We start from the raw sequence: 144,179 nt of genomic DNA on the forward strand, positions 1-144,179 counted from the left end.
AGAAAAATGGCACCTACAAAATTTGAATCAACAGTACTCTGTTCCAGATCCAGATTAAAAAAAAATTAATTTTGAATCATTTTCTCAATTTATCTTATAAAAAGTGATTTAATAGATAATTTAGCATATTCAAATATACAATTAATATATAAACAAATATGTGCATATAAGTAATAATTTGCAAAAATAATAGACCCATTTATTTGTTCACTTGCCTTCTTGTATCCCTTCTCTCTCTCTGAACTTCGTTCTGCCCTGGCCCTCTGCGGTTCTATGGCGGCGGGCTCCGATGGTATTCATTATGAGATGCTTCGCCATCTCCCTCCGAGCACGTCTCGGTATTTACTGAGTCTGTATAATCGGATCTGGGAGTCGTCGTCAGTCCCTGAGGACTGGCTCGATGCCGTTGTCCTCCCTGTTCGCAAACCGGGGTCTTTGGGTACTTCCCCTAAGGACTTTCGCCCTATTGCTCTCACAAGTTGTGTCTGCAAACTCTTTGAACGTATGGTTAACGTTCGTCTGATTTGGTTCCTGAAACACCATCACCTCCTCTCCCCTTCTCAATTTGGTTTCCGCAAGTGCCGCAGCATGACAGATGTCCTGGTGAACTTGGAGGTCTATATTCGTACTGCTTTTGCTGCGAAGACCTCCGTTGTTGCCGTCCTTTTTGACCTGGAAAAGGCTTACGACACCACTCGGCGTTATCATATCCTATCTCAACTTCATTCTTTTGGCCTTCGTGGTCATCTCCCTCTCTTTCTCCGTGGCTTCCTCTCTCGTCGTTCCTTTCGGGTGCGCCTTGGTACCGCTCTCTCTGCCTCTTTTCAGCAATACGAAGGTGTGCCCCAGGGTAGTGTTCTGAGCACTACTCTTTTTCTGGTTGCCCTCAATGGTCTTCTTTCCTCTCTTCCTTCTGGTGTCTTCTCCGCTCTCTATGTCGATGATCTTACCCTTTGTTGTCAGGGTGATGATTCACCTCTCCTTCAACGCCGGCTTCAACTTGCAATTGATGCCTGTCGTCTTGGGCCACTGATCATGGCTTCAAGTTCTCTACTTCTAAGACTTGTGCCATGACTTTTACGCGGAAACGGGTTGTTCTTCGTCCCTCTTTGTCACTTTATGGTCATCCCCTTGAATACAAAGATTCCGCAAAGCTTCTGGGGTTATTCCTTGACACTCGTTTGTCTTGGTCTCCCCATATCTCTTACCTCCGTGTTGAGTGCTCTAAGGCCCTTACCCTCCTTCGGGTCTTGTCCCATACTTCTTGGGGGGCAGATAGGCGCACTCTCCTTGCTTTACATTCCTCTCTCGTCCTGTCTAAGCTCGATTATGGTTGCCCTGCTTACTCGTCTGCTTCTCCTTCTACTCTTCGCCGTCTTGATGCTTTGCACCATACTGGGTTGCGCCTCGGTTCTGGTGCCTTTCATTCGACTCCCGTCCTTAGCTTGTATGTTGACACTGGCTTCCTGTCTCTCCAGGACCGCCGTGATCGCTACTGTCTTCGCTATCTTGCGCGGTCCTTGCGACATCCTTCCTCTCGCCTCTGTCGTGCTTTAACTTTTACCCCTCCTGCGGTTCCTGTTCCTCTTCACCACCTCCCTCTTTCTGTCCGGTTATCTCGCCTGCAGGATTCTCTTTCCGTTCGTATTTCTGATGTTTCTCCTCGTGTTGTTCCTTCTTTGCCCCCGTGGAGGGTCCCTCTTCCGCGGTTTTGTACATCCTTGACCCGTATCACTAAAGCTTTTACCCCTCCTACGGTTCTAAAGCGCCTTTTCCTCGAGCACTTTTCTTCTCACTCCCGCTCCGTTTCTGTCTTCACCGATGGGTCTAAGTCAGCGGACGGTGTTGGCTACTCTGTTGTTTTTCCTGATCGCACTTATATGTGTCGCTTGCCTCCAGAGACTAGCATCTTTACAGCGGAACTTTATGCTATTCTCTTTGCTCTTCGTCTCCTGCTTTCTCGTTGTCAGTCTTCCTTTGTAGTTGTTGTTGACTCTCGTAGTGCCCTCATGGTTCTCGGGTCCTTTACTCCGGTTCATCCAGTGGTTGTCGAGATCCAGCATTGGCTGTTTCTCGTTCACAGTAAATTTAAGTCGGTTGAGTTTTGTTGGGTTCCCAGCCATATTGGTGTGTCTTTAAATGAGCGTGCGGATGCTGCCGCCAAGGAAGCTGTCCGCTCTTGTCCCATCTCTCGTAAGGGCATTCCGTATTCCGACTTTTACCCGGTTATCCATTCCTCAGTCCTTACCCGTTGGCAGGCTTCTTGGTTGTCTGTTACTGGTAACAAGCTACGTACTCTTAAATGTTGTGTTTCCTCGTGGCAGTCCTCCTTCCACCGTAACCGGCGGTGGGAAACAGCTCTGGCGAGGTTGCGTATTGGCCATACTCGCTTAACCCATGGTCACTTGATGGAGCGCCGCCCTGCTCCTTATTGTCCTAGTTGCATTGTCCCTCTTACGGTCGTGCATGTCCTTCTTGAATGTCCTGACTTCCAGGACGAGCGTGTGTCTTGCTTTCCGACCACCCCTCGCGGTCACCTGTCCCTCGATAGAATTCTTGGTGACTCGGATACTTTTGATATCGTTCGCCTTATGCGTTTTTGTTCTCGTATTGGCATCCTTGGTGATATTTAGCGCCCTCTGATTATTTTGCTTATTTGATGGTGCTACATAGCCTTCCCGGTTTGGTGCCTTCTTTTGATAATTACTTACTTACTTGCCTTCTTGTAGCAATTGGCCTCCAAAGGATACCTGATCAACCAGGCTGTGACTCATACGTCAGGCTGCGAGCAGCCGCGTCCAACAGCCTGGTTGATCAGTCCGGCAACCAGGAGGCCTGGTCGACGACCGGGCCGCGGGGATGCTAAGCCCCGGAAGCACCTCAAGGTAACTCAAGGTAGGCTGATCCGGATAACCCAGGGGCAGAAGATGCAGTTATGCTCTCTCTCAAACTTGTGCATGCATCCTGCTGGATATCCCTGGCGTCGTCGATGGTCAGCATCGTTCACGTACACACTGTGACCGTGCATCACTAGCAGCCTACAATGAGGTGTTAATCATTGATATACAGAATCATCCAAATCGTCAAGCTTAGGTTTCAATGATTTTTGTTGCCTCTCTCCATTTAACTCTCAAACTATATTTTGAATGTTGATAACTCGATGGAATTAAAGCCAAGGCTTTAATCATAAATGGCTGTACGTTTATTATTGGGAAGTTTACATAAAAATTACAGTACATTATTTGCACAAGAGCAAGTCACAATAACAGTATTAACATAGACATTATCAGGATTGGAAGCCTAGGGTCTAGAGTAATTAAACAACAATGGGAAACCAAATGAAAAGACAAATTTAAGTGTTTATGGTAATTACATGATGAGCTGACTGTCATTCAGCACGTATATATACCGGTAATAATTCATATTAGAACTGAATATAGTGGGTGGATTAAATCCACTGTTTAGAGGGTTTCCATTATGTGCATGTCCTTATTTTGGAGGCGTCACTGTACACGGTTAAGCAATTTTATATTAAACGTTTAAATGAGCTACAAAAGTTTAAAGTGAGATTACAAAATTTTGGATTTTGACATCCAGCATCATGATGTTGTCGATATCTCTCGTCTTCCTCGGGTGTTTCAACATCTGCAGCTTCATGTTGGACAAGAAAAAACTGCTGCAAGTATTGTTGTACGGTGTGTGATGGGCTGATATATAATTAGGAGGAAAAGGCACTTGCGATTCTCAACCCAAGTGTGTGTCTGTGTGCTTTTCTCTCTGAATTATTATGCCCTGACTAAATAAGAGCTTTGGAGAAATACGTCGGTACATTTAATTAGATTTTGGATGCAGTGGCGTTTAAGCAGAATGTTTTGGCAAATGTCTCAATTACCACTATTACAATATGGTGTTTAAATTTACGGATGGCTGTCGATCATTTCGCTAACTAAAAGTTGCTTTATGTCGAGTAAAGAGTAGAAAATACCTGGCTTTTGGAGGTTTCTGGCACCCAACTTTTTTTTCCCCCTACATTACTGTATATATTTTATATATATTTGATATGCACAGCATTTTCAGGATCATTATCCCCCGTGCAAATTAAAGGCCAGCTTTAAATAAAAGTGAGCATTTAATTAAATTGGAAGTGTTTTCTTGATTTGCTTCACATTTAAAAAAAAATAGAAAGATACTTTAATGTAAACACATTTGCACAGAAGGGTTAAAATCCCTTTAAATTATGTAACAAAATTAAAAAAATTCTGTGATAATAAATACTGAAGTACTTTGTACAGTTTAGCTGCTCCCTATGCTTCCCAGGTTTCCTACAAATGATCTTTATTTTTTAACTAATAGTAAAAGCAGCATAATGCCTGTTCACGTAAATTTCATTGGGAATGTACAGTATACTGTATCAGTATGAATATAAAGACAAGTTGTTGTCTCGTTGTAGAGTAGCGTGACGTAGGTTATCTTGAGATGATTTCGGGGCTTTAGTGTCCCCCGCGGCCCGGTCCTCGACCAGGCCTCCACCCCCAGGAAGCAGCCCGTGACAGCTGACTAACACCCAGGTTCCTATTTTACTGCTAGGTAACAGGGGCATAGGGTGAAAAACTCTGTCCATTGTTTCTCGCCGGCGCCTGGGATCGAACCCAGGACCACAGGATCACAATTCCAGCGTGCTGTCCGTTCGGCCGACCGGCTCCCCTTTTTAGGCTTCCGCTCTTTACCCACTTAACATAAACAGTAATACTGCAATACAAATATTTATTCTATGGAGCCCTAAGAGCTCAATACTTGATCATCTTCCTTACACGTTTAAAAAGATAATTTGAAGGTCTCCAGTGTTAAAGAACAAATGTTGGTCCTAGCACCTGGATTTATGCTAATTTTGATTCGATCAGTTGTTTCTGCATATACAAGTAGATCCTTTATAGTAACATTTAGATTTCAAAGATAATATATATATGCAGTGTTTGAATTTGGGTCTTGTTACTTGTTCTGCAGTAAGATAATGAATTTTTGTGTACAATGTTTATTACAGTACTGCTTTTAATGAAGGTGATGGAAATATCCAATATACAGCATGTGTAAATGTATTAAAAATACAAATTTTCTAATGTAACCTTCATCCTTTAAGTTATTGTATTACAATGTTCTGAACATTGTATACAGCACCTTGAGGAAAGACGTAGGTTACATCTGAAAATTTGGTTTTGAATACACTTACACATATACTGGGTGTGTCCTTCACCTTCATTCAAGCACTATGGCATTGTAGTAAGTTTCTTCACTATTCTTAATCTTGTTTTTATCTTTTCAGCTTATTATGCTAGATGTCTTGCATATTTGATTAGTCTTGGCTTTCATACAGCTTAGCAGTATAAATAAATAAGTAATTATAAAGAGGGCAGGACGCCAGGTAGGCTATTTAGCACTGTCGGTTTAATGGTAGTACATTATATAACTCGTAAAATATCAATTGTTGGGCATTATGTGTGTGTGTGTGTGTGTGTGAGACCTTGCTGCTGTTACCTGTTAGCAAGCTCTTTGGTGAACTCTTCTTATTGTAAGTACAGTACATCAAAATATTGCTCATATATATATATATATATATATATATATATATATATATATATATATATATATATATATATATATATATATATATATATATATATATATATATATATATATAATATATATATATATATATATATATATATATATATATAATATATATGTCACTACAATCTTTAATAAGATTGTAGTGATTTTTCACATCAAAGTAGGTCACTAGTTTTAGCACAAACCAATAGAAGTTGGATGGATGGGCTAGGTTGAGTATTGGTCCCATAATGTTAACTCATGGACACTAGTGAGATGTAGACTCAGGCCAGGTTGAGTATTGGCCCCACAATGTTAACTCGTGGATACTGATGGGATGTTCATTCGGGCTAGGTCGAGTATTGGCCCCACAATGTTAACTCGTGGATACTGGTGGGATGTTGACTCAGGCCAGGTTGAGTATTGGCCCCACAATGTTAACTCGTCGGCACTAATGGGATGTATACTTGATTCACGAACTGCATTGTTCCACTAACAGTCGTTCACCTTCTCGCAGAATATCCTGATTTTCAGGATGGTAAGGCGTTTTGCTTTCCATCGTTCCTTAGAGAAATTTGCTCCTTAACTTCTCAGTGAAACTGTCTTCTTTGATATCACTTGTGTTGTAATTCTGTTCTCGTGTAGGTATTCTGAACGACCTTTAGGAACTCTTGAATGTTCTGTACCTCAGAGTGTGATATAGCCATTTTTACCAAGCGTTTTCTTTCAATAACTATTTACTAAAACACACACCATGAACAAATTTTGCCTTGTATGTAGGCAAGGTTTCAAATGGCATACAAATTTTAGTTTAAAATTCTAAATAGAAAAAGTTTTAGGTGCAGCATTTACTGTACCTCTTAGTTAAAAGTGGTACAGTATTTGCAAGTCCATAGCCCTAGTATAAACAGCAACATACACATGAATGTGCATACAGTTGCTTGTACTGAGTTTGGGAACCACTCAAAATTACACTCTTTGGAAATACAGTACAAAATAATATAACTTGCTTTTTGTTACTGCTAATTATATGCTCGACAATGCACAGATTATTATTGCCAGCAACTTTTTGCCACTGTATGTGCATAACATACACTTGATCTTTTCCTTTATCATTAAAAATAATCCACATTCATGATCACTGCACTTATCTGGTGGGAAAGACCTTGGGTGCTTTGACAGTCAAAATGACTTGACGAGGAGTCGCAATAATGTGGCTGAAATATGTTGACCAAACCATGCACCAGAAAGTGAAGGGACGACGACGTTTTGGTCCGTCTTGGACCATTCTCACAATCGACTTGATAATGGTCCAGGACGGACCGAAACATTGTCTTCCCTTCACTTTCTAGTGTGTGGTTTGGTCAAAATGACTGTTGAGTGGCTTGCCAAATTCTTCTTCTGGCTTAAGGTGAGGAGTGAGACAAAAACATGGTCATGTAGTTTCACTTGACCCTGCATAGTATTTCCTATGTATGAAAATCCACATTTTGTTCAGTTTTCATTCATCTGGGAGTTGAATCTGCTCAGGAGCTGTGGCTTAAAGGGGTGCAACTTGCCTTGTTGGTAAACCAGGGCACTTGCTCAGCATCTGCTCTCCACTTGTGTATACAATACCCGGGGCACTTGCTCAGCATCTGCTCTCCACTTGTGTATACAATAACTGGGGCACTTGCTCAGTATCTGCTCTCCACTTGTGTATACAGTACCCGGGGCACTTGTTCAGCATCTGCTCTCCACTTGTGTATACAATACCCGGGGCACTTGCTCAGCATCTGCTCTCCACTTGTGTATACAATACCCGGGGCACTTGCTCAGCATCTGCTCTCCACTTGTGTATACAATACCCGGGGCACTTGCTCAGCATCTGCTCTCCACTTGTGTATACAATACCCGGGGCACTTGCTCAGCATCTGCTCTCCACTTGTGTATACAATACCCGGGGTACTTGCTCAGCATCTGCTCTCCACTTGTGTATACAATACCCGGGGCACTTGCTCAGCATCTGCTCTCCACTTGTGTATACAATACCCGGGGCACTTGCTCAGCATCTGCTCTCCACTTGTGTATACAATACCCGGGGCACTTGCTCAGCATCTGTACCTCTCTAGCGTATACAGCTGTACTCGTCAAAAGTACACACCCTCTGCTCGAGGCGGCACATACTTATGGCAAGAAAAAAAAAGATGGTCTTATGGGTGAAAAATTGTAGAGAGAAGTATGCGGTAGGTACGTGACATTACTGTGTGTGGTGCCTCTTTGGAGCCACACAGCTGGGATGCTTGGCTGACCCTGGGCGTTCATAGTGAGCAGTTGTGTTGTGCATCTTGCTCCGGCACCTTGCCGTTAACAGTGATGTTGGTCGTATGACATTGTTCTTATGGCACCCACAGAGGAAATAAACACAGAAACCATTGCTCAGATAATTACTTTAAAGGAAGTAGTCCACCAAAGTTAGGAAATAAGTTACAGTAACTGTTGGGTTTAGCCAAGTTGACATGAAGTATTGTGCACACTTCTGAGGCTAAAATGCTGGTGACACCCCATCATGAAAACATAGTCTGGTCATCCCAGGAAGGTGTCTTCTAAGGTCTGTGAATGTTCTACAATGCTTATTGGAGAGTATCCTTCATGTTACAGCAAGAGTAGACCTTGAATTTTTCCTGGGATGGTAAGATTGATGTTTCAGTGATGGCATGTCACCAGTGTTTACCCTTCGGTAGTATGCACAACTCTTGCTAATGTCGACTTGGCTACACCCAACAATTAACTTTATTTCCTTAATTTGGTGGCCTGCTTCCTTTAAAGCAATCATCTGAACAATGGGTTCTGTTACTTTGATACGTGCCATAATACTGATGTCATACCACATGAAGCACTAATAAGTGCAAACAACAATGGACAACCAAAGATCAAAATGCAGCACATAACCTCTCACGATGACAGCTAGGAGGCCATTGGCTCTGGTATTGTGAGCACTCCAGAGAGCGGATGCCTGCTGAGACGTCGTGTGTCCATTGCATACATCTAAAATCTTTCACCCACAAAACCATCATTCTTTCCCCCCTCCCCCTTCATAAATACACGCCACCATGAGCAGGGCATTGCATACTTTTGATGAACGCTGTATACCTGGGGCACTTGCTCAGTGTCTGCTCCCCTCTAGTGTATACAATACTTGGGGCACTTGTTCAGTGTCTGCTCCCCTCTAGTGTATACAATACCTGGGGCACTTGCTCAGTGTCTGCTCCCCTCTAGTGTATACAATACCTGGGGCACTTGCTGAGTGTCTGCTCCCCTCTAGTGTATACAATACCTGGGGCACTTGCTCAGTGTCTGCTCCCCTCTAGTGTATACAATACCTGGGGCACTTGCTCAGTGTCTGCTCCCCTCTAGTGTATACAATACCTGGGGCACTTGCTGAGTGTCTGCTCCCCTCTAGTGTATACAATACCTGGGGCACTTGCTCAGTGTCTGCTCCCCTCTAGTGTATACAATACCTGGGGCACTTGTTCAGTGTCTGCTCCCCTCTAGTGTATACAATACCTGGGGCACTTGTTCAGTGTCTGCTCCCATTCTGTGTTATCTTACCATTTCTCTTCATCCTCCCTTCCTGCACACACAAATGTTACATCTGTCATACCTTTAAGATCTATTTGTAATAAAAAGTCGAATATCTTAAGTGAGCAAAGCCATGGTTGTAAATATTTTGTATAATCTATTTGTTTCAGAGAATGCTTCTGCAGTGAGTCATTCTTTGCTTGTATAATCAAAGTAAATCATGGTGCATTACTGCTTACAGTAGAGTTATGATGGTACAGTACTCGGAGTGTGAGACAAGTCGGCATAATATGGAAAAAAACATGTTTTTTTATATTATTGTTAATAGTTTGGTAACGTTAAATTTATATTTTGTCAGTCCTGTACGGTACAAGTCTTGAAAGATATTAATACAAATGGGGAGTGGTTATAAAAGTTAAGGTCAAAATTTGATGTTTTAAGTAAGCTTTTTGTAAACCAGAGACAATGAGAAAAGTACTTTTTATCAATATTTAATGCTTTAGGATAATCTGGGATATTTTAGATACCAATTTTAATAATGGAGGGGCTCTCATTTCAGTAAATAAAGTGGGGCTTCCCATATTAATTAGTATTGGAGAGTTCACACTTGAATAAATAATGGTGCTTCCATTTACAGTAAATAATGATGGGCTTTCATTTTAATCATAGAAATATATTTCTGTTCACTATTTTGCATGTCAGTGCAGACAAAACTTCATGTCACTCTAAATGCGTTGCTGTTTAAAATCATAAATACTGTACAGTGAAACCTCGAGTGATGAGCGGCTCCAGTTATGAGCATTTTGAGTAATGAGCTAGCCACTCTCAGAAAATGTCTCAACTGGCGAGCTTTCGCTCGATTAACGAGCATTCCCGCTGGTTCTTGAACACCTCCAACAACAGTTTTGTTGTTGTTTCACAAGATGAGTTTTCTACGTGACAAGCTCGGTGAACGGATTAAACTCGTTAATCGAGGGTATATCCTTGAAAAGGGGAATTTGCAGAGAAACATGGCCGCCGTCCTGCCACCGTAACCGGCGATGAGAAACGGCTCTGGCGAGGTTGTGTATTGACCATACTCGCTTAACTCGTGGTCACTTAATTGAGTGCCGCCCTGCTCCTTATTGTCCAAACTGCATTGTCCCTCTTACGGTCGTGCATATCCTTGTTGAATGTCCTGACTTTCGGAACGAGCGTGTGTCTTTTTTCCGACCGTCTCCTGCGGTCGTTTGTCCCTCGATAGAATTCTTGGCGAATCGGATACGTTTGATATCGTTCGCCTTATGCGTTTCTGTTTCTCGTATTGTCATCTTTGGTGATATTTAGTGCCCTCTGATTATACCGCACATTTGATGGTGCTACATAGCCTTCCCGGTTTGGTGCCTACTTTTGATAGTTACTTACTGGCAGAGAAACAAAAATTGAAGTTTGTATAGACTACTGTACAGTGACACCTTGGCTAACAAACTGTCTCTAGGAACGGATTAAATTCATAAACGGAAGGGCCACTGTATTCTCCTGGTATATTTGATGTTAATTTCCCTTTTGTAAGATGCTGCCACCTTTGCATGCCGTGTGAATGCCCTAAGTGACAAAAGATGTATAATGTGTAATGTCTTCATTATATTCTTGTTTGCTTCATTATATATGTTCATATCATACAGTTTTCTGTTTTATACTGGAGTGAACGATATGGAAGGAAATGCAGAATAGTCATTGAAGAGTAGAGGTGCTATAGACACAATCAGAGGTTCACAGTTGTTCAATATCTTCCCTGTAAGTATAAAAAAATATTGCCAGAACAAAAGTGGAAGTATTCAAGAAAAAACTGGACAGTTTCCTGCAAGAAGTGCCGGACCAACTGGGCTGTGGTGGATATGTGGGCCTGCGGGCCGTTCCAAGCAACAGCCTGGTGGACCAAGCTCTCAAGTCAAGCCTGGCCTCAGGCCGGGCTTGAGGAATAGAAGAACTCAGAGAACCCCATCAAGCAGATACATGTGGGCCTGCGGGCCGCTCCAAGTAACAACCTGATGGACCAAGCTCTCACAAGTCAAGCCTGGCCTCAGGCCAGGCTTGGTGAGTAGAAATCCCAGAACCTCATGTAGGTACAATCCAGGTACATAACAAAGCTCTTGTATTAGGAACTGAAACCAGAGGCAAACAACGAAAACTTGACGAGCTTGGTAGATCATATTGTTACACAAAGACACAGGAATATATTGCATTATAAGAAACTTAGACAATTGTCATGCCGAGGGAGCCGGTCGGCCGAGCGGACAGCACGCGGGACTTGTGATCCTGTGGTCCTGGGTTCGATCCCAGGCGCCGGCGAGAAACAATGGGCAGAGTTTCTTTCACCCTACGCCCCTCTTACCTAGCAGTAAAATAGGTACCTGGGTGTTAGTCAGCTGTCACGGGCTGCTTCCTGGGGGTGGAGGCCTGGTCGAGGACCGGGCCGCGGGGACACTGAAAGCCCCGAAATCATCTCAAGATAACCTCAAGATGCCCTTCAAGAAGACTTGGATAAAATAAGTGTATGGAGAACCACTTGGCAAATGGAATTTAATGTGAATAAATTCCATGTAATGGATTGTGGAATAGAACATAAACCCCACACAACCTACAAAATATGTGAGAAATCTTTAAAGAATTCTGATAAAGAGATCTAGAGGTGGTTCAAGATGGAAAACTATCACCTGAAGACCACATAAAGAACATTGTGCTAGGAGCCTATGCTACACTTCCTGATTTCAGAATTTTTTTTAAATACATGGATGGGGAAATACTAAAAAAATTGTTCACAACCTTTGTTAGACGAAAGCTGGAATATGCAGCGGTTGTATGGTGCCCATGTCTTGAGAAGCACATCAGCAAACTGGAAAAGCAACAAAGACATGCAGTGAAATGGCTCCCAGAACTGAAGGACTTGAGCTTTGGAGAAGAGGTTAGAGGCATTAAATATTCCAAAACTAGAATAGAAGAGAGGCGATATGATCACTACGTTCAAAATAGCAATGGGAATTGATAAAATTGATAGGGAAGAATTCCTGAGACCTGGACCTTCAAGAACAAGAGGTTATAGATATAAACTAACTAAACAAAGCTGCAGAAAAAATATAAGAAAATTCACTTTCACAAACAGAGTGGTAGACAGTTGGAACAAGTTAGGTGAGAAGGTGGTGGAGGCCAAGACCGTCAGTAGTTTCAAAGCGTTATATGACAAAGAGTGCTGGGAAGACGGGACACCACGAGCGTAGCTCTCGTCCTGTAACTACACTTAGGTAATTACTATACATATTAGGAAATTACTTTTCATGTAGTTTTTAACTGCATTCAAGTTACAAATTGGTGTTCGTTAATTAAACTGTTATAGAAAATAAAAGGATAAAAGAAATGGTTAAGTAGTTTTTGGTTGAACCTGTCTGTTTTATTTATTTTATTTTATTTGTATATACAAAAGTTCTTGCATTCTTGTACAGCCACTAGCACGCATAGCGTTTCTCACAAGTCCTTAATCCTATGTTACTCGAAATACGACAAATGAACCTGAAAAATCATTTTTGTTCAGCATGTTACAGTTTTGAATAGCTGGTTACACAAGAGAACGACCACAAATCCAGTGTTTCAAAGTCCAGCAACTTGCATACACAGATGAGCTAGTTTCCCCCACCCACCCTATCTAGTGGGTGGAAGTGGAAAGGTTACAGTCACCCACAGTTAGCAAACTGGGAATAATTGGCCAAAATTTTGGGTTGTAGGTAATTTTTAATTAAATACTTACACATTTCTTGACCTTTGTTGTAGAATTTTCCCCTAAATTCTTTTTATCTGTTTTGCACTCTTATCATATGCAAATTATTTTGCTGACAGTTTACAATTGGGTCAGATCTACATCGGCAGGCAATGCAGATGCTTAGAGATACTTATAGCCGAGTCTGAGCCGAGCAGCAGTAACTTCTAGGAGTCTGCTGATTTTATTGGGTGATCCATTGATGTGTGGCTCTTCTTGCATGAGAATATGATAATATTGTAGCTGGAATTACTAGTAATTTCAAGTGTTTAATGAATTTATTTAGTTTCATATCTGCCATGAACTGATCATTGTTTTATCTGAATTTTAACAGGATGATTTAAGCATAGATATATAACTTGATATAATTTATATCTTTTAATTAATTTAATACATATCAAAATATTAAGAGTATTTTAAAAACTACAATACATTAACTTTCTCTGTGTGTGACTCATTAAAATGAGAACACTGACAATTTCTCGTAATGATTTCTATCCTTCTAATTTCATAGTAATGGAAGTTCAACATGATTGTATTTCATCTATTAACAGATATAGAAATGTTAATGTTTGTGCAGTACCCACTCATGTAGGTGTTGCCTCATATGAACTTGTAAATACAACTGCCAAAGAATCCATTCAAATGCGTACATACCATCACCTGGTATGGAGGCTTGGTCGAGGAGCGGGCCGCGGGAACACTAAGCCCCGAAATCATCGCACGGTAACCACCTCAAAACCCATTCAATTTTCAGATTTGAACTCTTATTATTAACAATATTGTATATTGTTGTAACTTGTGTACAGTTACAATAATAATCAAACAATGGAAATATAATGGCTAGCTACTACCAATAATAAGTTACGTGAAACCAAAACCGATTTATTCTTATGGCCTTCCTCGTGTAACCAAAATGAGAAATTTAATTACTGTATCTGTCCCTTAGTCTCAAGATTAATTTGTTTTACCTACAGTTATACATTGCATGATAGAACATACATTCAGTGATAGGAACATCTGCTGCTTAACAAATTGTACCAAATGTCGCTACCTAAAATCCTCGGTGAATCGGACTCTTTCAATAATACAAAATTTATTTTCTGTTCTCGTATAACAGCAATACTGGTTAAGCATTATTCTTTTGATAATTATATAATGTACTTTCTCCTCGACACCTTCTGCATTAGCACACCATTCACGTTCTCTCTTCCCACCTTTAACCCCTTAACTGCGCAACGCGCCTGCAGGCCCACGTCTGGGGTGCACTACGTGCCTCCGGGTATTTGTATTTTTCACGTTCCATTCAAAACTTCTGCGGCTACATGGGGTTCAGATAAGTTTCCTCACGGCTCTCTTGTAAACAGACGCCATCTTTAAAAATGTGGTCCACATTTCCGGGTGTGAGAGCGAGGGTACTGAGTGGGAAAAAATGTATATAACTTGTATTTAGCCATAATAGTATTACAAGAGAGCCTGAGTGTGATAATGATTGTGTACAATGTTCAAATATTAGTGATTCAATGCTGTTCACGATGTTCACAGCGCTAGCCACAGCACCACAGCATTATTTCGTCCATCTAGGAATCTTCAAACGACTTCTTAGGTTTCTTTACAAAATAAACTTGTGGTCAATTATATATTTACAGAATTTAGTGAACAGTATTGTGATAACAGCAGGATTGTCGAGATAATAAGCACTGTGCGTAGTATTGTGGCACTAGTAATTGTGGTGAGGGAGAGAATCGAGGTAGCCTCACTGTGTGTGGCAGCCACTCTTGTTTTGCTCATCATACTAGCTTAGTGGTTCGCTATGGTGAACACATTTGTACATGGGTATATACAATGTGTTTATATAGTGTAGTAATAGCAACAGGAGTATGTTGGAAGGAGCTATTTTGGTGAGGGAGGTGACGTAATCGTAGCATCGTCTACTGGCTGCTGTGTGATTTATCATGCAGTTTATGGTGGCCACTATAAAGTTTGGACACAATAACGGCTTACTTGCATAGTTCTGGTGAATAAAACTTGTAGATATACATAACATGTGTAAATAGTGTAATACAAACAATAACTGTATAGTGGGAGGAGCAATGTTGGCGAATAAGATGTTGGAGGAGTGAGGGAGAGACTGGATGTTGGAGGAGTGAGGGTGTGGCAGCTGACACTCGCAGAGTTCTGTGTGTGTTGATGGTGAATGTATATAGTGTGTGATAGTGTATAGTGTGTAAATAGACTGTATATATACATAAATTAGCATGATACAATGGAAATATGTGCTGGATGTGTGTACACACTTGTTATGCACGTAACAGTGTTTTCGAACAGTACGGATGTTCTACTGCCATACTATAGTGTACGTGTTCATTATACATAGGATTGGCATGTAAAATGTATTTGGAACTGTGTGCAGAAAATGAACATAAATATATTTGCGGCAATTCGTGCATCCTGCCCAAGCGCCCTACTGGCCCCGGGGGCATACGCCATGGGCGACCAGGGAATGATGATGTCACACTCGAACTTACAGACCCCACAGCAGCCAAAGTACGTACAATTTCGACCTTTTGTTACTATACCCATACTCAGGGAAGAGTTTTTGACACTTTCAAAACAGAAAGGAATTTTTTCCAGAGAATTTATTTCCTGCGCACTGGAAGGGTGTCATATTTGGAGGCTGCGCAGTTAATTAAGGGGATAAATGTACGGAATCTATATTTTTAATGTGGGTTTCCTTACCTGATCAAGCTTTCACATTTAAACATTTAACTTCATTTTGCTAATACAATACTGTATTGACTTTCTAATAAATCACCATGCTAATGTAGGTTGTCTTGTGCTACAAGTATACAGTAACTGTAATAAATTTAGATGCTCATTGATTATACAAAGGTTTAATAGCTATTTGTTAGTGTAAGAGGAAGACTTTAAAATGCTATTCTCTAAATATTTAATTATTTTTTAAGTTCTTAGTGTAATTTGTTATTCTCTGAATATTGCATAATGAAAGACAGTTTTAAGTAATTGTATTATCAACTTAATAGACTATAATGTATCATTTTTTAGCTTTGTTATTTTGTATGTGTCACCATACACATGCACATGTGTGATTATGAATGCAGAAAAATACACCAACCTATCTCTCTCAAATACCCATCATACATTAACATGAATGTGCACATACACAGACACACCCATCACACGTGAACATATACACCTAAATTAGAAACAAACCTAAGAGGCGAAAGTATTTTTTCTCAAACCGGGCTGTGGATATTAAGAATGCCCCACAGAATTACATGGTATGCAAAAATCTTCCAAAATGGTTTTCAAGTAAATATTGTAGCTTCATGAAATACGAAACGAGACACTGTGAACTTAATCCATCATGTGTAGACTCCCAGAAGCCATTACATATGCGTGGACACAGGCATTCATCTATATGCCACATACACCAATTTATACATTTTGCCTATGTGAAAAGCAATGATTTTATTTTATTGTTATGTAAGTTAAAACTAAGAATTTCTCTCAAATAAAGTCACATACCTGGAGGCCTAGTTGACGACCGGGCTGCATGGACACCAAGCCCCGAAATCATCTCAAGGTAACCTCAAGGTACCGGCTATATCTGAAATTCTCCCGAGAGCATATGCCTTTGTTACTGTTTTCCCATACTTGAGAGGTTTTGATGTTGGTTCCCTTCTCTTTCCTGTGATTAAGAATGACAGCATTTATTATCCTGCAAGCTTACGACCCCACATTTCTTCATATCACATTACTCTCTGCCAAACATTCTCAACAGCCTTACAGAATTAATAATATCATTAGCCCATTTTTTTTTAACCCTTGAACAATGGATATCATCATGTGATCAGCACCAAGGTGACAGTAGTGAGCATCATGTAATGTTTGCATTGTTGCACCACAGTTTGAATGCCAGTGTGCTCATAAAATGTCAGTCAGTACCTAGCAGTCATGAGATTGATGAAAAAAGGGACCTTGGAGTCAGAATCCATCATTCATTGAAAGTTGCACTAGCAGTCATGGGAGCGCTCTGCATGAAATTTAATATCCCTAGTTACAATTGGAGATACATGTCCATCAGCTCTCGGTGATGATAATTATAAAAATAATAATAATAACTATATAGAAGTACAGTACATACATTTGATACATGATACCGTAGAGAATTTGTAGGTAAGAAATGTACATTACATAAAGCCTTTTACATACTAGTATGTAAAAAAAAAATACATTACATACTAGTATGCAGAGCATTTTGGGCAATGTTGAGTAATAATCTACACCTCACTAAGCCAACTTGAAGATAACTACTGTGTAGGAATTCATATTTTTTGGGGCATACAGATCTATTACCTCTTAAGTTTTTTATTTAAATTCCTTAAAGAGAAGATTACAACCTGATGTGATATTGGGCAACAAAATGTAAGATTTGGTTTATTTAGTCTTAAATTTTCATATAGTTCTATAGCATAATAATAAAAAGTCCCCATACTTTGCTAATTGTGTGCACATGATCATGCTAAAAACATACCATAGTTGTGGTGTAAGGGCTAATGCCTGAACATTTTCCCCTTATTTTAAATTTATATTAAATATCATATTTTTGCTGATTATTTTTTTTTTTTTTTTGCATTACTGGATACAGGCATTTTATCTTTAGTAAAGTTTTAAATGTTTTATGTATATAATCTATGGAAGTTTCTTTGTGAAATATTGCTAACATTCCTGTGATGCAGGGCTCTTGACTAAGCTGTTTATATAATAATGTTTTAACACTGAATGCATTTATCCCAATCCAGCAATATGAATTTAAAGCCTTGAACTGCAAGCTTGAGCAACACAATGCTATACCTGGGCATGGTGAAGACAATTGACATACATGTGCAATAAACACATCTAATATAGCAGTATTGGTATACTTGGCTGACATACAGTATATTTGGTGAAGAGTGTAAATGTTACAAATCTTGAAAGGTTCGGTACTCTGTTATTATCCCATTATACAATGTCATTGGTGAAGTAAACGTTCAACATGGCTGTACATGTTAATATTTGTATGCTTTTGTGTCTTGTTTCTTTTGTTAGTTACTTTAGTTCTCATTGCCATGATGTGCATGTTATTAAAACATTGTTCAAATTCACAGTTACATTAACCAGTTAAAGGAGGAGGAGGAGGCTGTGTTCTTGCTTTTTCTCTGTATTACAAGAAATATACAGTACACTGCTATACTTTACTCTATATTAAACTGTTCACATTATTTTCTGTGGTGAGCCCCGGAGGCTTCAGGGAGCCCCGGAGGCTTCAGGGAGCCCCGGAGGCTTCAGGGAGCCCCGGAGGCTTCAGGGAGCCCCGGAGGCTTCAGGGAGCCCCGGAGGCTTCAGGGAGCCCCGGAGGCTTCAGGGAGCCCCGGAGGCTTCAGTGAGCCCCGGAGGCTTCAGGGAGTCCCGGAGGCTTCAGGGAGTCCCGGAGGCTTCAGGGAGTCCTGGAGGCGTCAGGGAGCCCTCGAGGCTTCAGGGAGCTTCCGGAACTCGCCCAAAAAATGGCGTCTCATTACATTCAATGCTGTATTTTTTATTGTAACTGAATTTGTCTTGGTAGTCATGATTTAATATTATATACATTTTAAAAGTTTCATTTGATCAACAGATGAGAATCTTCCAATAAGTCTGTGATTGTTAAGAAGATGGGAATAATGGCTTAAAAAACTAAATGTTGTACCAATACAGTATTGTTGATATTCATGGGCTTAATTATCCAGAAGTAAATGATTATTTTAATATCCTTATAGGTAGTCACTGGAGTTGTTGATGTTCCATTATTTGGATATACAATTTTAGAATCAATGTACTACAGTAATTCAGGACGACCTATTCATGATAACCAATAGGATGTGTTTGGAATTTTAGTAAATGTTTAATATTAAATTTCAAAGAGTAAGTCAGTATAGAAGATACTTATTGGTGGACAAAAAATGATGGGCATTACTCTGCAATACTTTTTAATGAAAGGTCAAGCGGTTTTCAAAATGATCTAATTACCATAATAAACAGTTCAATTTTTGTCTTGTATTTCAAATATATTAATGCTTTATCCATTGTTATGTTAAGATTGTGTCATGGAACATTGTTCATTAATGTGGTTAACACAGACATTTACAGTAGCCAGATATCCTTCACTGAAAATCATAGGGAATATCGGGTTTGTGTTTCTGCGATTAATATAATCCTGGCTACAAATGACTTAAATGTTGTATAAAGGAAATGGTATGCTGTAGGTGCATAAACATTTTCAGTGTAAAAGGAAAAGTCAATTATATTGTATTATATTGTAAGTTATACAATGCTTGTTCATATTCTGTGTATATAGTTCGGCTTTGAATAGGTGTACAGTAAGGTTTTCTTGTAAATCACCAAGTGATAAATTATGAATATTATTATTGATTACAATTCAAAGACTATTTCTCTGTATAATATATTTGGATAGATAAATAAATTGTTGAAAATTTATTCAAAGTTATTAATTAAATACTACAAAATTTAACGCTTTTTTATTTTATAAACACCAAAAATTATTATAGTCAATTGTATGCCTGAATTTATATTTTTCATATTTAAACTTTTATTTTTTTTTCTATCTCCCCTCAAGGGGAGACAAGCCTTGACACGCCCACTGGCGCCTGACAGCTGAATGGATGACGCGCATTGGATTTGTAGTCCTGAGGTTCTGGGTTCGATCCCAGGTGGAGGCGGAAACAAAAATGACCAAAATTTCTTTCACCCTGATGCACCTGTTCATTTAGCAGTAAATAGGTACAGTACCTGGGACTTGGACAGCTGCTACAGGCTGCTTACTGGGGGTGTGTAACAAACAGGAGGCCTGGTCGAGGACCGGGCCGCAGGAATGCTTGGCCCTGAAATCATCTCAAGATAACCTCAAGAAGATGGTGAGGGGGAGGGGGTGGTTGGAGACTCTTGTGTGCCACCCAGCAGTTATGTGGGGTAGTGGCTCCTGCTTCCCCCTCTCCTGCCTGCTGTCATAGTGCAAAGTGAATTGCAGTATTCATGTGTTCATCGTTCATGGAGAGGTCTCCTTGCACAGTTTTTGGTCTTTCATTGACCTTTCAATGATAAAACCAGCAATGAAATCTTTCAATGCTGGAGTTCTTGGGAAAGCCCCTTGTGGCTCTTTAAAACTACCTACCCACAGAGAATAAAAACAGGGGAATTAACAGGGTGGAGGGTGCACCAGAGGTATCACAATGAAGAAACCACAGGCCGTGACACACTACCCAAGGCCAACGAGAAGGATGAGGGACATTCACAAGATACCTGGCTGGCACAACCCTAATTGACTGCCAATACCCCAGTGCCCAAATATTGGCCCAGGACATACTGGCCAACACAGCCAAAAGTGCAGCAAACTTATGAATGTCATGGGCACGAGGGTAGACTGCAGGTGTGCTAAACTTAATAATACTGCAGATGTCTTGATAAACATGAGTCCTGGAACAGGAGAAACCGGATCAACTCACAAAGAGTTAACCAAAGCAAAAGTGGTAGCACAGAGGTAGCACCACAGAGCTGCCACCAGACAAAGAACATGATGCCCCCCTGCACAAACCAACAAAGCATCAATTATTGAAGGACCCTTCTGCAAATAAACTGACTCATTCTTCGCCAGAAAAGAGTGATCTGGCTGTAGATGATGAAAACAACCCTCAGGGCTGAAGGAACAAAAAAGCCTGGCACTGGAGAAGAGCATGATGCTCACCCACCCAACAACCGAAGGCAAGAGAGAAAAAACAAGGCTTTTCGAACAGAATCATGAACTAAATGGGACACTGTAAAATGAGCAATAGAAAGAAATAGTCTCACCAGTCTCTGTGGTGTAGTGGTAAGACACTCGCCTGGCATTCTGCGAGCGCTTTGTCGTGGGTTCGTATCCTGGCCGGGGAGGATTTACTGGGCGCAAATCCTTAACTGTAGCCTCTGTTTTAACTCGACAGTAAAATGTGTACTTGGTTGTAACAACGATTCTTCGCGGCGGGGATCGTATTCCAGGGACCTGCCCGAAACGCTACGCGTACTAGTGACTGTACAAGAATGTAACAACTCTTGTATATATCTCGAAAAAAAAAATGGCCCAAAGACCAAGTAAGCTGAGGCAATGCTTGAGCAGGCCAGAGGTGAAACAGCGCCTAAGAAAGCTTACATAATGGGGTCAAGGAAGTACTGACCCTGATAGCAAGCTGAAATGGCTCCACCAGTGCCGCATGATATTCGGCATAAGACGTCGATCCAGAAAAAGCGGGAAAGAAAAGGAAAAAAAATGATGAAGGAAGAGGAAATGCAAAAAAATACACCAGAAGAATTCATGCTGTTGCTGAGAGGAGGACGGCAGATGGAACACCAACAAACAGCCACCTGATCACTAGAGATGGCGATGACCTTGCATCAGAAACTCCAGATGCGAAGATTGGAAGAGAAGGTGGAACCAGCAAGGAAAGTCACCGGAACAATTTTCTAAAAGAGGAGAAGCCAAGAAGAGAAGCCATGGGAAAATGGCCAGGTTTGGACACCAAACAAGCAGAGCCTGCAACCAAGGCTGGACTGGCCATTTGCCAGCCACAAGGATCACCCTCTCCCTGTTGAACTTCTGTTCCACCAGGACCCAGAGCAAGATCTGTACTGGGGGAAGAGGTACATAAACCCCCACCTCGACCAGTCCAGCTGAAAGGCATTTACTATGAGAGTTCTGCAGTCGGGGGAACGGGGCTGCATAAAGAGGAAGGCGCTACAACCAATTGACGGGCTCACCAAAGCCCGTGCTACATGGACATTTCATTAGGAGTAGCTAAATCTAAAACAACAGACAACCAATCCGACACAAAGAGGTCCAAATCTGGGCGCCCAAACATTCGGCAAAGCCAAAGGAGGATGATAAATCAGCGACTCTGTTGCTGATTAAGAGTCGGCGTCAACAGTCCACTCCGTAGAGATGGGACGGAACTGAGAAAGACCGTCGGCCAGGGCATTTGACACATCTTGGACGTGAATGGCATAGCGAGCCAAACCCTAAGAAACCAGAAGACTAACTACATGTAAAGTCCAGCTCCAAGAAACAGCGGGTGATCAAAATGAACCACCCTACGTGAGACAATAATCAGGGGAGTCTGAATGGAACCAGACTAGAACCAGAACCAGACTGTTTCCCCCTTTTTATCTTTATATTTATTTGTTATCAACACATTTTATTCTTTATACTCATTTAGCATTAAGTATTAGTCATTAAAGTTTTTCCTGCCCGAAGCGCTTTGCGTAATAGTGGCTTTAGGCACTGTATGTACTAGCTCTATCTATAAATCTATCAATTTATGTAAAATCTCTTGTTTGTATGTACCTTACCTGAATAAACACTTTATTTTATTTATTTATTTTACTATGGAGCACAGAGCTAGAGGGATCCAAACCTCCAAAGCACATGTTGCATGGCTGCAATCTTCCATACAATACTGTGAGCCCAGCCCATCCAAGTTGTGTCCGGACTACGGTCGTGTGCGGTCGCAAGGTTGGCGCTCTTGGCGTCCGCTGCTTGGTGGGAGGTGGAGTATTGCCCCCACACTCTTCGTTTTTGCACGTGGTGATACAGGATATTATGAATTTTTATTCGATTGTTGACAGCGTCGAAGAAATGGCTGAGGCGGTATGCCTAAGTGGTAGTGAGGAGGACAGACAAGATGATAACAGACCGTTTGAAGTAGTAGTGAACAGAAAGAAACGGAGAAATAATAACCGACAGCGAGACAGTGAAAGTGACGATGAAATTACAAAGAAACCAAAGAATGAGACCCTACTCAGCAAGACTCAAGACAAGCAATTCAATAGAAGGAAGAGGCTGTTGTTCCCTACAACATGCCAATTGAATTTCCACCAAAAGCTAGAGTGGACGGTACGTCTAGCTAAAGAATGCTTGGAATACGAACCAATCTTCAAGGAGGGTCTTCACCGGCCCTATATAACAGTTGGGACTGAACAGGCCGTGGAACGCCTCACGACGGTTGGTTTTGATAATGTAGTGATGGTTCCTCCAGAAGAAGGTATGTTGCACACAAAGATCATAGTTTTCAAGTTTCCAACTTATTTAGATCCTGACTGTCTTCTTCTTAACAATGATAATGTTGTCTGGGCAAAGAGGAACAGTGTTCGTGGTGACAAACAAAGCCAGGTTGTTGCCTTGATAAAGGGTGAGGCGCCGGAGAAAATTTTTGTGCAAGGACTAGGATATAGGAACGTTGCAAAATACGTCGAGGAGCCCATACTGTGCATGAAGTGTTCACGTTATGGACATATGGCATGGAAATGCCAGTTTGACTCCAGGTGTCGGTATTGTGGGAAAAAACACGACCCGCGAGAGTGTAGAGTCAAAATTGAAAGAAGTGAAAAAATCGCCTCATTTTGTTGCAACTGTCGAGGCAGCCACAACGCTGGTTCCTCTCTATGCCCCATATGAAGCCTCATCTGAAAGAGACTAGAACGGGTCCTATAAGCAGGATAGATGTATCCTCGCAGCAAGGAAAGATTGTGCAAGAGGAACATGGAGGAAACAGTTGGAAGCCAACGACAGCCCCTATGATCAATGTGTGGGAGAAAGGGACGGAGAAAGTAAAGGCGAGCTTAGGGAAAGTACATCATGCAGTGGAAAAACTGAAACCTTGTGAGGACAAGGTTCAGGACAATATGGTCACCTCTGAGGTTGGTAATCAAATTTTGGAGTATCTAAAAAAACTAGATCAGAAGATTGAGGCACTGGAAAAATTGGCTATGGAAGGTAGACGGGGTGAAGATGGTGGTGAAACAGGACGTGTAATTGAAAGTAAAACGGGACGTGAAATGGAAAGTGAAACGTGCGTAGAAGAAAGTAATGATGTGCATGACGTAACGATGATAAAGGATAGTCAGGAGAATACACTTTCTAGTAGTGTTAGCGGGCCGCCGATCATGGCTTCAAGTTTTCTACTTCTAAGACTTGTGCCATGACTTTTACGCGGAAACGGGTTGTTCTTCGTCCCTCTTTGTCACTTTATGGTCATCCCCTTGAATACAAAGATTCCGCAAAGCTTTTGGGGTTATTCCTTGACACTCGTTTGTCTTGGTCTCCCCATATCTCTTACCTCCGTGTTGAGTGCTCTAAGGCCCTTAACCTCCTTCGGGTCTTGTCCCATACTTCTTGGGGGGCAGATAGGCGCACTCTCCTTGCTTTACATTCCTCTCTCGTCCTGTCTAAGCTCGATTATGGTTGCCCTGCTTACTCGTCTGCTTCTCCTTCTACTCTTCGCCGTCTTGATGCTTTGCACCATACTGGGTTGCGCCTCAGTTCTGGTGCCTTTCGTTCGACTCCCATCCTTAGCTTGTATGTTGACACTGGCTTCCTGTCTCTCCAGGACCGCCGTGATCGCTACTGTCTTCGCTATCTTGCGCGCGGTCCTTGCAACATCCTTCCTCTCGCCTCTGTCGTGCTTTAACTTTTACCCCTCCTGCGGTTCCTGTTCCTCTTCACCACCTCCCTCTTTCTGTCCGGTTATCTCGCCTACAGGATTCTCTTTCCGTTCGTATTTCTGATATTTCTCCTCGTGTTGTTCCTTCTTTACCCCCGTGGAGGGTCCCTCTTCCGCGGTTTTGTACATCCTTGACCCGTATCACTAAAGCTTTTACCCCTCCTACGGTTCTAAAACGCCTTTTCCTCGAGCACTTTTCTTCTCACTCCCGCTCCGTTTCTGTCTTCACCGATGTGTCTAAGTCAGCGGACGGTGTTGGCTACTCTGTTGTTTTTCCTGATCGCACTTATGTGTCGCTTACCTCCGGAGACTAGCATCTTTACAGCGGAACTTTATGCTATTCTCTATGCTCTTCGTCTCCTGCTTTCTCGTTGTCAGTCTTCCTTTGTAGTTGTTGTTGACTCTCGTAGTGCCCTCATGGCTCTCGGGTCCTTTAATCCGGTTCATCCAGTAGTTGTCGAGATCCAGCATTGGCTGTTTCTCGTTCACAGTAAATTTAAGTCGGTTGAGTTTTGTTGGGTTCCCAGCCATATTGGTGTGTCTTTAAATGAGCGTGCGGATGCTGCCAGCAAGGAAGCTGCATGTCCGCTCTTGTCCCATCTCTCGTAAAGGCATTCCGTATTCCGACTTTTACCCGGTTATCCATTCCTCAGTCCTTACCCGTTGGCAGGCGTCTTGGTTGTCTGTTACTGGTAACAAGCTACGTACTCTTAAATGTTGTGTTTCCTCGTGGCCGTCCTCCTTCCACCGTAACCGGCGGTGGGAAACAGCTCTGGCGAGGTTGCGTATTGGCCATACTCGCTTAACCCATGGTCACTTGATGAAGCGCCGCCCTGCTCCTTATTGTCCTAGTTGCATTGTCCCTCTTACGGTCGTGCATGTCCTTCTTGAATGTCCTGACTTCCAGGACGAGCGTGTGTCTTGCTTTCCGACCGCTCCTCGCAGTCACCTGTCCCTCAATAGAATTCTTGGTGACTCGGATACTTTTGATATCGTTCGCCTTATGCGTTTTTGTTCTCGTACTGGCATCCTTGGTGATATTTAGCGCCCTCTGATTATTTTGCGCATTTGATGGTGTTACATAGCCTTCCCGGTTTGGTGCCTTCTTTTGATAATTACTTACTTACTTAGTAGTGTTAGCGGTGTTAAACCTCCAGTTGTGACAAATGTTGAAAGAAAGGTTAAAGTAAAACGGGTTACGAAAATAGATATAAATAATATTACCTTCGATGTTAGTAGTAGTTGTGAAAGTGAGGAGAAAGAAAAAATGTTATGGTGTTGGAAGGAAGTTTCTAAGGTACTCTCGTATCTCATGGAATGTGACGGACAGGGCAAAGGTAGTTTTATTATTAATCATGGATGAAAGTAAATTGAGAATATTATCTTGGAACATTAATGGATTAAAAACTAGAGCGGTGGATGTACACTATTATACTCTTAGAGAGGATATTGACATAGTAGCACTCCAGGAAACTGGGGATAGGGATGGTAGCATTCTGAGGCTAAATGGCTATAGAGGCTTTCACTTATATGCTGATGGAGGAACTAGGGGGGTCTCATGTTATGTCAAAAGTACTATACCTGGTTGATACCTGGTTGATGGGGTTTTGGGAGTTCTTCTACTCCCCAAGGCCGGCCCGAGGCCAGGCTAGACTTGTGAGAGTTTGGTCCACCAGGCTGTTGCTTGGAGCGGCCCGCAGGCCCACATACCCACCACAGCCCGGTTGGTCCGGCACTCCTTGGAGGAATAAATCTAGTTTCCTCTTGAAAATGTCCACGGTTGTTCCGGCAATATTTCTTATGCTTGCTGGGAGGACGTTGAACAACCGCGGACCTCTGATGTTTATACAGTGTTCTCTGATTGTGCCTATGGCACCTCTGCTCTTCACTGGTTCTATTCTACATTTTCTTCCATATGCAGGAAGGCAGGATGTGGAGTCTTGATCAGGGAGTACACTGACATCGGCACTGAAGATACTGTTATTGGACGCCGCTTAACTGACAATGTCTCTTCAACGCAGGCTGAACTCCAAGGAGTATTAGCAGGATTACAGGAAGTAGTCAAATGTGGTAAAAATGCTTGCTTCTTTATTGACAGCAGAGGAGCGTTAGAGTCTTTAAATAGCAGACGCCCAGTATACCAGAATGTTGTGATAGAGTGTAGAGAGAATGTTAAGAGACTAGAAAAACTGGGTATAAAGTAAGATTCATGTGGATCCCTTCACATGTGGGAATACTGCTGAATGAGGTAGTTGATGACATAGCGAAGAGAGCCACTGAAAAAACTCTTGTTGATGTTGTATGTCAGTTAACCTTGAAACAAATAAAAACAAGAATCAAGGTGATTCAGGAGGGTGAAGAAATGATAAAGAGAATGGTAATGGTGGACAGTAGTAACACACTTAAGAATTATTCAATAATAAATACAAATTCGTCCTTCACTTATGGTAAAGGAAAGTCTACTTGGAAGGATTCAATTTACATGAGATTAAGATTAGGATATAAATATATCTGGCAATACGGTGTTGATGTCAGTGAAAAAGATAAGGAGTGTAAATTATGCAGTATGCCGCACGCCCACACCTTAGAACATTATGTATTAGAGTGTCAACTTATTGATAACTATAGAAATAAGGAAATAAATAGTGTACCACATCAAATTGTTTGGATGTGTGATAATGGTATAATAGACAGTATACTTAGGAGCTACAAGAATTTTGCCCCAAGAATGTAACAATTGTATGCTGTACTTACTATATAAACCTGCAATGTTAAATGGGATTCTTGGAATGTTATTTGTCTATTTGTACTCACTGAATTTGTGCGCCCCTTGAGGGACTTGAAGTAGAGGGGGATAGAAATAGCCTAAGCTACTCTATCCCTTTGAGATGTATTTATTGCTTATCTCAATAAACATACTTGAACTTGAACTTGTACGTTAGATCTCTTTCTGGCTTTCCTCAAAGGAACATGTTTCAGACAGACTTGATACGCTTCTGAAGTCAGTTTTTCTATTCCTTCTGTAGGACTTGTATTACTTAGAACAGTTTCCCATGGAATGTTTGTAAGTTCCCTGTTTATTATCTCCCAGTCTATCCTTTTATTATTAAAATTGAATTTACTGAATAGCCCCTCTTGCTTTATCAACGTTTTAGGTCTATTCTGAGTATTGATGGTCGTTTGCACTTCAATGAGCTTGTGATCTGAATATGTGGTATCTGATATCGTAATGTATATAAATAAATAAATAAATTCTGTATATAAATTCTGCCCGAAACGCTGCGCGTGCTAGTGGCTTTACAAGACTGTAATTACCATAATTGTATCCTCACATTCCTTATGTACATTCTTGTATATGCATAAATAAATAAATAAATAAATAAATAAATAAATAAATATAAATATGTTTATTCAGGTAAGGTACATACATACAAGTGATGTTACATTAATGGATTGATATATAGATAGAGCTAGTACATACAATGCCTAAAGCCACTATTACGCGATGCGTTTCGGGCAAGAAAAACATTAATATCTAGAACTTAATACTAATTGAGCATAAAGAATAAAAAGTGTTGAGAACAAATACAAATAAAGATAAAAAAAAGGGGGAACATGACTGAAAAAGCAGCACAAATACAATAGGTTGACAAACAGTGTTGATTAAAAAAAAGAAAATAACAGACATGGGTTGACAATAGAGGAGTGAGGTAGGTTACAGGGAATTTATTAGGTAGTGTTTAGTTTTTATCTTAAACTGGTTGAGAGAGGTACAGTCTTTAACATGGTTGGGAAGGTCATTCCACATTCTGGGTCCCTTGATTTGTAGAGCATTTCTAGTTTGATTAAGTCGTACTCTAGGAATATCAAAACTGTATTTATTTCTGGTGTGGTGTTCATGGGTTCTGTTACAACCTTCTATGAAGCTTTTGAGATCAGGATTGGCATTATAGTTTAGCGTTTTATATATGTATAATACACGTGAGAGAATGTGCAGTGACTTAATGTCTAACATATTCAGAGATTTGAGAAGGGGTACCGAGTGATGTCAGGGGCCAGAGTTGGATATTGTTCTAATAGCAGCTTTGTGTTGGGTAATTAGAGGACGTAAGTGATTTTGGGTAGTAGAGCCCCAAGCACAAATACCATAGTTGAGATATGGATAGATAAGGGAGTAATAGAGAGTCACCAGGGCAGGGCGTGGTACATAATATCTGATCTTAGAAAGAATGCCCACAGTTTTTGAAACTTTTTTTGATATATTTAGAATGTGTCCCTGGAAATTCAGCTTGTGGTCAATGAGAATGCCAAGGAATTTGCCATCTAATTTGTTACAAATTTGGGTATTGTTTATTTTGAGATTTATTTCATTAGAGGATTTATTGCCAAACAGAATATAGAAAGTTTTGTCAATGTTAAGGGTGAGTTTGTTGGCAGTTAGCCAAAGATGGACTTTATTTAGCTCAGTATTTACTGTGGCATTTAGAGCAAGGGGGTCAGGACTGGAGTAAATGAAGGTTGTGTCGTCAGCAAATAGGATTGGTTTGAGGTGTTGGGAGGCATTTGGAAGGTCATTAATGTAGATGAGAAAGAGGAGAGGGCCAAGTATGCTGCCCTGAGGAACACCAATGTTGATGGGTAGGGTGGGAGAAATTGTATTATTCACAGAAACATATTGGAGCCTGTCAGTAAGGTAGGATTCGAGGTATTGTAGGGAGTGTCCTCTGACTCCATAATGATGTAATTTAAGAAGAAGGTTTTGGTGGTTGACAGTATCAAAAGCTTTACGCAGGTCCACAAATAACCCAACAGGGAACTCCTTTTTATCAAGAGCTGTATGAATCGAGTTAAGCATACTAATAAGTGCATCGTTAGTGCTTTTTTTGGGTCTGAAGCCATATTGGCAAGGGCTAAGTATATTGAGTTTGGCTAGATATGAGTAAAGCTGCTTATAGATTAGTTTTTCAAAAATTTTTGACAAGTTTGGCAGGATTGATATAGGTCTGTAGTTGTTAACATCTGTGAGATCACCACATTTGTGGACAGGCGTTACTCTTGCTTTTTTAGAATATCTGGAAAGGTTTGGAGTTCAAGTGACTTGTTGAAGAGCAAAGCAATAGCAGGGGCTAAAGATCTGGAGGCTTTTTTGTAAATTAAAGTTGGTATCTCCTCAAGGGCACCAGACTTGGTTTTAAGGGAAAGGATTATCTCATTGACGTCAGTGGAATTAGTAGGCTTTAGGTACAGAGACTGTGGATAGTTACCTGTAAGATAGTCATTAACATCAGTACTGGAAGATGGAATATCATTTGCAAGGGATGACCCAATGGAAGAGAAGAACCTATTGAACTCAATAGCAGAATCAGAGGCTGAAAGCTGACCAGCGTTATTGGAAAGGAGTGTTGGTTTGTTATTTAAAATCTTCTTTGATCCCAATATTTGTGAAATTGTGCTCCAAGTTTGTTTAATGTTGCTCTTTATTTGGGTAAATTTATCTTCGTAGTATTTAGTTTTGGCTCGTCTAATTATCTTAGATAATTAGATAATGTCTCTGATAATGTCTTCATTGTTCGTAAAGACCTAGAATATTTTAATTTCTCGTTGGCTCCGATATCTGCTGATTGAGTGAAAATTTGTCACAGAATCTAAGTAGTTCTCTAATCTGTGGTTGGTTAGGTCCTGATAGATTTCCTGGTATAATATTATTGTTTGCTATTTTCCACCTGAGACTAGGCAAGTTGAAGTCACCAAGGAAGATAATATCAGGTATCGGGTTCTCCAAATTATCAAGGCTATTCTCTATTTTGTTTATCTGTTCTGTGAATTCTTCAGCCGTTGCATCTGGCGGTTTGTATATTAGTATAATCACTAAATTTATTTTCTCTATTTTTAATCCCAGTACCTCTACCACTTCATTTGTAACGTTTAGGAGCTCCGAGCATACAAGGTCTTCCCTAATATACAGACCCACTCCTCCGTGCGACCTAATTTTCCTATCACACCTGTATAGGTTATATCCTGGAATCCAGATCTCACTGTCCAACAATTCCCCTGCATGGGTTTCTGTGAAAGCTCCAAATACTGCATTTGACTATACCTGCCGAGATAACTGGAGTCCCTCAGAGATATAGAGGTATTGAAAGTATTAGCTTGCGGATACAATTAAAGGACCGAGAGTTAAATTTCATTAATCTATACATCTCTGATAGCTCCCTTGATTTAAGATACTTGCCAGATTCCTTCTTTTCTGAAGATACACTTGTGGTAGGGGATTTTAATGCCTGACATCCTAGTCTAAAGATAATCATTGAAGGATTACCAGTTAAAAAATCAGCATGTGACTCGCAGAGGCTCAAAGCAGTCATAGAACAACAAATGGAAACCCCTCTCAAAACCGACCACTCATCTTAGCAGATGGATCAGGTGATCAAGAAAGAGGTTCTACTGGAGCAGCAGCTTACACTAACAACCACGAAGCTTACTGGAGCATGATTTTTTTTTTGAGATATATACAAGAGTTGTTATATTCATGTACATGGGTTCGTATCCTGGTCGGGGAGGATTAACTGGGCGCAAATCCTTAACTGTAGCCTCTGTTTAACGCAACAGTGAAATGTGTACTTGGATGAAAAAAACGATTCTTCGCGGCGGGGATCGTATTCCAGGGACCTGCCCGAAACACTACGCGTACTAGTGGCTGTACAAGAATGTAACAACTCCTGTATATATCTCAAAAAAGAAAGAAAGAAAAATAGTGGGTGGAATGGAATAGTGGGTGCTCAACATTGCAAACACAATTACATGTTGATAACCCTCAAATTTTACTTTAATGTACTTACTAAAATGTCAATTTTTTTTTACAATGTACCTGTTAAATTTTTTTTACTTTTGCTGGAAATTACGTACTTAAAATTATGTTAGATTATAAGGACCTAAGAATGAAAAAGCATCAATGCTGTGTACTCTTATAAACCCAATGTACCTTCTCGTATATATATAAATAAATAAATAAATATGCCCTGAATGAGGCCAGGGGCCAGATTCACGAAAGCACTTACGAACCTGTACATCTTTTCTCAATCTTTGGCGGCTTTGTTTACAATTATTAAACAGTTAATGAGCTCCGAAGCACCAGGAGGCTGTTTATAACAATAACAACAATTAAATGGGACGTTTTCATGCTTGTAAATTGTTTAATAAATGTAACCAAAGCCGTCAAAGATTGAGGAAAGATGTAAACATTCGTAAGTGCTTGCGTAAGTCCTTTCGTGAATCTGGCCCCTGGTTTTTACCAGATTTTACCTGAATACAAATTTGAATTTGAATTTGAATTTGGTATATAAAGTTTATCTTTCGTGGTTGTTAATATAAATTTTTCTCCTAGTTTCAATACCCGTTTTATTATTTGTTTTAATATATATATTTTATTTGTATTTGAGAGTATGTATTAGTAAATAAGTATGATTCTTTGTGTAAAAGTTATCCCGCGCGTTCTGGTGAGGGGAGCGTCCCATGAGGGAGCCTCAGTAAGGTCCAGGACGCCGTACACGCAGGACGTGTGTCGTGTGTGCTCCTGAGGTGCCCTCCACCTCACACACTGTATGAGGTTATTCACCTCTTGTTTATGTCAGGAACTGTGATCGGGTGAGTGAGAAATGATTCCTGGTTGGTACATTAACCCATTGCCTGTGTTTTCAATCACTGTAATGCACGCACTTTTGCTTGAGTCCCGTGAGTGGAAACATTTGGGCTCGGCTCCACGTGGTCACTGGTGTTTGAAGTGTTTAGAAATGCAGATGGGTTTATTTTTTTAATGATTAGGGGTAAAGCGCCAAGCCATTGCGACTATATAGCACTGGGAAGGGATCAGGATAAGGATTTGGGATGAACATAAGAACATAAGAACAAAGGTAACTGCAGAAGGCCTATTGGCCCATACGAGGCAGCTCCTATTTTATAACCACCCAATCCCACTCATATACTTGTCCAACCCGTGCTTGAAACAATCGAGGGACCCCACCTCCACAATGTTACGCGGCAATTGGTTCCACAAATCAACAACCCTGTTACTGAACCAGTATTTACCCAAGTCTTTCCTAAATCTAAACTTATCCAATTTATATCCATTATATAAATGGATATGTAGGAAGGAATGGTGCCCCAACCACGTGTTGGGACGGTCGGGGATCGAACGCGGGCCTGCATGATGCCAGTCGGGAGCCGGTCGGCCGAGTGGACAGCACGCTGGACTTGTGATCCTGTGGTCCCGGGTTCGATCCCAGGCGCCGGTGAGAAACAATGGGCAGAGTTTCTTTCACCCTATGCCCCTGTTACCTAGCAGTAAATAGGTACCTGGGTGTTAGTCAGCTGTCACGGGCTGCTTCCTGGGGGTGGAGGCCTGGTCGAGGACCGGGCCGCGGGGACACTAAAAAGCCCCGAAATCATCTCAAGATAACCTCAAGATATACACAGCAATGTGCTGCTACCCTATTCCATATGAAAGATTACAAAGTGTAGATCAAAAACTTGCTAAAAGTTCATCTAATATTTCCTTCTTGTCTAATTAGTGATCTTTATTCTTACTTTTTTCTATTGTGTACTGTATTTGCTTATTTTCTTTTTTTGCTATAGTTATTTTATATTTATAGCAGATTCAGTATTTTGCTGTTCTATACTTGCTTATCTTCTTGTATCTTACTCCATTGCATCTACATGCAAGCTGATATTGATCCTGAACTTAATCTGCTATTACAACTACAATAACCAGCATATTGATCATCACTGCTGCAGGTATTACACAGCAAACCTTGCAAGACACAAACTCCAAAATAACACTTGCCTATCAGTGTTCAACTAATGTCAGATCACTTGGGGGGAAACATTTTGATGATATAAATGCACTACTCGCAGCATTAGGTATTTATTTATTTTATTTTATATATATATATATATATATACAAGAAGGTACATTGGGTTTGAGAGTACATATCATTGATGTTTTTACATTCTTGTAAAGCTTCTAGCACGCATATTGTTTTGGTCCTTAATCTAACAGATAATTTTAAGTAGGAAATTTCTAGCAGAATTGAAGAAATGTTAACAGGTACATCTTGACACAGGTAAGAAAATTTGACGAAGATTAGTAGGTACATTAAAGTAATATTTGAGGGTTATCAGCAGGTACATTGTAGCATAATTTGAGGATTATTTCAAGATATAATGTAGTAAAATATGTATTCAATATAACCATGATATATGATAGCAATGCTTCCAATGGATAGACAGATTGATAGATACAGATAGACAACATTAACATCGTTAATAAAATTGATGGAAAGTTTCTTGGCCTATTCCTAGACAAAACTCAACTTCAGCACCCATATTCAACACATAACTAAGAAAGTCTCTAAAACAGTTGGTACTCTCCAAAATCAGATTGTTCCTAACTCTGCTCTCCTTTCTATTATGCACTAATCTATTCCTATCTTAATTATGGTATCTGTGCATGGGGGTCAACCACTGCACACCACCTAAAGTCCATCATCACCCAGCAAAAATCTGCTATCAGAATAATAACAAACTCTGCTTTCAGACAACACTCAGCCCCCTTGTTTAAATCCCTTAACATGCTAAACATTAACTCTACACATTCTCTTGTGTCAACTACATTTACAAAACCCTGTTCTTAAATGCAAACCATGCTCTGAAACTCTCCCTGGACAGATGTAATAGGACCCATTATCACCACACAAGAAATAAATACTGTATCTCTGATATCCCCAGTGTCAAACTTAATCTGTGTAAACACTATGCAAATAAAGGGACCTTGGGCCAGATTCACAAAAGCACTTATGCAAACACTTACGAACCTGTACATCTTTTCTCAATCTTTGGCGGCTTTGTTTCCAATTATTAAACAGTTAATGAGCTCAGAAGCACCAGGAGGCTGTTTATAACAATAACAGTTGAATGGGAAGTTTTCATGCTTGTGAACTGTTTAATAAATGTAACCAAAGCCGTCAAAGATGTACACGTTTGCAAGTGCTTGTGTAAGTGCTTTCATGAATCTGGCCCCTAGTCTATGGAACTCGCTCCCTAATGAGTTGAAAAGCTGTTAAACTTTTACCTCATTAAAAAGCAAAACCAAAAAGTACCTAATTTCAATTTCATAATTTCCTACACTGCTTTAAATTTGCTCTGTATCTAGTGTTACCCAATTTCCCAATCTTTATGCACTTAATCCAAATATCTTTACCATTGTGATCATTGCTCTTTTATGTGCTAGCTATATGCTGTATTGTGCCTATTAATTTTTGTTAAAATACCATTCAAGCTGTCATTGCAATCATTCTGAGCAACCTATGTGCTTTAATATACCTACAAATTTCTCATCTTTTTTTTCTTGCAATGTACCTGCATCATTTTTATATATTTTACTAGTATTTACCTACTTAAAATTTTCTTAGATTAAGTACCTGCCCAAAACACTGCACTTACTACTGTGGCTTTACAAGAATGTAATTACTATGCTATGTATCCTCAATCTGAATGTACTTTCTTGTATATAAATAAATAAATAAATAACAGGGCTGAATGTTGTCTGAAAGCAGTTTAGTGTTTTGATAGCAGATTTTTGCTGGGTGATGATGGGCTTGAGGTAATTTGCAGTGGTTGATCCCCATGCACAGATACCTTATGTAAGATAGGGATAGATCAGTGCATAGTATATTGATAGGAGAGTAGAGTAGAGTTTGAAACATAATACCCAATTTTTAGAGTATACCAACTTTTTTTTTTTTTTTTTTTTTTTTTGTAGTGTGTTATGTGGGTGGTGAAGTTGTCTCTTGTCTAAGTATTGGCCAAGGAACTTAACATCATTTTTATTGCTGATATTAACATTGTCTATCTGAAGCTGAATTGCATTTGCTGATTTGCTTCCAAATAGGATGTAGGTCCTTTCTATGTTTAGTTCTGAATCTAAATCATTTATATATATTATGAATAACAGGTCCCAAGACAGCCTTGAGGCACTCCACTTACATTTTCCCACTCTTACTTAACCCCATTTATACTAATTGTTTCCTTTGGTATAGCCATGCCCTAATCCAACTTAGTACCCCCAATACCGTGAGCCTCTTATCTTTTTAATCAGTCTTTCATGTGGCACTGTGTCAAAAGCTTTGCTAGTCAAGGTACACAATGTCATAAACCTTACCACTATCAACTGCCTCAACTATGCTGGGATAAAGTGATAGCAAATTTGGTAAATATGAACGGCCATTTGTAAAACCATTTTGTGAATCATTTATTATTTTATGTTTTTCGAGATAGACAAATGGTATTTGCAATTATTCATTCAAGTAACTTTCCCACAAGAGACGAGCTAATTGGCCAATAGTTTGACACAAGTGATCCATCTCCTTTCTTGAAAATTGGTACCACATTAGCAACCTTCCACGACTCTGGCACTCTGCCTGACTATTGATTTATTAAATATGGTAGACAGTGGCTCGCAAAGCTCCCCTTTGCTTTCCTTAAGCACCCTGGCAAACACTGTCTGGCCCTGGGGATTTGTTTGGCATAGTGTTCGGTTCTGAACAAGGCATAATGTTCAGTTCTTTAGTAAATAGAGATAAAATATTTATTAAAAATATTACACCTCTTCGTCATTATCAGTTATCTGACCTGTCTGTTTTTAATGGACTTATCCTTTTTTCTAATCTTTAATCTATATAACTGTAAAAACCCTTAGGATTTATCTGCTTGCCCTGCTATGCAAGGTTCATAGTTTTTTTTGCCCTTCTTATCTCTTTAACATTTCTAACCAGTTGGATGAATTCTTATTCTAAACAGACTTCCCCATTCCTAATCCTTTTGTACAAAGCTCTTTCTACCTATAAGGTTCTTCAGATCCTTTATCCATTTTGGGTCATTATTATTCGATCTATTCAATTTGTGAGATATACCAGTACTACGTTCTGGTGCTTTGCTTAGAATATTTTTAAATAAGTTATTTTGAATTCACATCGAAATCCCCTTTTTACATTACCCATTGCTGGGTTCATGTCTTGCTCCAAGACCGGCCCACCCCCTCTGCCCAAGACTTTCCAATCTATTTCGCCCCCAAAAATTTCTTAGATCAATAGACTCGTCAATAGGAGCTGCCTCGCATGGGCCAATAGGCCCTCTGCAGTTCGTTTGCCTTAGTCTTTGTCTTAGTCAACTCTGTTCACTAATGTTCCGCTTGATGACGTTCTCTTTCCTTAGACAGAACGCGTCGGAGGGCCTTCTTCCTCTCCTGCTTCCCACTGACGTTTTCTTCGAGCTCATTAGACTCTGTGTTGACTCTTTCTCTTTCTCTTTCAACGGTAAATATTACACTCAAACTTTCGGTGTCGCTATGGGTTCCCCTCTTTCCCCTGTTCTTGCTAATTTCTACATGGAATACTTCGAAACTGTTCTTCTTCCTTCTATTGATACTCGTCCCTCTCTCTGGCTTCGCTATGTTGAGGACATTTTTGCTTTAAGGCCTTATGACCTTAGTCTTTTCCAGCCTTCCCTCTCCTCTCTTAACAATCTGGCTCCTTCTATCCATTTCAAAGTGGAGTGGGAATCTAATTCTCTCCTTCCTTTTCTTGATGTTCACGTTCACAGCTCTGTGTCTGGGTTCTCTTTCTCTGTCTACCGCAAACCCATGCATAGTGGCATGTACATTCACTTTTTTTTCTACCATCCTCCTTCTGTTAAGTGTCCTCGTCTCTCTTCCTCCGCACTCTACGCCTCGGCGATCTTCAGTTTCTTGATTCTGAAATTGCCTTTATCTACAAATCATTCTCTCGCATTGGTTACCCTTTGCATTTCATCAGCTGTGCCTACTCTCAAGTGAAACAATTTTTCATCCTAAACCTGCTTCCAACACTAGTAGCACTGTACTATGCCTTCCCTTCATATCTGAACTCAAAACTTTTACCAATACCTTTCGTCCTCTTGACATTAAACTCGCCTTTCGACAAACTAACACACTTCGTAGCAATCTAGTTCACACTGCTGCTCCTGCTTCTAATGCTGCTGGTGTCTACTCCATTTCCTGTTAGTCTTGTCCTTTCCAATACTTTGGCGAAACTGGCCGTACGCTGAATGACAAGACTTAGAGAACACAAGAGAAGTGTTAAGTCTGCAGACACTAACAATGCTCTCTTCTGCCATGTGAGGGATTCAACCCGTTCTTGCAAATTTAATAAGTCAATATTGACTTATTAAATATGTGCATAGGTGACATACTTAACATAATAGTCCCTTGAAAAGCTTCATAGAAAACACCGACCTTACCTAACCTACTTAGTATGTTAAGATAAGCATCTTATTGCTTCGTAATTACAATTATTACCTAACATATAATAGGTATAGGTTAAGTAATAATTGTAATTACGAAGCAATAAGATGCTTATCTTAAGATACTAACAAGGTTAGGTAAGGTCTGTGTTTTCTATGAATCTTTTTAAGGGTATCTATTATGTTTAGTATGTCACCTATGCACGTAGTTAATAAGTCAATATTGACTTTACGAATTTGCGAGAACGGGTTGAGGGATTCTAATCATCTCATTGATTGGTCTTCCTCCAAAATATTCTTTCCTGCCTCTACTCTACACAGACACCGTCTTGTTGAATCTGCTCTAATACACAATGTACCCAACATGAACTTGAGTCCTGGCTTTGTTGCTGTGGACTCTTCCCTTGCACAATATATACTTAAATGCTCTAATCTTTTTAACAAATGTGACCTAACATAAGCTTGCCCTGCCATTTATCTTTCTTTCTCTTTCCTTTTCTCTTTTTCTGTTCACTGTCTTCTATGTTCCCTTGCTTTCCTCTTCTTATTCCTATTACTATCTCCTCATTTGGTGGTCAATAGGAGCTGCCTCGCATGGGACAATAGGCCCTCTGCAGTTCGTTTTCCTATCCTATTATCCCCTCTACTACACCTTTGCTCTTCACCCCTCTTGCCTATTTATTGCCTGTCTCTCATCACACTCGACTTGAGAATGGTCCAGGATGGACTGAAACGTCGTCGTCACTTCACCTAGTGTGTGGTCTGGTCAAACTGGCACTTTAACAAAATTTTCTCTTAAAAATCTATTCCATTTGTATCTGATTTCTTTGTGATCACTGTTTCTTAGCTCACTCCTTATTTGGATTTCATTAATTTGTTTCCCTGTTAGTTAACACTTAAATCTAAAATATTATTTTCCGTTGTTGGTACCTTAATGTATTGCTTAACCACTGCATTGTGCCAAACAACAAATGCTGTTTTGAGAGATGTCCGTTTTTTTTAATTAGGGTGTTTTAATGTTTTCGTCACTTGTGTTTTTAAATGGAAATAGTTGAGTTTGGAAACCTTTTGACATTAACTTTGCCTGAACATTTATAAAAAAATATTTTTTTAATAATTGCACTATGAATTTTTTTTGCTAAAAACAGGTGCACAATGCAGGGGTTAAAAAGGCAATTGTCAAAGAAAATCTTCAGCTTCATTATTCCCTGTTCTATTAATCCAGTTTTTTCCTCTAAAATTAGTCACCCATGACAAATACAGTTGGACCTAGATGCTCTAGATATTTCATCCCATATATGCCTGTATATAACTATAAGATTTTTAGCTTTTTCGTTTAATTCTAGCCAGATAGTTTCTGTGGCTCGGTTTTGATTCCTTTTTTGAGACTATTTCAGGTTTTTCCCCTAACATATGGCTACTCCCCCTCCTCGTCTTTATATCTCTGTGAAATAGTTTAAATCCGTTTGATATTTGGGTAATTGTTCTCTATTTTCTACATTCCATCTATGTTTTGGTAAGTGCAATAATATCTCTTTTTCAGTGCAGACAAGAGCATTTAAATAGTTTTTGTTTTTAGACTCCTACTGTTCGTGTTATACTGTATACCTTAAGTGTAATGTTATTTTGTGGCCCTTCTCTTTCCCTGTTCATTTTTCCAATTTGCTTCCCCCACAAACACACTTTTATTACTTCCTTTCTCCATATCAATTCCCATACTACTATACTAACAGTTTAAACTCCAACCACAGGTTCCATCGAGTTGGCAACAGTAACCTCAGCCCTAGATAGATGCACCCCATCCTGAGCATACATGTCATTTCTGCCATAGAAGGGTTCCTAGTTACATATGAATGATATTGCATTTGATTTGCAATATTTGTCCAGTCGGCAATTGACATCTCATCTTCTAAAATGCTCTCAACGACTGTTCATTTCAAACTCCCTTTCTTGGAACAATGCCACATATGATCGAGATTCCTCCCTTGCTCTTAACTAATTCCGTGACTGTCTTAAACCTCTGTATCGGTGTCTCACTCCTAACTCGTCCTACATTTCCACCAACACTGATACAAATAATGAGTTGTTCTTATTTCCAGCCATAATATCATTCATGTTGTTAACAATATCACCAATTCAAACTCCTGGATAGCAAACCCTTTACCTGTTTTCCCCATCTGTCCCAAAAAGTTCTATCCAAATACTGTACCTCGCCTGGGAATCTCCCACAACCAAAATTTGCTTCGGTACTTCCTTTACTTTCTGAGCACCTTAAACCCCTTAAACAATGCAGAACGGGCTGGGAAGTGGAAAATATTCAAATTATGTAAAAATTACTTAATGTTAAATAAGCCTCCAACTTATTGACTTAATCATGAAACTTTCATCAAAATATTTTCATAAATTGATTTTAGACAATTTGTTTTAAAAAAGAGCATTTTGTTGATAGGGAGAACAGCTCCTGTTAACTGAAACTGATGGATAATGCAGTCATATGCACCTGTCAGACACAAAGAATAATACAGTACTGTAGTACAGTAGTAAGTGTCCACAAAGTGGATATGCAGCTGGTGCCTTTATAGTATTGCTGAGTAATACATTATAACACAAATAATGACTAAATATGTTATTATGCTTTATTTTGTTAAATATCAAAATATTTTTGTTAGAGGAATTTTTTTTTAATTTTTTCTGTTTATTATCTGATTTTGTTGTAACGTTTACATTCTGGAGTGCAAACCTATTCCTAACTATGTGGAGATAGAATGAAATTGGTCAACAAATAAATCTGTCACAACTCGCAGGACTTTGGACTTTGAATTTGTTTGGGCTGAATTTTTCAGATTTCAAACTATTTTGTCTCTTTAGGTTGTTTTGAGGATTAGGGACCAGATTAGGGCTTTTCACTTATATAAAGTATACCCTAAATATATTCCCTAAATCATTATAATTATTATAATTACAGTATCCATATATTTAGTTTTTTTGGGGGACTATTTTGTATTGATTTCATTTCAACACATTGACCTTCAACTTTCACATATTCGAGTACAAATGCCAAACAATGTTTATTAAAACTTACAAGTAAATTTATGAATTAGAACTACCTTATTCATTGTCGATAACTTCAACTTCAATTAGATCTATTAGAATTTCATTTTTGAGTATAAAAAAAATTGTTTGACTGATTCTCACCATCTTTACATAGTGTGCACAGCTGTTTATTATACAATCTCTCTAAAATGGCTTTTTCATTAACCCTAAATGTTTGGAGTTATAAATTTTGTCTAAATTTGCTGCATATTTCAAATGTCATATTGACAATTTTTTACAGTAAACTATACTGAAATCCTATATTCTAATTTGATGAAAATGAAGATCATATGCTATTCTGGGAGCATAATAACACCAAATGAACAATTGGTGATATTTTGTTTTTTAATCTGATTTGAAAATCTGAAATTTTCAATTTTAAAAATGTTTTTGATTTTCTTGTTTTTCAAGTTACGTTGGTGATCATTTAGATAAAGTTGGAGCATTTGCTAGTTGATTATGCACAAAAAAATTGGAAAGTGTTTGTGCAAGTTTGAGAAACTGATGTTATGCCCAATTATGTATGTTTTGCACTATTTAAGGGGGCTTATTACGGGTTTCGTAAATATTGTTCAATTTGTTTATAAATTTATTTATGAAATGGTTATGGAAAGGGCTGCAACTGGTCCAAATTTCAGCATCACACCCTAAACAGAAAAGGAGAAAAAAAATACACAACGTATTATGCAACGAATTTTCAACATTTTCAAATAATTTCAGGGAACACATGTGTCGACTAAAATCATTTCTATAACACTCAGATATTAAATGTAGCACATAATAAAGGATTGTAGTGATCAGTTTTATCAAAAAAGTGTTTAGTGCAATAATATTATTCAAAGTTACCCTTCCAAAAATATGCAATATATGATGTTTATAAATTTTTATAAAATCAACAAATAGACTTTGGACTAAAATGTCTACTAGAGTCTGTAGAAGCACAAACGCTACATATAAGGTGTAATTTGCATGTAAATTGATTAATAAATGAAAGCTCTGAAGTAATTTGAAGGTGTAAATTACTTTCCAGAGTAAAATAAAGATCCAAGTTCGGCCACCTGTAGCTGAGCTTGACTTCGACAGATTTCGTTCATAATTGGCACCCTTGCAGATAGGCATCCATTGAGCAAGGTGTGCACGTTTCATGCAAATCCCTTGATAACAAACGAGAAAAAAAAAATGTCCAAAAAATAAGAAAAAAAAAAATTTTACATATAAATATATTGCACATACATATTACAATTATTACAAGAGTTTGTGCTTCTACAGCACATAGTAGACATTTTAGTTGACACATGTGTTCCCTGAGATTATTTGAGAATGTTGAACATTCGTTGCATAATACGTTGTGTATTTTTTTTCTCCTTTTCTGTTTAGGGTGTGATGGTGAAACTTGGACCAGTTGCAGCCCTTTCTATAACCATTTCATAAAAAAAATTATAAGCAAATTGAACAACTTTTAATTTATGGGTATATGCCCCCTTAAGGGACCTGCGCTCCCTTCATTGCCTTCCCTTTCGAGCGAACTGCAGGCTCCCCACAGCACTCGTCTTCCTACATGGTGAATGAGTTAAAGTCCTTAGGACATCTGTAGGTGCCCTTATTAGTCTTCTTAAGACCCCTTTGCTTCCTCTTGACATTGTTTCATATGTTTTAGCTCCTGCATCTGTTGTAGCTTGTCCCGCAGGGAATCCACCTCTGTCCTCAGCTCCACATAGATTCATCAGTTCCTTCACTACACCTTCTATTACTATGATACCACAATTGTAGCTCAGCTAACACACACCCTCTCACTGTGATTGACTGTGCTTCACTAAGACATTATTTCCTGGTCAAGAAGGCTGACTCTGGAAGACAGATCTTGATTTTCCTAAGGACTACCACCCTATTGCCCTCACAAGTTGTCTGCAAACTCTTTGAACGTATGGTTAACGTTTGTCTGGTGTGGTTCTTAGAACACCACCACCTCTCCCCTTCTCAATTTGGTTTCTGCAAGTACCGCAGCACAACAGACGTCCTGGTGAACTTTGGGTCTACCCACTCAAAATTATTAATGTAAAAGTACAGTGTATACAGAATACTACTCATTTTTTACTATATAGGTATATGAAAAGCAGTGAGGAGGGGGGAAGGAGATGTTAGTGTTTGGAAGGGAAGTCTCCTTCCAATATAACATCAGGCAGTGATGACATTTCTGGGGTACTCTCCTAGTTTTGCAGGCATACCATTAGGACCTGGTTGTGGCTCATTGCTGGCTTGTCTTACTAAGAATCTGTCTAAGGATTCCAAAGTCTTTTCCCTACATTTTAACACTGTCTCACTACAGACATCACATTGTCATTAAAAAGGTTAATGCAACTGTCTGTTACAGCTTTATTTGGGTGAGTTTTTTCAGCAAAATTTTGTAGTTCTTCCTATGCTACACACATTTTCTTAATGATGAAGGGACATCCTCTACTCAACTATTTTCTTAGGTTGAACTTTACCAATGGCATGCTATGTAATAAGAACTTTAATGTTCAGAAACCAAAAAAGCAGGAAAACAATAAAATTCTTCACAAAAATATCAGTTGTCACGAGGCGGAATACAGTAGTAAACTAAGGGTGCCTTACCCCACCCCCAGCAGAATCCCTGTGCTCGTCGACCCATACAGAGTTTCCACTGTATTTGATATACAAGTATATATAATTGGTAGTTATTTTCTATACAATTCTAAAGCATTTGCTATTCATTACAGAACAAATTACCATGCAGAGGTAGAGGTTAGATACTTGTGACATGAGACACTTCGTGTTTATATGTAATTTCTCTTCTCTTCATAATCAATGCTACACTATTTACACTTAATGTAAATACACTTAATGTAAATATAGAGGTACCTCAGTTTAAGAGTTTAATCCGTTCTTGGAGACGGCTCGTATTCCGAAGCTAATTTCCCCATAAGAAATAATGGGAAATGAATTAATCCGTTCCTCAAAAACCTCGCATCAAATTAATTTTTATACCTAATTCATCTAAATAAACCTAAATAAAGCTATATTCAAGTTATTACTTACCTTGCTGTTGAATGCTGTAGGCGTATGGAAGATGGTGAGGAGGGGGAGGAGGAGACTCTCCTTCCATTATCACATCAGGCAGTGTGCTCACCTTTCTGGTATGCACACTGGCACATTTTGCCTGCATACCACTAGGACTTGTTTCTTACTAAGAATCTGTCTAAAGACACTTTGTTTTTCCCTACATTTTAACACTTGTCTGTAGTAAGACATCACAGTCATTTAAAAGGTCAATGCAACGGCCTGCTACAGCTTTATCTGGGTGAGTGTTTCAACAAAACTTTGCAGTTCTTCCCATACTTCACACATTTTCTTAATGAGGAAGGAACATCCTCTACTGTCTCTACTTACAACTATTTTCTTAGGTTGAACCTTACCAATGGCTTTCTTGAGACCCATGGCGAGATATATAATAACAACTTTTATGCTCAAATGGCCAAAAAACCGACAAAACTGTAAATCCTTGTGAAGAATTCAGGAGGGATAGTCACTGGGCACGAGACAATGGTAAACTGAGGGGCGGAGGGGCGACGATTGCCGTACCACCACGTGCCAAGTCGGCGTGAACGCGTATCAACAAACTCGCGTTTCGATGTAACCCTTGCCTTCCGAGACATATTTTCTGAGGAAATCCGGCTCGTATTTAGAAAAACTCGCATACAGGGACACTTGTGTTCCAAGGTACCACTGTACTGTACATATATTTACACTGGTTTATGAACTTTGCATTTGATTACAGTGGTCCCTCAGCTTACGAATGCCTCTTTATGAACTCTTCGGGTTATGAGCTTGATTTGTTCGGAAAATTTTAATCGGGTTACAAACTTTACCTCGGGGAAACAAGCTTGTTGATACGCGTGTGGCCGACCTAGGGTGCCACAGTTTACCAGTGGCTCCCGCCTAGTGACTGAATTCTTTGCAAGGATTTACAGTTTTTTGGGATTTTTGGGTTTTTGAACAGAAAATTTGTTAAATATCTCACCATGGGGTCACAAGAAAGCTAGTGGTAAGGTTCAAGGCAAGAAGACACATGTGGGAATGACCATAGAGGAAACAGAGACCATTTGTAAACATAAAAATGGTACACGTGTTGTTGAACTAGGCAGTACAGCAAATCTTCATGGAGGAAGAGGAGGCTGTAAAGGATGTCCCTTCCTCATTAAGAAAATGTGTGCAGTATGGGAAGAACTGCAAAGTTTTGCTGAAAAGAATCACCCAGATAAAGCTAAACAGGCCGTTGCATTGATCTTGTTAATGACAATGTGATGTCTCGCTACAGACAAGCGTTACAAAGAAGGGAAAAACAATCTTCAATGGAACGATTTCTAGTGAGAAAATCAAGCAGTGAGCCAGAAGCAAGTCCTAGTGGTATGCAGGCAAAACATGCCAGAGAATGTACCCCAGAGAAATTGTCACTGCCTGATGTTATAATGGAAGAGGACTCCCCTTCCAAACAGTAACACCTCTCCTCCTCCCTCCCCTCCTTACTGTCTTCCATATGCCATCAGGAGTTATCTATAAAGTTATTACTTAACTTGTACATACTTTTGTAATAAAGATTTGGGTCTATAATGGCATATTATAATGGCATTATACACTATTTGATAATGGCATTTTCCATTATTTCTTACTGGGAAATTCGCTTCGGTTTACGAGCCGTCTCTGGGAATGGATTAATAATACCCCATATTAGCAAAACGTGTACAACAGTAATCTGTTATTGTCTGGAATTGAATTGTATTTGATTTATTTGTTTTAAATATTTCTATATTAATTTCAGAGACACTGGCTCACAGACTTCAGAGAATCTTGGCTTTGAACTAAAAAAGAAAATGCTTCCATAGATCTTTTAGTCTGCAAAATAATTAAAAAGAAAATTTGCAGGCTAGTGGAAGGATTGCAAGCTCTCATTTTGAACAATTTAGTAAGTATAGAGTTATGAAGTTTTAATTATTAGATAAAATTACATTATACTAGGTATGCACATTTTACATGTTATACAAAAGTAAATGATTTTTCACAATTTTGTTTTATATTTGTCAGTAACAGAAAGTGAACTACATAATGAAGGATCTGTCAAAAGTGACATCAGGGGATGTCTTCGATGAAGTTACAATAATGAAAAAACGTATGGCAAAAACACAAGAAGAGATCTCAATCCTGGAAGAAAATTTTTCCTTCACCACTTAACACTGTCCAGGATTTGTAAAGTCTTTCAGGCCAGCTGATAGTTAATATATAAAGATATGATAAGACTTGCTTATAAATATTTAATCTCTTATCTAATTTGTTTAGGGCACAGGATTGATTGTTTCAAGTTCCAGTACACTTAAAATGTTATTGCAATTATTTGATATTTGGAGCGGTTTGTGGGGAATATTTTACTAGTATTTAATTATTACATTAGGAAATTATAAATGTTTATGTATGTAATTATGTATGTAATTTATGTATGTAATTTGTGTATGTAATTATGTATGTAATTATGTATGTAATTATGTATGTAATTATGTATGTAATTATGTATGTAATTATGTATGTAATTATGTATGTAATTTATGTATGTAATTTATGTATGTAATTTATGTATGTAATTATGTATGTAATTTATGTATGTAATTATGTATGTAATTTATGTATGTAATTTATGTATGTAATTTATGTATGTAATTTATGTATGTAATTTATGTATGTAATTATGTATGTAATTATGTATGTAATTATGTATGTAATTATGTATGTAATTATGTATGTAATTATGTATGTAATTATGTATGTAATTATGTATGTAATTATGTATGTAATTATGTATGTAATTATGTATGTAATTATGTATGTAATTTATGTATGTAATTATGTATGTAATTATGTATGTAATTATGTATGTAATTATGTATGTAATTATGTATGTAATTTATGTATGTAATTATGTATGTAATTATGTATGTAATTATGTATGTAATTATGTATGTAATTATGTATGTAATTATGTATGTAATTTATGTATGTAATTTATGTATGTAATTATGTATGTAATTATGTATGTAATTATGTATGTAATTATGTATGTAATTATGTATGTAATTATGTATGTAATTATGTATGTAATTATGTATGTAATTATGTATGTAATTATGTATGTAATTATGTATGTAATTTATGTATGTAATTTATGTATGTAATTATGTATGTAATTATGTATGTAATTTGTGTATATATTTGTGTATTTGTATGTACAGTATTTATGAACTCGTGTAGTTGTGCTTGCGGGGGTTGAGCTCTTTGGTACTGTATCAACAGGTGTACAGGTTCCTGAGCCTACTGGGCTCTATCATATCTACATTATAAACTGTTTATTGAGTCTGCTTCCACCACATTACTGCCTAATGTATTCCATCTGTTAACTACTGACACTGAAAAAGTTCTTTCTAACATCCCTGTGGCTCACTTGGGGGGACTGATTCCACTTGTGTCCCTCATGTTCGCGTACTCCTAAGTTAAACAATTTATCTACCTTGTCAATTCCTCTTAGAATTCTGTAGGTGGTGCTCATGTCTCGACGAGCTCTTCTGTCTTCCAGCGACGTGAGGTGCATTTCGCATTGCCTTAGTTCTTGGTTCTCTCGTAACTCTTAGTTCTGGGACTGGCTTAGTGGCATACCTCTGAACTTTAACTTTTTCCAGCTTAGTCCTGTGCTTGACAAGGTACGGGCTCCATGCTGGGGCCGCATACTCCAGGATTGGTCTTACATATGTGGTATGGAAGGTTCTGAAGGATTCCTTACACAGGTTCCTGAAAGCAGTTCTGATGTTAGCCAGCCTTGCATACTCCACAGATGTTCTATTCATGTGGGCTTCAGGAGACAGGTTTGGCGTGATATTAACTAGTAGATCTTTCTCTGTGCGTTTCATGAAGGACTTCATCTGTCATTCGGTATCCTGTGTCTGGCCTCCTGTTTCCACGGCATGTATTCCACCGTGTGTATTTATGTATGTATGTATTTATGTAATTTATTTATTGATGTAAAATTCTTGGTGGCTTGTCAATTTCCAGAAGCCTGTGTCAACATACAATCTGCAGCAGCTGCAAGAGATGTTGAGACAAGCACTGCTGGTATGTTGAAGCAAGCAATGAGCAAGATTGGTGGAAACACATACAAGGTTAAGATTGCATATTTGTTGTAGTAACATTCAATCTATTCCTGTATTCGTTGGGAGCATTTATGTAAGGTCTAAGTTAAAGTAAATTTGCTTTGCCTCTGCTAAATATGTAGATCTTCAGTTTTCTTTAAAATTATTGAGATCTTAAATTAGTGGTGGGCACTAGCTCTTAATATTGTATAATATATTGTATAATTGCTGTGTATAATACAGGAGTTGTAGTGTTATAAAGACTTGATTTTTGCTATTTTCTGTAATATACAATTGATTTTTACTTAATAAAAGTATTTAAATATAGTGGGATAAAATAATTTATGTATTATGGAAATGAAATAATAACACAATACTGTATTTCATAATAGGGTGGTGAAGCAAAAAAAGAAATGTTCATCGAACTCCCGACTTCGACAGCGTCTTTACTGAATGCCACTCTTCATCAACATGGGCAACGGATATAGAAGACGATGCTGGCATATATAACATTACCAATCTGCAGATTGGTAATTGGCAGAATTCTTCTGAGGAAGAATGTGAGAAGTTTACAAGAAACACTGACGGATGTGAGAGGTGCAGACGCAAAATGCTGCGGAAGAGGAGCTGGATATTGAGCAAGTAGTACAAGTAGTCTTAACAACAACAAAAGTTTTGTTATTACTGATTTACGTAGTGTCAAATTATGTTAGATTTGTAGTGTGTGTGTGTGTGTGTGTGTGTGTGTGTATTATAATTATGTATTCATTAATGTACTTAAAATCCTCATTTATTATCTGGACTCGCATAACTGGGTCATAACACCTTGGCCCCAATAATGTGACCTCACGTGATGATCACCTCAATAAGTCCCACACAGCTCTAGGGATAAACTTCACAGCAATTTTGTCACAAATTCAGCATCACTGCTTCAAGACTTGCCACTCTGCACTTGAGTAGTTGAACATGACACCTGTCTTAAAGTTTCCAAAATTTACTTCCTTCCAGCAGTTATAAATTTGAAGTCTTGCCTCACTGGTTGTCTCTGTAAAATAACTTGAGGCTCTAAAATATCTTTTCCACACAGTCTTTTAGTCCTTATGCTGCACAATACTTACATAGGCGGTGGGAGTAACTGTCACGGAATGTCACACATTGGCAATTGAGGGTCCTGCACACGATTTAAATATCCTGCTGCTACACGGGGTTCACATCAGCTTCCTCAGGGCTCTAGTAAACAGATGCCATTTAAAAAAAAAATCCCGGGCAACATTCTCGGGTGTGAGGGGCCTCGGTACTGAGCCATCAAGGCTGGCACACGCAGCATGAGCTAACAGCACTGCTGTTCAGTCTGTGACCACAGCATCACATATAAATGTAACTTATGATTTAGCGATGATAGTATTACAGAAGACCCATTACCGTGATAGAAATGACCAGGATTCTGATAATAGCAGAATTGTTGTTATAATTAGCACTGTAGTATGGTGAGAGGAGTAATCTTGGTGAGGGAGGGAGGGAGGTAGCATTGACTGTTGACTGTTGCCACCTGTTATTGTCTTGACTAACCATATGGTGAACATAAATGTAGATACTTGTATATAATGTGCGTAGTCAATGCAAAAGGAGTGTTGGGAGGAGTCATTTTCGTGAGGGCGGTGGTGTCGTCTGTTGGCTGCTGTGTCACTCGTCAAGCAGTTTTTTGTGGCCACTGTTTGGATACCATACCAGCTTAGTTGTACAGGTATGGTGAATAAAACATATAGCTACTTACATACAATGTGTGTATATAGTGTAAAAATATCACAAACAGAATAGTGGGAGGAGGAATGTTGGCAAGTGAGGGAGGGAGCATCAGCCGACTGTGTGATGACCTCAATTGTCGTCTTGACTCACCACACCAGCTTAGTTGTACAGTTGGTTCACACATTTTATATAAATATATCACATTACACTATTGAATAATATTTCTGAAAAAAATAATTAGGTAATAATGTGTGGCAACTCCCGCCTGTCAGCGCGGGTGGAGCAGACCGCCAAAGGATGCCTGGTCTATCTCCGTCTCAATTTTTCCAGACTTTCCTGCTCTATTGCAGCCAAAATATGTCGCCTTCGATTTAATTATTTTTCTTGTGATCAGGAAACAAATGAACACTTAAAAGCCAATTTTTTTAATTTGATTTATTACGCCTGGCGGTGTTGATGGCTATTAATAACAAAGCAGCAGAAGGGTTATGATGCTCAGCTGATGATGACGTATCTGTGACTGTGCCAGCGACATAATTGGCGCATAATTTCTTTTAGATGTTACCACTTTGCTGTGCCGAGCGGGCTCCCCCAGCATACCACAAGGTTGGCCGGGCATTACCTGTGAGTGCACAACACTCCAATGTTTGTATTCCTTCCAGTTTTGTGCCCTCAATTTTCATGCATTTCATTCATTTTAGTATCAAATTGTTCAATAGAATGCTCTAGAGGAATATATGCATATAAGGTTAAATAGAAGAACAGCATTTCCAATACTATAAGATTAGTATAGTCAGTGGGATGTATTCATGATTTAGTCCAATTTTCAAGGTGTCAAGATAATGATATCAGTGCAAAGTGACACTAACATATGAAGTACTCGTGCTGTGAACCAGGACAGACATATGCAAATTTTATGTAAAGGACATATGCATACATAGATATGCTGGTAATAAGAAAGGATTAGAATGCAGTTACCACCATTCCAATTTTTTTTTAACTTTCGCCATTCGGTGGCACACGAGTGCGTCACTAAGTTTTGTTCGGGTTCCGCAAGGGTGACTCAGGCGGGCGTCACGAGAATAAATATTTGTATAAATTCCAATTTCAATCTGATCTACTTGGGGATAGTTTAGAAATGTTTGCCATGAAATTTACGTTTTCTTTAATAGCCGAAGAGCTTATTTGGGAGAACGGCATGGCAGTGAATCATCATGGTAAAACAATTGTATTATTGACACGACGAGTATGATCGACGTAGTTTTTATATATGTTGCCGGTCGAATGCATCCTTATGCGACGTTTTATACTTTTAGAACATTCTATTGCGAACACATTGGTACAAAAATGAAATACGTACATCGAAAAATGTCAGAACAGTGAATTGAATATACACTTTTCAATGCGGGTTTTGCCAATATGTCGCCGCGGGTAACACTTCGGCCACTTCCCACACTCTTGTGGGTGGGCTGCGACATTGATTCTATATTTATATGCATATGTCTGTGTAGAGAATTTTATTGCGATTACAGTGATACCAAAATTAACCCTGTATGACAAGTGTGGAGTTGGCAACCCTGAAGATAGTAGAAACATTTCGTTGCTGTATGGCGCTCACGGCTAGTCATCGACGTATTTTTTTATTTGGTGCTGACTAACTTATATTTTGGTGACATTTTATACTTGTGTTCTAGGAGAACATTCTATTGCGAGCACATCGGTACAAAAATGAAATACGTACATCGAAAATTATCATCAGGACAGTCGCAAGAGTATACACTTTTAAATGTTGCCGCTCGAAAGTTTTTTTTTCAAACGCCGTTTCGCGAAAGTGTTAAATATGTTTGGGATAGGACTGTGTCGATTTGGATCAACATGTAGGTTTTTCCATCCTGACACGTGCCAAACCTCACTCGAGGACAGAAAATGCTATGACCTGAGCTGCCCATACTCTCATGTGAAAGGCACGGAATGCTACATAAAGAGTGGCAAGAAAGATATTGAATTTAGAGGAAGCTCGATAAATATTTTATACCAAACCGAAAGAGATTTCAAAAGGAGGAACATAGAGAATGTATGGAACTGGATGCCAGACCCCCTTGCATACCAGAATCGCCGGTACAACTACACACCAAAAAGGAACTACAACTACGACAGGCAACTGCCATACAACAATTAGTACTGGTCAGAACAAACTTGATGTCCAAACATAACAAACTATGTCCACACATAACGGACCCGCCAAATGTCTCCCTCCCTTAAGTTTCCTCCAAGTTCATTATCTGGCTTGCCACTCTGTGTAGCGTTCTGTGCTTCTATACCTTCTGTTACTATACCCTTACTCAGGGAAGGGTTTTTGACACTTTAAAAACAGAAAAGAATTTTTCCAGAGATTTTATTTCCTGTGCACTGGGGGGTGTCATATCTGGAGGTCGCGTAGTTAAGTGGCTAATACTAGCGATACATGGCAAGAATAATCTGATGTCTGTCGTGGCGCTTGACAAAGCCAGGCCAACCGGAATCACTGCTTCCGATCCGCACCGCCTGCGGTACTGCGGCACCAAGAGCGGTGCTGGGCCCCGCGGCACCAAGAGCGGTGCTGGGCCCCGCGGCACCAAGAGCGGTGCTGGGCCCCGCGGCACCAAGAGCGGTGCTGGGCCCCGCGGCACCAAGAGCGGTGCTGGGCCCCGCGGCACCAAGAGCGGTGCTGGGCCCCGCGGCACCAAGAGCGGTGCTGGGCCCCGCGGCACCAAGAGCGGTGCTGGGCCCCGCGGCACCAAGAGCGGTGCTGGGCCCCGCGGCACCAAGAGCGGTGCTGGGCCCCGCGGCACCAAGAGCGGTGCTGGGCCCCGCGGCACCAAGAGCGGTGCTGGGCCCCGCGGCACCAAGAGCGGTGCTGGGCCCCGCGGCACCAAGAGCGGTGCTGGGCCCCGCGGCACCAAGAGCGGTGCTGGGCCCCGCGGCACCAAGAGCGGTGCTGGGCCCCGCGGCACCAAGAGCGGTGCTGGGCCCCGCGGCACCAAGAGCGGTGCTGGGCCCCGCGGCACCAAGAGCGGTGCTGGGCCCCGCGGCACCAAGAGCGGTGCTGGGCCCCGCGGCACCAAGAGCGGTGCTGGGCCCCGCGGCACCAAGAGCGGTGCTGGGCCCCGCGGCACCAAGAGCGGTGCTGGGCCCCGCGGCACCAAGAGCGGTGCTGGGCCCCGCGGCACCAAGAGCGGTGCTGGGCCCCGCGGCACCAAGAGCGGTGCTGGGCCCCGCGGCACCAAGAGCGGTGCTGGGCCCCGCGGCACCAAGAGCGGTGCTGGGCCCCGCGGCACCAAGAGCGGTGCTGGGCCCCGCGGCACCAAGAGCGGTGCTGGGCCCCGCGGCACCAAGAGCGGTGCTGGGCCCCGCGGCACCAAGAGCGGTGCTGGGCCCCGCGGCACCAAGAGCGGTGCTGGGCCCCGCGGCACCAAGAGCGGTGCTGGGCCCCGCGGCACCAAGAGCGGTGCTGGGCCCCGCGGCACCAAGAGCGGTGCTGGGCCCCGCGGCACCAAGAGCGGTGCTGGGCCCCGCGGCACCAAGAGCGGTGCTGGGCCCCGCGGCACCAAGAGCGGTGCTGGGCCCCGCGGCACCAAGAGCGGTGCTGGGCCCCGCGGCACCAAGAGCGGTGCTGGGCCCCGCGGCACCAAGAGCGGTGCTGGGCCCCGCGGCACCAAGAGCGGTGCTGGGCCCCGCGGCACCAAGAGCGGTGCTGGGCCCCGCGGCACCAAGAGCGGTGCTGGGCCCCGCGGCACCAAGAGCGGTGCTGGGCCCCGCGGCACCAAGAGCGGTGCTGGGCCCCGCGGCACCAAGAGCGGTGCTGGGCCCCGCGGCACCAAGAGCGGTGCTGGGCCCCGCGGCACCAAGAGCGGTGCTGGGCCCCGCGGCACCAAGAGCGTGAACGTCTGGAGTTGCAGGTCCAAGATCTTGAGTGGCAGGTGCCGCAGAAGGCGTGGCAGGTGCCGCCGGAGGTGTGGCTGCCTGGGAGTGTGAGGGAGTGAGGCGAGGTAGTGTGTGTTGTGGGGCGGGAGGCAGCGACATACTCCTCGCAGTGAGCACTCCTCTATCTTCACTCGAGAACCCTGATTTGCCTCAGTGCAGCTTTACGCTCCTTCTTTACTTGGCTAGCGCGTAGAGCTCTTGCCTTTAGAGCTTTCTTCTTGTCCGATACTCTAACCATTGTGCAGTAGATACAACAAACTACGATCTACAGGACGATCTGTGAGAGCGCGTCAGGGATACGACCGCCTGCACAGACACAGAGGGTGTGACTGAGTCAGGTGATCGGCTTATCCTCCCTCCTTCTCACACAAGACTGTTGCCAATGAGTGAATTTATAATTTGTATATGCATAACAAGATATTTTCCACTCTATTACGAAATACTAGACGCTTACAACGTATGACGCATCACCCTACAGCGCACCCGAGCCGCGAGGACCAGATTTGGGACAATTGCGGCTGGAAAATTTACTCTAATTACGTTATTTATTTTCATAACATTAAACGGTTTGCACCACGGTGTTGCCAGAACGTTGTAGTATTTTTAGAAATTTTTCAGAAAAATTCGTGTTTGGGCGAATTTTTTCATCTAATGTCCCCTTAAACAATGTACTTATTTAAATTTGTTAATATTATATAATTTCCTTCTCCGTGTAATGCTCTCCCCAGATCTAGCATTTGGGAGTGTTGAAACATTGCAAACTTTGTCAATTAATTCTGGCAGTTTTGGGGGTTTCCAATCAATAATCAGTTTAAGGATGTAGTTTAGTGACACAATTGTTATTAGTCCGTAACTTATCCATTTTGGCTTTTGCGTGAGGTACACACACACAATTCCAGAGAGAAGATGTCAAACGGCTATCAAAATAATCTTTGAACTTTGGGTATTTGTAAAAGTAACATATGAGATTGTTGATTTCCCTTTCAAACTAATCCTCACAAACACTTTTTACTAGTCCAGTTTTACAAAACATTTTCTTTTGGATACAAATCCTCTCCGTGTTTGTACAACCAATATTATCAGTTAAATAGTGTCGAACATTTTTCTTCAGGTGGTTACTACACAATAACAATGTTGCCTTCGGAAAACAACACATAAGTGCCTTTCTTAAAGCGATTTCCTGATCACTACCAATCATTACGTTATTAATACAGTCTGCTAGCTCCACACAAGTAGAACTAGCAGCATTACAACTAGCTACCAGTACATTAAAAAACAATGGAGGAGGAATAATAATTTGGGATTCAAAGTCTGTTCTTCAAGCAATCGAAAACTTATCCTGGCTGATCGGTAGTAAGAACCTCATACGACCAATTATAAATGACCTAATCGCTGCACAGAGCAAAGGGTCTCGAATCTCCTTTGTACGGATACCATCACACATGATGCAGCATAATCTCCCACACTACATCACTGAATGCCCAGTTATTAGACCTTTCAGACCAGTTGGCATGAGGTACCTGGAGCTTTGTAATTACTTTATTCACTCGTGTATTTGAAGATTTGCTCATAGTGCACCCAAAATTTGCCAGTCCAGGCTACTGAATATATGGCCCTGTATGACTAACCATCCTGTGAGATGGGGACTTTTAGTATCACTGCTACCTTACTCACCGTGTTGATGATATCCTCATAATGCACCCAGAGTCTGCCAGTGCAGACTACTGATCACATGCCTCTGTATGACTAACCACATCCTGTGTGATGGGGATTTTTTAGCATCACGTAGCTAGCTTTTTGACACACTGTACGCCCCTTCATATAGTCTAGGGTAGCTAAATGTACCTAATGTATTAATAATAATAAAATAGAGCTTGCCTCTTAGGTGGGAGAAAAATGATAAGTAAGTCTCGTATTCACCATCCCAGTGTAAACACATGGGCCCGAGGAATATAGGGTTGCTTGATGTTTCTTTGTTATTACAGTAGTATTCTTGTTCACAATTGTTGTTAAATAACAAGGGCCAAGATTGAAAGTCCTGTCAACGCCGATGATATTAGGGCTTTCCTTTCCTTCAGCACACAAATGTTGTTTGAAATCTTTAAATTGTTCCTTGGAATACATTATCACACAGGGGACTTTTTATGGGAACAGGGACTTATGAATCATCTCCTGTACTGAGAGTGCAAAAAGATACGTAAATTCAGAGACAATTCTTTAACAAACGTTCAAGAAATTTGTAAATGATTTGTTCAAAACGGACTCTGCAAGAAATGCCGCAGTTTCAGATGATTGCTAAATTGAGTGGACTTTTTGACCCCTTAACTGCGTTGCCTCCAAATATGACACCCCTGCAGTGCGCAGGAAATAAATTCTCTGGAAAAAATTCTTTTTTCTTTTTAACACTTTTGCGCACCTGGCAGTAGGCTGACCTTGACCCCCAAGTGAGCCGTTCATGTGGGCCTACTGCGCGTCAGCACTAAAATGTTTATAATCTTTTCGGGCTGCTGAGCTTAATTTTCGATGTATGTATTTAAATTTGGTATCAATGTGTTCAAGAGAATGCTCTAGAGGAATATATACATAAATTGTCACCAAATCCAACATGAGAACCACACCAAATAAGAAACTGTGGCGTTCGTTAGCCGTGAGCGTCAAACCGGGCATCAATGTTGACGATGTTTTTATGTTTGCCAACCCCATAATTGTTATTCGTGGTTTATTTTGGTATCATTCTGACCGCAATAAAATTCCCTACACGGACATATGAATGTAAACAATAAATAAGTGTCGCCCCACCCGCAGGAATGTGGGAAGTTGGCTTAGGGTTACCCGCTCCAGTGCACCCAGCTGCACATGCGCTCAACCACAACTGAAAAGTTTATACTCTAATCATGTTTGTGACCCTCATTTTCGATGTACGTGTTTTATTTTGGTATCACTGTGTAGCTAATGAAATATTCTATAAGAACATAGGCATAACATTTCACCAAAGCTAACATTACACCACCACCAACCAAAGAACTGCGTCCTTTGTTTCGCGCTCACGCTAAACTCGGCTAAACTCTCCTCATATGTTTCTACTGTGTTTATCAAGTCAAAACTTGTTGCATATGGTTTTCAATTTTAGGTCTCAACCCGACCACGTGTTCCGTGGCCTAAGCCCTTAATCTCTCGTACTTACTCCTATCCCCAGCGGGTAGGCTATAGTAATTGATTTTTAACTACTATAGCTACACCGCCTTAATCGGCCGAGCTACATTTTATGCTTGGCTGATACCAGCTTATCCCTAAGGGACTTATTCTTCCTCCATGCTATCATCGGAGGTTTGCGAGGGAATTTGTTCCAGTTCGGGTGCTCCCTGAAACGGTTTTCTAACCATTCCCATAGATCATTCATAGAGTCTCTGAGAGGTTTCTCTAGTCCTGAAAAGAAAGTCGAGACTAGGATGTCCCTGTCTTCTTTTTTATCTGTAATAGTTGCTAGAGCTTGATCCCTTGTTATGGAGTCTAGCTTACTTCTGGCTTTTTCTAAAACATTTGTTGGGTAGTCTCTGTCCTTGAAGAATGTCCACAAGTCTTCTAGTTGGCTATGTAGAGTTCTTTCGGAGCTATTAATCCTTTTCAAACGTAAACCTAGAGAATAGGGGAGTGAATCCTTGAGTGCTTTAGGGTGGTCTGAAGAATAATGGAGATACATGTGTAGGTTCGTTGGCTTGTAATATGCCTTCGTCTCCAACCGGCGGGTTACCGGGTCTATGTAAATGGTTGTATCCAGAAAATTCAACTCGTTAGTATTCTTTTCGAGCGTAAATTTTAGGTTCTGGTGGACCGTGTTTGTCCACTTAAAGAAACCATCTAGATCATCCATATTCCCAGTCATAATCCCGAAGATGTCATCGATGTACCTGAAATATAGGTCAGGTCCATTCCCCAGGTTCCTTCTTCTGGATTCGAAGACTTCGTGCACGAAGATTTCTGCAATCGCTACACTACTAGAGGCTCCTATGGCTGTACCTTTTATTTGCCTATAGGTCCTATTTCCAAAGGTCAGGATTGTATCCCTCATTATGTGAAGGATTGCTTCCCTCAGTAGTTCTTTGGAGGGAGGTTTAAAGATTCCTGCACTTCGGAGTTCCCTTCCTACTTTATATGCATTCCTGTCGAAGAAATCTGCTACCAGGTTGGCCGCTTCTCGCTGGGGGATGCTAGGGTAGAGGGAGACTATATCTAAGGAGAAAAGGATGGCTCCTATAGGAACCGGGCCACGTTCTTCATTAGTTTTGTTTAGTTTTAAAAGAAGGTCAGTTGTGTCCTTAAGCCTCTCCTTGAGTAAGGGTAGGAGGGGGTTAAGTAGGGCTGTTACTATTTTATCCACTGGTTTGGTAGGTGCCCTGCACCCACTCGGGACTGGGCGGCCCGGCCACGTCCCTGTCAAAGGGTCCACTCCCTTATGTGTTTTCGGGAGCAGATAGATATTCGGGATCTCTGACTCGAAAGCCAGGAAGGAGTCCCTAGCTGGGACTCTCATCAGGCCTTTCGCCCCTTCGTTGTTGTAGAGTTTCAAAACCAGCGATTTGCTTCTTTTCTGTGCATTTAGTAGCGCCGTCGGGCCATGGTGCACCTGTGTGTATGTTTGGGTGTCATCCAAATGTCTACCCATTTCCTCCTCGTAATTCTTCTTTTTCCATAGGACCACAGAACCTCCCTTGTCTGCTTGTTTGATAACTACATCTTTCCTGTTACAGAGGTCCTTGAGTGCTAAGTTGTGATTCGCCCCTAGGTTAAAGGGGCGTCCATTTCGAACTCGAGATTTAAGAGAGTCCGTTAGAAGGTCTATCTTATCACTGAGGCCATTAAGTTTAAAAGTGTTGTTATGTGACAGAGGTGGAGGGTTCATGTATTTCCACGAGAGGGACCTAGGTACAGTGTTTCGTCTGTAACCTGTGGTGTCTTCGTGTAGGTTTGTGGTTTGTAGGGTAGCCCACGTGTTATTGACGAGAGAACCTAATGTGTTTAGGGAGTCCTCGACAATTTCCTGGCGATTACGCCTGGGTGGGGGACCTGGCACAAAGGAAAGTCCCTTGCCCAACAGGTCCCACTCGACCCCGGAGATTTTTACCTCCGAGACTACCGAGCTCCTGATTCTGTCCTGTTTCTTTTTCCTTTCCAATTCTTTTCGTTTCTTTGCCTCCCGCCATCTTTCCACCCTTTGTTTGGTCCTCTGTTTTTTGACTGAGGTGTGGCTGATCTGCGGGGGGATTCGTCTGTTTCTTTGTCAGGGGAGTGGGGGCTTTTGTTGCCCCTTTTCTTTGAAGGGAAGGTTGTCTTCCTCGGCCTCCCTCTGCTTTGTGAGCGGTTTTTATTCTTACCTTTTTTAATGGAACCTCGTTGTCCGTCCTCTTTGTGTGTTTGGTTATTCTTGCTGTTCTTCTGGGTACTAGTATCCCTAAATTTGGGCTTACCTTGTTTTTTAGGAATATGTTGCTGTCCTTCGGTGTTTACCCCGGACTTCCTTTCTTCCCTTTCTTGCTGTGTAGGCAAAGGTTTCTTCAAAGAGGCATGTGAGTCCGGTATCAGGTCCCATACCGATGGTCTAGGATACCCTTCCTCTATAAGTCTTCCTTTTGGGGCTATAATTGTAAAAATTTCCTCCCTCAGGTCATCATATGTGTTCTTTTTGGGGGGCGTCCTGAACTCATTGTATGGCGTTATCTTTTTATTGGCTTTTATCATCAATTTGCCTTCAAAGGGTTCGGGCTGATACTGGGTAGTGGTCTTCGTACGCCTATTATAGGCGGCCCATAGGATTGCTCCTACCCTTTCTTGGCTGAAACCCTCACCCCTCATGCATTCTACAATAAGCTCTATTTTTGCATGCTCCCTAGCTATGGAGCCTTTCAAAAGCAAAGTGTAAATTGCTGCGGTTTCCCTAGCATGTTTTTCGAAAAATTCCTCTAAATAGGATTCCAGACCTGGTGGGATGGATAGGTCTGTTGAAAAAAATGGGAAAATCGGGGCTTGGGTTAGGTAAGCTGGGGTCTTACCCCAGTTTGCAGACCATTGGAGTTGTCTGAGTTTTTCTCTTAAGTTGTCTAAGGTTGAGAAAAACCTCTTCAACATGTCCGCTGCTTCCAGGTCATCTTCTGCTAGTTCAATTTTTGTAAAGCTTCTTTCTCTAGTAAAAATGTCTCTGATCATATCAGTCATTTCTGAGTCTTTTCTAAGGTAGTCACTGGGAGGTTTTGTAAAGGGGAGGTCTTTTAGTAGATTATCCCCTGGACCCTCCCATACCCGTTTTTCACTCCAAAGTCCTGGGAGCGACTCTACAGGAGGTGTTATGTCCTGTCTGTTAAGGGCTTCTACCAGGTGTTTCCAGCTATCTCGAGGGAGTTCCGAGTAGTCATTACTGATGCTCATTCTACTCCCTACTGTTTTGCCCCCCTTAGGCCTGACTGAGACGTCCTTTCTGGGGGCTTCAGTCGTACTTGGTGTGTTAGGGGAGCCTGACATGTTAGTTACTGGGTCAACTTGTTGTTTTGAGGTACTCGGGGTTTGAGATGTGTTGATCCTAGCCTCTGAGCAGTAATATGGGGCTAGAGAAACTGCCGTTGCCTCGTCAATAAGGTGTGTTTCCCTATTGTTAGTTGCCCTTGTGTTTGGCCTGGGTGGTTTGCTGTAAGGTTGCATGTCTACCTCAAAGCCTTGTGTGTTGGGTGGTGTGTTGGAGTCCTTGTTCTGACCTCTGTTATAAGACATAGAACAACTAACTTATCACTTACCTCCCTTTAAATCTCTGGTTGCGGTGCAAATACTTTGTTCAGTATGTTATCCGTGTAGCTTCCTTTCGTAGAGGCGTGTAAATCCAGAATAGATCCTTTGAAAACACTTTTTTCACCAAAAAACAATTTTTTATAGAATGGAGAAAGAAACACTTGTTATAAACCTTAATATGAGCAGTGTTTTTCTGGTCACAGGTGCTTGTCTCGACAAGTTTCTCTTTTGGTGCGTTTTATGTTGTATCGTCTTGGGACTATCTGCTCTATAGGAGGACACTATTTTTTGAACTAAGATTTTTTCTTTCCAGATTTTCAGACGAAGTATGTAGGAGACAGTACTGTTTCGAGTGGTCCGTTAGGAGCCACTCTCATCAGTCCAAGACTTCGCTTACTTGTGTGAATCCTAGGTTAGGTTAGGTTAGGTTAGGTTAGGTTAGGTTAGGTTTTCAATTTTAGGTCTCAACCCGACCACGTGTTCCGTGGCCTAAGCCCTTAATCTCTCGTACTTACTCCTATCCCCAGCGGGTAGGCTATAGTAATTGATTTTTAACTACTATAGCTACACCGCCTTAATCGGCCGAGCTACATTTTATGCTTGGCTGATACCAGCTTATCCCTAAGGGACTTATTCTTCCTCCATGCTATCATCGGAGGTTTGCGAGGGAATTTGTTCCAGTTCGGGTGCTCCCTGAAACGGTTTTCTAACCATTCCCATAGATCATTCATAGAGTCTCTGAGAGGTTTCTCTAGTCCTGAAAAGAAAGTCGAGACTAGGATGTCCCTGTCTTCTTTTTTATCTGTAATAGTTGCTAGAGCTTGATCCCTTGTTATGGAGTCTAGCTTACTTCTGGCTTTTTCTAAAACATTTGTTGGGTAGTCTCTGTCCTTGAAGAATGTCCACAAGTCTTCTAGTTGGCTATGTAGAGTTCTTTCGGAGCTATTAATCCTTTTCAAACGTAAACCTAGAGAATAGGGGAGTGAATCCTTGAGTGCTTTAGGGTGGTCTGAAGAATAATGGAGATACATGTGTAGGTTCGTTGGCTTGTAATATGCCTTCGTCTCCAACCGGCGGGTTACCGGGTCTATGTAAATGGTTGTATCCAGAAAATTCAACTCGTTAGTATTCTTTTCGAGCGTAAATTTTAGGTTCTGGTGGACCGTGTTTGTCCACTTAAAGAAACCATCTAGATCATCCATATTCCCAGTCATAATCCCGAAGATGTCATCGATGTACCTGAAATATAGGTCAGGTCCATTCCCCAGGTTCCTTCTTCTGGATTCGAAGACTTCGTGCACGAAGATTTCTGCAATCGCTACACTACTAGAGGCTCCTATGGCTGTACCTTTTATTTGCCTATAGGTCCTATTTCCAAAGGTCAGGATTGTATCCCTCATTATGTGAAGGATTGCTTCCCTCAGTAGTTCTTTGGAGGGAGGTTTAAAGATTCCTGCACTTCGGAGTTCCCTTCCTACTTTATATGCATTCCTGTCGAAGAAATCTGCTACCAGGTTGGCCGCTTCTCGCTGGGGGATGCTAGGGTAGAGGGAGACTATATCTAAGGAGAAAAGGATGGCTCCTATAGGAACCGGGCCACGTTCTTCATTAGTTTTGTTTAGTTTTAAAAGAAGGTCAGTTGTGTCCTTAAGCCTCTCCTTGAGTAAGGGTAGGAGGGGGTTAAGTAGGGCTGTTACTATTTTATCCACTGGTTTGGTAGGTGCCCTGCACCCACTCGGGACTGGGCGGCCCGGCCACGTCCCTGTCAAAGGGTCCACTCCCTTATGTGTTTTCGGGAGCAGATAGATATTCGGGATCTCTGACTCGAAAGCCAGGAAGGAGTCCCTAGCTGGGACTCTCATCAGGCCTTTCGCCCCTTCGTTGTTGTAGAGTTTCAAAACCAGCGATTTGCTTCTTTTCTGTGCATTTAGTAGCGCCGTCGGGCCATGGTGCACCTGTGTGTATGTTTGGGTGTCATCCAAATGTCTACCCATTTCCTCCTCGTAATTCTTCTTTTTCCATAGGACCACAGAACCTCCCTTGTCTGCTTGTTTGATAACTACATCTTTCCTGTTACAGAGGTCCTTGAGTGCTAAGTTGTGATTCGCCCCTAGGTTAAAGGGGCGTCCATTTCGAACTCGAGATTTAAGAGAGTCCGTTAGAAGGTCTATCTTATCACTGAGGCCATTAAGTTTAAAAGTGTTGTTATGTGACAGAGGTGGAGGGTTCATGTATTTCCACGAGAGGGACCTAGGTACAGTGTTTCGTCTGTAACCTGTGGTGTCTTCGTGTAGGTTTGTGGTTTGTAGGGTAGCCCACGTGTTATTGACGAGAGAACCTAATGTGTTTAGGGAGTCCTCGACAATTTCCTGGCGATTACGCCTGGGTGGGGGACCTGGCACAAAGGAAAGTCCCTTGCCCAACAGGTCCCACTCGACCCCGGAGATTTTTACCTCCGAGACTACCGAGCTCCTGATTCTGTCCTGTTTCTTTTTCCTTTCCAATTCTTTTCGTTTCTTTGCCTCCCGCCATCTTTCCACCCTTTGTTTGGTCCTCTGTTTTTTGACTGAGGTGTGGCTGATCTGCGGGGGGATTCGTCTGTTTCTTTGTCAGGGGAGTGGGGGCTTTTGTTGCCCCTTTTCTTTGAAGGGAAGGTTGTCTTCCTCGGCCTCCCTCTGCTTTGTGAGCGGTTTTTATTCTTACCTTTTTTAATGGAACCTCGTTGTCCGTCCTCTTTGTGTGTTTGGTTATTCTTGCTGTTCTTCTGGGTACTAGTATCCCTAAATTTGGGCTTACCTTGTTTTTTAGGAATATGTTGCTGTCCTTCGGTGTTTACCCCGGACTTCCTTTCTTCCCTTTCTTGCTGTGTAGGCAAAGGTTTCTTCAAAGAGGCATGTGAGTCCGGTATCAGGTCCCATACCGATGGTCTAGGATACCCTTCCTCTATAAGTCTTCCTTTTGGGGCTATAATTGTAAAAATTTCCTCCCTCAGGTCATCATATGTGTTCTTTTTGGGGGGCGTCCTGAACTCATTGTATGGCGTTATCTTTTTATTGGCTTTTATCATCAATTTGCCTTCAAAGGGTTCGGGCTGATACTGGGTAGTGGTCTTCGTACGCCTATTATAGGCGGCCCATAGGATTGCTCCTACCCTTTCTTGGCTGAAACCCTCACCCCTCATGCATTCTACAATAAGCTCTATTTTTGCATGCTCCCTAGCTATGGAGCCTTTCAAAAGCAAAGTGTAAATTGCTGCGGTTTCCCTAGCATGTTTTTCGAAAAATTCCTCTAAATAGGATTCCAGACCTGGTGGGATGGATAGGTCTGTTGAAAAAAATGGGAAAATCGGGGCTTGGGTTAGGTAAGCTGGGGTCTTACCCCAGTTTGCAGACCATTGGAGTTGTCTGAGTTTTTCTCTTAAGTTGTCTAAGGTTGAGAAAAACCTCTTCAACATGTCCGCTGCTTCCAGGTCATCTTCTGCTAGTTCAATTTTTGTAAAGCTTCTTTCTCTAGTAAAAATGTCTCTGATCATATCAGTCATTTCTGAGTCTTTTCTAAGGTAGTCACTGGGAGGTTTTGTAAAGGGGAGGTCTTTTAGTAGATTATCCCCTGGACCCTCCCATACCCGTTTTTCACTCCAAAGTCCTGGGAGCGACTCTACAGGAGGTGTTATGTCCTGTCTGTTAAGGGCTTCTACCAGGTGTTTCCAGCTATCTCGAGGGAGTTCCGAGTAGTCATTACTGATGCTCATTCTACTCCCTACTGTTTTGCCCCCCTTAGGCCTGACTGAGACGTCCTTTCTGGGGGCTTCAGTCGTACTTGGTGTGTTAGGGGAGCCTGACATGTTAGTTACTGGGTCAACTTGTTGTTTTGAGGTACTCGGGGTTTGAGATGTGTTGATCCTAGCCTCTGAGCAGTAATATGGGGCTAGAGAAACTGCCGTTGCCTCGTCAATAAGGTGTGTTTCCCTATTGTTAGTTGCCCTTGTGTTTGGCCTGGGTGGTTTGCTGTAAGGTTGCATGTCTACCTCAAAGCCTTGTGTGTTGGGTGGTGTGTTGGAGTCCTTGTTCTGACCTCTGTTATAAGACATAGAACAACTAACTTATCACTTACCTCCCTTTAAATCTCTGGTTGCGGTGCAAATACTTTGTTCAGTATGTTATCCGTGTAGCTTCCTTTCGTAGAGGCGTGTAAATCCAGAATAGATCCTTTGAAAACACTTTTTTCACCAAAAAACAATTTTTTATAGAATGGAGAAAGAAACACTTGTTATAAACCTTAATATGAGCAGTGTTTTTCTGGTCACAGGTGCTTGTCTCGACAAGTTTCTCTTTTGGTGCGTTTTATGTTGTATCGTCTTGGGACTATCTGCTCTATAGGAGGACACTATTTTTTGAACTAAGATTTTTTCTTTCCAGATTTTCAGACGAAGTATGTAGGAGACAGTACTGTTTCGAGTGGTCCGTTAGGAGCCACTCTCATCAGTCCAAGACTTCGCTTACTTGTGTGAATCCTAGGTTAGGTTAGGTTAGGTTAGGTTAGGTTAGGTTAGGTTAGGTTTTCAATTTTAGGTCTCAACCCGACCACGTGTTCCGTGGCCTAAGCCCTTAATCTCTCGTACTTACTCCTATCCCCAGCGGGTAGGCTATAGTAATTGATTTTTAACTACTATAGCTACACCGCCTTAATCGGCCGAGCTACATTTTATGCTTGGCTGATACCAGCTTATCCCTAAGGGACTTATTCTTCCTCCATGCTATCATCGGAGGTTTGCGAGGGAATTTGTTCCAGTTCGGGTGCTCCCTGAAACGGTTTTCTAACCATTCCCATAGATCATTCATAGAGTCTCTGAGAGGTTTCTCTAGTCCTGAAAAGAAAGTCGAGACTAGGATGTCCCTGTCTTCTTTTTTATCTGTAATAGTTGCTAGAGCTTGATCCCTTGTTATGGAGTCTAGCTTACTTCTGGCTTTTTCTAAAACATTTGTTGGGTAGTCTCTGTCCTTGAAGAATGTCCACAAGTCTTCTAGTTGGCTATGTAGAGTTCTTTCGGAGCTATTAATCCTTTTCAAACGTAAACCTAGAGAATAGGGGAGTGAATCCTTGAGTGCTTTAGGGTGGTCTGAAGAATAATGGAGATACATGTGTAGGTTCGTTGGCTTGTAATATGCCTTCGTCTCCAACCGGCGGGTTACCGGGTCTATGTAAATGGTTGTATCCAGAAAATTCAACTCGTTAGTATTCTTTTCGAGCGTAAATTTTAGGTTCTGGTGGACCGTGTTTGTCCACTTAAAGAAACCATCTAGATCATCCATATTCCCAGTCATAATCCCGAAGATGTCATCGATGTACCTGAAATATAGGTCAGGTCCATTCCCCAGGTTCCTTCTTCTGGATTCGAAGACTTCGTGCACGAAGATTTCTGCAATCGCTACACTACTAGAGGCTCCTATGGCTGTACCTTTTATTTGCCTATAGGTCCTATTTCCAAAGGTCAGGATTGTATCCCTCATTATGTGAAGGATTGCTTCCCTCAGTAGTTCTTTGGAGGGAGGTTTAAAGATTCCTGCACTTCGGAGTTCCCTTCCTACTTTATATGCATTCCTGTCGAAGAAATCTGCTACCAGGTTGGCCGCTTCTCGCTGGGGGATGCTAGGGTAGAGGGAGACTATATCTAAGGAGAAAAGGATGGCTCCTATAGGAACCGGGCCACGTTCTTCATTAGTTTTGTTTAGTTTTAAAAGAAGGTCAGTTGTGTCCTTAAGCCTCTCCTTGAGTAAGGGTAGGAGGGGGTTAAGTAGGGCTGTTACTATTTTATCCACTGGTTTGGTAGGTGCCCTGCACCCACTCGGGACTGGGCGGCCCGGCCACGTCCCTGTCAAAGGGTCCACTCCCTTATGTGTTTTCGGGAGCAGATAGATATTCGGGATCTCTGACTCGAAAGCCAGGAAGGAGTCCCTAGCTGGGACTCTCATCAGGCCTTTCGCCCCTTCGTTGTTGTAGAGTTTCAAAACCAGCGATTTGCTTCTTTTCTGTGCATTTAGTAGCGCCGTCGGGCCATGGTGCACCTGTGTGTATGTTTGGGTGTCATCCAAATGTCTACCCATTTCCTCCTCGTAATTCTTCTTTTTCCATAGGACCACAGAACCTCCCTTGTCTGCTTGTTTGATAACTACATCTTTCCTGTTACAGAGGTCCTTGAGTGCTAAGTTGTGATTCGCCCCTAGGTTAAAGGGGCGTCCATTTCGAACTCGAGATTTAAGAGAGTCCGTTAGAAGGTCTATCTTATCACTGAGGCCATTAAGTTTAAAAGTGTTATGTGACAGAGGTGGAGGGTTCATGTATTTCCACGAGAGGGACCTAGGTACAGTGTTTCGTCTGTAACCTGTGGTGTCTTCGTGTAGGTTTGTGGTTTGTAGGGTAGCCCACGTGTTATTGACGAGAGAACCTAATGTGTTTAGGGAGTCCTCGACAATTTCTTGGCGATTACGCCTGGGTGGGGGACCTGGCACAAAGGAAAGTCCCTTGCCCAACAGGTCCCACTCGACCCCGGAGATTTTTACCTCCGAGACTACCGAGCTCCTGATTCTGTCCTGTTTCTTTTTCCTTTCCAATTCTTTTCGTTTCTTTGCCTCCCGCCATCTTTCCACCCTTTGTTTGGTCCTCTGTTTTTTGACTGAGGTGTGGCTGATCTGCGGGGGGATTCGTCTGTTTCTTTGTCAGGGGAGTGGGGGCTTTTGTTGCCCCTTTTCTTTGAAGGGAAGGTTGTCTTCCTCGGCCTCCCTCTGCTTTGTGAGCGGTTTTTATTCTTACCTTTTTTAATGGAACCTCGTTGTCCGTCCTCTTTGTGTGTTTGGTTATTCTTGCTGTTCTTCTGGGTACTAGTATCCCTAAATTTGGGCTTACCTTGTTTTTTAGGAATATGTTGCTGTCCTTCGGTGTTTACCCCGGACTTCCTTTCTTCCCTTTCTTGCTGTGTAGGCAAAGGTTTCTTCAAAGAGGCATGTGAGTCCGGTATCAGGTCCCATACCGATGGTCTAGGATACCCTTCCTCTATAAGTCTTCCTTTTGGGGCTATAATTGTAAAAATTTCCTCCCTCAGGTCATCATATGTGTTCTTTTTGGGGGGCGTCCTGAACTCATTGTATGGCGTTATCTTTTTATTGGCTTTTATCATCAATTTGCCTTCAAAGGGTTCGGGCTGATACTGGGTAGTGGTCTTCGTACGCCTATTATAGGCGGCCCATAGGATTGCTCCTACCCTTTCTTGGCTGAAACCCTCACCCCTCATGCATTCTACAATAAGCTCTATTTTTGCATGCTCCCTAGCTATGGAGCCTTTCAAAAGCAAAGTGTAAATTGCTGCGGTTTCCCTAGCATGTTTTTCGAAAAATTCCTCTAAATAGGATTCCAGACCTGGTGGGATGGATAGGTCTGTTGAAAAAAATGGGAAAATCGGGGCTTGGGTTAGGTAAGCTGGGGTCTTACCCCAGTTTGCAGACCATTGGAGTTGTCTGAGTTTTTCTCTTAAGTTGTCTAAGGTTGAGAAAAACCTCTTCAACATGTCCGCTGCTTCCAGGTCATCTTCTGCTAGTTCAATTTTTGTAAAGCTTCTTTCTCTAGTAAAAATGTCTCTGATCATATCAGTCATTTCTGAGTCTTTTCTAAGGTAGTCACTGGGAGGTTTTGTAAAGGGGAGGTCTTTTAGTAGATTATCCCCTGGACCCTCCCATACCCGTTTTTCACTCCAAAGTCCTGGGAGCGACTCTACAGGAGGTGTTATGTCCTGTCTGTTAAGGGCTTCTACCAGGTGTTTCCAGCTATCTCGAGGGAGTTCCGAGTAGTCATTACTGATGCTCATTCTACTCCCTACTGTTTTGCCCCCCTTAGGCCTGACTGAGACGTCCTTTCTGGGGGCTTCAGTCGTACTTGGTGTGTTAGGGGAGCCTGACATGTTAGTTACTGGGTCAACTTGTTGTTTTGAGGTACTCGGGGTTTGAGATGTGTTGATCCTAGCCTCTGAGCAGTAATATGGGGCTAGAGAAACTGCCGTTGCCTCGTCAATAAGGTGTGTTTCCCTATTGTTAGTTGCCCTTGTGTTTGGCCTGGGTGGTTTGCTGTAAGGTTGCATGTCTACCTCAAAGCCTTGTGTGTTGGGTGGTGTGTTGGAGTCCTTGTTCTGACCTCTGTTATAAGACATAGAACAACTAACTTATCACTTACCTCCCTTTAAATCTCTGGTTGCGGTGCAAATACTTTGTTCAGTACGTTATCCGTGTAGCTTCCTTTCGTAGAGGCGTGTAAATCCAGAATAGATCCTTTGAAAACACTTTTTTCACCAAAAAACAATTTTTTATAGAATGGAGAAAGAAACACTTGTTATAAACCTTAATATGAGCAGTGTTTTTCTGGTCACAGGTGCTTGTCTCGACAAGTTTCTCTTTTGGTGCGTTTTATGTTGTATCGTCTTGGGACTATCTGCTCTATAGGAGGACACTATTTTTTGAACTAAGATTTTTTCTTTCCAGATTTTCAGACGAAGTATGTAGGAGACAGTATGGTTGCAGAGGCGCTATTTTTACGCCCCCCAAAATACCCTCTTGCGGTGGTATTTTGTGTAGCATGGTGTGGCACATAGAGCAACTCCACATGTCTTGCACTGATACATAGTCTTTCCTTATCCCTGACTTGATGCAAACATGACACCGTTTACGTTTTGCAATTCTCACTATAGCATGGGTCAACTTCTTGTTCAGCTTATCCTCTGGATCAACAATACGTGGGTTTTTTCACAGGGGGAGGACTAGGTTCAGGTGCAGGCGTTTCCGTTTCAGGTTGTGTGTCAGATGAGGATGAGTCATGTGCTTGGCGTGCAGGAGGAAATAAAGGACGCCTCGTCCTTTATTTCCCCCTTTCCTTTCTTTCCCCCTTCCATTTCTTTCTTTCTCTTTCCCTTTCTTTCTCTCTTCTCCCTTTTTCTGTTCATTGTCTTCTACGCTCCCTTGCTATCCTCTTCTTATTCCTATTACTATCTCCTTCGGTGGTTATAATAGGAGCTGCCTCGTATGGGCCAATAGGCCTGCTGCAGTTCTCATTACTACTATCCCCTACACCTGACTTTCCTCCTCAGCTCTCTCTTGCCTATTTAATGCCTGTCCCTACCTGTCCTCATCACAATCGACTTGAGAATGGTCCAGGACGGACCGAAACGTCGTCGTCCCTTCAATTTCTAGTGTGTGGTCTGGTCAACAAAGGACGCCTCACTCCAGATGGTCCCGGTGTTGCCAAATCATCAGAAGGACCTTGGTAATCCTCAGCATGTGGGAGAGGGCTTTCAGTGGCAGGACACTCATCCAGGTCCCACCTCAACAGGGCCCATATTGCTACCTCGTGAAACTGGAGTAGGGTCAATTTCTTGGCATCATTTGTGTACATCTTGTACAACACACAGGCATTGTGTATAGCCATCTGAAGGAAATAAAATGTGATCTTCTTCGTCCACTTATGTGATTTCCTGGTGAACCTGTAATATTTGACCATTTGGTCGAAGTGATCAACACCTTTCATGTTGGTTTTGTAGTCGCAAATGGCAGTGGGTTTGATCAGTTACAATCTTTAGTGATGCTGAACTGTCACATTTCCTCACTCTTCCTTCTTTGTACTTCTTGTGTGTCAGCATTATGGCAGTTTGTGATCAATGACACCACTCTCTTGTCTTTCCATAGGATAATAAGAGTGTTGTCCTTGCACCTGAAAATTGTTTGATCAACAGGGAATTTACCTTTTGCAAGTTGTTGCAGAACTTTTGGGGTGCCACGCTGCAATCTGAGTGTTCCACAAGTGTATACACCATGTTCCCTTAGCAATTCTGTGAGATGGACAGAGTTATAGTAATTGTCCATATAAAGATAACCCTTGTTCAATAAGGGTCGCATAAGGCCCATCACTGTCTCCACTGTTGTCTTACCAACTCCGGCATACACCTCAATATCAATAATATAGCCAGTCCCTGCCTCAGCAAGCATGTACAACTTTACCCCGTACTTATCAGGTTTATTTGGGTTGTAAACCTTGAAGGATAAACGACCACGCCAGGACATTGTACCTTCATCCAAACAGTGATTTATTGGGAACGTAGTATGTGCCAAATTTGTTGGTAAAATAAGTAATGATTGTGCTCAGTTTTATCATGCGGTTCTTGTTGTTTGGGGGAATTGCAAGCTGGTTATAACTTCGAAGAAACTGGCTGATATGTTGGTATTGTTTTCAGTCATGAAAATATTGAAGGTCCTCATATGCCACAACCGGCTTGTTTGCCAGTACATTCTCATTGTCGGGAGTCGTGCAATACCCATCAACATTGACAAACCCAAATACCTGGCCATTTCCTTCAGATACCTCTTTCCACAACCTCATGGTGCGCCTGGAAGCATTCTGAATAAATTGTCTGGCATACCTGTTCGTTTCCACTGTGATATATTCAATGAGGGCACGGGTCAGGAATAATTGTATAAATTGCAGGGTAGTGATTGGCACTGGGACAGTTAGGCCTGGTGTGGCGTTGAAACTATCTACAATTGGTGGTGTATTGTCACTAGACCAGGCATCATCGGGATTAGGCTGTTGAAGACGTCCTGCACTCCTCCTTATGGGTGGCTTGGGGCGGCCCTGATCCGCCGCCTCATCCTCACTCCCCTCGCTACTCTCCTCACTCGAAGATTCATCAAACTCATCAGACGTGGCTGTCCCCTCATTATCACTACTAAAATCACTCACGTTCTTCCCCTTCAGCATCTGCCTCCACATCTGATAAACGATCCAACACTTCAGGAATTTTACTGGGGGTAAGCTTCACCCTGCTAAACCTTTTGGTACTACCCTGGGATAGTCGACGGTAATCCTATGTAGTGCGATTTGCATAGAGTAGGCGATTCTAGCGTCGTGAGGGGCTGGTAGTTTAAGTATAGGTAGTTCAGTGTATGCGCTAGTCGGAGTGCACTTCCCCCCAAGCTCGCTGCCTCAACTGCGGTGAGGCCCATCCTACCTTCTCCCGTGCGTGTGTCCATTACAAGCTTGAGGCAGCCGTCCTCACCCTGAAGCACCTGGAGCGTTTATCTTTTCCTGAGGTGAGGCGCCAGGTTCGCCGGCTTCCGCCTTATACTAACATCTCTTATGCTCGCGTGTTGCGCTCTTCATTTCCTCATCCTTCCCCCCTTCCTCAGACTCCTAACCGTTTCCGGGCCTTGGACCCTGATACGCCCACTGCCCCCTCCTCTGTCCTCTGTCTGGGGTTACCCCTTCTTTCAACCCGGTCTGTCATGTCTCCTGTGTCTTCCTCGTCCCCCTCCGATCCTCCTTCCCATCCTCTTCCTCCATCTATCGGCGCTCCCCACCGCCTGTCGGTGCGGGCGGATGTCCATCGCTCTCCTAATGGCCGTCGTGTGTGCTCTCGTTCGGCTTCTCCTGTTGAGACACTGGAATCCGTTGCCCGGTACGTAGTTGCTGGGACACCAGTCTCTTTAAGTCAGAAGCATAAGCCTGGCTCCTCTCCTTCCTCCTCCCCGGCGGGTAAGAAGGCCTCGCTTTCTTCCTCAGCTCCTACTTCTGGCTCTGTTGCTCCTTCCTCTCCCGTTTCAGTGATTGCGCCCCCTGTTCCTGCTATGGAGGTTTCTTTGGCCCCTGCTTCCCTTTCGGTTGCTGCTCTTGCTGGGGTGCGCTCCCCTCTTTCTACTCCCCCTCTTCCGGCTGCTGTCCTTGACTGCTCCTCTCTGTTGTCTCCTCCTCCTCCTCCTCCGGACCCCGCCCGCCCACCTTTGATCTGTTCTCCCGTTTCCTTCCCTCCGTCTTTGCTCAGCTCAGCATCCTTAGCTTGTATGTTGACACTGGCTTCCTGTCTCTCCAGGACCGCCGTGATCGCTACTGTCTTCGCTATCTTGCGCGGTCCTTGCAACATCCTTCCTCTCGCCTCTGTCGTGCTTTAACTTTTACCCCTCCTGCGGTTCCTGTTCCTCTTCACCACCTCCCTCTTTCTCCCTCTTATCTCGCCTCCAGGATTCTCTTTCCGTTCGTATTTCTGATGTTTCTCCTTGTGTTGTTCCTTCTTTGCCCCCGTGGAGAGTCCCTCTTCCGCGGTTTTGTACATCCTTGACCCGTATCACTAAAGCTTTTACCCCTCCTACGGTTCTAAAACGCCTTTTCCTCGAGCACTTTTCTTCTCACTCCCGCTCCGTTTCTGTCTTCACCGATGTGTCTAAGTCTGCGGATGGTGTTGGCTATGTTGTTTTTTCCTGATCGCACTTATATGTGTCGCTTACCTCCGGAGACTAGCATCTTTACAGCGGAGCTTTATGCTATTCTCTATGCTCTTCATCTCCTGCTTTCTCGTTGTCAGTCTTCCTTTGTAGTTGTTGTTGACTCTCGTAGTGCCCTCATGGCTCTCGGGTCCTTTAATCCGGTTCATCCAGTAGTTGTCGAGATCCAGCATTGGCTGTTTCTTGTTCACAGTAAATTTAAGTCGGTTGAGTTTTGTTGGGTTCCCAGCCATATTGGTGTGTCTTTAAATGAGCGGGCGGATGCTGCCGCCAAGGATGCTGTCCGCTCTTGTCCCATCTCTCGTAAAGGTATTCCATATTCCTACTTTTACCCGGTTATCCATTCCTCCGTCCTTACCCGTTGGCAGGCTTCTTGGTCGTCTGTTACTGGTAACAAACTACGTACTCTTAAATGTTGTGTTTCCTCGTGGCCGTCCTACTACCACCGTAACCGGCGTTGGGAAATGGCTCTGGCGAGGTTGCGTATTGGCCATAGTCGCTTAACCCATGGTCACTTGATGGAGCGCCGCCCTGCTCCTTATTGTCCTAGTTGCATTGTCCTTATTGTCCTAGTTGCATTTTGTTCCCGTATTGGCATCCTTGGTGATATTTAGCGCCCTCTGATTATTCTGCACATTTGATGGTGCTACATAGCCTTCCCGGTTTGGTGCCTTCTTTTGATAATTACTTACTTGCCTAATCGAGATCGACCATAAGTACAGTTTCTAAATTAAGTAACCGACACATGTGTGGAGAGCTAGTGTCACAATTGATATGTTTGTCCTGCACCCCCCCCCCCATCCCTCCAGTGGGCAGAGGTGGATAGGTTACAATCACTCAGTTACTACCTACAGTTAGCAAACTGAGGATATTTGGCTTAAAATTTCTGGTAGCAGATCATTTTGAATGAAATATTTACACAGTTGGAGCATTGGTTATAGAATTGTCTTGTGTGGACATTTTTTAAGGCAATTTTTTCTCCTAATATTCGGGTTCTTTATTATGCTTCAGCCTTGAGGCAATGCCCAATACCTTATGCCATACTGATGCTCTGTCCAGAGCATCATCTCTCTTTCTCAAATCATATACACTGATAGTTTCCTACACCGCCCCACGGGTGCAGTTGCCTCTACCCATCAGAGATAGCCATTTGCCTTGCTTTTTACGCTAAAATGTGTACAAGTCTCCAAACTTGATGCATTAATTGTAAGTGATTTTCTATCATCCTTAATTGCGCTTAACACTCGTGTTAATTAAAGTGTTAATTCTCAGTGTTAAAGACAGAATTATAACATGACCGTGTCTGAAGTTAGACAAAGAAAACACAACATTATTAGTGATGGTAACAAAATCCATTTCATGGGAATTCCATCTTCGTTGGCCTCCGAAACTTAAGGATTGGTCCAGAAAATAGCTACTAAAGTTTAACTCAAGTGTGTGAAGATACTTCAGTTGATACTTAGATACTTTCAGTAAGTGTAAAGATAAGTGCTGACGATACTACCTTCATCTGTTCAGACCCCAACCCAAACGCACTGAATAGTAATGAAAATAACAGATTTAAAAAGTCCACTCAATATAGCAATCATCTGAAACTGCGGCATTTCTTGCAGAGTCCGTTTTGAACAAATCATTTACAAATTTCTTGAACGTTTGTTAAAGAATTGTCTCTGAATTTACGTATCTTTTTGCACTCCAGTACAGGAGATGATTCATAAGTCCCTGTCCCCAGAAAAAGTCCCCTGTGTGATAATGTAGTCCAAGGAACAATTTAAAGATTTCAAACATTTGTGTGCTGAAGGAAAGGAAAGCCCTAATATCATCGGTGTTGACAGGACTTTCAATCTTGGCCCTTGTTATTTAACAACAATTGTGAACAAGAATACTACTGTAATAACAAAGAAACATCAAGCAACCCTATATTCCTCGGGCCCATGTATTTACACTGGGATGGTGAATACGAGACTTATCATTTTTCTCCCACCTAAGAGGCAAGCTCTATTTTATTATTATTAATACATTAGATACATTTAGCTACCCTAGACTATATGAAGGGGCGTACAGTGTGTCAAAAAGCTAGCTACGTGATGCCAAAAAATCCCCATCACACAGGATGTGGTTAGTCATACAGAGGCATGTGATCAGTAGTCTGCACTGGCAGACTCTGGGTGAATTATAAGGATATCATCAACACAGTGAATAAGGTAGCAGTGATACTAAAAGTTCCCATCTCACAGGATGGTTAGTCATACAGGGCCATATATTCAGTAGCCTGCACTGGCAAATTTTGGGTGCACTATGAGCATATCTTAAAGAACACGAGAGTGAATAAAGTAATTACAAAGCTCCAGGTACCTCATGCCAACTGGTTGGAAAGGTCTAATAACTGGGCATTCAGTGATGTAGTGTGGGGGATTATGCCGCAGCTCCTGCTCACTAGAGTTTGCACCTGGGGTGCTCAGGATTGGAAGATCCGTCACCTGTAGCCACCTGCCGCAAGTAACGGTAACCTAACCTGATCCTGGGAGCCATTGTGTAGCACAGTCTGATGGATGTTTTGTGCTGCCCAAAGATATAGGTTTCAGATCTGAACAAATCATAGCTTTTTATACTAGTGCTTTCAGGTCGTTGGGAGTCAGTAATTTCTTTCCTATCAGACCTGAGTGTTTGGACCAATACAGTTTTGACAGAAGAGATGGGAATACCTTGATCTAATTCAACTTCATTTTTGTTACATGCTAACTTGGCTGCAATGTCTGTCTCATTATGATGGGTTATATTTGTGTGTGATGGTATCAGTTTTATTACAATTACAAAGGAGATTCGAGACCCTTTGCTCTGTGCAGCGATTAGGTCATTTATAATTGGTAGTATGAGGTTCTTACTATCGATCTTCCAGGAGAAGTTTTCGATTGCTTGAAGAGCAGACTTTGAATCCCAAAATATTATTCCTCCTCCATTGTTTTTTAATGTACTGGTAGCTAGTTGTAATGCTGCTAGTTCTACTTGTGTGGAGCTAACAGACTGTATTAATAACGTTATGATTGGTAGTGATCAGGAAATCGCTTTAAGAAAGGCACTTGTGTGTTGTTTTCCGAAGACAACATTGTTATTGTGTAGTAACCATCTGAAGGAAAATGTTCGACACTATTTAACTGATAATATTGGTTGTACAAACACGGAGAGGATTTGTATCTAAAAGAAAATGTTTTGTAAAACTGGACTAGTAAAAAGTGTTTGTGAGGATTAGTTTGAAAGGGAAATCAACAATCTCATATGTTACTTTTACAAATACCCAAAGTTCAAAGATTATTTTGATAGCCGTTTGACATCTTCTCTATGGAATTGTGTGTGTGTGTACCTCACGCAAAAGCCAAAATGGATAAGTTACGGACTAATAACAATTGTGAGTCACTAAACTACATCCTTAAACTGATTATTGATTGGAAACCCCCAAAACTGCCAGAATTAATTGACAAAGTTTGCAATGTTTCAACACTCCAAATGCTAGATCTGGGGAGAGCATTACACGGAGAAGGAAATTATATAATATAACCAAATTTAAATAAGTACATTGTTTCTAAGGAACTTTGGGACCAAAAAACTAAAGCTGAAAAGAGAGATTACTAATGGGGCTTCATATCAAGAAAACCTTATATTGGAAATACTAAAATATGTGCCAAAGACAGAATATTTTCAATCCGAAAAAATTGGGATTTTCCAAAAAACCATATCAGCGTAAATGCCCACGAAGTGAATGAGCTGTTTAATTAAATGGTGTATAATATAAGTGTTTTGGAAATAGCAGCTTGATAGACGAAATAGACGATTTGGTGTTAATATTGCATATATTTATCTAATTTGTATTATACAATATATGATAGTGTATTAAAGACTTCAATTCAATTAAATTTCTTTATTATGCACCCCATACCCATCCCGTGGGTGGTGGTGTAAAGGATTACAGAGGCACATAATTGGTTCAGGAACTGAACCCTCTAGTTCGTTTAGCTTAGCAAATGACAATTTTTGACGCTTGTTACAAAATTATTAATGTTATATATACATGTACACATTCTCAAACATACATGTATATATATATGTCGTACGTAGTAGCCAGAACGCACTTCGGACCATATGAGTGGTGGCTCCTCTGTCCCGAAAGACCTTGGTCCATTTTCCATTAACTATACCTTTCGGTGTCAACAGCGTGCACTTCTTGTGGGCACCTAGACCAGCAATCTGTGCATGTGTTCCTACCCATCCTGCACTCTTGCCCTTCTTGCATTGAGCTGCCTTGTGACCTGGCAGGTTGCAAGTGTAACAGGGGTCCATGACCCTTGGGTGGCTTATGGCTCCCCCTAGACTTGTTCTCCTTAGGCCTTGCCCCAGTCCCTGAGGCTTGGGCAATACGTCTGTTCTCTGATGAACCTCGCTGCCTAGGTTTGCGAGTCTCTGCCCACTTGTCGGAGTGTTCAGCCATAGCCTCATTAGAGACTATCTCGTTTTCTTTGAGTTTTGCACGGAGAGCAGGTTCCACTGCCTCTAGGAACTACTCTCTTGTCATCGGCTCAAACAATGCACCATCTTCCAGAATGACGGCATTGTTTAACTCAAAGTAGCACTTGAGCTAGACTCTAGCCTCTGCAACATGGCCCTGTACATCTCCTCAGGACACACTTTAACCCTTACACTGCTCAGGGGTCCTGGGGACATTTACACCCCTGTGCGCAAGAAAAAAAAATTAATTTTTTTTTCGTCTTCTAAACATATTAATTTGTGTCCCCTGACCACGGAAAAAAATAAAAAAAAATCGTAGGTGACATATTTTGGGCGCAATTAACCGAGGAAGTCTGGCAAAAAGTGGGCGTTGACAGAGCGGTCGTCAGACCCGGTCAGCGTCACCCGCGCTGACAGATGGGAGTTGCCACAATTGGCCTAATTGTTTCAATGTCTCCGATTGATTTTTTCTTAGTTTTTTTTTTTTTTTGCAGTAATATTATTCAATAGTGTGTGTTGTAATATATTTATATAATAAAAGTGGTGAATAATCGCTATACTCAAAAGTATGATGTGCATATTAGTGATTCAATTATGTTTATAAAACAATAAACAAATAGTTTTGCTGCTATTACACTCTATACACAGGTTATATATAAGTATCTGTATGTTTTGGTCGCCATAACGAACCACTAAGTTACCAGGTACACATCCGTGTACTAACCACTCCCCATCAATGTCAACCTTGACATGTTAAGGAACACACCTAATGTTTATTACATGTATCTAAAAATATAAAAAAAAATTCCTATATCACAGGTTTCAGCTGACTGTACAGCCAAGTGTTCTCACTCACTGTAAGAGTGTCAATGTTTATATTGGTCCGCCTCTCCTGTGTTCAAACATTCTGCAAAAGTATCACAACATAATTTTCCATAACCGTTTGTTCAGGGCTTAAACAATGTCACAGGGGCTTCGATTTTGATTACTGACCAATTTATAGAGTAAAATTTTCATATATTATACCAGAATTATTTTAAATCTGTTTTTCAACATTTATAAAGTATTGATTCTAAGTCTGTTTTTCAACATTTAAACAAGTGTCCAGATGTTCTTTACACAGATGTTCAGAGCCACTTTGTTGTTTGTATCCATTGTTCATATTGAGTAATCGAAAAAAAAAAATCGATGCTGCTGGATGCTGAATGTAGTCGCTGACGATGACGGTGTCGATCTTGCTTCTTCTCATGTGTAGACATCAATACCTGGTCCTCTTGTACTCCCATCCGGTACTCCTGAATGACGACAGAGTGTAGTAGAGCGGAGTGCCAAGTGACAGCTGTAGAATACTGTTACTTCGGCCATTAATCTTGCTCTCGACAGTCCACACGCCTTCGTATCAATCACAGTTCACACAGCAGTCTTGATGTTAAACTTGACAGCGCAGATGACCACAGCCGAGCAGGACTGGATGTACCAACGGTGTCTCTTAGCAGGAGTGGTGTCAGAAGGTCGTAGAGGCGGGTTGCTTGTTTGCAGAACAGGTGAATCTCGTCTTCCATCATTGCTCACGTCATCTCAGGCGTTTCTTGATGTCGCCAGGTTACTAGGCCGTAAACACCAACTGTGTATACCCTCGTACCGCCGACTTCAGGCCAAAGGAAACAATTTTGCGACCTTCTATTGGCGAGTCCCGGTACTCTGTAGGGAAACCGTGCCTTCCACCTGTGACCGCCTTACTTCTGCTTTCTTGTTACTTCAGATGACGTACTCATTAATCTTCCGGCGAAATTCTTGAGTACTGCTACGTGCTTTCCATTTCTTGACCTCTCCTCCAACACTGCTGGAATGGCTGCAGTCTTGATGACGCAGCAGGTGGGTAGTGGTGATCTCGAGACAGCTACCCCGGCGTTGTATGGCACCTCCGGTGAGTGCTATAATGTGGACAGCTCGCTGGCCCTGACAACCTCGTTAGTGACGTGAGGCGTCGGCCGGGTGACTCTTGGACAGTCACTTATCCCCAAAGTAACTGATGTATGGGTTACTGGGTCTGGTGGGGGGAGGGCTTTGTGTAACGTGCCTCCCCCCTCGGTCTTTACAGACAAGGGTTCACGTGTGGCTGGAACAACTGGGTCGGTGTACCAATCAGACCTGGGAACAGACAGACACAACACAGCGGAAGCATAGATATACTCTGGGTTTGGTGGGGGTGGAACCCAAGAGCACGGTAAAAGTTGCTACCTGAGTCAAGTATAGACATAGTACACCTCATTGCCTTTACAGGAAAATCTAATGAATACTAAATTATACTAACCAAGGAAGTTACTTTACTGTACAGCGCGAGATCTCGTCACCATAGGGTGGCGAGACTGCACCTAACTACTAATGAGCGATGACAGAGGATCATCCTCATCTTCTGACTCGTCGGTGAAGCCATGAGTCAGCACTGCTGAGTCAGGAACTAGACCCGCTGAAGGCAGTTCTAATTCCTCTCTAGCATGATAATGTTTCAATTTATTCACATGAATTGTCCTTTCCACCTGGTCCTCGAACACTCCTTTTATAACAAGATTAACCGGCCCCGCCCATTTAATTACTCTATATGGTCCTCGCCACCTCGGAGCTAGTTTCCTGCTCTGATTGGCGGGCGCAGCCTCATTCACTCTCAATACGAGGCTTCCTTCCGTCAACTCAAGAGGGCGCACTTTCTTGTCATAAAAATGAGCATACCGAGTCCGTGCCTTCTTGGACGCTTCAGCTGCAATATTCCATGCATTTCTCATTTTACCAAGGACCTCTGAAGGATAGTCCTCCCCGTATGCAACATTATGTCTGTTAAGCAGACCTGAGGGGAAATTGCATGAATTACCAGTAAACAAATGAAGTGGTTGGGTGTTAATTGATTGGTGGATGGCAGTATTCAAGGCGAACTGAACATAGGGTAGGTGTTCATCCCAGGTGTTTGCATCATGTTCAGCAAGGATTGCAAGCATATCCTTGACTGAACGATTAGTCCGTTCCGTCATTCCGTTTGCTTGTGGGTGGTAGGCCGTTGTAAAAGCCGAAGTTGTCTCTAAAATCTTACAAACTTCTCTAAATATATTCCCATTGAACTCTTGACCCCGGTCAGAGACTAAAACTTTAGGAGGTCCGAATACAGTAACGAACCTACGCAAGAACGCATCTGCAACTGTACGAGAATCCTTCTGAGGTAATGCAACTAGTGTAGTGTATCTAGACAGATGGTCAACTAGCACCAACACATATCTGTTACCTGAATGACTGTGGTGTAAATCAATCAGATCGGCCCCCACACGATCTAACGGTTCGCGAATTTCAGGGAATTCCTGAAGTGGGGCTTGTACCTTAAGGGTACCTTTCCTCCTCTGGCAACGAGGGCATGACTTCACGAAATTGATTACCTCAGAAAGTAATCCTGGAAAATAAAATAGAGACTTTGCTTTTAAGTGCGTTTTAAAGATCCCCGGATGCCCTGCAATTTTTGAAGCATGCGCAAGCTTTAACGCTGATGACCGCAACACGTCCGGAATAACTAGCTGAAATACTGCCCTATCATTCTGGCTATTAACATAATACAGGACGCCCTGTTTCATTTCAAAATCATGAATAGGTAAATTCTTTTTCTTTTTCGGGTACTTTCCTCCCTCTAAATACTCAATAATCTCTTTCCATCTCGGCTCGTTCATCTGGTGTTCTCTCATTTTATCCGATGGAATGGTTTCAATATTTTCATTAATCTGAACTGCCGCTATATTTCTACTTAGCGTGTCTGGCACAACATGTGCTGGACCAGGCTTGTACAAGATCTGGAATGAGTGGACCGAAAGTTCGTGAGACCAGCGTGACATTCGTGGGCATTTCGTTCGCTTTTTAAATATGTGTGTTAATGCTCGATGGTCTGTGTAGATTACAAAATGCCGCTGAAATAGGTAAGGTTCGAAATACCTAACTGATTCTACTACTGCCAGTGCCTCCCGATCCATAGCTGAATAACGAACTTCAGGTCCTTTGACCTTCCTACTGAAATAAGCTACTGGATGGGGTAAATTATCCGCATCTCGCTGAATTAAGCACCCGCCAATAGCAATACCGCTGGCGTCAGTGTGCACTTCCCACTCTTTCTCAATCAGGAATAGCCAATACCGGTGTCGTGATTAGTTGGTCTTTCAGTTTGCGATAGGCCTCGTCATGTTCAGATTTCCACACAAACTTCGCATTTTTCTTTGTCAGATCAGTCAGGGGTGCTGAAATGCCAGCGAAACCTTCAATATGACGACGAAAATATCCGGCCGCCCCCAAAAACCTACGCACGTCCTTTGCTGTCCTTGGAGTAGGCATGTCAGCAATGGCGCGGCAAGAATCTGGGTCAGGTCGGATACCGTCTGGGCACACCTGGAACCCCAGAAATTTGAATTTCTGAGCCGCCAGGGTGCACTTCTGAACATTCAGCCTGAAACCTGCCTGATCTAACAACTTCAAAGTCTCAGTCAAGTCCTGCAGGTGTTCCTCAAACGTCCTGGAATATATCACAACATCATCCAGGTACGCTAAAGAATGCCTACCCAGTACCGGACTAAGGATAAAGTTGATGGCCCTCTGAAACGACGAAGGCGCTGTCTTTAAACCAAACGGCATCCTACGGAATTGATAAGTGTGCCTACCATCCGAGAATGCTGTTTTTTCCCTATCCTGTTCTGCCACCGGGATCGCCCAATACGCCGATTTTGCGTCAAGAGTTGAGAAATACTTAGCAGCACCAAATTGATATATTATCTCCTGTATTCGGGGCAACGGATACACATCACCCTTAGTTAGTTCGTTCACCTTCCGGTAGTCAACACAAAACGATAACTACCGTCCGGTTTCCGAACTAGCACAACAGGAGAGAGCCACGGTGATGTACTAGGCTCTATCACGCCCTGTCTCAACATTTTCTGGCACTCCTCCCTGATAATGTTCTTTGCCTGTTCCGGCAACCTCCACTGTCTTGTGTACACAGGCAAATGGTCACCAGTTGGAATGGTGTGCTCGATCTTATCAAGGAGACCAATCTGGTCATCCTCTGTCGCAAACAATTTCGGGAATTTTCGTAAAACTCCTCTCAGTGCCTTCCTATCCGCCTGTGCAACATGTTGCAAATCAAGTGCTGAAATTAATTTTTCCACTTCCTATACATTCTGTGCAACATTTCTCGTCTCGTATTGTACTTTGGATGGTGTTTTAGTGTTCAACATGTTCAGTGCACTACATTGTGCAGTGACGGCTGGCGTCTCAGCTGACTCATGGTGAAAGATTTCTGTGTCATCCACCATGGTTCCCTGAGATACCCTATCACCTGCCCTGAAGCGAAAAGTCTTATGTGAAAGATTGACAACCGGAATGAGTGCACCTTTATCGAGCACTACAATTAAGTGATGAGGAATTAATAAACTATCACATCTCCCAGCCACCTGAAGGGTGGTACCTGGTTGTATGTGACGTCCCACGGCTACTTTAATAAATTTAACAATGTGGTGGGCAACTCTGTTTGGTCAATGCATGCAAGGCGCATGACCTCTTAACTGTGTCTGGAAGAGACTTAAAAATCAATTTTGGATAGTGCGCATTATATTTCAGCTTCCTCTTAATTGAAGCTACAACTGGGGGATGGTCGATCATCTCCACTGGGTAGGAAGTCTGTCCCAACTGCAACCTGCAGTTCCTAGCCCCTTTTTGAGCAGACAAGGAATAATCAAATCGTGACAGAAAATCAGTTCCCATTAAGATGTGACCAGGAAAATCAAGGTTCTCTACGATCGTACATGTGTGAGGCTGCAATTCCCCATCAATCTCAAAATTAACAGTACCTTGACCTACGATCTCAATCTTTTCCCCATTGACTGCTGTTAATGTCTTTGCGCAACGTTGAAGACGTACATACTTAAAATTGCTGAAGGCTGACTTTTTAATTACCGTTGCCTGGCTTCCTGTATCAACAAAAGCTGTCAATCTCACACCTTCCACTTTCACCTCAAAAGTAGGCCTACCATCACTAGGAGACTGCTTTCATGCTCCCGTAATAGTGACTTTACAGTCCCTTTTTATATGCCCACGCATCCCGCAGGAGTAACACCTACGCGGATCCCTGTTGTTACCCCGCGCAGGGTGGCTCGAACTTGCCACTGAGGGCTGCCTCCTGCCTGATGAACCCGTGCCACAGTGACTCGGCTTGGCTCCCTCGCCTTTACTTACCGCCTCTACGTATGGCGACAACTGAGTGCCCGATGTCCCTGCGCGCGTCTGCCTGTCTAGGGCTGTGGCGGCCTGTTGGACTAGGTCTTTATAACTCGCACCCGCTCTCCCCGCAAGTAACAATGGCCCCATATCAGAAGGTAACGTTTTGCAGAACAATTGTTTAGCGAATTGCTCTGCCTGACTCGAATCTAACCCCAGTTCCTTAGTGAGGTCGTCAACCCTTCTCTTTAATATTGACCCGAAATCCTTGACAGTGCTTCGGTCATCCCTTTTAAGTGACTCGAGATAAAAGTAAGCCTCATCCTCTGAAACCTTGTCTTTGAATCTGTCCCTAATCGCTTGGACAAACTGAGGCCAAGATGTCAGGTGCTGAAACTCTGTAAGTCCCGCCAGTGGACCGGCTACGTCCACGCAAGCCCCCATAGCGAGAGTAATTTTCGATCTATCCTCTGGGACAGCCTCCAGCATCGAACTAATCTCACAAAGCCAGTCTTCCACCTGGCGGTTGCGTTCCACCTTAATAAGCAGCAACTCCCTACCTCTGAATGTCGGCAGAGTCAACTTGGGAATCGGACTCACAAGTCCCTGTTTGTGACGCGGAGCTACTGGCAGTGGGTGGGTCCTGGGGTTGGGAACTGGGTTGAGGTTGGGGTTTGGGCTGAGGTATGGTGTGGGTGGCCTCGGGTTGGGGTGTGGATGGAGGTTGGGGTTGAGGTATGGTGTGGGTGGCTGCGGGTTGGGGTGTGGATTGAGGTTGGGGTTGAGGTTTGGCGTGGGTGGCCTCGGGTTGGGGTGTGGATGTAGGTTGGGGTGGGTATGGGGTGGCCTGGGGTTGGAATGGGTATGGGTTGGCCTGGGGTTGGAATGGGTATGGGTTGGCCTGGGGTTGGAATGGGTATGGGTATGGGGTGGCCTGGGGTTGGAATAGGTATGGAGTGGCCTGGGGTTGGGGGAAGGGTTGGTATGGGAACTGAGGATGGGGTTGGTATGGGAACTGAGGATGGGGTTGGTATGGGAATTGAGGATGGGGTTGGTATGGGAATTTAGGATGGGGTTGGTATGGGAATTGAGGATGGGGTTGGTATGGGGGGTGGGGTTAGGGTTGTTGTAGTGACGGATGAGGTGTACCTAGGTGTTGTGGTATTGGTGTTATGTTGGGTAGTTCCTGCTGTTGGTGTGGTTGTTCATTTTCCCGTTGAACGGGTTGCTGTTCTCTACCGAGCGAAGTGGGACGTCCTGCCATACCAACTGAGGCCCCCCTGTCTGCCCTGTTGGCATGGCGTCGATGTTATTTGTGGGGGAGCCCAAGACGGCTCTCCCCACTCTTGGGACGACTCCTCGCAAGACTCCCCACTCATGTCAATAATAGTATCGCTACTGGGATGGAAAGATACCCTCGACTGCCCAGTCCCATGCAGAACCCGTGAACTCGTCGCTTCAGTCCCACTGACCCCACCTGTGGTGCCAGTTGAGCTACCTGAGCGGTCCCCAGTGGTGTCGGAAGAGGTGCTGTCCTCTACACTTCCACTCCCACTGGTCCCTACTGACTGGTCACTGTCTGGCTTAAACATTTTCTGAGGTTTCTGGTGTGCCACGTCTCTTCTAAACTACCCTTTAGTGCACCCTCGACCCGGACTCACTACAACCGTAACCTTATACAATAAAAAAAAAAATCACAACTCTTTTCCAAGAGAAAACTACTAAATTCCCAAAGTAGGAAATACACCGATTTATCGAGAGAATCGCTGAAGTGAATCCAATGAATGAGTGTCTGCCCCGCACTCGTGTCTGACCGTGAAATATCTCGCAGTTCTATTGCTGAAACCTAAGTCCTTTACGTTAAAAAAATTAAAGAATCTAATTTATATAAAACAATTTAAATGATAACGCAACTAACGCGCAGCACTCGTGATGGATTAATAAAGAATATTTACTGTACTTGAATACTAAACGCACTTGAAGTGAGCAGCGTGGCTACTGATGACTAATGGAGCGGGACCAGCTGCGCTGAAAAAAACTAAGTCCCGCGCTTTTTCGCTTAAACGCTGAAAAATCAAAATTTTTGTTCTGAAGGAAAATAACTAGTTTTACGTTAATAAACCGCTCTAGCGATTAATATAGACACCCAGGACATATATATGCTTACCAAAAATTTAATTTTTATCAAAAACTGCGTTTTTACTCAATTGCTGGACTCTGCCAATTTTTCTGACTCCGAGGGAAAAATATTCTATCACCCCAAATATCACAAAACTCCTTTAATTCACAAAAATTTGGGTCTCTCGTTCCCAGATATAAATAAGTTATTATTTAATACTGACGCTGTAGGCCGAACAATACTGACACATCGGGCGGTTTCAACACTCACTAATTCAAATTTTTGTCAAAATCCAAGATTTTCACCTCAAATGGACTCTGACAAAATTACAACACGATTTTCTCAAAAAATAACTAAATTCGGCAAAAATGAAATTATCACTGTTTAATGCTTCAGAACAGAATTACGTCCCTTGCGCGCACTAGAGGGTAATACTGGCCCCAGACTATACACAAAACATGAAAATTCGAATTTCGCCAAAAAGTCAGATTCTAGCCCAAACTGGACTTAGAAAATTTTCCACCTACGTGCCTGTTTCTACAAAAAAATTTAAGTCTAAAAAAACACAATTCTACCGTCTTACTGGTAAAAACTAGAAAATATCACTCGCATCGACTGGGGAATCCTAATGATACCCAGATCATACACGTGACCCACGAATACAAATTAATTACAGTTAACGACTTTCCGACATTGACTTATCCGAAAACTTATCCCAAAATACTTAGAAATATTCCACGGACTCTATTAAACATTTACACGCAACTTACTATCCCTTAAACTCCTTCACTTACTATAGTGACCGACCAATAGCCCTAAGTCCAGAGGATTAACTACACTCTAGTAACAACGCCTCTGACTTAGACTAATACAACAGGGAATAGCAAAACTTAATGTACGCACTTAGCCTAATATGCAAGAAAATGCTAAACACTTTGATAAAAAAAAAATTTTTAACCGGGGATTGAATGTAAGGGAAAAAAAAAATCTCTAGAACAACGAAAATAAACGGAAATTACTTTATAAATTGAAGTATACTTAATTCAAAAATGCACTCGATTTAATCTTATAATTGCTCCTACCGGCTCGCCGTACCACACCTAGCCTAGGGGCCTCGACCATCTAGGTTCCAACAGAGCGACACGCAGCTTTCAGCAACAATTATGACTAGGGACGACTCAACCTCCACTAAGTGTGCGATCACTTAGTTGTTGAATCGCTGCTAGGTAGGTTACTAGTCCGTCCCTCGGAGGCCGCAACGCCCTTCACGGATTTCCGTTTTTCCTAGCGTTTTGGGTCGTCTAATAACGCCCTCGGACTGTCTACTGGCGTCCCACAGATATATCCGCCCAGACAGCCCACAAGGAACTGCTGTTGAGAGTATGGCGGCTCCCAACACCTCTGAATTAATTGCAATGGGTCGAGTATGGTACCCAGTCCAATCAACTCGGAGCGGTCTCCTTTTACAATAAAACTGAACAGCCTAATCTTACTAACTAAACCTTAATCGTATCAGCCCGCATGAACCCAAGATTCGCCAATCCCCACTCAAACTCACTGTTGTGAGGCACACTGCTAATCCTGGCCCGCGGCTGTCTCCTTAGCATCCGCGCACGTGTTCGAATGGCTAGACGCGTGAGCCTTTCAACAATTTCAAACAAAATTGTTGAAACCACCGCTGTGCACCATTGTAACACGGGGTAGGGTTTCTCTCTACTTATCTTTCCTTCTTCTCCCCCTCTACCCGTATTCTTACTTTTTAATCTCTACAAGGGACTCCAAAACTTTTACCAAAGCCAACTCCACGCCACGTGGTCCTAAGACGATTGACCGACTTAGGATTCTACACCCAGTATGACGTGACCTAGGCTTTGAGCAAAACCCTAGAGCCGCCACCACCAGACCAGTAACACAGCAATGATCAAGGTCTGGATCGATCATGCGAATTAATCAACCTTGGGGCTTGATCCCCACTATAACCGATGACCTTGAGAGTTCTTAAGTGTGGAATTAATTAGACGGGAATGATGAATTCCGATTCGGTGTTAGAATCGGCGCCCAATCCAACTTTACCTCGTGTGGACCACGTGACCAGGACAAGTTCACATAACTTGAACATACACATGGAAATAATAAAAATGCAAATTAATAACTAATTAATTTATTAAAAGAAACTAAAACAAAATCTAAATATGTTCACTCCCTGTCACTTTAACACTCCCTACTTGACCTGAATGCAATGAGTTGACTAGTCCTATACATAACAATAGCAACTATACCTCTATGTTTTACCAGCTAAAGATGTTGGGCTGGTCTTGGGGAGAGGTAAGATGGTTGGCCTCTCCCAGTTGATCTTGTCTCCACACTGATCTCTTCCTCGTCTGGTCTACCCCAGACTAGAGCATTGTATCCTTCCGCCTAGTCAAAGTTCTACCCAGTTACTAGCAAGGTTTAAGTTATAACAATTAACCTCTGTTGTACTTAATTAATCCAGACTGGTTGAATTATTTTACTGAAATTAAATTACACAAACATCTAACGGCAGAGCTGTTCCCGATCCCCAAAATGGTTAATTGAACTTTGAGAAATAGTAGACATGTCAACCCTGATGACCTATGACCGCCGGTCACTCCGCCTTACAAGTTAGATCTGATTCGTGACGTCACTGATGGTGACTTAAACTCAATAATTAGAATACTCTTGATATTGTACCCAGTACTATTATACAATGCAATTTTAATACAAAATGAATAAAGGCTAATTTCTCTAAATTACTGAATACTATAGGATGATTCATTATACACAGCTTATGAACAAAGCGTTGGTTATTTTCACCGCGAATTCCCCTGGGGTCAGGTCCCCAGGTCACCACGCGGGCTCAGGTTCCCGTTCTCTTTTGTCGATAAACCACTCTGGATACTTCTTACAACAGCCTAGTTTGTTACAACAGCCTAATCTTACTAACTAAACCTTAATCATATCAGCCCGCTTGACCCAAGATTCGCCAATCCCACTCAAACGCACTGTTGTGAGGCGCACTGCTAATCCTGGCCCGTGGCTGTCTCCTTAGCTTCCACGCATGTGTTGGAATGGCTAGACGCGTGAGCCTTTCAACAATTTCAAACAAAATTGTTGAAACCTCCGCTGTGCACCATTGTAACACGGGGAGGTTTCTCGAATTATCTTTCCTTCTTCTCCCCCTCTACCCGTATTCTTTCTTTTATTTCTCTACAAGGGACTCCAAAACTTTTACTAAAGCCGACTCCACGCCACGTGGTCCTAAGACGATTGACCGACTTAGGATTCTACATCCCGTATGACGTGACATAGGCTTCGAGCAAAACCCTAGAGTCGCCTCCGCCGCCACCACCAGACCAGTAACACAGAGCAATGATCGAGGTCTGGATCGATCATGCTAATTAATCAACCTTGGGACTTGATCCCCACTATAACCGATGACCTTGAGTGTGGAATAAATTACACGGTAAAGATGACTTCCGATTTGGTGTTAGAATCGGCGCCCAATTCAACTCTGCCTCGTAGGGACCATGTGACCAGGACAAATTCATCTAAATAGAACATACACATGGAAATAATAAAAATGCAATTTATTAACTAATTAATTTATTAAAAGAAAAACTAAAACAAAATCTAAAGATGTTCACTCCCTACTTGACCTGAACGGCAATGAGTTGACTATCCCTATAAAAACTCATAAAGCAACTCTACCTTGGGCGACCAGCTAGATGTTGGGGCTGGTCTTGGGGGAGGTAAGATGGTTGACCTCTCCCAGTTGATCTGGAGTCCACACTGATCTCTCCTCTCTCTGATCTTCCCCAGACTAGAGCATTGTATTGTTCCGCATCGCTTACCAAGTTACTTAGCCAGGTTTAAGTTATAACAATTAACCTCTGTTGTACTTAATTGATCCAGACTGGTTGAATTATTTTACTGAAGTTAAATTACACAAGCATCTAACGGCAGAGCTGTTCCCGATCCCCCAAAATGGTTATTTGAACTTTGAGAAATAGTGGACATGTCAACTCTGATGACCTATGACCGCCGGTCACTCGCGCCTTACAACTTGGATCTGATTCGTGACGTCACTCATGGTGACTTAACTCAAATCTCCTAATAATTAGAATACTCTTGGTACTATAACCAGGAATATTATACAATACAATTTTAATACAAAATGAATAAAGGCTAATTTCTCTAAATTACTGAATACTATAGGATGATTCATTATACGCAACTATGAACAGAGACGCCCGCCATTTGTGACTCAGACCTGCTAATCCCCAGAGGAATGTGCGTTGTTGAGGTCAGGTCCCTACACGAAACTTCTGGAACCTTCTGGAATAATTCTTACAACCAGCCTAGTTTGTTACATAGAAGCACCTATATTTGTGTTCACCATAGAGAACCACTGAGCTGGTATGGTGAATGCAGACAATAACAGTCAGTAAACGATGCTGTCTCCCTCCGTTCTTCAGCATCACTCCTCCCACAGCACTAATTATCACAACAATGCTGCTATTATCACAATCCTGGTCATTTTTGTCAGTCAGGGGACCTCTGTAATATTGTTATCGCTAAATAATAGCAGTTATATATTTATTTTGACATTTTTTCGCGATGCTGTGGTCACAAGCTGAACAGCAATACTGTTAGCTCATGCTGCGTGCCTTGGATGCTACAACAGTACTGTCTCTCTCACACCGGAGAATATTGCCCACTATTTTTTAAAAAAATGGCGTCTGTTTACAAGAACCCTGAGGAAGCTAATGTGAACCCCGTGTAGCCGTGGGCCATTTGAATCGTGCCTGGCACCCCTATGGCGTATATATACTCCATGTACACCGTGGGACATGTTACTTGTGGCGTATATATACGCCATGTGCAGTTTAAGGGTTAAGTGACAGGTTTCACCTGTGTGGTGACGCCTGGCGGTTTGCTCCCAACATCTGCCACTGCGGTTCTTGCTGTTTGAGGTCTGCCTCTCTTGTGAGGTAATTACGATTAATATAACATCAGTAGGAATCAATTCTTTAATAAAGTCAAAGAAAACAAAATCTCACAATGAACTAGACTCTGCCCTACACAAAGGCAGAACTACATCTTGAAGCAATAACACTGAATTTGTGACAAAATTGTTGTGAAGTTTGTCCCTAGAGCGTGTGGGACTTACTGAGGTGATCTTCGTGTGAGGGCACATTATTAGGGCCAAGGTGAGGTGTGTTAGCCTCGCCCGGGGCGGACACGTGAGAGTCTGCGTGTACCATTCAGGTCACCACCCACTGGGTGTGAATGTACCCACATCCTTGTTGCATACATATATATATATACAGTATTATATTATATAAGTTATAACAAATATTTGTATATATAGTTATATTTCTTATAACATAACTAACATTATTGACTTACGTAGTGTCAAATTATAATAAACTTTTCCCTCTCAAAAAAATTGCACTTGCTAAATAACCAACTCTTTTTCCGCAGCATTTTCCTCTACACCTCTCACATCCCTCAATGTTAAATGGCAATAAAATCTTAAACTGTCTTCAAAGTTCACCTTGGTGTTGTGTTACATAACTATTCACACACATGGCGGTCACCCCCACCAGTGATGTGACACTTCCCTTTTTGAAGTGTCAAAACCTGTCCCTCTTAGCCAAGGTGACAGCTTAATGCTTCCACAATCCAAGTGGATCCACAACACTTCTACTGTCCCAATGTGCTGTATATGTAAATACACATACATATGTTGCACAAATATTATAAAATTTACTTATGTTTACATTGGAAATCTCCAAGGTTTTGAAGACATGTTTCTTCTTGCACCCGACGAGAGAATACTGGGAACACACTGTATAGGTCCCTATCCTCATGATTCGTCTGTGTCACTGCAGTTTGCACCTCTCAGCAAACAGCATTTGCACCTGTTAAGATCATGCATAATCTTTAAGGCAATACAGAGTATAATGTATATCATTCAATCTGAAAATTAGATTTTATAAGTTCCTAATGTAATAATAAAATACCAGTAAACTATTGTACTAAAAGTGTTCAAAAATTCAAATAACTGGAATAATTTTTGTTTAAAGTGTATTGGTACATACACTTTAATTGTACTTAATTAATTACTACACTGTTGTAGCACAACAGTGCTATGTAGTATTGGTACAACATAGCACTGAACAGTGAATTCTGTGCCCCCTTCCCCCACTCAAAAAAAAAGACTGAATATTTATAAGCAACTCATTGTATATCTTATTATATTGACTAGACCAGATGAAAGCTGATAATAGAATATCCAAATCCTGTACAGTTTGAAGTTTTTAAGTGGTGAAGGAAAAACTTTCTTCCAGGATTGGGATATCTTCTTGTGTTTTTGCCATAAGCTTTTTCAATATTGTAACTTCATTGAAGATAACCCCTGATAATGTCAGTTTTGATAGATCCTTAATTATGTAATCCATTTTTTCTGTTATAAATTTTTTGAAATCAGAGCTTGCAACCCTTCTGCTAGCCTGCAAATTTTCTTTTTCATTATTTTGCAGACTAAAAGGTCTACGGAAGCATTTTCTATTTATTTCAAAGCCAGGATTTCTCGTGCTCTCTGTTCTCGGTGCCCTTGAAGGATTAGGCGATGGTGTCTTACTCGCTTGAAAATGGGAGGTACAACTCTGCGGGGTAATCTGATCTGTTGTCTGTGTCCTTGATGAATTTGATGTGAGCATCTTGCTTGATCTAATTGGCAATGATGCATTAACACCATTAAAATGTGAAGAACTTGATCTCTGCATTAGTGTAATTTTGTCTGTAATGGAAAAGTGCACTTGTGTGTTTTCTGTAAACTTAACACAATGTATTAAAATAAAATTTAAAAGACATATGTGGATAAGGTCTGTTGTCTGTCCTTGATGAATTTAACTATGGTATCTTGTTTGATCTAATTGGGGATGGCACACTAACACCATCTACATGTTGACCAACCATACACTAGAAAGTGAAGAGGTGAGACGTTTCTGTCCATCCTGGATCATTATCAAGTCGATTGTATTACTACATTACCATAATCGACTTGATAATGGTCCCGCACGGACTGAAACGTCTCGTCTCTTCACTTTCTAGTGTATGGTTTGGTCAACATTTTTCAGCCACGTTATTGTGACTCCTCATCTGCATCACCGTCTACCTGTGAAGAAGTTGCCCTCTGCTCTGGTATAATTTTATCTGTAATGGCAAATGTAAATGCGCTTGTGTGTTTTCTGTAAAATGAAAGACAAAGTTAAACCAATTACATTAGATAAAAATAAAATGTAGGGGGTGATAGAAGAAATTACTTTAAAAAGTGTTTAAGTTTTTGGATCTGCAAATGTCTTTTCTGGCATTACCATTAACATTTCATATAAAAGATTTATTAAATTTATATAGTTTTGTAAAAATAATGTAAAAAAATTATATAGTTTTGTAAAAAAAATTTATGGTTTTGTAAAAATGTAAGCTATAAAAGGAGTAAAAGTAATAAAGGCTTAAGAAGCATTCAAAGTCTGTTTCAATTATGTTCCTTTGCAGAAATTAAAAAAGATTGTTATGAACCTTATCTCCTGTGGAGAGGTATAAATGGAGGCAGTCTTTATAATAAATTATCTGTTAATACAAAGGAGTTGGGTGGGGTATTGGCGTGTTTTATTTCAATAAATATTCAGCTGGCCATGGGTGACCGAGATTATCCCGCCCAGTAAAGTAGTTTCTTTGAGCTGGAGATTGTTCAGGAATAATGTTTTGCCTTGCAACAAAACTGTGTGAAGAAAAAGTGGACTGGATCACATAACCTGTGTAGGGAATATTGTTAATTGTCATTAAGAGTTTGAAGGATAAAGTATTCAGGGGCGAGGGATTTCTCCTGCTATACTTTAAAATAATCCACTAAGTTGTATTTAAAAGATTGCAAGAAGAGATGGAGTACATTGACAGTCTACTGAGTAGGTTACTAAGGGAGAGTCCAGTTTTCCTGTGTAAATACCTAATTGTAGTTACAGGATGAGAGCTACGCTCGTGGTGTCCCGTCTTCCCGCACTCTGTCATATAACGCTTTGAAACTACTGACGGTCTTGGCCTCCACCACCTTCTCGCCTAACTTGTTCCAACCGTTGTAACGGGGGGTGGGGGAAATAGCTCTATCTTGTCCATTATTCCACCCCCCAGTTAACTAACGAGGCCGGGGGAAACAGCTCTCTCTAGTCCGTTATCCCGTCCCCAGTTAGCTAACTATTCTAGAGCACTCCCAGAGATCCTAAGGCAACCTCTCTCGTTCAACACCTTGTAACCTAGGTATTTGACTACCTAGGTGCTAAGACTACAAGGCGCCGTCACTTGATCAGTTACCCGAAACTCTAGAGAGAACTCTAGAATACAGAATCATAGCCACAAACGTATAAGAGGAAACGAAAAAAAAGAAATGAATAGTGAAGTAATTAGTGAGGGCTTGGGGGTGAGAGGGAGAGAGGTGGGAGGAGCGAGGAGGGTCATTAGTTGAAAGTGAGAGTTTAGAGAGGGGGTGGAGGGAGAGGTGTAGATAGGTAGAAGTAGAAGAGTAGATAGTAGAAGTAGAAGAGTAGATAGTAGAAGACGAAATGCTGCCACCATCCATTCTAGACCATTACATACAAGACAAGGAATGGAACTTGCCTGTATCACAAAATTCTCAAAAGATGTTATCATGAGTTCATTATTAGTAGTTCCCATCTTTATCATGTACTCATTCTAAACCATGAAACCAGTAACCACAGAAGCTTTCTCACCTCAACTCAAATCTCTAGGGAACAAAATAAAGTCCATTTAAATGATAAATTCAACAATTATATTTCACATTAAGTATCATAATTTAGCAATCCAATTAAAATGTTCCAGTTTAATATGCAAAGTGAGTCATCATCCAAGAATTCGAGAACCCTACAACTTGACTGCCCCTGATCGTCACACAACACTTGTAAAACACGACAAGTCACCTCACTGTTCACTCACCAAGTGTCTCTGCCTATAGCTGGATAGAGGGGGGGGGGGGTCTGTAGTTGACAGAGACTCCCGCCCTGCCGGCCGACAGCCTTCCTGCTAGGCCGTCTCTTCTGCAATCCTGACTGCCGTTCTGTCTGTTAATGCCTCATGCTGGATAGCTCTCCGAGTTTATATTGGGGAACCTAGTAGCTAACTCCGCCCACAAGTAGATAGCCTCCGGCACTACCAAGCCACTCCTTAAACGTCGGCATGTTTGAAGGCTACCCGGCTCCAATTATACGCTTAGCGGAAGCAAGGTGAAATTATCATGATCTGACCTCAGGTCACTTGGGGTCATTAACGGTTAGAGGTGTGAGATCTCAGGCAGACAACTGGCGCCTCTCAGATCCTTGTCTGTGACTCATGTACTCTATATATATTTTAAATAAACTAACCCAAACACTTTTACAGTGTTACACCGTCTCCCACTGTTTGCGAAAGTGAATTTTCTTATATTTCTTCGGCGGTCTGTGTTTAGCTAGTTTAAATCTATGACCTCTTGTTCTTAAAGTTCCAGGTCTCGGGAAATCTTCCCTATCGATTTAATAAATTCCTGTTACTATTTTGTATGTAGTGATCATATCACCTCTTTTTCTTCTGTCTTCTAGTTTTGGCATATTTAATGCCTCTAACCTCTCCTTGTAGCTCTTGCCCTTCAGTTCTGGGAGCCACTTAGTAGCATGTCTTTGCACCTTTTCTAGTTTGTTTATGTGCTTCTTAACATATGGGCACCACACAACTGCATATTCTAGCTTTGGCTTAACAAAAGTCGTGAACAATTTCTTGTTCGCCAGTATATCGCCATCCATGTATTTAAAAGCAATTCTGAAGTTAAAAAAGTGTGGCATGGGCTCCTCGCACAATATTCTTTATGTGGTCCTCGGGTGATAGTTTTCTATCTAGAACCACCCCAATCTCTTTCTTTATCAGAATTCTTTAAAGATTTCTCACAATATATAGGTTGTGTGGGGTCTCTGTTCTCCTATTCCACATTCCATAACATGGCATTTATTAACAATTCCATTTGCCAACTGGTGCTCCATATACTTATTTTGTCCAGGTCATCTTGAAGGGCATGACAATCATCTAAGTTTCTTATCCTTCCTATTATCTTAGCATCATCAGCAAACATGTTCATATAATTCTGTATACCAACTGGTAGATCATTTATGTAGACAATAAACATCACTGGTGCAAGAACTGAGCCCTGTGGTACTCCACTGTTGACATTTCTCCAGTCCGATACATTGCCTCTGATTACTGCCCTCATTTTTCTATCAGTCAGAAAATTTTTCATCCATGTTAAAAGCTTACCTGTCACCCCTCCAATATTTTCCAGTTTCCAGAACCTCTTATGTGGAACTCTGTCGAAAGCCATTTTTAGGTCCAGATATATGCAGTCAACCCAACCATCTTTTTCCTGTAATATCTCTGTGGCTCGATCATAGAAACTGAGTAAATTCGATACACACGATCTTCCAGATCGAAAACCATACTGTCTGTCTGATATTATATCATTTCTCTCCAGGTCTTCTACCCATTTAGTTTTGATTAGTTTTTCCAATACTTTCACTATTACACTTGTCAATGATACAGGTCTATAATTGAGAGGGGTCTTCCCTGCTGCCACTTTTGTAGATTGGAACTATGTTAGCCTGTTTCCACACGTCTGCTACGATTCCTGTACACAGGGATGCCTGAAAGATCAGGTGAAGTGGAATGCTGAGCTCAGATGCACATTTTCTCAGAACCCATGGTGAACTCCATCTGGGCCAGCTGCTTTGTTCTTACTGAGCTCCTTTAGCATATTTTCCACTTCATCTCTAGACACACCTATCCGCTCTATGGGTTTCTCTGGAATTCTTATTGTGTCTGGTTCTCTGAAGATTTCATTTTGTACATACACACTTTGGAACTTTTCATTTAATGTTTCACACATTTCCTTTTAATTTTCCATGAATCTGTTTCCCATTTTCAACCTCTGGATATTATCCTTTACCTGCAATTTGTTGTTTATGAATTTGTAGAATAGGCTCGGGTCTGTTTTACATTTATCCGCTATCCCTTTTTCAAAATTTCTTTCTGCCCCTCCCCTTACTGCCGTATAGTTATTTCTCGCATCTTTGTATCGCTGGTATGTTTGGGGGTTTGGCCTCTTCCTATACTGATTCCATTTTTGTGTCTTTTGGTCTCTGGCCCTTTCACAATTTCTGTTGAACCAATCCTGTTTTCTGGCCCTGCATCTCTGTTTTGATATGAATGTTTGTGTGCCTTCCTCGTATATTTTTAAAAATTTGGCATACATTTCATTTATTTCCCTGCCTAGGAAGTCTGTCCAATTACTCATTAAAAAAATTTTGAAGTTCCCCAAAGTGACCTCTCCTTAAATCGAGTTTATCAACTGTTTCAATGTCCCCATTTTCTTCTTGATGATATCTTAAAGCATAATCAATGTTTATATGTTGATACAAGAATGTCTCCAGAATGAGGTTCACAAATTTGCATGTCCAAAAGTCCTCCGTTCTTGCTTCATAGGCCTCCCAGTCTATTGCTTTAAAGTTGAATTCCCCCAGTATCAACAGTCGTGATTTATCTTTATCTGCTTGTACAATAATATCTCATGACCATAATGAGGCCCTCTCGTTTGTCATCCAGTTATTCCTTTGTCCATGTGTTGCTTGCTGGTGGGCTGTAGGCATTTAAAATTATCAGCTTATCCTGATTCCAGATCTGCAATTCCATTGTCAATATCTCGAGGGTTTTCAAATATTAACTCTCTTACCTTCAGGTGTTTTTTCACCAGTACAGCCACTCCTCCTCCCTTCCTAGTTTTCCTGTCACGTCTCTAAACTGATTAGCCTCTTGGGAATATGACTTCATTTATTATATTTCCTTCAAGTTTCGTCTCTGATAATGCGACAATATCTGGGACCCTAAGCTGGATTATATCTTGCAACTCCAAAGTTTTTGACCTCACTCCATCTATGTTGGTATATACAATTTTCAGGAACATGTTCCCTTTTCCTTTGCTCTTTACTCCCCCTTCCACTACTGATCTTGTTGCTTTGTTTTTATGTACCATTTCACAAGCTTTCCAGTTCCTGTCACTTTGTAGAAAAAATAATTTGTCTTCTTCATTTCTATCTCCATTTAGACGTTTTGCCTCAATTAGGTTCATTTTCAGCTTTTCTCTGTCTTCGTTGGAGAGGTCTTGTCGTATTGACCAAAGTTTGCCAACCTCATCACTGCAATTTCCTGACATTTTTTAGCACTTCCATCATGTTTTCACTCCATTAAACGTCACCCTTAAGGGGCGGTTCTTGTCTTTCTCATATTTTCCTATTCTAAAATCACTGACATTTTCCCTTGAGTCTTCTCCTAAACCTACTATTTTCTCTATGATTTTCATCTCTTCTGCTGCTCGGTTCAACCTAGATGAAATTTCCTTCTCTAAACATCCAAAAATGATTATGGACTTAGTTCTATCTGCAGTGTTTTGTACTAGTTTACCGTTGGTAACCCGTTCTTTCCTAATTGCTTGCCTAATTTCTGCTTCTTGTTGGTCATTTCTAGTTTTGTTTTCCGAACACACTTCTTTGATAGTCTCTTTCTCTTTTATAACTTGAGCATATGTCGCTTTTATTTCTACTTTATACTTTTCTAGTTCATTACTCACCTCCTCTATGTGAGTTGTCAGTGAAGTTTCCAGTTGGAGATCCTTACCTAACTCTATGTTAGCCCTTAGGCTTGCTTGGAGTTGTTCACCATGAGAGTCTATTTTCTTGTTTATTTCTTCACCACACTTCACTTTCCACGCCTCATTTCTTTCACTAGTTCCTTGATTTGCTCCTCCTGATTTGTTACCTTGTCTGTTAATGCAGTAATAATCTTACCTTGCTGAAGAATACTCCCTTTTAGAGTGCAAAGCTCACTCCTAAGAGCTCCATTGTCCTCTTCCAATTTAAGCACGTTTTCTTCATACTTCTTTTGCATATCTTCAATTATCTCTAACCTGCCAAGAACACCTCCTTTCCTTATATCTTGTGGTGAGAATCCTTTGAAACAATCATCTGTTGGTGTGTGTACATTCCCAGTGCGGCCATCTTTGTTTTTGTTCTAGAACCAAAACAAACTTTTCCACTCACTTTTACTTGTTTATTGTATTTTATTTACTTTTACACTTCCCTGAACCTTTATGTAACCTGGGACACCACTGTAGCCCTCAACCTGTTCCCAATACTTAGGTAATTCGATATTTCCAGGAGCTTGCTGCAGTGTGACTCCTGACTCCTCCAGCTCACCTGTGTGTGTGTGTAATTACCTAAGTGTAGTTACAGGATGAGAGCTACGCTCGTGGTGTCCCGTCTTCCCAGCACTCTTTGTCATATAACGCTTTGAAACTACTGACGGTCTTGGCCTCCACCACCTTCTCACTTAACTTGTTCCAACCGTCTACCACTCTATTTGCGAAGGTGAATTTTCTTATATTTCTTCGGCATCTGTGTTTAGCTAGTTTAAATCTATGACCTCTTGTTCTTGAAGTTCCAGGTCTCAGGAAGTCTTCCCTGTCGATTTTGTCAATTCCTGTTACTATTTTGTACGTAGTGATCATATCACCTCTTTTTCTTCTGTCTTCTAGTTTTGGCATGTTTAATGCTTCCAACCTCTCCTCGTAGCTCTTGCCCTTCAGTTCTGGGAGCCACTTCGTAGCATGTCTTTGCACCTTTTCCAGCTTGTTGATGTGCTTCTTAAGATATGGGCACCACACAACAACTGCATATTCTAGCTTTGGCCTAACAAAAGTCATGAACAATTTCTTTAGTATATCGCCATCCATGTATTTAAATGCAATTCTGAAGTTAGAAAGCATCGCATAGGCTCCTTGCACAATATTCTTTATGTGGTCCTCAGGTGATAGTTTTCTATCTAGAACCACCCCTAGATCTTTTTCTTTATCAGAATTCTTTAAAGATTTCTCACATAATATATAGGTTGTATGGGGTCTATGTTCTCCTATTCCACATTCCATAACATGACATTTATTAACATTAAATTCCATTTGCCAGGTGGTGCTCCATATACTTATTTTGTCCAGGTCTTCTTGAAGGGCATGACAATCATCTAAATTTCTTATCCTTCCTATTATCTTAGCATCATCAGCAAACATGTTCATATAATTCTGTATACCAACTGGTAGATCATTTATGTACACAATAAACATCACTGGTGCAAGAACTGAACCCTGTGGTACTCCACTTGTGACATTTCTCCATTCCGATACATTGCCTCTGATTACTGCCCTCATTTTTCTATCAGTCAGAAAATTTTTCATCCATGATAGAAGCTTACCTGTCACCCCTCCAATATTTTCCAGTTTCCAGAACAACCTCTTATGTGGAACTGTCGAAAGCCTTTTTTAGGTCCAGATAGATGCAGTCAACCCAGCCATCTCTTTCCTGTAATATCTCTGTGGCCCGATCATAGAAACTGAGTAAATTCGATACACAGGATCTTCCTGATCGAAAACCATACTGTCTGTCTGATATTATATCATTTCTCTCCAGGTGTTCTACCCATTTAGTTTTGATTAGCTTTTCCAATACTTTCACTATTACACTTGTCAATGATACAGGTCTATAATTGAGGGGGTCTTCCCTGCTGCCACTTTTGTAGATTGGAACTATGTTAGCCTGTTTCCACACGTCTGCTACGATTCCTGTACACAGGGATGCCTGAAAGATCAGGTGAAGTGGAGTGCTGAGCTCAGATGCACATTCTCTCAGAACCCATGGTGAAACGCCATCTGGGCCAGCTGCTTTGTTCCTCCCGAGCTCCTTTAGCATATTTTCCACTTCATCTCTAGACACCTCTATCCGCTCAATGTTGTTCTCTGGAATTCTTATTGTGTCTGGTTCTCTGAAGATTTCATTTTGTACAAACACACTTTGGAACTTTTCATTTAATGTTTCACACATTTCCTTTTCATTTTCCGTGAATCTGTTTCCCATTTTCAACCTCTGGATATTATCCTTTACCTGCAATTTGTTGTTTATGAATTTGTAGAATAGGCCCGGTTCTGTTTTACATTTATCTGCTATCCCTTTTTCAAAATTTCTTTCTGCCTCTCTCCTTACTGCTGTATAGTTGTTTCTCGCATCTTTGTATCGCTGGTATGTTTGGGGGTTTGGCCTCTTCCTATACTGATTCCATTTTTGTGTCTTTTGGTCTCTTGCCCTCTCACAATTTCTGTCGAACCAATCCTGTTTTCTGGTCCTGCATCTCTGTTTTGGTATGAATGTTTGTGTGCCTTCCTCGTATAGTTTTAAAAATTTGGCATACATTTCATTTACTTCCCTGCTTAGCAACAATTCTGACCAATTACACTCATTAAAAAAATTTCGAAGTTCCCCATAGTTGCCTCTCTTTAAATCGAGTTTATCAACTGTTTCAATGTCCCCATTTTCTTCTAGATGATATCTTAAAGCATATTTAATGTCTAACAGGACGTGATCACTCTTTCCCAAGGGAGGAAGGTACTGGATGTCAAAAATCTCTTCTTCTTTCCTGGTGAATACTAGATCCAGTACTGACGGTACATCTCCTTCCCTCATTCTTGTGTGTGTGTGTGTGTGTGTGTGTACTCACCTATTTGTGCTTACAGGATCGAGCATTGACTCTTGGATCCCGCCTTTCCAGCTATCGGTTGTTTACAGCAACGATGCCTGTCCCATTTCCCTATCATACCTAGTTTTAAAAGTATGAATAGTATTTGCTTCCACAACCTGTTCCCCAAGTGCATTCCATTTTTCCACTACTCTCACGCTAAAAGAAAACTTCCTAACATCTCTGCGACTCATCTGAGTTTCCAGTTTCCACCCATGTCCCCTCGTTCTGTTATTAGGTACTATATACCCCGCCCTGCCCTGGTGACTCTATTACTCCCTTATCTATCCATATCTTAACTATGGTATTTATGCTTGGGGCTCTACTACCCAAAATCATTTACGTCCTCTAATTACTCAACACAAAGCTGCTATTAGGACAATATCCAACTCTGGCCCCAGACATCACTCGGTACCCCTACTCTAATCTCTGAATATGTTAGACATTAAGTCACTGCACATTCTCTCATGTGTATTATACATATATAAAACGCTGAACTGTAATGCCAATCCTGACCTCAAAAGCTTCATAGAAGGTTGTAACAGAACCCATGAGCACCACACCAGAAATAAATAGTTTTAATATTCCTAGAGTACGACTTAATCAAACTAGAAATGCTCTACAAATCAAGGGACCCAGATTGTGGAATGACCTTCCCAACTATGTTAAAGACTGTACCTCTCTCAACCAGTTTAAGATAAAAACGAAGCTGTACCTAATAAATTCCCTTTAACCTACCTTACCCCTCTATTGTCAACCAATGTCTGTTTTTTTTTAAAGAGCGCTGTTTGTCGACAGAATTGTATTTGTGCTGCTTTTTCAGCTGTTTTCATTTCATGTTTTCATTTTACTCTTTATGCTCAATTAGTATTAAGCTTTAGTCATTTAAGTTTTTCATACCCGAAACGCTTTGCGTAATAGTGGCTTTAGGCATTGTATGTACTAGCTCTATCTATAAGTCCACCAATCTTTGTAAAAATTTCTTGTATGTACCTTACCTAAATAAACATTTATTTATTTATTTATTTATTTATTTATTTATTATTTATTTATTTATTTATTATTTATTTATTATTACGTGTGAACATTTCATCTATTTCCACTTTGTCAATTCCCCTGAGTATTTTATATGTCCCTATCATATCTCCTCTCTCCCTTCTTTTCTCTAGTGTCGTAAGGTTCAGTTCCTTCAGACGCTCTTCATATCCCATCCCTCGTAACTCTGGGACAAGCCTCGTCGCAAACCTCTGAACCTTCTCCAGTTTCTTTGTGTTTCTTCAGGTGGAGGCTCCATGATGGCGAGGCATACTCTAAGACGGGTCTCACGTAGGCAGTGTAAAGTGCCCTAAAAGCCTCCTCATGTAGGTTTCTGAATGAAGTTCTAATTTTCGCCAGTGTAGAGTACGCTGCTGTCGTTATCCTATTTATATGTGCCTCAGAAGTTAGATTAGGTGTCACATCCACTCCCAGGTCTCTTTCTCGAATTGTTACAGGTAGGCTGTTCCCCTTCATTGTGTACTGTCCCTTTGGTCTCCTATCACCTGATCCCATTTCCATAACTTTACATTTACTGGTGTTAAACTCCAGGGGCCGGATTCAGGAAGGTACTTACGGAGGTTTTTCCTCTTGGCTACGAATGTTTTCCTTCTTAGCGCCTTCGTGGCGGCTATGGCGGTATTCAGGTAGCTACACTAAGTGGAAAAACCTTCGTAAGTTCATTCTGGGATCTAAGTGTGGTTTCCACCACTCGTAGCTTATGTAAACTGGATATAACTCGACTATTCTCTACTACATAACACTGGGATCGATTTTAAGATTTTGGAACATAAACAAAAGATTATAAAAATTGAATCTAGTGAAGAGGAGTCCTTCGTGTTAGTTATATATGCATTCTCTGCTTGAAACTTAAAGTAAATATGTCTTTTATGATAGTAGAATTAGTTTTATAATAGCAAGCTATCATACCCGTAGTTATTAAGTAAATAAACACTGGTGAACATGAAATATGAGAGAAGGTGATGAGCCCTGCCTGATGGGATCATTTACTATCACCAAATGCCCCTGTTCACCTAGTAGTAAGGGTGTACCTTAGCTATACATACCCATTTCTAATTTATTTAGTTTGGTTTTATTTTGAAATTAAATCTGGGTGAGACATAAAATAAAAATATGCTGCACAAATGATGTTTTTTTTTTTTTTTTTTTTTTTTTTGAGATATATACAAGAGTTGTTACATTCTTGTACAGCCACTAGTACGCGTAGCGTTTCGGGCAAGTCCTTAATCCTATGGTCCCTGGAATACGATCCCCTGCCGCGAAGAATCGTTTTTTCATCCAAGTACACATTTTACTGTTGCGTTAAACAGAGGCTACAGTTAAGGAATTGCGCCCAGTAAATCCTCCCCGGCCATGTTAGGTAAGGAGAAGGGTAAAAATGTCAAAAACTTTATTCATTGAATACTTAAAGCTATAATTATGACTATATAGACTATTTAAAAAGAGAGAGGGAAGTAGGGGTCAAGACCTCTTCCTGTTATACAATTTGGGTGTGGAACAAGTAATTATCAAAAGAAGGCACCATGCCAGGAAGGCTATGTAGCAGTAAGGCAGTGAGGTGAGGCAGCTACTTATTTGAGAAATGCTTATTTTATTTACCTTATAAGCTGAGGCAACTTATTTTATTTGAGGAATACTCAGCTGATTCCTCTACATTTAGCATGGAACAAATTTGTGTCCAAGACCTCTTCCTGTTACACAATTTGGCTGTGTGTAACCAAACTAGAAGTGCTCTACAAATCAAGGGACCCAGAATGTGGAATGACTTCCGGAATCATGTCAAAGGCTGTACACCTCTCAACCAGTTTAAGAGTTAAACCAAGTACTGCCTTATTAACTCCATGTAACCTAACTTACCTCCTAAATGTCAACCCATGTCTTGCTATTTTTTAAACAACGCTGTTCACCAACATGTGCAATTGCTGATTTATGCTATGTTAACCCCCCTTTTTGTATTTTTTATTCCTTCTTTCAACACAATTTATACCTAATCCCGATTACTATTAAGTTTTAGTCTGTGTTTTTTCCCCCAAACCTTGCCCGAAATGCTATGAGTATTAGTGGCTTTAGGTATTGTATGTACTAGCTCTGTCTATATATCCAACATTATGTTTGTAAATGTACAACTGTATGTACTTTTCCTGAATAAAATGTATTTATTATTTATTTTTTAATCAGTAAGTATTAAAAGAAGGCACCAAGCTGGGAAGGCTATGTAGCACCATTGTGTGTAACAATAAACCAAATTTTTTTTTAACAAATAATGCATCTGTATGGTAAAACAAATCCTGTCAGCTGTAAAAATATTGATGCAGTTATTTAAATGAAAAATATAATGAAAGAAATATTACTGGTTTATTTTTATCATATCTTTTTGTACTGTACATTATATCCAAGGAAGTGAAAAATTAAGACATAATGCACAATTTAATGAATGATTAGCATGGATTAGCAGTTCAAAAGAAATATGACTATTACATATCAACATGAGATCTTAATGATCCATGGTCAACATGATTTAATAAGGATAATACAGTACTGTATTTGTAATAATACAAACTATAATTTAAAATCTTTATTACTGATTTTTTTTATTAAGAAGATTAGGTATACACAGCAATGTACTACTACCCTATTCTATATGGAATATTACAGTGTAGATAAAAAAACTAGCTATAAGTTTATCTAATACTCCCATCTCACAGGATGGTTAGACATACTGTACATGGAATCAATTTAGAAAATACCAGCCTCAATACAAAAAACAAATCAACTCTGACTAAACAACTCTAAGCAATTTTCACAAGAGGTAAGCACTGAATCATGGAAACATTATAATTACTCTTACCAGTTTCTACCAGACTCCTCTCAAACAATGTATTTTTAAATATGTTTAGGTATACACAGCAATGTGCTGCTTCCCTATTCTGTATAAAGGACCACACAGTGTAGATCAAAAACCAGCTACAAGCTCATCCAACATCCTCACCTCACAGGATGGCCAGTCATACATGGAATTAGGAGAGAACAAAATACTTAATGCTGATCTATTAGCCCCCACTGGCAAAATCTGGGTGCAGCACAAGAATATCTTCCAATATTCCTGAGTGTATGAAGTAATTACAGAGCTCAAAATACCTCATACCATTTGGTATGAAGTCACTGATAACAGGGCAATCACAGATATAGTGTTGGAGAGTATGTTCTCGCAAGTAGAACTGAAAATAGATGTTTTTTTCCACCAAGAGGGCTATAAACCCATGGAACCGCCTACCCGCTGAAGCCGTAAATGCCAAATTCCAGCTAAAAAATATCATTAAGGCAATTGGCGGGCCCTTTAACAAGCCGCCGGCTTTCTGTCCTCTTCCAAGCCACTAGATAGTTAGTGGCCCTTGGGTAAATTCAGTAAACATATACAATAATTGTCAGTGCATCTTCCGAGCAACAAGGACAGCTACACAGTATCTCTTAGAATTACGTAGGTAAACAACAAATGTAACATATTTGTTTACTACAATGTCGGTGCTGGCTGTAGATGTTGAAAAAACACTGTTTTACTTCGAAATATACTAATTTTATAAGAAAATTCGACGTAAATAGGAGGCAGTAGAGCTCAGATAAGCCAGCGCGAAATCTTCAATATGAAGAATGTTGCTGCTCTCTGATTGGCCAAACGAAACACAGTAGTGACCTCTATTGGCACGCAGGTGAACCAACAAATTTCTTCCTAAGTAGACGTTATTGAATTGCACCTAAGCATCTTCTTAGCGCGGCACACTTAGGAACCTTCGTAGCAAACCCACTTACGAAGAAATACACAGAGCTTCCTAGACCTAGATTCAGGAAGCTCTGTGTATTTCTTCGAAGTAGATCAAATGAAAGTAATCAAAGAGCAGTCGGCCTTAATAATGAACCTGCAAGGCTCATTATTATCTTTGCAGAATGAAGCTGGAGACTTACTCAAGAACAATCAAGATCTATCTACCAAAGTCGTCACCTCGAACAAGAATTAAACCTTCTCAAGAACACAGTTACTAACTTTAATCCAGATGAAACCACTAAAAAACAGGAAGAAATATTGCAACAGTTTGAGAACCATCTGAACAACCTACAACAACAACACACTGTTACCCAAGACGAGACAAACCAACATAAACTACTTGAGTCTGTAATTATCTCTTCACGTGATTTTCCCAAAGAAACTGATGGAGAAGACTGTGCTGCCACCGTGATCAAGGTATTGCAGGGTTAAGTTAAAGCCATTGCTTGAGCAATGCTAAAATTTTTTAAATAAATTGCGAGGCATAACACATAGTAACTGGAAGACAATAATATAAAAATTTATATAGCCAGCGTTTAGAGTAGAGTGAAACAACAGCGCTAAACAGGAGCTGGCTTGAGCATTAAATGTCCTGAAACAACAATAACAGCACTACCCAATATATAAACATAGGCATGGGCGAAAGCAAAGGTAAAATTACAGTAAATATTGTAGCGTGAGGAAGCACGCCATGACTAACAGTCAGACTGTAAAGAAGCACTTATATAAAGAACATAAATAAATAATAATTAACGGCACAAAAGAAGTCGCCCAAGCGGCAGACCTCACGTCGACTGGGTGAGGGAGCTTAAGGTACAGGGCTGAGCAGATGGGGGTGCAAGGAGACACGCCTAGCTGTCTTGCCCTGCCTACGCTCAAGCGTGGGGGAGGGGGGTAAACACAGACACAAACACTGTACCTTAAATGTTGAGAAGGGCAGGACGCCCCTAGCTGACGGGTCGCTTTGAGTCGTTGTCGATAGGAACTGGTGTAGGGTCCATGCTGGGGGAACAGTTGAGCAGGGTAAACTTCTGTGTTTACGACTCACTGAGCAGCAGTGAGCAGCGTGAGCTCCATCCGATTTGTAAGAGAGCAGCTGCTGGCTTGTCGGGAAGAGGGGCCACGCAGTCTGCACGCCGAGCTTTATAACCTCAGCTCGTGCGCAGCTTGGGCGGTTAAAGTCAGCTTCCAGACATACGTTTTCTCTTCCCTCAGAAAACCCACCGTTTTTGGGAAAAACAGTGTTCTTATAACTAACACGAAGGACTCCTCTTCACTAGATTCAATTTTTATAATCTTTTGTTTGTGTTCCAAAATCTTAAAATCGATCCCAGTGTTATGTAGTAGAGAAAAATTGAGTTATAACCAGTTTACGTAAAGCTACGAGTGGTCGAAACCACACTTAGATCCCGGAATGAACTTACGAAGGTTTTTCCACTTAGTGTAGCTACCTGAATACCGCCGTAGCCGCCACGAAGGCGCTAAGAAGGAAAACATTCGTAGCTAAGAAGAAAAACCTTTGTAAGTACCTTCCTGAATCCGGCCCCAGAAGTTTCATATCAGGCATTTATGTTTATCTCTCAGAATGTTCGGTAATATGTTTATTGTTTGTGATGTGTGTCTATGTATGCATTAACACGATATACTGAACGGGGTGAGAATAGCTTGAGCTACCTCATCCCTTTGTGTGTATTTTACCTCAATAAACTTATTTCAATTTCAATTCAATTCATATCAAGCAATAAGATGAACACTAATTACAACTTTAACCAGTAGCTTTACAAGAATGTAAATTCAACTTAATTTCTATGTTCTCTGTTAACCCACTTCAATGTACCTTCTAGTATTAAGAAACTGCCCGAAACGCTGCGCGTACTAGTGGCTTTATAAGAATGTAAATACTGTACTATCCAATGTATTCTCACAAACCCAATGTACCTTCTTGTATATATATATATATATATATATATATATATATATATATATATATATATATATATATATATATATATATATAAATAAATAAATAAATAAAATAAAAAATATAAATAAATAAATAAATAAATTGATACTTCTTCCTAGGAACCACTCTCCAAATGTACTCAATAGAAGAAGACAAGAGAGATACCAAATAATATACACATGGAAGATACTGTTAAAGGGACAGGTCCCAAATCTACACAGTAAAAAACAACATACTGGAGTGAACGATATGGAAGAAAATGCAGAATAGAACCAGTGAAGAGCAGAGGTGCCATAGGCACAATCAGAGAGCACTGTATAAACATCAGAGGTCCAGTGAAGAGCAGGGGTGCCATAGGCACAATCAGAGAACACTGTATAAACATCAGAGGTCCAGTGAAGAGCAGAGGTGCCATAGGCACAATCAGAGAACACTGTATAAACATCAGAGGTCCGCAGTTGTTCAACGTCCTCCCAGCGAGCATAAGAAATATTGCCGGAACAACCGTGGACATCTTCAAGAGGAAACTAGATAGTTTCCTCCAAGGAGTGCCGGACCAACCGGGCTGTGGTGGGTATGTGGGTCTGCGGGCTGCTCCAAGCAACAGCCTGGTGGACCAAACTCTCACAAAGTTCGAACCCTCAAAAAGTATTGTTTGAAGTTCGAACCCTCAAGACGGCCCATGTGGATTTGCACTTGAGAATCGACTTGAGAATGGTCCAGGATGGTCCGAAACGTCTTCGTCCCTTCACTTTCTAGTGTGTGGTCCGGCCAATATACCTCAGCCACGTTATTGTGACTCATCGCCTGTATATGTTGTCGTTTCAGATTTAGCTACTCAGAACGAAGCGTCCATGTAGCACGGGCTATGGTGAGCCCGTAAACAATTCGCCTGCATAGAACAACCCACCATAAATACCTAAATTACTACACTGAGGTACAAAATTAAATTATTACTGAGGTACTACAGTCTCCGTGGTGTAGTGGTAAGACACTCGCCTGGCGTTCCGCGAGCGCTGTCATGGGTTCGTATCCTGGCCGGGGAGGATTTACTGGGCGCAATTCCTTAACTGTAGCCTCTGTTTAACGCAACAGTAAAATGTGTACTTGGATGAAAAAACGATTCTTCGCGGCAGGGGATCGTATTCCAGGGACCTGCCCGAAACACTACGCGTACTAGTGGCTGTACAAGAATGTAACAACTCTTGTAAATATATCTCAAAAAAAAAAAAAAAAAAATTACGGGTAGCCTTGAACTCATCTTACCTGGATATCGTTGAAGTAAAGACCGCCGAAGTCAGCAAAGAAAGTCAAATGGAGCCTTCACTGCGGTAAATCTGTTCACCCCTCTGTAAATTTGTTTTCTAATGTTGTTGTTTAAGATTCGCTACTCAGAACGATAAGTTCCAGTAGCACGGGCTATGGTGAGCCCGTAAGTGGAGGCTCTTTGAGCCATTATCTGTATCAGTGGCTGATACTAGAGATGTGACGATGGATGGGGGTCTTCATGATGGTTTTCAGCCTGGAGGGCTGGCTATACCAGTTATGGAGCTGGTGGGGTTAGTGTAGACCTCTAGGTTTTCCGTTTTTTCTTTGCCTGCGACTTTGGCTGAGCAGTGCTGTCGTTAGAGTTTGGTGACGTGGCCTCCACGAGGAAGTCTTGAACCATGTAGGTGTCGTATTTGTGATGCGGCGGTGGAGCTCCTACTATGATTTCCTCGTCTGAGGAGTCCGTAACCTCCGTAGTGGGCGTTTTTGTCTTTCGCCTCGCAGCCTTAGGTAGGTTTAGGTGTCGTTGATTGGTGGTTGTAGCTATTTCAGGAGCGCTGGTGGTGCTGTTATCGTTTGTAGACAGCACGTCTGCTAGCGCTGCTGTTGAGATAGTGATGGTAGGAGTGTTGGGAGCTGGAGAAGGAATTACCTCAGTTTGTGTCGCCCGGGTCATGGGCGGTTCTGGAGTCGGTGCTGAAGTTGACCACTTGGTCGTCCTGGTGGTAGTCTCCAGAGTGGTAGAGGAGGCAGTGAGATTTACGCTAGTGGCTATGATGGGGGCCAGGCCATTGTCTATGTATAATGCGTTTAGTTCACTGACAAAGCGCTGGTTGTCTGGTCCTGCAAGCCTTTCCGCTAGTTTAAGAAGACCAGGGATAATGCCAGCACGTGATGCAGGGGGCTGTGAAGGAGCCTGTGGGACCTTGGGTCCCCAATGAGAAGGCTGTGTCGCCTGCTGGGAGGAGCCACATGTTGGTAGGACCGGAAAATCTTCTGGTCGACTAGTGAGAGCTAAGGTGGTGAGTTGAACGCTTGGGGCTCTGGTCGACGAGGTAGACGAGTTGTTTCTTTTGGCTTCAACCTGGGCCTTGATGATTTCCTGTCTGCGGGGGCAGCGGTAGGAAATTGTGGGGTGATTGCCATCACAGAGCAAGCAGTAATGGACTGTTGCCTTGCATATGGAGTAGTGATGGTCCAGCGCGCACAGGCTGCACTTCTGGACAAGGTGCAGAGATGTCGGGTGGGAGAGCTCGTAGCACTTAAAGCACTGCTGGATCTCATGGTATCGTTCCTTTTTTATTTGGTGGGGTGGTATTTTTAGGCTGAAGCAGTAGAATCCTTGTGTGGTAGCCTGGGTGGCCGCAGCTATGGTGGTGAACGTAATCTTCATTGATGTTTTGTCGGTGTTGCAGAACTCTAGGTTGAATACCGACAGGTTTGGATTTTCGTCCTCGATATTGTTTATGATATGATGTTGAGGTCTCTCAGCGATCCACCGGCTGGTCCTGCTGGTAAAAACAGTTCTTCCGGCCAGGAACTGACGTGGGAAGTGAGGATGTAGGTAGTGCTCTTTGCGAAGAAAGGCATCGTTAGTGAGGAGTTTTTCTAGCTCCTCTTCACATGAAAAGTAGAGCACGATATCTTCACCTTCCTGACTAATGTCAGCGGGTTTGAGGCCAGTTACGTCCTTCAGGACCTTTAAAGTATTGCTTCTTCCGATAGCATGACCGTCAAGTGGAGTAGCTCTGACCTTAAGACGTTTGGGTCGCATTGTGACCACACTGCGTCTTGTGATGTGTTGGCGGGAGATGTCTCTCCCGTCCTGTGTGACGCCTGAACGTATTCAAACTGACCTTCCGGCTATATAGTAAGGACTGATGATTGGTCGTGAAAGGATATATAGTGAGTGCTGTGCTCGTATTTAAATCATCAGGCTACATAGTAAGGACAGATGATTTAAATACGAGCACAGCACTCACTATATATCCTTTCACGACCAAAAATCATATTCGCCCCCCCCCAAAAAAAATACCACTTATGGGCTATTCATGCCCATGCCACCTCTTGGGTGGCAAAGAAATCAGATTTAGCATAGAATGGAATAGACCAGTAGGAGAAAATTCTGTTAAAGTGCCAGATTTTCGAAAAGCTGATTTTAATAGCCTAAGAAATTTTTTGGGTCAAATTGATTGGAAAGGCTTGGGTATGGGGTGTGGGCCGGTCTTGGAGCGAGACATGAACCCAGCGATAGGTGACTTAAATGGGGATTTCGATGTGGATTCAATATATAACTTATTTAAGAATATTCTAAACAAAGCACAGGAACGTAGTATACCATACAAATTGAATAGATCGTATACTAATGACCCAAAGTGGATAACAAAGAATTTGAAGAACCTTATAGGTAAAAAGAGAGCTTGGTACAAAAGGATTAAAAATGGGGAGGTCACTTTAGAACAGGAATTCGTACAACTGGTTAGAAATGTTAAAAAAGAGATAAGGAAAGCAAAAAGAAACTATGAAGTTCGCATAGCAGGGCAAGCAAAGACAAATCCTAAAGGGTTTTTTCAGTTATATCGTACTAAGACTAGGGAAAGGATAGGTCCATTAAAAACTGAGACAGGTCAAATAACAGATAGTGATGAAGAGATGAGTAGTATTTTTAATAAATATTTTGTATCTGTATTTACTAAAGAGGAACTTAACAATATGCCTTCAGCCGAACAAGTCTATGTGGGTGGGGACGAGGACAGGTTGACGAGTTTAGCAGTTACCAGGGAGGATGTTCTTAAACAAATAGTAAAACTCAAACCAAACAAATCCCCAGGGCCGGATGAAGTGTTTGCTAGGGTGCTTAAAGAATGCAAAGAGGAGCTTTGTGACCCACTGTCAACCATATTTAATAAATCAATAGAGTCAGGCAGAGTGCCAGAGTTTTGGAAAGTTGCTAATGTGATACCAGTTTTTAAAAAAGGAGATAGATCACTTGCGTCTAACTATCGACCAATTAGCCTAACGTCTATTGTGGGAAAGTTACTCGAATCTATAATAGCAAATAAAATTCGTCTTCATCTTGAAAAACATAAATTAATAATTGAGTCGCAACATGGTTTTATAAATGGCCGTTCATGTTTAACAAATTTGTTATCTTTTTATTCTAGCATTGTTGAGGCAGTTGATAGTGGTAAGGATTGCGATGTTGTATACCTTGACTTTAGCAAAGCTTTTGATACAGTGCCACATGAAAGACTGATTAAAAAAATAGAGTCTCATGGTATTGGGGGTGCTATATTAAGCTGGATTAGGGCATGGCTATACCAAAGGAAACAGAGAGTTAGTATAAATGGAATCAAGTCAGAGTGGGAAAATGTTGTAAGTGGAGTGCCTCAAGGCTCTGTCCTGGGACCTCTGTTGTTTATAATATATATAAATGATTTAGATTCAGGTTTGAGTAGCAACATTTGCAAATTTGCCGATGATACGAAAATCGGTAGGGAAATTAATTCGGAGGAGGACTCACTATCACTTCAAGTTGATCTAGATAGGGTTTTGAAATGGTCAAAGGATTGGCAGATGCAGTTTAATGCTGATAAATGTAAAGTTCTGAGGTTAGGTAATGATGATAGAGTTACAAGATACGAGCTAGATGGTGTTGTGATTGCGAAGTCGGATTGCGAAAGGGATCTGGGAGTTATGATTAGTAAGAATTTAAAACAAAAGGATCAATGCATAAATGTTCGTAATAAGGCAAATCGGACACTTGGATTTATTAATCGCAGCGTTAGTAACAAGACACCTGGTGTGGCTGATTTTAATAGCCTAAGAAATTTTTTGGGTCAAATTAATTGGAAAGGCTTGGGTATGGGGTGTGGGCCGGTCTTGGAGCGAGACATGAACCCAGCGATAGGTGACTTAAATGGGGATTTCGATGTGGATTCAATATATAACTTATTTAAGAATATTCTAAACAAAGCACAGGAACGTAGTATACCATACAAATTGAATAGATTGTATACTAATGACCCAAAGTGGATAACAAAGAATTTGAAGAACCTTATAGGTAAAAAGAGAGCTTGGTACAAAAGGATTAAAAATGGGGAGGTCACTTTAGAACAGGAATTCGTACAACTGGTTAGAAATGTTAAAAAAGAGATAAGGAAAGCAAAAAGAAACTATGAAGTTCGCATAGCAGGGCAAGCAAAGACAAATCCTAAAGGGTTTTTTCAGTTATATCGTACTAAGACTAGGGAAAGGATAGGTCCATTAAAAACTGAGACAGGTCAAATAACAGATAGTGATGAAGAGATGAGTAGTATTTTTAATAAATATTTTGTATCTGTATTTACTAAAGAGGAACTTAACAATATGCCTTCAGCCGAACAAGTCTATGTGGGTGGGGACGAGGACAGGTTGACGAGTTTAGCAGTTACCAGGGAGGATGTTCTTAAACAAATAGTAAAACTCAAACCAAACAAATCCCCAGGGCCGGATGAAGTGTTTGCTAGGGTGCTTAAAGAATGCAAAGAGGAGCTTTGTGACCCACTGTCAACCATATTTAATAAATCAATAGAGTCAGGCAGAGTGCCAGAGTTTTGGAAAGTTGCTAATGTGATACCAGTTTTTAAGAAAGGAGATAGATCACTTGCGTCTAACTATCGACCAATTAGCCTAACGTCTATTGTGGGAAAGTTACTCGAATCTATAATAGCAAATAAAATTCGTCTTCATCTTGAAAAACATAAATTAATAATTGAGTCGCAACATGGTTTTATAAATGGCCGTTCATGTTTAACAAATTTGTTATCTTTTTATTCTAGCATTGTTGAGGCAGTTGATAGTGGTAAGGATTGCGATGTTGTATACCTTGACTTTAGCAAAGCTTTTGATACAGTGCCACATGAAAGACTGATTAAAAAAATAGAGTCTCATGGTATTGGGGGTGCTATATTAAGCTGGATTAGGGCATGGCTATACCAAAGGAAACAGAGAGTTAGTATAAATGGAATCAAGTCAGAGTGGGAAAATGTTGTAAGTGGAGTGCCTCAAGGCTCTGTCCTGGGACCTCTGTTGTTTATAATATATATAAATGATTTAGATTCAGGTTTGAGTAGCAACATTTGCAAATTTGCCGATGATACGAAAATCGGTAGGGAAATTAATTCGGAGGAGGACTCACTATCACTTCAAGTTGATCTAGATAGGGTTTTGAAATGGTCAAAGGATTGGCAGATGCAGTTTAATGCTGATAAATGTAAAGTTCTGAGGTTAGGTAATGATGATAGAGTTACAAGATACGAGCTAGATGGTGTTGTGATTGCGAAGTCGGATTGCGAAAGGGATCTGGGAGTTATGATTAGTAAGAATTTAAAACAAAAGGATCAATGCATAAATGTTCGTAATAAGGCAAATCGGACACTTGGATTTATTAATCGCAGCGTTAGTAACAAGACACCTGGTGTGGTTCTCAAGCTATATCTTGCTCTAGTTAGGCCCCATTTAGATTATGCAGTTCAGTTTTGGTCGCCATATTATAGAATGGATATAAATTCACTTGAACGTGTCCAGCGTAGGATGACTAAGTTAATTCCCCAAATTAGAAATCTTTCATATGAAGAAAGATTAACAAAGCTTAAGTTGCATTCACTGGAAAGGCGAAGAGTTAGGGGTGACATGATAGAGGTTTACAAGTGGATGAATGGACATAACCGGGGGGATATTAATAGGGTATTAAAAGTATCAACACAGGACAGAACACGAAACAATGGATATAAATTGGATAAGTTTAGATTTAGGAAAGACTTGGGTAAATACTGGTTCAGTAACAGGGTTGTTGATTTGTGGAACCAATTGCCGCGTAACATTGTGGAGGTGGGGTCCCTCGATTGTTTCAAGCACGGGTTGGACAAGTATATGAGTGGGATTGGGTGGTTATAGAATAGGAGCTGCCTCGTATGGGCCAATAGGCCTTCTGCAGTTACCTTTGTTCTTATGTTCTTATGTTCTTATGTGGTTCTCAAGCTATATCTTGCTCTAGTTAGGCCCCATTTAGATTATGCAGTTCAGTTTTGGTCGCCATATTATAGAATGGATATAAATTCACTTGAACGTGTCCAGCGTAGGATGACTAAGTTAATTCCCCAAATTAGAAATCTTTCATATGAAGAAAGATTAACAAAGCTTAAGTTGCATTCACTGGAAAGGCGAAGAGTTAGGGGTGACATGATAGAGGTTTACAAGTGGATGAATGGACATAACCGGGGGGATATTAATAGGGTATTAAAAGTATCAACACAGGACAGAACACGAAACAATGGATATAAATTGGATAAGTTTAGATTTAGGAAAGACTTGGGTAAATACTGGTTCAGTAACAGGGTTGTTGATTTGTGGAACCAATTGCCGCGTAACATTGTGGAGGTGGGGTCCCTCGATTGTTTCAAGCACGGGTTGGACAAGTATATGAGTGGGATTGGGTGGTTATAGAATAGGAGCTGCCTCGTATGGGCCAATAGGCCTTCTGCAGTTACCTTTGTTCTTATGTTCTTATGTGGCTTCATCTTCATCGATCAGCAAAACTTATTGGAACCACCGCCAGAATGTCAATCAACAGATGGCTTCACAGAAACCATCAATATAGAACAAGCACATTGACGGATAATCTGGTCAAGATTCTAGAGAAAGTTATTATTATTATTATTAATATCTTTATTGACAAAATTAATTACAATTTTGCCTAATCTGAGGATTTTGATAGTCTTATTAAAGTGAGGATAATGCTGGTATTCACTATCACGCAGGACAGAGGGTCACACACAAGACAATAGGTCTAAACTGTAGGCTGAAGCACATATATATAAGAACATAAGAACAAAGGCAACTGCAGAAGGCCTGTTGGCCCATACGAGGCAGCTCCTATTTATAACCACCCAATCCCACTCATATACATGTCCAACCCGCGCTTGAAACAATCAAGGGACCCCACCTCCACAATGTTACGCGGCAATTGGTTCCACAAATCAACAACCCTGTTACTGAACCAGTATTTACCCAAGTCTTTCCTAAATCTAAACTTATCCAATTTATACCCATTGTTTCGTGTTCTGTCTTGTGTTGATACTTTTAATACCCTATTAATATCCCCTTTGTTATGTCCATTCACCCACTTGTAAACCTCTATCATGTCACCCCTAACTCTTCGCCTTTCCAGTGAATGCAACTTAAGCTTTGTTAATCTTTCTTCATATGAAAGATTTCTAATTTGGGGAATTAACTTAGTCATCCTACGCTGGACACGTTCAAGTGAATTTATATCCATTCTATAATATGGCGACCAAAACTGAACTGCATAATCTACATGGGGCCTAACTAGAGCAAGATATAGCTTGAGAACCACACCAGGTGTCTTGTTACTAACGCTGCGATTAATAAATCCAAGTGTCCGATTTGCCTTATTAAGAACATTTATGCATTGATCCTTTTGTTTTAAATTCTTGCTAATCATAACTCCCAGATCCCTTTCGCAATTCGACTTCGCAATCTCAACACCATCTAGCTCGTATCTTGTAACCCTATCATCATTACCTAACCTCAGAACTTTACATTTATCAGCATTAAACTGCATCTGCCAATCCTTCGACCATTTCAAAACCCTATCTAGATCAACTTGAAGTGATAGTGAGTCCTCCTCCGAATTAATTTCCCTACCGATTTTCGTATCATCGGCAAATTTGCAAATGTTGCTACTCAAACCTGAATCTAAATCATTTATATATATTATAAACAACAAAGGTCCCAGGACAGAGCCCTGAGGCACCCCACTTACAACATTTTCCCACTCTGACTTGATTCCATTTATACTAACTCTCTGTTTCCTTTGGTATAGGCATGCCCTAATCCAGCTTAATATAGCACCCCCAATACCATGAGACTCTAACTTTTTAATCAGTCTTTCATGTGGCACTGTATCAAAAGCTTTGCTAAAGTCAAGGTACACAACATCGCAATCCTTACCACTATCAACTGCCTCAACAATGCTAGAATAAAAAGATAACAAATTTGTTAAACATGGACGGCCATTTATAAAACCATGTTGCGACTCAATTATTAATTTATGTTTTTCAAGATGAAGACGAATTTTATTTGCTATTATAGATTCGAGTAACTTTCCCACAATAGACGTTAGGCTAATTGGTCGATAGTTAGACACAAGTGATCTATCTCCTTTCTTAAAAACTGGTATCACATTAGCAACTTTCCAAAACTCTGGCACTCTGCCTGACTCTATTGATTTATTAAATATGGTTGACAGTGGGTCACAAAGCTCCTCTTTGCATTCTTTAAGCACCCTGGCAAACACTTCATCCGGCCCTTGGTTATATCATGGTTACAATATCAATATCATGGTTAATATCAATAACTAATATCAATAACTAATATCTTTAAGTACTTTAAGTACTTTAAGTACTTTAAGTAATATCTTTAAATAACCAATATCAATAAGTACAATAACCAATATCATGGTTACAAGCAATGTTTTAATGTATGGATATGTGAAAACAACTTTCTACTGTGCACTGCCACACAAGAATGCAGTTTATAAAGAATAAACTTGAATGCAGTTTAATGCTGATAAATGTAAAGTTCTGAGGCTAGGTAATGATGATAGAGTTACAAGATACGAGCTAGATGGTGTTGAGATTGCGAAGTCGGATTGCGAAAGGGATCTGGGAGTTATGATTAGTAAGAATTTAAAACAAAAGGATCAATGCATGAATGTTCGTAATAAGGCGAATAGGACACTGGGATTTATTAATCGAAGCGTTAGTAACAAGACACCTGGTGTGGTTCTTAAGCTATATCTTGCTCTGGTTAGGCCCCATTTAGATTATGCAGTTCAGTTTTGGTCGCCGTATTATAGAATGGATATAAATTCACTTGAACGTGTCCAACGTAGGATGACTAAGTTAATTCCCCAAATTAGAAATCTTTCATATGAAGAAAGATTAACAAAGCTTAAGTTGCATTCACTAGAAAGGCGAAGAGTTAGGGGTGACATGATAGAGGTTTACAAGTGGATGAATGGACATAACAGGGGGGATATTAGTAGGGTATTAAAAATATCAACACAAGACAGAACACGAAACAATGGGTATAAATTCGATAAGTTTAGATTTAGGAAAGACTTGGGTAAATACTTGTTCAGTAACAGGGTTGTTGTTTTGTGGAACCAATTGCCGCGTAACATTGTGGAGGTGGGGTCCCTCGATTGTTTCAAGCGCGGGTTGGACAAGTATATGAGTGGGATTGGGTGGTTATAGAATAGGAGCTGCCTCGTATGGGCCAACAGGCCTTCTGCAGTTACCTTTGTTCTTATGTTCTTATGTTCTTAAGGGCAGGGATGGGTTCATAAGTGATGCAGCTTAGAAGTAATATAAATAAAAATTGTTCTTCATTCTTTAAAATGGACAAGCAAATTTTGGATAAATTGTTAGGATGTCGTCCAGAACACCTGAGTCAATAAAATAGTTACACAGTTGGTGGTACAAGAGGCCAGGAGGTCTAAAGTCCTTTACGGTTTCACATTCATCAATATAGTGTTCTAGTGAATGCATTAAAGGTTTATCACAGAGTTTACAATCTGAGTATTCTGGTAGTGGCTCAGCCTCACTAACCTGCCAGATGTGTCTATAGCCAAGGCGAATTCGCGCAATGACTACATCACATTGCCTGGTCCGGTTACTGTGCTGACCATACAAATACCTATTATTACAAAAAATTGAAACAGGAATTTCCTTAAGTACTTTCATATATTAATACATCTTCAGGAGTAAAGATGTATTAATATACGAAAGTACTTAAGGACTCCTTCTGAAGATGTATTAATATACGAAAGTACTTAAGGAAATTCCTGTTTCTTTAACCTTTGATGTACAAAGAGCTTGGAAAGGATGTGGGAGGAAGAAGGATGGGGCGGTGAAATTCTTGGAAGAGGATTTGGATGTGGAGAGAGGAGGCTTGAAAGTTCGGTGGCCCGTCCACCGTGGATTGGAATTGTTTTTTCAGTCAAAGCCTGTAGGTCAGTCAGGTGCAGTCACAGTGAGAGGTTGTGTTAGCTGGAGCTCTGATTCTAATAACATTATTATTGCAATAATGGAAGGATTAGTGAAGGATTTGGTGAGTCTGGTTGGAGCTCTGAGAGCAGAGATGGATTCCCTGCGGGAGGAGGTACGACGGCTGAGACTTCGGGAGGAAACGAAGGAGGAGGCCAGTGTTGACGGGACCTCATTAAGAAGGACTGACGGGACCAATAATAAGAAGACCTCGTCTTGGCAAGTTGTGAAAGACAGGGGTCTTAAGAAGACCTTGGCAAAACCGACAACTAATAGCCTACACCTAAGGACTTTTAACGCATTTGACGTATTAGAGGACGAGTGCTGTGTTGAACCTGTTGTTCAACAAGGTGGCAAAGACAAAGTAACGAGGAGCATTGAAGCGCAGGTCCCTCAAACTGCTCGAAAGGAAAAGGGAGAATCGAAGCAAATTTTGGTTGTGGGAGATTCCCAGGTGAGGTATTTAGACAACGTTTTGTGCCAGAGATAGGGGAAACAGATTAAGGGTTTGCTATCCGGGAGCTGGAATTGGTGATATTGTTGGAAACATGAATGATATTATGACGGGAAATGGAAACAAACCCATTATTTGTATTAGTGCAGGGGGTAATGATGTTGGACGAGTTAGGAGTGAGGAACTAATACAGAGATTCAGGACAGCTATTGAATTAGGAGCAAGGGAGGAATCCCGATCATATGTGGCATTCTTCCAAGAAAGGGAGTGGGAAATGAATGGATGTCAAGGGCACTTGGTGTCAATTGCCGGCTGGAAAGATATTGCAAATCAAATGCAATATCTTTCATAGACAACAGGGAACACTTCTATGGAAGAAATGAAATGTATGCTCGTGATGGGGTGCATCTATCGAGAGCTGGGGTTGTTGCTGTTGCGAACTCGTTGGAAGAAGTGGTTAGAGGTGTTCGTTTGAGTTTAAACTGTTAGTAGATAGAGGTATGGGAATTGATTTGGAGGGAGGAGATAATAAAAGTATGTGTTTGTGGGAGAAAGGAATTGGCAAAATGATCAGGGAAAGAGAAGGGCCTCAAAATAACAATTCACTTAGGGTATATTACACTAACAGTAGAAGTCTAAGAAATAAAATTAACGAATTAAATGCTCTTGTCTGCACAGAAAAAATAGATATTATTGCACTTACCGAAACGTGGATGAATGTAGAAAATAGAGAACTATTAGCTGAATATCAAATAAATGGATTTAAACTATTTCACACAGATAGATATATTAGACGAGGAGGGGGAGTAGCCATATATGTTAGGGTCAATTTGAAATGTAGTCTCAAAGAGGGAATCAAAACTGAGCCACACACAGAAACTATTTGGATAGAATTATACGAAAAAGCAAATATTATAATATGAGTTATATATAGGCCACCAAATTTAGACAGAATGGAAGCAAAGCATCTATGGGATGAAATATCTAGGGCATCTAGATCTAACAGTATTTACGTCATGGGTGACTTTAATTTTAGTGGAATAAACTGGGTGAACAAAACAGGGAATAGTGAAGCAGAAGATTTTCTAGAATTAATTGACGATTGCTTTCTTACGCAACACATTAAGGAACCAACACGGGAAAATAATATTTTAGATTTAGTGTTAACTAACAGGGAAACACAAATTAATGACATCGAAATAGGGAGTGAGCTAGGGAACAGTGATCACAAAGTAATCAGATTTAGCATAGAATGGAATAGACCTGTAGGAGAAAATTCTGTTAAAGTGCCAGATTTTCGAAAAGCTGATTTTAATAGCCTAAGATTTTTTTTGGGTCAAATTGATTGGAAAGTCTTGGGTATGGGGTGGGGGCCGGTCTTGGAGCGAGACATGAACCCAGCGATAGGTGACGTAAATGGGGATTTCGATGTGGATTCAATATATAACTTATTTAAGAATATTCTAAACAAAGCACAGGAACGTAGTATACCATACAAATTGAATAGATCGAATACTAATGACCCAAAGTGGATAACAAAGAATTTGAAGAACCTTATAGGTAAAAAGAGAGCTTGGTACAAAAGGATTAAAAATGGGGAGGTCACTTTAGAACAGGAATTCGTACAACTGGTTAGAAATGTTAAAAAAGAGATAAGGAAAGCAAAAAGAAATTATGAAGTTCGCATAGCAGGGCAAGCAAAGACAAATCCTAAAGGGTTTTTTCAGTTATATCGTACTAAGACTAGGGAAAGGATAGGTCCATTAAAAACTGAGACAGGTCAAATAACAGATAGTGATGAAGAGATGAGTAGTATTTTTAATAAATATTTTGTATCTGTATTTACTAAAGAGGAACTTAACAATATGAGGATGTTCTTAAACAAATAGTAAAACTCAAACCAAACAAATCCCCAGGGCCGGATGAAGTGTTTGCCAGGGTGCTTAAAGAATGCAAAGAGGAGCTTTGTGACCCACTGTCAACCATATTTAATAAACCAATAGAGTCAGGCAGAGTGCCAGAGTTTTGGAAAGTTGCTAATGTGATACCAGTTTTTAAGAAAGGAGATAGATCACTTGCGTCTAACTTTCGACCAATTAGCCTAACGTCTATTGTGGGAAAGATACTCGAATCTATAATAGCAAATAAAATTCGTCTTCATCTTGAAAAACATAAATTAATAATTGAGTCGCAACATGGTTTTATAAATGGCCGTCCATGTTTAACAAATTTGTTATCTTTTTATTCTAGCATTGTTGAGGCAGTTGATAGTGGTAAGGATTGCAATGTTGTGTACCTTGACTTTAGCAAAGCTTTTGATACAGTGCCACATGAAAGACTGATTAAAAAGATAGAGTCTCATGGTATTGGTCTCTTGGGGGTGCTATATTAAGCTGGATTAGGGCATGGCTATACCAAAGGAAACAGAGAGTTAGTATAAATGGAATCAAGTCAGAGTGGGAAAATGTTGTAAGTGGAGTGCCTCAAGGCTCTGTCCTGGGACCTCTGTTGTTTATAATATATATAAATGATTTAGATTCAGGTTTGAGTAGCAACATTTGCAAATTTGCCGATGATACGAAAATCGGTAGGGAAATTAATTCGGAGGAGGACTCACTATCACTTCAAGTTGATCTAGATAGGGTTTTGAAATGGTCAAAGGATTGGCAGATGCAGTTTAATGCTGATAAATGTAAAGTTCTGAGGTTAGGTAATGATGATAGAGTTACAAGATACGAGCTAGATGGTGTTGTGATTGCGAAGTCGGATTGCGAAAGGGATCTGGGAGTTATGATTAGTAAGAATTTAAAACAAAAGGATCAATGCATAAATGTTCGTAATAAGGCAAACCGGACACTTGGATTTATTAATCGCAGCGTTAGTAACAAGACACCTGGTGTGGTTCTCACGCTATATCTTGCTCTAGTTAGGCCCCATTTAGATTATGCAGTTCAGTTTTGGTCGCCATATTATAGAATGGATATAAATTCACTTGAACGTGTCCAGCGTAGGATGACTAAGTTAATTCCCCAAATTAGAAATCTTTCATATGAAGAAAGATTAACAAAGCTTAAGTTGCATTCACTGGAAAGGCGAAGAGTTAGGGGTGACATGATAGAGGTTTACAAGTGGATGAATGGACATAACCGGGGGGATATTAATAGGGTATTAAAAGTATCAACACAGGACAGAACACGAAACAATGGATATAAATTGGATAAGTTTAGATTTAGGAAAGACTTGGGTAAATACTGGTTCAGTAACAGGGTTGTTGATTTGTGGAACCAATTGCCGCGTAACATTGTGGAGGTGGGGTCCCTCGATTGTTTCAAGCACGGGTTGGACAAGTATATGAGTGGGATTGGGTGGTTATAGAATAGGAGCTGCCTCGTATGGGCCAATAGGCCTTCTGCAGTTACCTTTGTTCTTATGTTCTTCTTATGTATTGGGGTTGCTATATTAAGTTGGATTAGGGCATGGCTATACCAAAGGAAACAGAGAGTTAGTATAAATGGAGTCAAGTCAGAGTGGGATAATGTTGTTAGTGGAGTACCTCAGGGCTCTGTCCTGGGACCTCTGTTGTTTATAATAAGAACATAAGAACATAAGAACAAAGGTAACTGCAGAAGGCCTATTGGCCCATACGAGGCAGCTCCTATTCTATCACCACCCAATCCCACTCATATACTTGTCCAACCCGTGCTTGAAACAATCGAACATAAGAAGAACATAAGAACAAAGGTAACTGCAGAAGGCCTATTGGCCCATACGAGGCAGCTCCTATTCTATAACCACCCAATCCCACTCATATACTTGTCCAACCCGTGCTTGAAACAATCGAGGGACCCCACCTCCACAATGTTACGCGGCAATTGGTTCCACAAATCAACAACCCTGTTACTGAACCAGTATTTACCCAAGTCTTTCCTAAATCTAAACTTATCCAATTTATATCCATTGTTTCGTGTTCTGTCCTGTGTTGATACTTTTAATACCCTATTAATATCCCCCCGGTTATGTCCATTCATCCACTTGTAAACCTCTATCATGTCACCCCTAACTCTTCGCCTTTCCAGTGAATGCAACTTAAGCTTTGTTAATCTTTCTTCATATGAAAGATTTCTAATTTGGGGAATTAACTTAGTCATCCTACGCTGGACACGTTCAAGTGAATTTATATCCATTCTATAATATGGCGACCAAAACTGAACTGCATAATCTAAATGGGGCCTAACTAGAGCAAGATATAGCTTGAGAACCACACCAGGTGTCTTGTTACTGACGCTGCGATTAATAAATCCAAGTGTCCGATTTGCCTTATTACGAACATTTATGCATTGATCCTTTTGTTTTAAATTCTTACTAATCATAACTCCCAGATCCCTTTCGCAATCCGACTTCGCAATCACAACACCATCTAGCTCGTATCTTGTAACTCTATCATCATTACCTAACCTCAGAACTTTACATTTATCAGCATTAAACTGCATCTGCCAATCCTTTGACCATTTCAAAACCCTATCTAGATCAACTTGAAGTGATAGTGAGTCCTCCTCCGAATTAATTTCCCTACCGATTTTCGTATCATCGGCAAATTTGCAAATGTTGCTACTCAAACCTGAATCTAAATCATTTATATATATTATAAACAACAGAGGTCCCAGGACAGAGCCTTGAGGCACTCCACTTACAACATTTTCCCACTCTGACTTGATTCCATTTATACTAACTCTCTGTTTCCTTTGGTATAGCCATGCCCTAATCCAGTTTAATATAGCACCCCCAATACCATGAGACTCTATTTTTTTAATCAGTCTTTCATGTGGCACTGTATCAAAAGCTTTGCTAAAGTCAAGGTATACAACATCGCAATCCTTACCACTATCAACTGCCTCAACAATGCTAGAATAAAAAGATAACAAATTTGTTAAACATGAACGGCCATTTATAAAACCATGTTGCGACTCAATTATTAATTTATGTTTTTCAAGATGAAGACGAATTTTATTTGCTATTATAGATTCGAGTAACTTTCCCACAATAGACGTTAGGCTAATTGGTCGATAGTTAGACGCAAGTGATCTATCTCCTTTCTTAAAAACTGGTATCACATTACATAAGAACATAAGAACATAAGAACAAAGGTAACTGCAGAAGGCCTATTGGCCCATACGAGGCAGCTCCTATTCTATAACCACCCAATCCCACTCATATACTTGTCCAACCCGTGCTTGAAACAATCGAGGGACCCCACCTCCACAATGTTACGCGGCAATTGGTTCCACAAATCAACAACCCTGTTACTGAACCAGTATTTACCCAAGTCTTTCCTAAATCTAAACTTATCCAATTTATATCCATTGTTTCGTGTTCTGTCCTGTGTTGATACTTTTAATACCCTATTAATATCCCCCCGGTTATGTCCATTCATCCACTTGTAAACCTCTATCATGTCACCCCTAACTCTTCGCCTTTCCAGTGAATGCAACTTAAGCTTTGTTAATCTTTCTTCATATGAAAGATTTCTAATTTGGGGAATTAACTTAGTCATCCTACGCTGGACACGTTCAAGTGAATTTATATCCATTCTATAATATGGCGACCAAAACTGAACTGCATAATCTAAATGGGGCCTAACTAGAGCAAGATATAGCTTGAGAACCACACCAGGTGTCTTGTTACTAACGCTGCGATTAATAAATCCAAGTGTCTGATTTGCCTTATTACGAACATTTATGCATTGATCCTTTTGTTTTAAATTCTTACTAATCATAACTCCCAGATCCCTTTCGCAATCCGACTTCGCAATCACAACACCATCTAGCTCGTATCTTGTAACTCTATCATCATTACCTAACCTCAGAACTTTACATTTATCAGCATTAAACTGCATCTGCCAATCCTTTGACCATTTCAAAACCCTATCTAGATCAACTTGAAGTGATAGTGAGTCCTCCTCCGAATTAATTTCCCTACCGATTTTCGTATCATCGGCAAATTTGCAAATGTTGCTACTCAAACCTGAATCTAAATCATTTATATATATTATAAACAACAGAGGTCCCAGGACAGAGCCTTGAGGCACTCCACTTACAACATTTTCCCACTCTGACTTGATTCCATTTATACTAACTCTCTGTTTCCTTTGGTATAGCCATGCCCTAATCCAGCTTAATATAGCACCCCCAATACCATGAGACTCTATTTTTTTAATCAGTCTTTCATGTGGCACTGTATCAAAAGCTTTGCTAAAGTCAAGGTATACAACATCGCAATCCTTACCACTATCAACTGCCTCAACAATGCTAGAATAAAAAGATAACAAATTTGTTAAACATGAACGGCCATTTATAAAACCATGTTGCGACTCAATTATTAACTTATGTTTTTCAAGATGAAGACGAATTTTATTTGCTATTATAGATTCGAGTAACTTTCCCACAATAGACGTTAGGCTAATTGGTCGATAGTTAGACGCAAGTGATCTATCTCCTTTCTTAAAAACTGGTATCACATTAGCAACTTTCCAAAACTCTGGCACTCTGCCTGACTCTATTGATTTATTAAATATGGTTGACAGTGGGTCACAAAGCTCCTCTTTGCATTCTTTAAGCACCCTAGCAAACACTTCATCCGGCCCTGGGGATTTGTTTGGTTTGAGTTTTACTATTTGTTTAAGAACATCCTCCCTGGTAACTGCTAAACTCGTCAACCTGTCCTCGTCCCCACCCACATAGACTTGTTCGGCTGAAGGCATATTGTTAAGTTCCTCTTTAGTAAATACAGATACAAAATATTTATTAAAAATACTACTCATCTCTTCATCACTCTCTGTTATTTGACCTGTCTCAGTTTTTAATGGACCTATCCTTTCCCTAGTCTTAGTACGATATAACTGAAAAAACCCTTTAGGATTTGTCTTTGCTTGCCCTGCTATGCGAACTTCATAGTTTCTTTTTGCTTTCCTTATCTCTTTTTTACCATTTCTAACCAGTTGTACGAATTCCTGTTCTAAAGTGACCTCCCCATTTTTAATCCTTTTGTACCAAGCTCTCTTTTTACCTATAAGGTTCTTCAAATTCTTTGTTATCCACTTTGGGTCATTAGTATACGATCTATTCAATTTGTATGGTATACTACGTTCCTGTGCTTTGTTTAGAATATTCTTAAATAAGTTATATATTGAATCCACATCGAAATCCCCATTTAAGTCACCTATCGCTGGGTTCATGTCTCGCTCCAAGACCGGCCCACACCCCATACCCAAGCCATTCCAATCAATTTGACCCAAAAAATTTCTTAGGCTATTAAAATCAGCTTTTCGAAAATCTGGCACTTTAACAGAATTTTCTCCTACTGGTCTATTCCATTCTATGCTAAATCTGATTTCTTTGTGATCACTGCTCCCTAGCTCACTCCCTATTTCGATGTCATTAATTTGCGTTTCCCTGTTAGTTAACACTAAATCTAAAATATTATTTTCCCGTGTTGGTTCCTTAATGTGTTGCGTAAGAAAGCAATCGTCAATTAATTCTAGAAAATCTTCTGCTTCACTATTCCCTGTTTTGTTCAACCAGTTTATTCCGCTAAAATTAAAGTCACCCATGACATAAATACTGTTAGATCTAGATGCTCTAGATATTTCATCCCATAGATGCTTTGCTTCCATTCTGTCTAAATTTGGTGGCCTATATATTACTCCTATTATAATATTATTAGCTTTTTCGTTTAATTCAATCCAAATAGTTTCTGTGTGTGGCTCTGTTTTGATTCCCTCTTTGAGACTACATTTCAAATTGTCCCTAACATATATGGCTACTCCACCTCCTCGTCTAATATATCTATCTGTGTGAAATAGTTTAAATCCATATATTTGATATTCAGCTAATCACATTAGCAACTTTCCAAAACTCTGGCACTCTGCCTGACTCTATTGATTTATTAAATATGGTTGACAGTGGGTCACAAAGCTCCTCTTTGCATTCTTTAAGCACCCTAGCAAACACTTCATCCGGCCCTGGGGATTTGTTTGGTTTGAGTTTTACTATTTGTTTAAGAACATCCTCCCTGGTAACTGCTAAACTCGTCAACCTGTCCTCGTCCCCACCCACATAGACTTGTTCGGCTGAAGGCATATTGTTAAGTTCCTCTTTAGTAAATACAGATACAAAATATTTATTAAAAATACTACTCATCTCTTCATCACTATCTGTTATTTGACCTGTCTCAGTTTTTAATGGACCTATCCTTTCCCTAGTCTTAGTACGATATAACTGAAAAAACCCTTTAGGATTTGTCTTTGCTTGCCCTGCTATGCGAACTTCATAGTTTCTTTTTGCTTTCCTTATCTCTTTTTTAACATTTCTAACCCTAGCATTTATAAAACCATGTTAAGAACATAAGAACATAAGAACAAAGGTAACTGCAGAAGGCCTATTGGCCCATACGAGGCAGCTCCTATTCTATAACCACCCAATCCCACTCATATACTTGTCCAACCCGTGCTTGAAACAATCGAGGGACCCCACCTCCACAATGTTACGCGGCAATTGGTTCCACAAATCAACAACCCTGTTACTGAACCAGTATTTACCCAAGTCTTTCCTAAATCTAAACTTATCCAATTTATATCCATTGTTTCGTGTTCTGTCCTGTGTTGATACTTTTAATACCCTATTAATATCCCCCCGGTTATGTCCATTCATCCACTTGTAAACCTCTATCATGTCACCCCTAACTCTTCGCCTTTCCAGTGAATGCAACTTAAGCTTTGTTAATCTTAAGTTAATTTGTTAATGTTGCGACTCAACAAATTGATTTTGGGTCAAATTGATTGGAAAGGCTTGGGTATGGGGTGTGGGCCGGTCTTGGAGCGAGACATGAACCCAGCGATAGGTGACTTAAATGGGGATTTCGATGTGGATTCAATATATAACTTATTTAAGAATATTCTAAACAAAGCACAGGAACGTAGTATACCATACAAATTGAATAGATCGTATACTAATGACCCAAAGTGGATAACAAAGAATTTGAAAAACCTTATAGGTAAAAAGAGAGCTTGGTACAAAAGGATTAAAAATGGGGAGGTCACTTTAGAACAGGAATTCGTACAACTGGTTAGAAATGTTAAAAAAGAGATAAGGAAAGCAAAAAGAAACTATGAAGTTCGCATAGCAGGGCAAGCAAAGACAAATCCTAAAGGGTTTTTTCAGTTATATCGTACTAAGACTAGGGAAAGGATAGGTCCATTAAAAACTGAGACAGGTCAAATAACAGATAGTGATGAAGAGATGAGTAGTATTTTTAATAAATATTTTGTATCTGTATTTACTAAAGAGGAACTTAACAATATGCCTTCAGCCGAACAAGTCTATGTGGGTGGGGACGAGGACAGGTTGACGAGTTTAGCAGTTACCAGGGAGGATGTTCTTAAACAAATAGTAAAACTCAAACCAAACAAATCCCCAGGGCCGGATGAAGTGTTTGCTAGGGTGCTTAAAGAATGCAAAGAGGAGCTTTGTGACCCACTGTCAACCATATTTAATAAATCAATAGAGTCAGGCAGAGTGCCAGAGTTTTGGAAAGTTGCTAATGTGATACCAGTTTTTAAGAAAGGAGATAGATCACTTGCGTCTAACTATCGACCAATTAGCCTAACGTCTATTGTGGGAAAGTTACTCGAATCTATAATAGCAAATAAAATTCGTCTTCATCTTGAAAAACATAAATTAATAATTGAGTCGCAACATGGTTTTATAAATGGCCGTTCATGTTTAACAAATTTGTTATCTTTTTATTCTAGCATTGTTGAGGCAGTTGATAGTGGTAAGGATTGCGATGTTGTGTACCTTGACTTTAGCAAAGCTTTTGATACAGTGCCACATGAAAGACTGATTAAAAAAATAGAGTCTCATGGTATTGGGGGTGCTATATTAAGCTGGATTAGGGCATGGCTATACCAAAGGAAACAGAGAGTTAGTATAAATGGAATCAAGTCAGAGTGGGAAAATGTTGTAAGTGGAGTGCCTCAAGGCTCTGTCCTGGGACCTCTGTTGTTTATAATATATATAAATGATTTAGATTCAGGTTTGAGTAGCAACATTTGCAAATTTGCCGATGATACGAAAATCGGTAGGGAAATTAATTCGGAGGAGGACTCACTATCACTTCAAGTTGATCTAGATAGGGTTTTGAAATGGTCAAAGGATTGGCAGATGCAGTTTAATGCTGATAAATGTAAAGTTCTGAGGTTAGGTAATGATGATAGAGTTACAAGATACGAGCTAGATGGTGTTGTGATTGCGAAAGGGATCTGGGAGTTATGATTAGTAAGAATTTAAAACAAAAGGATCAATGCATAAATGTTCGTAATAAGGCAAATCGGACACTTGGATTTATTAATCGCAGCGTTAGTAACAAGACACCTGGTGTGGTTCTCAAGCTATATCTTGCTCTAGTTAGGCCCCATTTAGATTATGCAGTTCAGTTTTGGTCGCCATATTATAGAATGGATATAAATTCACTTGAACGTGTCCAGCGTAGGATGACTAAGTTAATTCCCCAAATTAGAAATCTTTCATATGAAGAAAGATTAACAAAGCTTAAGTTGCATTCACTGGAAAGGCGAAGAGTTAGGGGTGACATGATAGAGGTTTACAAGTGGATGAATGGACATAACCGGGGGGATATTAATAGGATATTAAAAGTATCAACACAGGACAGAACACGAAACAATGGATATAAATTGGATAAGTTTAGATTTAGGAAAGACTTGGGTAAATACTGGTTCAGTAACAGGGTTGTTGATTTGTGGAACCAATTGCCGCGTAACATTGTGGAGGTGGGGTCCCTCGATTGTTTCAAGCACGGGTTGGACAAGTATATGAGTGGGATTGGGTGGTTATAGAATAGGAGCTGCCTCGTATGGGCCAATAGGCCTTCTGCAGTTACCTTTGTTCTTATGTTCTTATGTTCTTATTCCCTGTTTTGTTCAACCAGTTTATTCCGCTAAAATTAAAGTCACCCATGACATAAATACTGTTAGATCTAGATGCTCTAGATATTTCATCCCATAGATGCTTTGCTTCCATTCTGTCTAAATTTGGTGACCTATATATTACTCCTATTATAATATTATTAGCTTTTTCGTTTAATTCAATCCAAATAGTTTCTGTGTGTGGCTCTGTTTTGATTCCCTCTTTGAGACTACATTTCAAATTGTCCCTAACATATATGGCTACTCCACCTCCTCGTCTAATATATCTATCTGTGTGAAATAGTTTAAATCCATATATTTGATATTCAGCTAATAGTTCTCTATTTTCTACATTCATCCACGTTTCGGTAAGTGCAATAATATCTATTTTTTCTGTGCAGACAAGAGCATTTAATTCGTTAATTTTATTTCTTAGACTTCTACTGTTAGTGTAATATACCCTAAGTGAATTGTTATTTTGCGGACCTTCTCTTTCCCTGATCGTTTTGCCAATTCCTTTCTCCCACAAACACATACTTTTATTACCTCCTTCCTCCAAATCAATTCCCATACCTCTATCTACTAACAGTTTAAACCCAAACAAACACCTCTAACCACTTCTTCTAGCGAGTTCGCAACAGCAACAACCCCATATATATTATCATTTAATATATATAAATGATTTTGATTCAGGTTTGAGTAGCAACATTTGCAAATTTGCCGATGATACGAAAATCGGTAGGGAAATTAATTCGGAGGAGGACTCACTATCACTTCAAGTTGATCTAGATAGGGTTTTGAAATGATCGAAGGGTTGGCAGATGCAGTTTAATGCTGATAAATGTAAAGTTCTGAGGTTAGGTAAAGATGATAGGGTTACAAGATACGAGCTAGATGGTGTTGAGATTGCGAAGTCGAATTGCGAAAGGGATCTGGGAGTTATGATTAGTAAGAATTTAAAACAAAAGGATCAATGCATAAATGTTCGTAATAAGGCAAATCGGACATTTGGATTTATTAATCGCAGCGTTAGTAACAAGACACCTGGTGTGGTTCTCAAGCTATATCTTGCTCTAGTTAGGCCCCATTTAGATTATGCAGTTCAGTTTTGGTCGCCATATTATAGAATGGATATAAATTCACTTGAACGTGTCCAGCGTAGGATGACTAAGTTAATTCCCCAAATTAGAAATCTTTCATATGAAGAAAGAGAGAAGAAAGTTTACAAGTGGGGTTACAAGAGGTTTACAAGTGGGTGAATGGACATAACAAAGGGGATATTAATAGGGTATTAAAAGTATCAACACAAGACAGAACACGAAACAATGGGTATAAATTGGATAAGTTTAGATTTAGGAAAGACTTGGGTAAATACTGGTTCAGTAACAGGGTTGTTGATTTGTGGAACCAATTGCCGCGTAACATTGTGGAGGTGGGGTCCCTCGATTGTTTCAAGCATGGGTTGGACATGTATATGAGTGGGATTGGGTGGTTATAAATAGGAGCTGCCTCGTATGGGCCAACAGGCCTTCTGCAGTTGCCTTTGTTCTTATGCTTGAGTTCTTCTTAGGCGGCAGGAGGCTAGTGGTGGGGCAGAGTGATGTCGTCCTGGTTCACTTGAAGTGTTCTGTCTGGCTTGGAGGAGGCGTCTTCCTTATGATGTTGTTGGATCTGTACGTTCTGTTAGCTTAGATACGATCTTGAAGTTTCGCCTGAAGTATCCGAGCGTGAGCTTTGGTGTTGGGGTTCCTTCTGGGTCTTCAGCAGCGGTAGAGAAGTCGATTTGATTCATCTTTTCTTCCCTGAAGAGTGGGTCGATGTAGTTTATGTTCAGGATGGAGAGGTCGATGTATCACTCCACTGTGGAATAGTGGACGAACATGTAGTGGGGTAGTTTGCTTTTGTTCTTGCTGTAGATGCGCCTGTTACATTCTATGGCCAGGGCTTTTCTAGTAGTGCTGTTGCCATTGAAGACTACCTCCTGGTCGATAAAGAGGCAGTAGCAAGGTTTGCTTCTGTCCGGTATGCCTGGTATGGCTAATGGTATTGGGTGGATGTAGGTGACTTCCAGCTCTTCAAGCTCTTCAAGTTCAGTGTCTGGTGCAGATGCTTGCTGTGGTGCTGCTATGGCCGGGGTCTGTGTCACTGGAGTGGGTGCCTGAGGTGCTGTTTCAGTTGGTGTTCCAGAGGTTGTCGGTGTTGTGGTTTGTACTGGTTCCATGGTAGATGTTTCTGTCTCTGCCGGTCGGCGTTGCTGGAGTGCTGTCCATGAATGGGGGCTGCCTCTCCTCCTTTGTTTTTTGGGTGGAGGGGTCTGGGGTGACGACCGTTGGCCTGGAGATTTTGTTAGTTTCTTGTTGGTGAGGCGGGAAGCGGTAGCAGATGGTCGAGGTGCAGTTCTTGTAGTGGGTTCTGAGGCTGGTTGAGGCTGAAGTAGGTCCTCAGGGATTGACATCGTAGGTAGGTTGTGCTGAGCGAGAAGCATGTTCAATACTCTCACGTATTTGGCGATGTCTGCTCCTGCTTCCTTCTCAGCTACACTGATCAGGCATGGGATAAGAGAGGTGTTGGCCGAGGTCGCTGATTGGCTGGTTGTCGAGTTGGTTGGCTGAGCTGCAGTCGCCTGTGTCCTGGGTCCCCATTGGGGGGGTGGTCTGGCCTGGTGTGGACGTCTGTGTAGCAGAAGCGTTGGGAAGCACTGGGAATGACGTAGCTTGGATATTGAAGCTCGCCGGCTGATTGATTGTTGGGTTGGCAGTTACTGTTTTCTTGATTTCATCCAATCGTACTTGGCAGTCCATGGAGACCGCAATGTGAGCCCCTCCACAATTGAGGCACAATTTGCTGGTTGACTGGCAGGTTTTGAAGTGATGATCCTGGGTACAAATACTGCATTTAACCTCAGCTTGTGGGCAGTTCTTGGTGTCATGGTCGTACTTGTAGCACTTAAAGCATTGGCGTATGTTGTAGTAACGCTCTTTCTTTACAGTGTCAGGTGTAATGGAAATATCCATGCATCTAAATCCATTCTCCACAGCCTGGGTCGCTGCAGCAGCTGTTGTGAAGGTCACCTTGAGAGTAGGCCTTGGGGTGTCGTTGTTCTTGATGATCTTGACTGTAGCAGCAGTCAGAGCAGGGTTTCTGGTGTTGATACTATCAAGTATGGTGACAGGGTCCTGGGTGGCGATGTAGACACTCGTGTGGCTGATGAAGATGGTTCGTTCAGCCAAGTAGCGTCGGGTAGGCGTGATGATTAGGTTGGAGTTTCGTAGGGCGTCCTGGTGTTATGGTGCAAACAGTTGCTCCAGAGCTTGCTCGCTTGAATAGAGAAGTACAGCGCCGTCAGCATCGTCACGGATGTCCAATGGAGCTGCATTCGTGATGTCGACGATTTTCCGTAGTAATTGGGGCCCGGTGTAGGTGGTTTCGTCACGAACATAAGAACATAAGAACATAAGAACAAAGGTAACTGCAGAAGGCCTATTGGCCCATACGAGGCAGCTCCTATTCTATAACCACCCAATCCCACTCATATACTTGTCCAACCCGTGCTTGAAACAATCGAGGGACCCCACCTCCACAATGTTACGCGGCAATTGGTTCCACAAATCAACAACCCTGTTACTGAACCAGTATTTACCCAAGTCTTTCCTAAATCTAAACTTATCCAATTTATATCCATTGTTTCGTGTTCTGTCCTGTGTTGATACTTTTAATACCCTATTAATATCCCCCCGGTTATGTCCATTCATCCACTTGTAAACCTCTATCATGTCACCCCTAACTCTTCGCCTTTCCAGTGAATGCAACTTAAGCTTTGTTAATCTTTCTTCATATGAAAGATCTTGATGCAGTAGATCATGATGATGTTCTCTCAATGACTACCGCATCATTGGAGATTGCCTAGATTGATTGATGAAGATTGATTGATAAAGATTAAGCCACCCAAGAGGTGGCACGGGCATGAATAGCCCGTAAGTGGTACAATTTTTTTTTCTCAGTATTCTGAGGTTGCATTTAACCATCAAGCTGTTATCGCGGTGGAGGATACTGCTTCACAGTCTTTATGAGGGTGTCCAGCTGCTGGACACCTTTGTTGACCAGGAGAGTGGCTGTGTTGATGGCTTCAGGGTGGCCACTGCATGATTCAGGAACTCTTAAAGCTCTTCTAAGGTCATTGGTTGCTTCACATTCCAGAAGATAGTGAAGTAATGGCTTTTCTGTGACAGTTTGGCAGAAGATGCACTCTCTCTGTCGGGGTTCACCAATCTCCCAGTTGCATCTGTAACCTAGACGTAGTCTATATAACCTAACTGCTATTTCCCTGTGGATTCCTTTTGGGATATTTAACCTTTCTAATTTGGTTGCCTGAAGATACCATGTTGCAGATGGCGAACCTTCAGCTATTCTCTGGTGTAGGTCGGCTTTGTTGAGATGTGAGAGTTTTTTAGTGATGATGTTTTTTATGTTCTCTAGGCTGGGTTGAATTGTTTTATGTATCACTGGATGACGCGTTGCCAATTTAGCAATTTCATCAGCTTTTTCATTTAATGGGATTCCAATATGGGATGGGATCCAGTTTAAAGTTATGTTGAGTCCTTTGCCTTTAGCGACTGCTCCAAGATACAAAATGGTGGTAATTATTTCCACATTATCTTTCCACTGTTTTTGTCCTAGTATTTGAAGTGCAGCTTTTGAGTCTGTGTGTATGATTGCATTTTGATTGTTTTGTGCAATCACATATGCGAATGCCTGTTGTATGGCAAACAGCTCAGTTTGGGTTGATGATACTAGTCCTCCCAGTCTCCAATATGCCTCTACGCTGGCCGTGCAAAGAGCAGCGCCAGCACTCTCATATTCTGTGTCCACCGATCCGTCTGTGAAGATGTGGGTGGCTCCTGCTACTGCTATGCTATACATTTGCTCTTCTATTATGCGCCTTAGGATTGTCGGATCATAGGCAGCCTTTTTCATTGGGAGACTTTCTATTACTATTTTGAAAGTAGGCTCTTCCCACGGCGCGGAAGGAGTGTAATTTGGGTGTGGTTGATCACCCTCTCTATCAAGAATCATGCTTTTTAAATGTAGTCTGTTTAGGACTTTTCCTGCTCTTGCAACCCAAGAGTTTCCATTGTTTTGGCCTAGTCCAACCACCAAGGCCTGCCGTACTGGGATTGGATCAGAAGAAATAATTATCTTACTGATAATTGTAGCTGTCCTTTGTGATATTCTTTCTTGTAGAGAGGGCAAACCCGTCTCCAGTCTAAGAGTTTCAAGCCTGGTCCACATGGGGGCTCCCAGTGCAGCTCTCATAGCATTGTTTTGGGCAACTTCAAGCTTTTTCCACTGTTGGTGTGATAGATTTGTGAGTGCAGGTGCGGCATAATCGATCACTGATCTGACTGCCTGTACATAGTATGTGCGAAGGACTTGCAGATTGGCTCCTCCAGAAAGGGAGGTTAGCGACCTGAGGATTGCCGTCCGGGCCGCAGTTCGCTCTCTCAAGTAAGTGACCTCAGCATTAAAATTCATGTGTGTGTCCAGGATGATTCCTAGATACTGATAGGTGTCGACCCATTCTATTGGTTGACCCTGTACTGTGAGTTGGATGTTGGGCTTCGCTATTTTTATGGGCATGGCCTTTGACTTTGAGGGGTTGAGTTTGATCCCAATCTGTTTTGCCTCTTTACTGATGCAGTCTAAGCATTTGGGTGCAAGGCGCGTCGCATCCCTTCCTTTTATGATGATGACAAAGTCGTCCGCGTAGTTTAGCAGCCTGCAGTGATGTGGGAGTTTCAACCTCATTATTCTTTCCATTAAACAGTTGAAGAGAAGAGGGCTGAGAATACCTCCTTGCAGAGTACCATTTTCATGTCTTTTGTACTCAGAGACTGTGCCATGAAGTTTTACTCTTGCTTCTCTGTTTATGAGACAGTTTTTGGTCCAAGAGAGCAGGTTGCCTCTGACCTCTTTGTCAATGAGGCAGCAGAGAATAGCTGGGGCGCTAGCCAGTTCAAAGGCTTTTTCGAGGTCCAGGAATATCAGCATTCCTGGTCTGTCATTCAAGTGGGCTAACAGAGTTGTAATACATTCCACTGTGCCAACCCCTCTTCTATAGGCATACATATCATGGTGCAGTTTAGTAATTTTCCACTCCAGTCTGTTGAGTGCCATTCTGTCAGCCGTCTTGGCTGCACAGCTTTGGAGAGAGATGGGCCTGGGATTAGCTGGATCTTTGGGTTTTGGGATCGGCACTATGTCTGCTCTATTCCAAGCAGAAGGTCTAGTTTGAGAAGTCCAGGCTAAATTAATTAACCTTAGGTTAATTAAATTGATTGCCTACCGTCTCTTCTCGGTATATAGTACCAAGATGGGAGTGGGGTGTGACAATCTAGAATGAAGCTAGTCTTCTGCTCAGATTTTACCCATTCCTGTTTCAATTTTCCTCCGTGGTCTGACACTGTCACATAATAATTTACACGTGGAAAATATTAGAGGGGCTGGTCCCAAACCTGCACACAGAAATAACATCACATGAGACCAGAAGACATGGCAGGATGTGCAGAATACCCCCGTTGAAGAGCAGAGGTGCAACAGGTACTCTGAGAGAGAACTCTATCAACATCAGAGGCCCGAGACTGTTCAACACGCTTCCACTACAAATAAGGGGCATAACTGGCCGACCCCTCACAGTGTTCAAGAGAGAACTATCAACATCAGAGGCCCGAGACTGTTCAACACGCTTCCACTACACATAAGGGGCATAACTGGCCGACCCCTCACAGTGTTCAAGAGAGAACTGGATAAGCACCTCCAAAGGATACCTGATCAACCAGGCTGTGACTCATACGTCAGGCTGCGAGCTGCCGCGTCCAACAGCCTGGTTGATCAGTCCAGCAACCAGGAGGCCTTGTCGACGACCGGGCCACGGGGACGCTAAGCCCCGGAAGCACCTCAAGGTAACCTCAAGGTATCACTGGCAAAAAATACATTCCTGGACTTGAAACGGACCATTAGAAACAAAGGGGAAGATAGACCATATCAACACTTTCGGCAGCCTCCTCCATGGGAAGACTCGAGTCTAAAGATAATCATTGAAGGATTACCAGTTAAAAAATCAGCATGTGACTCGCAGAGGCTCAAAGCAGTCATAGAACAACAAATGGAAACCCTCTCAAAACCGACCACTCATCTTAGCAGATGGATCAGGTGATCAAGAAAGAGGTTCTACTGGAGCAGCAGTTTACACTAACAACCATGTAGCTTACTGGAGCATGAATAGTGGGTGCTCAACATTGCAAACACAATTATATGGTGATAACCCTCAAATTTTACTTTAATTTATTTACTAAAATGTCATTTTTTTTTTTTACATTGTACCTGTTAAATTTTTTTTACTTTTGCTGGAAATTACGTACTTAAAATTATCTGTTAGATTATAAGGACCTAAGAATGTAAAAAGCATCAATGCTATGTACTCTTATAAACTCAATGTACCTTCTTGTATATATATAAATAAATAAATAAATATGCCCTGAATGAGGCCTGGTTTTTACCAGATTTTACCTGAATACAAATTTGAATTTGGTATATAAAGTTTATCTTTCGTGGTTGTTAATATAAATTTTTCTCCTAGTTTCAATACCCGTTTTATTATTTGTTTTAATATATATATTTTATTTGTATTTGAGAGTATGTATTAGTAAATAAGTATGATTCTTTGTGTAAAAGTTATCCCGCGCGTTCTGGTGAGGGGAGCGTCCCATGAGGGAGCCTCAGTAAGGTCCAGGACGCCGTACACGCAGGACGTGTGTCGTGTGTGCTCCTGAGGTGCCCTCCACCTCACACACTGTATGAGGTTATTCACCTCTTGTTTATGTCAGGAACTGTGATCGGGTGAGTGAGAAATGATTCCTGGTTGGTACATTAACCCATTGCCTGTGTTTTCAATCACTGTAATGCACGCACTTTTGCTTGAGTCCCGTGAGTGGAAACATTTGGGCTCGGCTCCACGTGGTCACTGGTGTTTGAAGTGTTTAGAAATGCAGATGGGTTTATTTTTTTAATGATTAGGGGTAAAGCGCCAAGCCATTGCGACTATATAGCACTGGGAAGGGATCAGGATAAGGATTTGCGATGATGGGAAGGAATGGTGCCCCAACCACGTGTTGGGACGGTCGGGGATCGAACGCGGGCCTGCATGATGCCAGACCTTCGCTCTACCGGCCACCCCCAATTGGCTGGGTTTAAAGTACATAGCTATAATGTAAGCAAGTGAGAACGGGTTTCGTGAGTTTGTATGTTGCCATTAACCCGGTCGGCCGAGTGGACAGCACGCTGGACTTGTGATCCTGTGGTCCCGGGTTCGATCCCAGGCGCCGGCGAGAAACAATGGGCAGAGTTTCTTTCACCCTATGCCCCTGTTACCTATCAGTAAAATAGGTACCTGGGTGTTAGTCAGCTGTCACGGGCTGCTTCCTGGGGGTGGAGGCCTGGTCGAGGACCGGGCCGCGGGGACACTAAAGCCCCAAAATCATCTTGAGACCCTCAAGATAACCCAGTCAGTGATAAAAGATCTAAGATGCACCTTAGTGGTTATTTCATAGGTTTCCCCAGAGTCAAGTTCAATCCCCGACCGTCGTAAGTGGTTGGGCACCATTCCTTCCCTCCGTCCCATCCCAAATCCTTATCCTGACCCCTTCCCAGTTCTATATAGTCGTAATGGCTTGGCGCTTTCCCCCTGAATAACTCCCTCTCAGTGTAAAGACTTCTTAGCTAGTATTTTATCACCTCGTACAAAACAATGTTTGATTGACCCATTACAATTTTTATGAGATAGTTTAAAGAGATTTTGTGTTCGTGGTCAAATATTCACATTAAGTTTTTCTAGACACTAAAGCTCTGATCAAGTCTGATTTTTGTGAACAGCTAAACCTACCGGGCTGTGGTGGGTACGTGGGCCTGCGGGCCGCTCCAAGCAACAGCCTGGTGGACCAATCTCTCACAAGTCAAGCCTGGCCTCGGGCCGGGCTTGGGCAGTAGAAGAACTCCCAGAACCCCATCAACCAGGTTTCAACCAGCTATCTAGTGAAACTAGATAACTGTTCTAGTGAAACTAGATAACTGTTCTAGTGAAACTAGATAGCTGTTCTAGAAATCTGCTATCTACCTGATTTCTATTTTTTTATTAAGGAGTTTAGGTATACACAGCACTGTGCTGCTACCCTATTCTATATGGAAGATTACTCGGAGTAGAAGCAAAACTAGTTAAATGTTCATGTAATATTCCCATCTCACAGGATGGTCAGTCATACATGGAATCAGGGAAGAAAATACCAGCCTCGATACTATATGCTGCTTTGATTTTTTTTTAAATTTTGCCCCGAGGGGCGAGTTTATTGGGCAGCGCCACTAATCTTGTGAGTGGACATAACGCCATAGCAGCATGTCTTGCTTGAACTTCACAATTCATCTTAGCACATAATTCTTGGATCACGATGAAAGCAGAGTCCTCTCCGTCAGTTTCTTTAGGGAAATTACATATGATTATAACAACATTAAGGAGCTTTTGTTGGTCAGATCTGGCTTGTGTGTGTGTGTTGATGTGTTAAAATTTGTGCTCTATTGGTTAAATAATGTTCTGCCTTGTATGGGTCAATAGGCCTTCTGCAGTTACCTTTATGTTCTCTCGTCCATAAAAGTTGCTAACTTCAGTAAAGTCTCCATGTACTTGTGTAAGCACTCTACTGATCTTGGTAAAATCTTGTACTTTTATGTATTATTTTACTCTTATCTTTAAATTTAGTGGTAATTTGATTTATATTACTCATTGGAATTAGTTATTTTTCTTAAGTTCATATTATGTATAGGATCATAACTAAGCTAATTATAGTTAATTATCATATAAGATTACTGTATACTGTAATATGTAGAGTATTTAAGTCGGTATTAATTAAGATCAACCTTGTAATTTTTTCATTAATTCCATAATCTTGTTGAATATTATTCCTAACAATCTTTATTGATTCTTTATTTTTTACTTGACCTTTGTATCCTTTTTTTATTTATTGACAAGCTTAGGTATACACATTTTTATTTGACAAGCTTAGGTATACACATTTTTATTTGACAAGCTTAGGTATACACATTTTTATTTGACAAGCTTAGGTATACACATTTTTTTGACAAGCTTAGGTATACACATTTTTATTTGACAAGCTTAGGTATACACATTTTTATTTGACAAGCTTAGGTATACACATTTTTTTGACAAGCTTAGGTATACACATTTTTATTTGACAAGCTTAGGTATACACATTTTTATTTGACAAGCTTAGGTATACACATTTTTTTGACAAGCTTAGGTATACACATTTTTATTTGACAAGCTTAGGTATACACATTTTTATTTGACAAGCTTAGGTATACACATTTTTATTTGACAAGCTTAGGTATACACATTTTTATTTGACAAGCTTAGGTATACACATTTTTATTTGACAAGCTTAGGTATACACATTTTTATTTGACAAGCTTAGGTATACACATTTTGTTGACAAGCTTAGGTATACACATTTTTTTGACAAGCTTAGGTATACACATTTTTATTTGACAAGCTTAGGTATACACATTTTTATTTGACAAGCTTAGGTATACACATTTTTATTTGACAAGCTTAGGTATACACATTTTTATTTGACAAGCTTAGGTATACACATTTTTATTTGACAAGCTTAGGTATACACATTTTTATTTGACAAGCTTAGGTATACACATTTTTATTTGACAAGCTTAGGTATACACATTTTTATTTGACAAGCTTAGGTATACACATTTTTATTTATTGACAAGCTTAGGTAAGCTTAGGGAGCCGGTCGGCCGAGCGGACAGCACGCTGGACTTGTAATTACCTAAGTGTAGTTACAGGATGAGAGCTACGCTCGTGGTGTCCCGTCTTCCCAGCACTCTTTGTCATATAACGCTTTGAAACTACTGACGGTCTTGGCCTCCACCACCTTCTCACTTAACTTGTTCCAACCGTCTACCACTCTATTTGCGAAGGTGAATTTTCTTATATTTCTTCGGCATCTGTGTTTAGCTAGTTTAAATCTATGGCCTCTTGTTCTTGAAGTTCCAGGTCTCAGGAAGTCTTCCCTGTCGATTTTATCAATTCCTGTTACTATTTTGTACGTAGTGATCATATCACCTCTTTTTCTTCTGTCTTCTAGTTTTGGCATATTTAATGCTTCTAACCTCTCCTCGTAGCTCTTGCCCTTCAGTTCTGGGAGCCACTTAGTAGCATGTCTTTGCACCTTTTCCAGTTTGTTGATGTGCTTCTTAAGATATGGGCACCACACAACAGCTGCATATTCTAGCTTTGGCCTAACAAAAGTCATGAACAACTTCTTTAGTATATCGCCATCCATGTATTTAAATGCAATTCTGAAGTTAGAAAGCATTGCATAGGCTCCTTGCACAATATTCTTAATGTGGTCCTCAGGTGATAGTTTTCTATCTAGAACCACTCCTAGATCTCTTTCTTTATCAGAATTCTTTAAAGATTTCTCACATAATATATAGGTTGTGTGGGGTCTATGTTCTCCTATTCCACATTCCATAACATGACATTTATTAACATTAAATTCCATTTGCCAAGTGGTGCTCCATATACTTATTTTGTCCAGGTCTTCTTGAAGGGCATGACAATCATCTAAATTTCTTATCCTTCCTATTATCTTAGCATCATCAGCAAACATGTTCATATAATTCTGTATACCAACTGGTAGATCATTTATGTACACAATAAACATCACTGGTGCAAGAACTGAACCCTGTGGTACTCCACTTGTGACATTTCTCCATTCTGATACATTGCCTCTGATTACTGCCCTCATTTTTCTATCAGTCAGAAAATTTTTCATCCATGATAGAAGCTTACCTGTCACCCCTCCAATATTTTCCAGTTTCCAGAACAACCTCTTATGTGGAACTCTGTCGAAAGCCTTTTTTAGGTCCAGATAGATGCAGTCAACCCAACCATCTCTTTCCTGTAATATCTCTGTGGCCCGATCATAGAAACTGAGTAAATTCGATACACAGGATCTTCCTGATCGAAAACCATACTGTCTGTCTGATATTATATCATTTCTCTCCAGGTGTTCTACCCATTTAGTTTTGATTAGCTTTTCCAATACTTTCACTATTACACTTGTCAATGATACAGGTCTATAATTGAGGGGGTCTTCCCTGCTGCCACTTTTGTAGATTGGAACTATGTTAGCCTGTTTCCACACGTCTGCTACGATTCCTGTACACAGGGATGCCTGAAAGATCAGGTGAAGTGGAATGCTGAGCTCAGATGCACATTCTCTCAGAACCCATGGTGAAACGCCATCTGGGCCAGCTGCTTTGTTCCTCCCGAGCTCCTTTAGCATATTTTCCACTTCAACTCTAGACACCTCTATCCGCTCTATGTTGTTCTCTGGAATTCTTATTGTGTCTGGTTCTCTGAAGATTTCATTTTGTACAAACACACTTTGGAACTTTTCATTTAATGTTTCACACATTTCCTTTTCATTTTCCGTGAATCTGTTTCCCATTTCCAACCTCTGGATATTATCCTTTACCTGCAATTTGTTGTTTATGAATTTGTAGAATAGGCCCGGTTCTGTTTTACATTTATCTGCTATCCCTTTTTCAAAATTTCTTTCTGCCTCTCTCCTTACTGCTGTATAATTGTTTCTCGCATCTTTGTATCGCTGGTATGTTTGGGGGTTTGGCCTCTTCCTATACTGATTCCATTTTTGTGTCTTTTGGTCTCTTGCCCTCTCACAATTTCTGTCGAACCAATCCTGTTTTCTGGTCCTGCATCTCTGTTTTGGTATAAATTTTTTTGTGCCTTTATCATATATTTCACAAAACTTGCCATACATCTCATTCACTTCCTTGCCTAGCATCAAGTCTGTCCAGTTATACTCACTAAAAAAATTTCTAAGGTCACCATAA

At 41.0% G+C, this 144,179-nt stretch overlaps 1 long non-coding RNA gene across 2 annotated transcripts; it reads left to right on the forward strand.

The window, feature by feature from the left end:
* The first annotated feature begins 32,041 nt into the window (after positions 1–32,041).
* LOC138354480 (uncharacterized) lies at positions 32,042–92,692 on the forward strand. 2 transcript variants are annotated; one of them, XR_011223574.1, is made up of 5 exons: positions 32,042–32,181; positions 45,800–45,943; positions 48,073–48,179; positions 48,542–48,791; positions 92,360–92,692. It is a non-coding gene; the product is annotated as an uncharacterized lncRNA (long non-coding RNA). The 2 variants fall into 2 exon arrangements; XR_011223573.1 differs by lacking the exon at positions 92,360–92,692 and having other exon boundaries at positions 48,542–49,896.
* Positions 92,693–144,179: the final 51,487 nt, after the last annotated feature.

Source organism: Procambarus clarkii, chromosome 6, assembly GCF_040958095.1.
Source record: "Procambarus clarkii isolate CNS0578487 chromosome 6, FALCON_Pclarkii_2.0, whole genome shotgun sequence".
Lineage (NCBI taxonomy): Eukaryota > Metazoa > Arthropoda > Malacostraca > Decapoda > Cambaridae > Procambarus > Procambarus clarkii.